The sequence below is a fragment of the Mytilus trossulus genome, chromosome 12 (genome assembly GCF_036588685.1).
Source record: "Mytilus trossulus isolate FHL-02 chromosome 12, PNRI_Mtr1.1.1.hap1, whole genome shotgun sequence".
Classification (NCBI taxonomy): domain Eukaryota; kingdom Metazoa; phylum Mollusca; class Bivalvia; order Mytilida; family Mytilidae; genus Mytilus; species Mytilus trossulus.
In genome coordinates this window covers 41299093-41443271 of record NC_086384.1, presented here as the reverse complement: position 1 = coordinate 41443271, position 144179 = coordinate 41299093, and the positions used below count along the sequence as shown (strand labels likewise).

Sequence of the window (144179 nt, the reverse complement as noted above, 5' to 3'; positions counted from 1 at the left end):
GGATAAAATGGTATATTTAGAAGCTTTCGAATGAGGTATAATTTTTTCTTGAAATAAAGGGCTTAATGGTTGCAACAATCTATTCGAATATTCAAAATATCCATTCCATTAATCAAAATTGGCTATTTCTTAATTTTCAAAGTATTTGGGCATTTATGGGCATTTATTGCGGCACATATTATTTATAACCATTTTGTTTCTCTATTTATCATGTTTATAAGCTTTCAAATGGTGTATACAGTTTTCCTTAATGTGTGGCTGACGGGTCGCAGAAGTTCATTCCATTATTAAAAATAAGCTGTTTCACTCGTATTTTTATTATAAGGTCCTTTGTTACTCCTCTTATATGCGTTGCGGAACATATTGACGATATACCTTTAGTTCCTCTAATTCTATGCTTTCGAATAAGGTATAATGTATATCTACAATTAGGGGCTGAAGAATCGCAGAAGTCCATTCCTTTATTCAAAATATCCATTCCATTATTTAAAATTGGCTTTTTTTTAATTTTCACGCGTATTTTGGCATTTAGGTCCTCGGTAACCAATCTAATGTTCACTTCGACACAATGGACATGTCATATAAATATGGGATAAAACAGCAAAGGTAACGTGAACATAAAAAGATAACGTTGAGTATTTAAATATTTGTATATATGTTTTGGTATTCAGGTTGTCCATACATTGAACCAAGAAATTTCTGATCAAAATATTTAGGGAAATCCATTAGTCTATTCTCCGAAACTAAATACATAAATGAATTGAGTTAAACATTATAAAGAGTGCTTTATTATTTTTCTGATATAAATTTGAATATTTGTTAGTTACATCAAAATGACTAGTTCATAAACAGAGGTTTTGTTGTAACGATGTTAAGACATATTTTTATCGCGATCTCGATATATTTAACAGAGATAACGATTAAATTATCCGAGATCTCAATTTAAAACATATGGATAATGATATAATAATCCGAGATCTCGATATAATAAATTGAGATAACGATATAATAATCCGCGATTACGATATAATAATCCGAGATAACGATATAGTAAATCGAGAAAACGATTTAATAAATCGAGATGACGATTTAATAAATTGATACGATTAGATAAATCGATATAACGATTGAATAAATCGATATAACGATTGAATAAATCGATATAACGATTGAAAAAAAATCGATATAACGATTGAATAAATCGAGATAACGATTTAACAAATCGAGATAACGATTTAACAAATCGAGATAACGATTTAATAAATCGAGATACCTATTTGAGAAATCGAGATTACGATTTAATAAATCGAGATAAAGATTTAATTATCCAAGATCTCGATATAATAAATCGAGATAACGATATCATAATCCGTGATCTCGATATAACAATTTCTTTTTATCGAGATGACGACACATTTTTTATCGAAATCTCTGTAAAACGGTTATGAAATTTCATAAAACATATTAAACAACCCCCCTCACTCCACATTTTTGAGCCTGTCCAAAGTCCGGATCCTCTTTCGAATCTAGTATGAAATTCATTTTCACTGAACTAGTACACATATTCATTTAGAGGTCAAAGGAAACCTAAATGAGGGAGCGGTTTTTTTTCTAGCTGTTGCTGTTATCTACTCATTGGTTGGGTTTTTGACTCTTTGACAGATTCCCTGTCTTTATTCCCAGTTATAATAACTATCCACCAAATACTAAAGTGTTCAAATGTTAGGCACAAAACAGTGTGGCCATAAACAATTAAAAAAACTCAAAACGAATTGGAAGCCATAACATAATGATTAACAATTGAAATACACAACAAAAAAACTGCATGATACTATGGCAAATAGGAAACTGTTTTCCTTCAACTTGATATGATAACGTACCAACCTTTATATCATGGTTTTTGTTTTGGCTGTGTAAGGGTGAATCGGTCATACATTATGTATGTTGTGTTTTTTTAGCAATCTAATTAATTAATGAATAGGTGATTCCATAAATGTAAAAGATAGGACTTTGTACCATGCCAACTTATAAGTACGACTTCATAACAGGAATACATATTTCGTGATTGTTTAAAAATGAATGTTGGTATTGATCAATAGAATATCCAGACTTTGATTACTGTGATAAAGTGTTGATACTCTAGTAAAAAGTAGAAATTTGCAAACTATACTGTGGATTCATTTATTTTCGTGGGTACCAATTTTCGTGGATTGATGAAAACATGCATATTCGTGGATACGTAAATTCGTTGTTTTTGGCAAATTCTGTATACATTCCATTAGAAAATTAGTGTTTCTTTGAATATTTAAATTTGTGGTTCCCCTGTACCCACGTAATCCCCGAAAATTGGTATCCAACGAATATTAATGAATCCACAGTAATATATAGCTAAATTATCAGCTAACACTTATTTTTTATTTTTTATAATACATTTAGAACCTTGATTATTGCTGTTTCTTTGGAGAAGTGCCCACATCTCGTTTAAGTCTTGTAGATAAAATTAAATATTAAACAAATTCAGTACTTCTTAGTTTTGAAGTTTTGACACACAATACATTTTTTTCACATGTTAGCAACTTAGGGCATCAAAGGAGGTGTGGTGGTAGGGACAGTGGTAGGAACAGTGGTAGGTGGCGCAGTTGTGACAGCTGCGGTAGTTGTTATTACTGTGGTAACAGGAGCTGAAATAAATAAAAAAATAACATGAAAATCTATCGAACATCAAAACAATGTACCATATATATTTATATATATATATATTTTTTAATAAGGACGCAGAATAGTCCAATTCTGCAATTAGGACTTCTGAGCGCCGATTTCAACCATAGTAAACGTGTATCTTATCGAGTCATTAAATTATAAACGCATAAAGAAGTTTCTAGAAAAGAACTTTTGAGAAATCCACTGCATTCAAATGCAACATGTGGCAATTTTTCACGGTTATAATATAGTCTCTTATATATTCAACTTTTTAATAAATTGAAAATGTGTGTCTACCAAATACAGAGATCAATAAGCCACACTCTTTTAATGAGTAGGCCAGAACAGATTAAAACTTAAGTGTTGTGGTAGAGGCCATAGTAGTTGTACTTGTTACACTCGCTGTAGTTACACCAAGACCTAATGCCATTACTGCAATATATGTCTTTTATAAAATGCATAATTAACAGGATTTTATTGCAATCAAAATAGTGATGGAATATAAAATGTTTCTGAAAAATGTACGTTTCTAGACTTATTCTTATCTATGTTTAAATGGTTTTTTTTTATATATATTTACTGTACTACTAGTACTTCAGTTATTACCAATATCTCTTTTTTGAGATATTTGTTATATTGTACATTTATGTACATGCAAATCATTGACCTTTTGATGAATGACTAAACCAATTGAAATGAACTTACAAACTTCACAAAAAAGAATCTACTATTATGCATGTCTCAAATAGTAAATTTGACAATTTAAACAAATGTTAGATATTCAGTATTCGAATCAAAGAGTGTTAAATAGGATGTCCATGTTGGGCACACTTCTCAGCACGTTAACGATCCAAAAGCTCTACTTCTACCACCATCAAACATACATGAAATTTACCTACTACGTACTTTAGTCGCATGACACGATAGTATCAGAGGACATCATATTGCAAATAAAATGAATGAAAAAGGGAAAAGTTGATGATCGAAACTAAAATGTAAATTAAAACAATAAAAAAAACTGTTTGACGATACAATCACGACAGAATACAGAGAAAAGTTGATGACCGAAACTAAAATGTTAAAAAAATCAATAAATAGTTTTGTGACTGTACATTTATGACTAAATACAGAACAAGCTGATAATTCAAACCAAAATGAAAAATAGTCAATATATAGTTTTGTGTCTGTACAACCATGACATAATACTAGATATATAGTGGAACGTTTCATGATCAAGTCATTACCAAACCAAATATGCAGAAAACTAATGAACAATATTGTGACTGTACAATCAGTACAAGAGTATATCGGGCAATTCAATAATACTTTTGATAACTAATTAATAATATTCAGCAGGTACATGTACTCGTGAAACACTTGACATTAAAAGTGAAAACGTAAAAAAAACACTGTGTGGGCATACAAATCGACTAAAGCTTTAACAGAAAATATCTCCCTGGTTACCGTTACATTGAGGAATTAGTTTTAATACGATTACATGTTATGGACTTAAATTTGAAAGACGCATTATGTTAGTAGTATTAATTTTTACTTATACTAACGTAAGAAGGGGATTAAAACAGCAAGGCCAATATTGATCCGAATCCCCCACCAAAGCAACTACTTAATCATCCACCAAAACCACTACTAAATCCACCATTAAATCCACCACCGCCTTGTAATCCTCCATCAAATCCTTCATCAAATCCACCGTCAAATCCATCCTCAAGTTAAGCCCCGTTTTGTAATGTGTTGTCTTCAACAAATATAATTGTCAGTGGTTCATCAGAACGTCTATCCAGATCAGGAACCGGTGCGAGTATAGGATCCGGAAATAAGCTAATCCCGTTACCTGGTGGTAAATTATTAGAAGGTCCTTTTCCCGGTGGCGTTGGCAATATCTGACAGCTTACATGGACAGGACCATGCACTAATCCAATAAATACCGCTATCAGTTTGAAAAAACGTCATCTTTAACATAAATATTATTTCAGAAAGCCTTTCAACTTTGAAACTCAGCATAATGAAAAATGATAAATTATTGCCTACATAATATACACATATTATATAGATAACTGTTTTCGTTTCACTCACACCAAAAGGACCATACCATTAATAATAGTTAATAAAGAACAACAATTGGTTGTTTTTGTTTTCAGCTTTGGTATGCTTGATATATTTTGAATATAGACCGATTCAGAAATTGAAAATACAAAGTTTCTGATAAATTCAGTAACAACTTTTATACAAAAGAGAGACGAAAGATACCAAAGGAACAGTCAAACTCATAAATCAAAACAATAAACTGACAACGCTTATGTGATAACAAATCCGGTAAATAGTCTTAATCGGTAGGTCACATTCATGAAAGGGAAGGGGATTGTAAGGAACATATCCGATATCATTTGTGAAACGGTTATTCCATAACGTCAACCAATTAGTGATGTCTTTTAAACAACTGTGACAATGTATGCGAAAAAAGACAATGACAATCAAAATCTTATATAATATAAAAGATAGAAAATTATTTGTTTCGACATTTTCTAAAAATATGTAGTATTACAAATGTATCACTATTTATTGATTGAAAAAGGAAACATATCATTATTCTGAGAAAACTGAGAATTTATTCTTCAAATTCGGCAATACAATTAGATATTGTATCCACTCAACCATTAGACCAGGTTTTTCTTGCAAATGCAATGCAGATTTTGACAACTGATAAAAATGCATTTATCAGAAATAAGAGAATGTGGTCTTAGTGCCATTTAAAAACTCTCAATCCAAGTCACAATGTGTAAAAAGGTAAACAATTAGATTGTCAAGGAATACCGTCATTATGGAACATCGGCTTACACCGAACACGAAGCTATATATACAGTGCCCAAAAACATAAGTGTAAAACTATTAAAAAAGGAAAACTAACAGTTTAATCTTTGTTCTTATTCTGATTCATAATATAAAAAAACATCAGCGTTTGGGAAAAATCCGCAAAATTTCCTTCACTTTTTTTTGCGCTTTACATTTATTTCAAAACTTGACTGTCATATGAATGAAAGCGGTAACGCTAACGGTCTTGCGACTGTGAACCCTCTAGCCGAAAATAATATTGTATTTAAATAGAGTGTTATTTTATTATCTATTCTATTGCATTTGTTTCTAATTTATGAAGCCATATTGGCGGCTCGTCGCACCTTATTGTCAGCTGTGGATTTGACGAAAGCTTTCAAGCATAATATGTAAACTAAAATTAGCAAATATTAGAGTTGAAAATAGAAAGAATATAACACATTTCCATGCCAATTATCGATTTATCGGAAATATTCAGCTTTATACAAAAGGTTAAAATAAACAGTTACACACACGGCATATCAACCTTCGATTAGGTTTTATTTTCATTAACTTATTTGTACTTTTAGAATTGAAATAATATACAGAAGCTTTGTAGAAAATTTGTAGCAAGTTAGGAACAGTTGTTGTCCATTCATTTGATGTATTTTATCATTTGATTTTGCCATTTGATTAGGGACTTCATGCTTTGAATTTTCCTTGGAGCAGTATTTTTGTTATTTTTTTTTTTTTTAAACATTTCCTGGCCATGTGAAAATTCCAACGATTCTATGGCTTCCATGATTTATTTCTTAATATAGAAATACCTTGCCCGGCTTTGGTTATACCTTTTTGGTACTTTTATGTTTATAGCTCATCATCTTTTGAATAAGCTTTAGTTATCGAATATTCTGACCACGATCATCACTGAAAAGACATTGATTGTCGGAATGAAAATCTGGCGAGGAAAATTGGTACCGTTTATGCTATTACTTGCAGATTAATTATAGTCTGTTACAAAACAATTAACTTACTCTTCATACAGATTTGTCGACAAAAACATCCTCTTTTTCCACGATTGAGTGCCACTTATAAAATAAATGCATTAATGCATTCGTATTGACCATGTTGGATTTTCAAATCTCCATTTGAGGATCACAATTTTTATATCAAATTTTATGTCAATTTCTCCCAAGTGTTTGTTTTTTGAGAAAAAGAGAAAATAAAAGTAAATGTGTCTCACGTAAGTCCATGAAACAAAATATTGATTCAAAACATATTTGTATTAAATATATTTAGAAATAAACGGAGAGTCACAGAAGTAATCATAGTTTATTGATTAAAAAATGAAAGGCAAATACACATAAAATGTATGCTGTTTCCGTATTTAACAGTACTTATGAATATTTTGAACTCAAAAAGCTTCTGTTTTCTTTGATCTTATTGGAAGTTCGATTGATTCCAATTTAAAATTGTCACATGCAAACCCATATTTCATTAACCTTCGATGTCACGGATAGTCCTGTCGAATACAATGGCTGGTCCTAATCCTTATATATATGTTGTGATAAGGAAGATAAGCCTTCGGTATTAGTAGTATAGTACTTGAACGACTCCAGCGCACCCCCTCCAAAAAAAAAAAAAAAATTTGACCCCCAAAAAATTACCCTCATTTCAAGTAAAAGAGCCCTAAATTTTCATAAAAAAGCAAAAAAACACCCCAAAAAACACCAAATTTTCTTACTCCCAAAAAAATTTTTTTTTTACTTTGGAAAAAAACCAACAATAAAAACACCCAAAAAACAACAAAAAAATTCCAAAAAAAAATAAATAAAAAAACCGGGAGAACTGACAGAGAAAGAATTCTGTGGGATTTAAGAGAAAAATAAAAAAATCAATTTTTACTTAAAAAAATGAAAGAAAAGCAAGCGAGCGGAGCGAGATACACTCCGGTTATCCTTAAAAAATGGAAGCGAACTGTTCCCCTTAAAAAATGGAAGCGAACGATTCCCTTTATGAATTACCAAAATATCCCCATTGTGCTATTATATGTGGACAAACAGGATGTGGAAAAACAGAGTTTGTTCTTGATTTATTAGAAGGAGAATATAGTGGAGTTTTCAAATATATAGTCATACTTTGTCCAACCATCCAATGGAACAAAGCATACAAAAATCGTGAATGGATTGGTGATGTTAGAAAACCAAAAACAAAAAATCTAATAATTGTTAATCCTATTGTTGAAGTGAGAGAAGCGAACGGTTCCCTTAGTGAAGAAGAGAAGCTACAAGAACTACTAAGAATGTTCTTTAAAAAATATGCTGGTCATCCAACATTATATATCATTGATGACTGCAGTGCAACAAAAGAACTAACAAAGAAAAAAGATATGCTGTCCGAGCTTGCATTTTCAGGAAGACATGCGGAACAATCAGTGTGGGTCATTTCACAGAGATACAACTCTGTTTTAAAAGATTTAAGAGAACAAACAAAATGGTTATGCATGTTCTACACAAAAGATAGAGATAGTTTTGATAATTGTCTAAGAGAAAATGATGTTATTCCTACTTTGGAAGAAAGACAAAGAATAAAGGAAGAACTTAAAAAAAAGAAACATCGTAAATTAATATTAAAGACAGATCAACCTACTGATTATTGGTTACTTAATTGATTTTTTTAGCAATTCTCAAGTAATGCTTAAGTAATGCTTAAGTAATGCTTAAGTAATGCTTAAGTAATTCTTAAGTAATTTAACCAAAATAAGTAATTCTTAAGTAATTTAACCAAAATAAGCAAAATAATGCTTAAGTAATTCTTAAGTAATTTAACCAAAATAAGTAATTCTTAAGTAATTTAACCAAAATAAGCAAAATAATTCTTAAGTAATTTAACCAAAATAAGCAATAAAAAAAAGCAATGCTGTTGGAAATACTAACAATTGCAACAAACACTGCAGTTTTATCATTGGTTGGATATGTTGTATTTAATTTTTTTAAAGTTAAAAATAAATTATATCCGTTTTTTGAAACGTATAAAATGAATGCTGAAGAATTATTAAGCGAGCAAATTGTGGAAAACATAAATATTGATGATGAAGCGAGCGAAGTGAACGGTTCCCTTCAAGAAAAAAAACGCGAAAGATTATCATCCGTTGTTGCTGGTGGGAGTAGTAAACAATATCTGGGTAAAGAATTACAACTGTCAGATATTGATAAAATGACAACAGAGCAAATAAACAAACTATACTGTAAATATGAAGCAAGATTGGGAGCTAGTATGACCAAGACATTAGGAAACTCTTTTATAAATTTATATGTCATGGGTGTATCAAAGTTTTTCAAAGTTGTTAATCCACCAATTTTAATACAAGACTTAAAGGAAGATCCTTTTATCAATAATGCTTTAACTAATACATGTTGTGAACTGTACTATAGATATGGAATGTATCTTGCTCCTTTTACTGCAATATTAACAACAGCAAGACATATTGAACCACTCGCTTCGCTCGATTTCCGAAAAAAAGATGAAAATAATGACATAAAAAATGATGAATGAAAATCCTGAACAAAAAGAAAACAAAGAAGAAAAAAAAGAAGTATTTAAAAAACCCAAACCAAAAGACCCAAAAAGAGTAGCTGCTGGTAAGAAAGGTGCAGAAGTAAGAATAAGAAATGCAGAATTGAGAAAAAAAGAAGTGGAAAAATTAAAAAAAGAAAATTCAAAAATCAAACAAATAACAAAAGATTCTGATACAGAAACAGATTATGAATCAAACGAACATATCCCTTCAGTCAAGAAACACTCCAGTTCCCTAGTTGATTATAAATTTGTACTTTTTTCTATAAGTATTGTTGGATTGGGATTGTTTTTTTACAACCAAAGTAAGAAACCAGAAAGAATGATTAAAGAAATAACAAAACCAGAAAAACAAAAGAAAGAAATTGATCCTTTTGAATTTAATTAAATTTAGTACATTAAAATGACAACTCAAAAAGACGGAAAACAAATAGCAAATATGTTATATCATGCTGGAGTGGAAACATTGTTAACAGTTGGATATGCAGAAATAGGTAAAAAGGTATTAAGGAGGCCAGCACCAAAAGTGGATTTTAATATGAATGATGTTGTAATGTTAACCATTGATATATTACTTGCGATGGCAACAAAAGATATGTTGATTAAGCAAGGTATTATACCTGCTGATATTATGAAGTAATTTTTGTTTTTATAAAATGGCAAGTGCTTTAACAATGATGCTTGGTGGGGCAATAACAAATGCTTTTGCATTTTCAGGGAGTAATTATTTATTTTCACATATGGGTAGTAATGCAAATGAAGAGAAAATAAGACATGATAAAGCTATAGAAAAATTAGAAAAAGCACAATCCGAATGGAATAAAAAAAGAATACAAAGATTAGATTTTATAAATGAACAATTACAAAAGGAACATCATGCGGTTCAGACTTTTGATGATGTTAACCAGGCAATGAAACTATACTATCGTGTCACGAATAAAAAATTAACTTCATTATCACCTAAACCTACATTAAGTGATTTTTATACTCCATCAGAAGACCAGAAAAATAGAGAGATTGCATTTGTTGTTGGTGGTATGACATTAACTGGTTTTATTGTTTGGAAATTAAAATAAATTAAAATCCAAAAGGTTGAGTATCTATTCCATTATCTAAAATATATCTTTTGTCGTCGAATGAAGACATACTTATTTTATTTACTTCATTAACAAACATTTTGTGTTTGCTCGAGTTCATTGTACACATTTTATTCATTTTGGTTTTATTATTGAACAAACAATCTTTATAATCATCAAATTTAATATCTTTATTTATTGTAGTTTTTCCAATTCCTTTTAATTTTTTTTCTTCACTTAAACACATTGTGTCTGTTAATGTAAAAGAATATGCTTTACTTTTTAAATAAACTATTTCATTCATAATTTTCCCATTAAGTTCATCTTTAAATTTACCAATTACTTTTTTATTTTTTTCTGAATATAAAGGGTGATCTTTTGGATAACCAGACGTATCAAGTTCATCTATCATTTCTTCCATGTCTTTATAAATATCTTTGGTTTTTACACTCAAAATCATACTATCAGTATCACTTGCAACTAATTCATTCTTTTCCCATAATTCATTAACAACATCATAATAAAAGCTATACATCAATTGTTTTGAGTAATCCAATATAGCCTGTCCTAAATAAATAGGTTTATTAAATTTAACAGAAGGAACATTATTTTCAATTGCAACAAAGTTATCATTAAATATTATTGAGTCTTTAAAATTTGGTTTTTTTATATATTTTTTTACTTCTTCCCTGTCTGTCAATAATTCTATTTCACTTCTTCCTCTGATATTTTCTAATGTTTTACCATAGAAACTATTGTTCATCAGTTTCCAAAGATCTTTTTCAAAATCTGATTTTGCTTTAGTTCTTTGTTCTGTATTGAAATTTATGTATTTTGCTAACCAATTTGATTCTTTAAATGAAATTGTTCTGTAAACTTTTGTTACCTTTATTCCAAGTTTTATATATTCTTTTAAAATGCTATCGTGAATTATATATTTTTTTTTATCTCTCAATGTTAAAAATAATTTTCTTCATTACCTAATGGTTTGTCTCCCAATAGATTTAATTGGTAATCAGATAATTCTTCTTTTTTTATTTTCATCTTTTCTGGTGCTAAAGGATATTTATATGTTTTCTTTTTACATTTTTCTGTGTATTTTAAATCACATTCAATTAAACATCCTCTTCCTTTTGGAATTTCTTTATAATATTTTAAATCTTTTTCCCATTTAAAATCTCCTGTAGGAAGTTTTTGTGACATAGCCCATCCATATAAATTATTTGCATCTAGATACAACAAATAATTTTTTTCAAAAAATTTATTTAAATCTTTTCCTTCTTTTAATCTTTTTAAACACTCTTTTTTTTCATGTTCATCTATTATTCTATAATCTTTATCATAATTTGAAGTATATTTGTTGAAGGCTTTTACATGTCTAGGACCTAATACTCCAGAAAATCCTCCTCTTATTCCTTTTTCAAACATTTGTAACATATCAACATCAGTCAACAATTCTAATTTTATTCCTGTATATTTTAATCCACATTGCCATGTTAAACCTGGAGCAGAATAACAATAACATGGGTCTATTTCATGATATTTTATAAAGAATTTTCTAAATTTTTCGAATGCATCGGCTAAGATAAGAACATCAGTTTTTAGATATAAATTATGATAGTCTAATAAAGTTTTACAATTATAATGTTCCCAGACTCTTTGTGCATGTTTGTACTCTTCTTTTGTAATTGTTTCTTTTTTTAATTTAGAATAAAATTTTTCTATTTCAGGAAGTTTTTTATCTTCAAATTTTTTTATAGAATCTATGTATTCATATGGATAGAATCCTTTTTGTTTTAAATGAGCTATATTACCTTTAAACTCTTTTTCTAAAATAGGAAACTCATCCATTGATTTGGCAATATCTGATAAGCCTTTTAACATAAATCTATATGAATCTAGGAATCTTAATTTTTTATAATTTGATCCATAATCTATAGAAATATAATTTTCTGAGTTTTTAGAAAGAAGTTTTACTTTATTATATTCATCTTCATATTTCATTAATTCTTCGATTAAAAAGTGGAAATCATAATTCGATCCATTATGAAAGAACACGGGTATTAATTTTGTTGCTTTACCTTCTTTTGTGTTACACGATTGACACGCTGCTCCTCTATATTTACCTGAAAGATGATTATGTTCTCTTACTTTTTCGCTTTCTTTAAATTCTTCTCCACAAATATAACATCCGGTTGCTTCTTGAAATTCATCTTCTTCATGATTATTTAATATTGGTTTTTTCTTTTCGTTAAGGTAAATCTTATAAGTTATTTCTTTGTATATCTTCATTACTTTTTCCACATATTTTTCTACTGCATCATCACCAACATAAGAAAAGTATTGTGGTTTATATATTTCTGGATAATCAGAATGAACATAAATACCATAACTATTTATTTCTTGTTTACTTATTGGTTTTATATAAGATTTATTAGGATCTGGAGTACAGGATTGTATAGGAATATTATATGCTTCGAAATCAGAGTAGATAACAAATGGTAATTTATTTTTAAAATGATGATTATTGAATTTAAGAATATTTTTTCCTGGTTTTGGCATTATGGTTTTACAATGTTTGTTATCATAACATATTTTTTTATGTTTTATTAGTGTTTCTTCTCTTTGAAATCCTTGCAAACAGTTTCTACATATAAACGATTTATTTCTATTCTTATCACACATAAAACTATTTAAATTTTTAATTAGACAATAATGAGTATTTTCGTTACTTTCAATGTATAAGAGATCAATTACGTTTTTACTTTCTACATTTGATATATAAACTGGATGTAAAGATTGTTTATTTGTTTGATCCTCTAAAGCAAATACATTTATACTTAGATTATTTTGTTTCTCTACTTTTGGGATATCTTTTATTGAAACAGGATATTCAATTCCTTTCATGTTAATTTCATTTTCATATTCTTTATATTTTGTTACTCTTTGTTTGTCTTTATTGGCTGGAAATAAACTTGCTAATATTGACCAAAGAAAACACTTATTATCCTTTTTATTTTGGACATTAATAATATTACTTGATTTAAATTGAAGGGGAAAATAAGACGAAGCTCTTTGATATTCATATTTATATAGTTTTACTTTTACACTTTTGATACCATCGAAAACAAAACCAGATCCTCTTTCTTGAAATTTATCTACCCAAGCTTTAAATTTATCTAACAAATTATTGTAAAATGTAGATAAATTGTTTTGTGTTAGGACAACTTCAACAGGATGAGAGTAATGACTTTCTATTCTATCAAATGCCATAGGAGTTGTAAATTCACTTGTTATTATTATCTTTATTTTTAAAGGAAATTGATTAATAACTATTTTATCTTTTAATAAGTTTATGTATTTAGTTGCATTGATTTCTTCTATATCATCAATAGTAGTTTCAGTAATAAGATCTTTAAAGGATTTTTTAGATCCCATTTTGTAATATTTAATTTTTAATTATATTATTTTCTTGGATATAAATTCCAATAAAAAGGATTTCTTTCCATAAATTCTTTAAAAGCTTTTTTATATTTTTCTTTGTTATTTTGATAATGATTTTGTTTTGAAGGTTTTAAACATTCTTTACATGCAGATTTAACTCCCAGTGGTTTGTCTTTTGCTTTGTAATATTCACTTAGTAACTTGTATTCATTACATTTTGAACAATGTTTTCTTTCATCCATTTTTAAAAAAAACATTTTAGTTACTTCAAAATGTCTAAAACAAATCTAACAAATAAATTAGCAGATGAATTACATCATAGAGTTATAAAATCTTTTCCTAAAAGACGTGTTTATGTTCATTCAATAGATCAAACATGGGCAGTTGATTTGATAGATATACAACAATATTCAAAACAAAATAAACACTATAAATATTTATTAGCAGTTATAGATGTTTTTAGTAAATATGGTTGGTTGATTCCATTGAAAAATAAAACAGGAGTAGCAGTGAGTGAAGCATTTAAAACATTATTTAAAGAAAGAAAACCAATATATATTTGGTCAGATAAAGGATCCGAATTTTATAATCGACAAGTAAAAGAATTGTTAAAAGATAATAACATAAAGTTATATTCAACTGAGAATGAAGAAAAATCCAGTGTAGTGGAACGATGGATAGGAACAATGAAACAACATATGTATAAATACTTTACTGCTAATGAAACTTTAAAATATTATGATATATTAGATAAATTAGTTAAAAATTATAATAATACAGTACATTCTTCAATTAAAATGACACCTGTTGAAGCAAGTAAATTAAAAAATGAATTAACAGTGTATAAAAATTTATATCCAGAAAAAGAAGAGAAAATTAAAAAAGCTAAATTCAAAGTCGGAGATAGAGTAAGAATAACAAAAAAAAAGGGTAAATTTGAAAAGGGTTATACTACTCGTTGGACCAAAGAAATATTTGTAATTGAAAAAGTTTTAAATACAATTCCTTTTACTTATAAAATAATTGATTTAAAAGGCGAAGAAATAACAGGTTCTTTCTATGAACAAGAATTAATGATGACTAAGTTTTAGATCTCTAGGTAGATTTAAAATCCATTGAATAAATCCATTAAATCTTAAATGTCTGTTTTGCATAGCAAACAGTAATTACTGGTTTGAATAGTTGAAACGTTGTGAATTTGATATTTAAATCTAACTACAGTCAATTGTAATATTATATATATTAATAAAAGAACAAATTCAATAATATCGACAAAATGTAAGAAACATACTTGAATTCGTTTGTTAAATCATGCATCAAACTAATTAACTGCGTCAGTAAAAGTTTAATAGTTGTAAACAAAATTCTCAGGTAAAATTTACAATAACCTGTAGTTAAGTAAGTATTTACTGCATCTAAGGAGTTGTTTACTGCATCTAAGGAGTTGTTTACTGTAACTAAGTAAGTGTTCATTGTAACTAAGGAGATGTTTACTGTATCCAAGCAAACTGTTTATATTTAATTCAATAGGATATGACTTTTAAATAAACTAAATCGATCATTGTAAATATTTACAGGTAACAAAGTGCGGTTTTTAATTAAATTTGCCATTTAATATTGCTACAGTAACTTCAAAATGGAATCTGAATTGAGAAGATGTTATTTAATTAAAGTGTCGGATGATTTAGAGAAACTTGAAACATTATTAGTGAAACGTAATAATACGATAAATATACAAGATATGGATATAAACAGCATAAAAAAGGAAATTGAATATTTAACCGAGAGAATAAATAAAACTAAGGAAGATTTTGGTGACAGAAACAAGAGACGGATTTGGCTTCGATTAACAAGACAAAAAGTTAGTGCAAAGACTAAGCTTAAAAAATTCATAACAAAAAGAACCTGTGAGAATGAAGAAAAGACTATATTGGAAATAAAGAAAAGTGATTTAATTTCTGAACAGATTAGGATAACAGAACTTGTTCGTCAAGACAGTAATTCCTAGTAATTAACTTCTTTAAATCTTCCATCTTCAAAATTAATTTGTGCATCTTGTATAACAAACAGATAAACATTTATTAATTTATTTGCTCCTGCTGTTTTAGTTATTTGGATAGTAATACCTTCAGAAGCATTTTCAATTCTTCTACCTGAACCGTGTAATGAGTTGTCATCTGTTGAACGTAAATCTAACCATAATGCATAATTAGTTGTAAGATATTTTTCTAATGTTGTATAGGATAAATTTAAATCCTTTAAAACTTCTTCTGTTGTTTTATTTCTTTTTGAATTTAAAGCAAAGAATTTATTTATTTCATCCCATTGTTGATATGCTTTCATTCCTTGACTGTATAGTTGATTTGGAACACCTTCTATTGTCATTTCTACTTTTGTTATGTTAGGATTATAATAAGTTTCGGTACTTGTTCTTTCAGGATCTTCGAACAACATTAGAATTCCTTTCATACTTCTAGCTGGAACATTTAAATTTATATTCCACAATGTATCAGATTTGTTTTTGGTTATTTTTCTATGTCTTAGTATTCTATCGTACAAAATAACCATCTTACCATTAACTTGTTGTCTTATCTGTCTTGCTAATTCTGTATCAGTAACCATATCAAATTCTAAACAAATGTTTTTGATTGTATAACTTGCAGATGTATCTGTTGATTTAATAACATTGCTATAATTATTAAATGTAAGTTCATATTCAAGTCTATCACCAAGACCTGCTTGATAAAAAGGTATATGAGTTTCTAATAGTTCAAAATCAAGTGGGATACAAAATCTTGCACCATATGCAGTTGCAATTGCTTCATCCCCTATGTTTGATGCTTTATCATCCGCGCCAACTCTGTGTTTTAACATGTTTGTTTCACCAATTCCTTGGTATGCCATATTTAAACGTTCAGATGTAGATTTCCATAAATCAACATAACAATGATAAATATCACTATCATCAATTGACATAATTTCATTTCCACTTATACGAATTGTTGTTTTTTTAACTATTGTTCTTCCTATGTTTTGATATATAGTTGCATTGTCGTCTGTAGATGTGAGTTCTATTTCAAATGCCAATCTGGTTGTTCCAGGAACAATAACATCATTATTGCTTAGATTGGGGAATCTCACTAATAGCTGTTGATTTTGATCAATAGTTGAAGGATTATTTGTTATTGATACACTTTGACGAATACCTTTCACACCACGGGGTTCTCTTATTTTTCTGTAAGGATTTAATTTGTTTCCGTATGCCGACATTTTTAAGGATTAAATTTGTTATAAAAATAATTCAATTACCACTGATACTAGAGTATTGATACATGTAGAATTATCACTCTCACTAACAAACCCTATAATATCTCCAGCCTTAACTTCAAAAGGCATATTAAAGTTATGATAACTGTGTGTGTCACCATTACTTAAACTTATTCCGTAACTATATGTCTTATAATTATTAACAGTTATCATAACATCTATATTATCTGAGTTTGTTCTTAAACTTACTAAACTAATACCCAATATTTGTCCTGGAAAGTTCATTACATAATAACCACCACCACCATCACCAAAATTAAACTTTTGTCTTGCATGTATTGAACCATCAATTCCAGCATTTATACTTATTAATTTTTTGTCTGGTTTATTTTTAATATTACTAACTATATTTTCAACATTTAAAACTCTGATGGTTAGGGCAGCGACACTCCGGCGTAAATCTCTATCCTTAGTATCCATTGTTTGAAGCTCACTCTTCATATTTAATATTTCCTTTTTTATTTCCGATGTATCTACGTTTTTTTTTTTTGACACCAAGTATGCTCATTTTATTAAATAAATTATATAACTTCTAAAACACAATTAATTGGTAAATGATTAATTATCTTGTTATTATTTTCATCTCTTATTTCTAATTTCAATTCTGTTATAACATCATTTACTAAACACTTATATTCCGGATGCTCAAATCTCGCTGTTATAACTTCACCAAACTCTTTATTCTCGACTGGAATAACAGCTAATAATGTACTTGGCTTACCATCAAGATAATTATGAGAAGTGCTAACTTGTTCCAAATGGATATATAATGATTTATGGATAGCAAAATCCACAAATTTGTTTCCATAATGTATTTCATTAGGTTCAAATTTACGTTTATTATTAAATCCTAACATATTTCCCAAACCCTTACTTATCTTTAACTCAGTAGTAGTGTTTAATGAAGCGATACCATTTGCTTCATTTACGGATAATACAATATTTTCTTTTTGAAATTCATCCACTATTTGTTGAAAACTATAATAACCATTCATAATCCTTTGCTGTTCCTCTCCGGTTTTTGTTATAAACCCATGATAAACATTATACCAACCTATGCTGTATCTTATAAATTTCAAACCAATACGTTTATTTCCATTTCTGTTATTTATGTATTGTTCTAAGTTTATTGTATTATCAATATTTGAAATAGTATGAAACATTTTTAATATAAAAAAATGATAACAAAAGAATTTAAATATAATCCTAATGTTTCATATAATCCAGGTATTAAATATTCTGAAAAAGATCATCAATTAAAAACAAATCTTGTAAATCAAACGATATTTGTAAATCAAAAAGAGAACTTTAAAACAGCTTTTCCTGATTTATTTCAAAACTATCAAAACCCATCAATACACACTAACGAACCATGGAATGCCTGGATTCATTCTTCATTTGATTGGTGGCAATGTCAGTTAAATTTTGCAGTTTGGTGTGCAAGTACAGGATGTGGTGTTTCTTATAATGATCATATACAAAATACTTCAAATCTTACAAAGTCTTTTTATATGTTTCATTTATATTATTGCATTGCAAGAATTTTAAAAGAACTTAAATCACCTTTACCAACAGATTCTTCTTTCTGTTATTATAAGAACTCATATGACAAAGCTGTATATCAAAAAATATGTGATGAATTTAATATTTCTCCAAATACAGATTGGAGACAAAAACTAGAATCATCATGTCAAGGATTAGGAAGTTTTGAGCAATATTATAAACCAAGTGGTGAATATAGACAAAATCATAAAAAGGATGGTCCATTCTTTAATATTCATGATAAATTGTATCATGAAAAAGATATAAGTATGGCTTGGACTACTTTTATTTTAGATAATGGGAATGGATTTACACAATCTGGTGTTGAACGTATTAATGAAAGTATTAAAATTTATGTATGGGCTTTGTTAGGTGCACAATCACAAACAAAAACAGAAATTTTAAAAGTAGGAACAGGATTTGATGCACAAAAACAATTCTTAGCAAATGTACAAGATGTAATAAATAGTCCTATCGATTTACCCACCCAGATATCGAATTATGAAAATGTTTTAAAATATGCAAGAAGTAAAGTTGATTATGCTTATGGACTTGGTTTATATATGTCTCCCAGTGATATGGTTTTACAAATTGGAAGTATTGTTGGTTATAATAATAAAATTATAATTGCAACAGAAAATCAAACACTTGGGTTAAATGATGATTTAAATAATAAAAATTTTGATCATGTTGATTTTAAACCAAAAGAACCTGTAAAACCACAAGAACCTATAAAACCTGAAAAGCCTGAAGAACCAAAAATAGATCCAATAAAAAAAATTGAACATGAAGATCATGAAGATAATAAACAAGCAATAATATTTGTAAGTATTGTAATAGGATTTACAGCACTTTATTTTTTCAAATAATCTCTAGCAGCAGTAAACAATAAACTAACAACTAAAATAAGCAATGCCCATAAGTTGTTTGCAAACCAATTTACTACGTCTTTTGTTGCAGACAATAACCAAGAAACAATAGAACCTATAATACCTGGTAATGCAGCTGCTAATTTTCCTGCAAGAAAAGATAATAATTTTCCAAGATTTTTTAATTGTTTTTTTATCCAGTCTTGTACACCACCACCTTTTGATGGAGGAGAAGGAGAAGGAGAAGGAGAACCAGTAAATACTTCAACAATAACACCAATAATCATTCCAAAAGCAGTTAAAACACTAACTATTGTTATTCCTTGTTCTCTGAATAATGTTCTTATTCTTTCACCTAATGTTTTGTCTTCGTTTAACATTTTATGTATTGTTTGTTTAAATCTGTTTACTTGACTACGTAGTTTTTCTTTATTAATATTAATTACTTCTAGTCTTGCACTTCTCTCAGATTCTAACTCTCTTATTCGACTACTTATTCTATTTATTTGAAATTCATCATTGTCTTCTTTAGCTTGTTCTAATTTGGCGTTTTCTTTTGCTAAGTCTTTATTTGTTTCATTCAATTTTGCTAATTCATTTGCAATCTCTTCTTTTACTGATGTCATTGCACTGATTATACCATCCATCTCTCTTTTTGTCATATCTGTTTGTGTTTCTTCATTTATGAAAGATGTTCCTTGTTCAATAAATGAAGTTTCTATTTCTTTCACATGTGTTTCTTCATTACTTGCTATTTCTAATAATTCTTGTCCTTCTTGTTGTGTAGATATTTCTTGTAATGGAATTTCTATATTATCGAGTTCACGAATTGGTGCTTTTATCTTTTTTTGAAAATCTTGAAACACTGATCTACCTTCTTTTAAATAATCAGATATTTTATAATCATCTACACCTAAAACATCCCTGACAAAATTAACACCGTATTCTTTTTGAAGAGTACTAAATTTATAAAACTTTAATACTCCTTTTTGGTAATATGTTAATGCAATATCATTACCTTTTTCATCTTTTACATATAAGATTTGTCTTTCATTATGATCTTCCCTAACAAAAAAACCTACTTCATTACGTGTAGTTTCACCATTTTTTTTATAAAATTGTTTAATCATTTTTTTTGTAGTTTCTTTTTTACGAATTTTAGCTTCATTTTCTGATAAATCTCTTGATTTTTCAAATTCCTTATTTATATTATTTTGAAACTCTTCATCATCTTGAAAAGACGTTTCTTCTTCTTCATAATCATCATCATAATCATTATTTTTAAACTCAGGATTATCAAACTCATAACCTCCTTCAGCCATTTTATTCATCTAAAATATTAGATAATAAACAATAAAAAGAACCTGTTAAAAACAACTTAAGATAAAAATAATTAAATTTTTTATTTAACATTATTTTTACATTTTTTACTAATTTTTCTTTTGTTTCTTCATCCATTTATTTAATTAAAAATTGATTCATAGTTTGGTGGATTTCCCACGTTCACATAGTGGTGATTTTCAACTAAAGTTATTTTGTTTATAAAAATTATAGATTTTCCATTTTTTTTTTTATTTCATTTCTTACTCTATTTTCTGTTTCTTCTATAATTTTTCTTCTTTCATCTTCTGGTAAACTTTTTGAAGTTTTTAAATTTGCCATTTTTAAATTTTTTTTCATCTCATTAAATTTTTCTAGTTCTTCTAAAATAAGTTTAAATTCTTCTTCACTTATTTTATTGTCAGTTAAAGATCTAGAAATTAAATCTTTAATACTATTTAATTTACACTCTGCTAAAGTTTTTATTTCATAATGTTTTTTAGCTTTTGAAGTAAGCTTTCTTCTTATTAATTTTATTACACCCCCAACACTACCGCATGCGACTGCTGTAATCTGTAATGGTAATAAAATAGGAATAGCAATACCTATACCTGCAGAAATAACTGATGCTGAAATTAAAGTTGTATCTATTCCATCTGTAAAGTTTACTCCTCTTTTATATTTTTTATATAAAGAATTTCTTTTGTCTCTTTCATTTTTTAAAGAATTTTCTATTTCTGAAATTTTTTGTAATCTATAGTTTTGTCCATCTTCTATAGGTAATTCTGGATATAAATTAGGAGCTGTAGGTTGTTTCATTTTTTTAAGTAAAAATTGATTTTTTTATTTTTCTCTTAAATCCCACAGAATTCTTTCTCTGTCAGTTCTCCCGGTTTTTTTATTTATTTTTTTTTGGAATTTTTTTGTTGTTTTTTGGGTGTTTTTAATAACGTTTTTTTCCAAAGTAAAAAAAAAAATTTTTTGGGAGTAAGAAAATTTGGTGTTTTTTGGGGTGTTTTTTTGCTTTTTTATGAAAATTTAGGGCTCTTTTACTTGAAATGAGGGTAATTTTTTGGGGGTCAAATTTTTTTTTTTTTTTGGAGGGGGTGCGCTGGAGTCGTTCAAGTACTATACTACTGGTATTCTCGATAAGCTAATTAAATCTTGTACATTTATATAGAAACACACACAAAATAATTTCTTATTGACCTTATAACTCACCTTTTAGCAATTTGAGAAATCAACTTTTCCTGTTACAAATAAACTGTAAGGTTAATAGTTTGTTTAACAGTACAATTATCATGTATGTAACCAAATAGTACATTATAGGTCATTACACTCTCTTCTCTTTCAGCGTTGACCATAAATACTAGCAAGTTTAGTAAAGGATATTCCATAGACATGTTTTGTGCATGGATTTATAAGTTCACAAACTAAGGAAGCCACATACCTCCAATTTAGATTTTCAGGGTTTCTACGATTTAAGTTTCTTCTTTGTTGTCTAGTGTTAGGAAAATACATATACCCTGACACGTCCTTTCTGTGTTTTTCTTGTGTTGTTACACACATGTCACAGGTTAAAGGTAGGTTTCGCGCTCACAAATATTTTTTAACTTGCCACATTTTTATGTGACTATCCCTAATCAGGAATCTGCACTTCAGCGGTTGCCGTTGGTTAATGTCTATCACATTTTTCGTGGATTGCCTCATCATTAATAAGGTTTTTAATATACAATTGAATTGTTTTCCGTGGATTTATTGCTAATTTCCACTTCATTTTAACTGAGATGAATAGTTCTCTCACTGCTGGTCATACTAGTCACATTCACAAATGTAGAAACCGTGCATATTCAAAACTTCCGAATTATTTACTTCCTTGTAGGTAGGTGCAGGTTCTTCAAAATCAATATTTTATGGTAATATGCTATACGTCGTCATTCACATCAATCATTTTCAATAGGTAACAAAACCTTCAAACAATTGAATTCAGAAAGGATAAAACTACAATACTGTTGTCAGGTCATTAACGTTGCATAATATTGTTTATATTTCTGTTTTATATTTTATGATGATTTGATACTTAACCCCTTACGAGAGAGAATGTGATAGATTTTCAGACGATGAAGACATAAGATTAGTAGAGGTCTGGATCTTGCATGTCAATAATGCTAGTAGTTTTTTGGTAAATTTAATACCGTTGTCAACCTCTGATCATGAACCACGGGTTTCTTTCTAAAGACGTACTATGGTATACATAGATACTTATGCCCGTTAGCTTGTCAAACCCATACTTTTAACCTGTTGCTTACTTTTCCTGTTATCTATTCTCACATCGGACTCGGGCTGCCATTAAACTGCGTGTTACTGTGTGCACTGTGGCTAGATGTATATGTGTTTAACCTTGTCGCATCATTGCTCAAGTCAGGAACCTCTGGCCTTTGATAGTCATGTATTTTTTTAGTTCATTTATATAGAATGGAATTAAGTGTGACGTCCATTTTACCTGAAATAACACAATTTGATTTAGAGGTCAGCAGAAGCCCACCACCAGGTACTGGATTTTTTTTATGTTTTAAAGACCCCTTGGTTGCCGTCGGACGTTTTCTGCTCTTTCCACGAGTTGTTGTCTCCCCGACACATTTCCAGTTCATTTCTTAATGTTATTACACCTTTAACTATGTTACGAACTTTTCTGATAGAATATTTAACATTCTTTTATATGGTTTGTTACAACAGCACACACCATTATATCTATGTCTTTGTGTTGTGTTCCCACAAGAAAATGATAGTTACATTTGTTTAAATTGATATAATTCTATGTTTATATTAACGTCTCAGTTAAAAACACAAAACAAATTTTAAAATTTTCTATTAAGGAAACTGACGATTATAAAAAGTCATGAGACAAAATATGTCAAGCAAACTCGTTTGTATATATTTTGTCTTATAAAATTGAGAATGGAAATAAGAAAAGTATCAAAAACGCAACATTTCGACCATAGAGCAGGAAACAGCCGAAGACCATCGATGGGTCTTTAAAATGTCTATATAGGACCATTACTTCTTTCAGTTATCTGTTTGTTATTTCAACAAGTTTGCCTTATTTGTCTTTTTATGACCAAATTTTCACGTTACTTACATATTCTCTATACATAGTATAGTTCCTGTTACACATATCAAATGAATTATAATGTATCTCCAATAATAGTTTAATATTGCTATTAGCATTATAAGGTCGTAGATGATTTATTGCTATGTTAATTTTTTTTGTCGTACATTTAAGCATGAACAATTTCTTTCTTTTCTAAAAATAGTTTTAGGAAAAACACAAAACATCGTCCTTTCAGCTGTATTTGATAAGTTCACAATTTGTAGATGATATTTACATAATTTGCATGTTTTGTTTGTTTAAGTTTTATCTGTTTCTACTATAGTTAAGACTGAATACAAGTCAGTTATTTAAATTTTGATGAACTCACACTAAAATGGATTTTATTATCAACAATTTGAAACAAAATATTTGTTCTACACAAAAAAATGTACGGGACATACGAATTTTCTTGAGTAGTTGACTTGAATGGCTTGCAGTAACTGCGAAAAACTCTTGGATCAGTACATTGTTTCTTTCATCTGTTGGGACTTTTTTATTGTTGAAGGCCTTACATGAACCTTCCGAAACATACATCTACGTATTGGTTTTTTTTATCTTTCTGCATTGGCTAGTTGAATAGAGATCTCAAAAACATGCGCCTGTTGCAAGTAAGACGCCTTTGGCTTTAAGTCTTGTAAGGTTTTTAATGTTAGTTTCTATATATATTTCCGAGTTTAGTATGACGTCTATTATCACTGAACTAGTGCATTTAGTTGTTTAGAGGCCAACTGAAGTACACCTCCGGGAGCGGGATTTCTCGCTGTATTGAAGATCAACTGGTGACTTTCGGCTGTTTTCTGCTCTTAGATCGAATTTTATATATTTGACATTTTCCCCATTTCCTATCTCAGTTTTATCTACGTCTACATTAGCTCTGTAGTGAATTCAATTAAGAAAGGCAAATGAAAATGTGTCAAAGTGACAACAACCCAACCAAACAGTAAACAAAACAGTCAAAGGCTACCAATGGGTTTTCGGGTGAATTCAGCTGGCCCGTGAACAAAAATGCGTACTAGTTCAGTGAAATTGAACGTCATACTTAAAAAATTATATTAATAAAGTAAAATTATACATGATACAAGACTAGGCAAGATGTTCCTGACTTGGTACATGTACAAAACTGCAGCGGGGTAAAACATGTTTTGTGAGAATGCAATCCTCCCCTATATTTCTACTCAGTGTTGAAAACACAAACACATAGCAATACGCACAATAATACTCAGTTTAAAAGTAGTTCGACTCCAATGTCAGAATAGGTAACAAAATAAACTAAGGAAAATGACAATGATACATGAATTAACATATGACTACTAGCATTTACTGATATGCCAGCTCCATAGTGTGTTTCATTGTTAATCTTACCATTTTTTTATATATTTTTAAATAATTTCTTTTAAAGGTCAATCTATAAATATATTTATGTAATGTTTATTTAAATGCAGTCCATGGTATGTTTTTTTTTAATGAATAAGGATTTTTCCTTACTCTAATTTTCATGCTTTCATCCTCATTTCCTGACCGGTGTGAAAAAAATATTTCTAATCTCTAGTTAAAAATTTGTTCTCAGCAAATGATTGGTTAAAATTTTATTGTGACGTTACATTGTCTTTGTTTCTTCTGAATTTTCCTATTGTGATGTCATGAAAAAAGGAGACCATGCCTGGTTTTCGTCACATAAAAAGTACACAACTTTCTTCAAATCTTTGAAAAAGAAGGATAAAAATCAGAGAAAAAGATTCCACCACTATAACTCGTGTATTATGATATTTCTTCACTCTCGACAGTTAAATTTTAACTATTTAAAAAGCTCGGCACTGCCTCGCGCTTTAAATATTAAAATTTAACTGTTTCGAGTGGAGAAATATTGTAACACACTTGTTGCATTCGTTGAATCTATATTTCTGTAACAGTTTTCGTGATAATAAAAAGCTTAGCAAAACTTCTTCATATGGGAATGCATAAACCAATTTACGAAGAAGACAGTTGTTTTTCATTTGTTCAATATTTTGTAGCTTTTGTTTTGACCATTTAATACGACACAAGTTTAGCTTGCTGTATATTGAATATATATAATACTTCATACAAAAATATTCATCTGTATAGTTACCTGCTTGTAGTAAAATTTCTTAATCAATATTTATGTTTATTATGTCCCTAAAATGTATGACTAAGTATCCTGTGGTGTCTCTCGTTGATGGAAGATAATAGTGGTTGTTCTGCAGTTTGTATGTTGTGTCGACTATTAAATTATTTTTTTGTGCATTTCATTGTGATGAGTGTTCTTGCGTGTGTCTTCGTACTTTATTTCGCCTTTTTAACTTTTTTGGACTAGCGTCAATGATGAGTCTTTTGTGGACGAAACGCGCGTCTGGCGTATATGCAAAATTTAATCATGGTATCTATGATGAGTATATTTGTATTTCTGTCTCGCAGTTTTGTCATATAAGTAATATTGTTTTAGCATTGTCATATACGCGGGAGGTTCGAATAGCCATAAAATCAGGGTCAACCAACCATTCATTCTTAAAATGTCCCATACCAAGTAATGAATATGGAAGATTTTTCCTATTCAACGATAAATTAAATCAAATGAAGTTTATTGTACAAAAAAAGGCCGACGGTACATTTCTTAATTTATACATATATTGACGATATATCTGATAAAGCAAGTTGAAACAATATGCATCGAAATCATTGTACTGGCTTTTTTTGTATAAGAGTCTAATTTTGAGACTTGCATGTAACAGAGCCGAAACAAACACGATTCGACGTGAAAAGGAATGTCAGAAGATTGGTATTTTAAGAACCTGCAATATGTCACATACTAGTACTTGACTCATGTTGCCATTATTCTCTTTTTTATACCCCATAGTTCTTTATTATTTATTTTATTTCCTATTGTCCCCTATTTTGATGGCCCCAAATCAACAGTTGAAGGTATAGCAGTACTAGTAGTGACGGGCGCAGGGGCAGTACTGGTGTTTAATACAGGGACAGTAGTGGTTACACCTTCTACAGTAGTTGAATCAACAGCAGATGAAGCTGAAATATAAAATATAATGTTTTTTATAGATAAAATAAGATGTGGTATGGATGCCAAATGAGAGTCAGACAACTATTTATCCAAGTCATATTTGTAAAAGTAAACCATTTTAGGCCAAGGTACGAAGAATCTTCAACACAAAACCTTCACTGACACCGAACAACAAGCTATAATGAAAAGTCCGAAAATGACTAGTGTATAACCAATAAAAAGGGAAACCAACTGTCTAATCTATATAAAAACGAAAAACGAGAAACACTTATTAATGACATCAACAAGCGACACTTTCTGAACATCATCTTCTTGACTTAGAACAGTTGCATACATATGCACGGATTTAAACGTTTTGATAGGTCCCACAATTCAACCTTACCGGAAACATTAGTGTAACATTCTTACAAAGGAAGACACACTATAAAATATCAATCGAAATGATTGTACGCTATCAAAAGACATCAATTGAACATACACTGAACAAATAAATTTGATGTATGACAAAAGTTAAAAACTCTAAACTTAAGCGTTAGATAAGGCATTGATAACATTATTGCGTATCACAAGCTAACAACTTGTAATTGACTGAAAGATTCAATATGTTCAAATACAATAATAATCGTAGTATGGACGTGGATTAACACAGATGACCGAATGAATTATACCACTACGAACGTACAAACAAGGATGTGTTTTGTTTTATTACTATACAAATCCTTAGTTAAAAGAATTGAATAAACGATTTGCAATGCTTTGTTGTCGTGTAATTTTCCAAAAAATTGGCTCGACTACGGATGGAGGATTTTATAACTCTGTTGAAGGCCCATTAATGCTCTGATTTGTTCTATTTTTTTGTTGTTCTCTGATTTGTGTTGTTGTATCTTTAGCATATTCCACATTTCAATTTTCATTTTATTTAAGATTCTGATAAAAGCCTGCCTCACAAAATGACCAAAACTGCAGTTTTTATAAGTGCATCTGCAATATTCAGTAATTTTATATGAATTATCTTCAATTGCAATCTGTAGTGTCGGATATCTTTTAATTAAAAGGACGCATGTAGATTTTGAGAACGACAATTTTATGAATATGAAATAGACTCTTATATTTTTTACTTCTTAGAAGATTTGACAACAACAGACTTGTGAACCTATACATGTGACACAAATGCAAATGGAAGTAAGTTTTAATTTTTGTAATTAGTAGGACGTTAGATTATGTAATCTAACCGAAGAAAAATCTGACAGGAAACTTTCATACATACTTGTTGCGGCTGTGTTCACAGCAGTAGTACCTGTTGTACTTTGTGAAGTGGTTGTCATACTTAGGTCGAATACCATAACTACAATAAATAGCACAGATAGAATATTAAGTCAAGATATTCTAATTGCAATTAGAAAAGCAACGAAACATTAAACATTTGACGATACTATACTTAAATCATTCAAGTCTAGCTGTACAATCATAACTGAAGTATGATTGTAATGGAAAGAAAAGTTATCAGGACCCGTATGCATAAAGATACTTAAGTTATGATTTGTTCCGACTCGATCTATTTTTCTACGATCTTATTGAAATCAAAAAGTAAAAATGTCAACAGATACTGTTATAACTGTCCATCCATGACAGAAAAATAACAGGCCATTTTTTGAACAAGGCCTATCGAAATCTAAAAACTGTTGAATAACAATGTGTATGTTCAACCGTGACAGAATACACAGGACAGTTCAATAATAAGGTCATATCACAACAAAAAAGTTAAAAAGTCAATAAACAATATTGTAACTGTTCAAACAAGATGGAACACGGCCAATTTGATCACCAGGTCTTCCCAAAATTTAAAAGTTGTTGAATAATAGTGTCTATTCAACCATGAAATAATACAACGGGCTGTTTGATGACCAAATCTTACCGAAATATAAAAGTTATTGAATCACAGTGCGTTGATTTAATCATGAAAAATGCATCGGGCTTTTTGATGATCAGGTCCTACCGAAATCTTAAAGTTATTGTATGATTTTGTGTCTGTTTAACCATGAAAAATTACAACGGGCAATTTGATGACCAGGTCCTATCGAAATCTAAAAATTGTTAAAAAAAAACCAGTGTGTCTCTTCAATTATGAGACAATACAATCATCAGTTTTATCATCAGGTCCTATCAAAACCACAAGCTCAAAAAGTTGATTAACAATAGCGTGTCTTTAAAAAAAAAATTCAGAATACAATGGAGAGTTTGATAATAAGATAATATTGAAACCAACATGACAAAAAAGTCAATAAATACTAATTATGCTATGCAATTAGCACATAATACAATGGTGAGTTTCAGGTACTCATTAGGTACTCACAAAACTCAAGTAATAGAAAATTAAACGTATAAACGTGTATGAGCATGCAAATCAAATAAAGCTTTAGCAGAACATTCTTTCATTGTAAACGTCACATCGTGAAGTTAGTTTGAACATACTTACATAGTTTATTGACTAACAATTTAAAGACGCATTAAGTTAATATGATTGTTTAGGAACACTTACATAAGAAGGATATATACAATAGTGCCAAAATCAATCCAAATTCATCATCGTTTTGTAATCCATTGTCTTGAACAAGTATAACTGTCAGTCTTTCACCAGAACGTCTAACCAGAGCAGGAACCGGTCCAAGTCCAGGAAATGAGTTGAGTCCGTTACCCGATGGAACGCTATTTGTTGGACCTATTCTCGGTGGTGGAAATATTTGACAGGTAACATGAACAGGACCATGCAATATTCCAATTAAACTAGTTATGGAAATGATGATCATTTTGAAATACGCAATCTATCAACAAAACAAAATTCGTCTCTAAGAAACCCCTTCTTCATTGAAATACAAATTCAGCACATTTCGAAAATAAAATGATTGCCTCACATTAAATGCACACATTATGTAAAGAACCGTTTTTGTTTGACAATTTTAACCACCAGAAGACAATACTTATATTATAATTGGTACCGACCAATCTGTATAAAAATGAGAAACAAACATTTATAAACCACATCAACAAAAGACACCCAATCACTATTAGGTTCATGACTAAGGACAGGTCCACACAAATGCAGAGGATTTCAACGTTTAGATATGTACCAACCGTTATCCTATTTCGTTTGATGCATAACAAAATTAATTATGCATGAGAGCTCGAAACAATGTACAAAATTAAAAGATATCATATTCTGAAGCATTCCAATCATTTTTTGGGCCCATTTAAGTCATTTCAAAATATGACGTCATACGAATGAAACATAATTGAAATATTGTTCATTCCATCATTTTAACAGCTTTTTTTTGACAAAATTATCACAGCAATTGATAAAGAAAATTGTATGGATAGATTTGCAAAATATATTCTTTGTCAATATATAAAGAAAAATTATAGAAAAACCAAAATTCTGAGGAAAATCGCTGATCAAATGACAAAATCAAAAGCTCAACCACATCAAAAGAATGGTTGACATTTGTCATGCTCCTGACTTGGTATGATGTTATGGTGGGTTAAACCTAGCTTTATAATAAGCTAAATATCTTGCTTGTATAACAGAAATCCATTGTTTTGACAGAAATACATAGAAATCTTCTGTTCCTTTATCATGTTTATAAAACAGCCCTTAGTATGTAAATATATATATGACAGCGACAATCAATCAGTTACAATCTATTTAGCTTAATAGTTATCTACTCTAATTATCAATTGTATAGATAAAAATGAAGATGTGGTATGAATGCCAATAGGACCACTCTGCGGAAGAGACAGAAAAACACAGATACTAGCAATTTTAGATCACAGTTCGGCCTTCAACAATGAGCAAAGCCCTTACCCCATAGACAGCTATAAAAGTCACCAAAATGACAAATGTAAAACAATTTAAACGAAAAAACTAACGGCATAATTGAAGTACAAAAAATGAACGAAAAAAAAATATGTAACACATCAACACACGACAACCACTAAATAACATGCTCTTTTATATTTTCTAATGGTTACTAACATGTTTTTAATTTTACCAATTCCGTCACAAACAGTGTCAGTTGATTTATTAGCTAATACAGTTCTGCATTTGACAAATTGATATCATTGTATAATCTTGTCTCTCTCTGAAGCACACTTATTCATTTCTCAACTCAGCATATCGAATGTCAAAGTTACAAAAAAATAGCACCTACGGTTGAAAATTTTCTACCTCAGGAATATATCACCTTAGCATTATTTGGCAAAACTTTTAGGAATTTTGGTTCTCAATGCTCTTCAACTTCGTTCTTTATTTCGCTTTTTTAACATTCGAGCGTCACTGATGAGTCTTTTGTAGACGAAACGCGCGTCTGGTATAAAAATTAAATTTCAATTTTGGTATCTTTGATGAGTTTATCTACATGTAATTATAAAAATGAAATATGGAAAAAAATTACAACTCGTTACTGAACATAGTGTTAACCAGCATATGTACGTGAAAATTCGCTACGCAAGGGTTTGGTGGTCACTTATTGAGTATATTTGAAAAATATAATCAGTTATCTTTTATGAGAATCTAAACATCAGCAATAAGAAAACTCACAACTGTATGAGATGATTTCAGCTTTCCAATTGCGAACTTTCCATTTCTAAGTAGCAACATGCTAGCAGCACCTGCATACGGTGTTTATATCTCCCAATTGATACGATTTTCCCGTGCATGCATTTCCCACAAGGAAGCTATTAAATCAAGAGTTCCAAATGGTGAAGTTGAAATCATCTCTTAGTCAATTTTACGAACACGATCACAAGTTGGTTGACCTTTATGGAATAACCGTTTCTTAAATGATATCGGATATGTTCCGTAAATCGTAACTAGAATCCCCTTCCCTTTCATGAATTTTAACTACTGAATTAGATTATTTACCAGATTTGTTATCGCATAAACAACACCACGGTTGCAAAATGTGGAGCAGGATCTGCGTACCCTTCCGGAGCAACTGAAATCGCCCCTAGTTTTTGGTGGGGTTAGTGTTGTTTATTCTATAGTTTTCTATGATTTTTCGTGTGTACTAGTGTTTGTCTGTTTGCCCTTTTCATTTTTAGCCTTGGCGTTGTCAGTTTATTTTCGATTTATGAGTTTGACTGTTCCTCTGGTATCTGTTCTCCCTCTTTCATAACAACTTAAAAAATAAATCTGAATAAAATGACTTTTAATAAAACAAATTGTATGTTGTTTTCGTGTTTAATAGTACTTACATGTAAATACTATTTTGAACTAAAACAAGTCAAATCGATTAGCCAATTGAAAATTGTAACATGCAAAACTACATTTCATTTACCTTAGAGGAAGCTGATTGTCCTGTCCTGTCGCAGAAATATTTGTTCTCAATCTTTATATTTGATGTGATGAGAAAGAAAATGCTCGACAATCCTATTACATATTGTACACTTTGATGAAATACACACAAAATATTTCCGATTGACCGTTTAATTCACCTTTCAACGAATATGAGAGTTCACCCTTTTTCTCAACCTTTTATAAGCTGTGAGCTAAATAGTTTGTTTAATAGTACAATTATCATGTATGGAACCATACATTACATTAAAGGTCATTACACTTGTGTCCTTTCCAGTGTTGATTATAAATTACGAGCGAACTTTATAAAAGTTATTATATAGCCATGTGATGTGCATGGATTCATTAATTCGTAACTACAGAAGCTGTATTTATTATTTCTATTAAGATTGTCGAGATTTCTAATTTCTAAGGTTTTTTTTTTCGCTTTGTAAGCGTGTTTTGAAATATATCTAAAATAGCTTTTCAAAAAAATTACGATCCATTTTTAAAAAAGGAACAACTTATATAGTCTATTATGGCCCTGAGTTAATTTCACTCTACAGCCATTTTCAAAACTGTTTTCATCATTTATATATCCTAGCTGAATAAGTACACCTTGAGGTTGTAAAAATTATGCCATATTTCAGAACGTGTAGCCTGGTTGTAAATGCCAATAGATTGCTATTTACAACGTTATGGTAAATATCGAAAGAAAAAATGTATGTATCAAAATACATGTATCAAAGAATTATATTGGTATATATATCGATTTAGGGACTTTCCGTTTACAGTTTTCCTCAGGGTTCGATATATATTTGTAGTTTGCTCGGAGTTCGGTAAAACCTAAATTAAACACATTCTAAAATTATTTCATTTTACATTGTTTCAATAGAAGTGATGCAATACTTTTTTCCAGGTGTATATTTGCTTTCTACAATAAGTCGATTACTGTATTATGTCGTGTTGTTCTCTGACCGTTAATGACGTCTTAACACTAAAGTCATTAGATTTTGTATATGTTTCGATTGATATTTTAGTTCAGTCTGATTTTATCAACTATGAACCAAATGTAGCTGTCAGTTAGTGCGAGTACTCCTGAATGTGTAGTTTGTGGGTACTTTGTCAGGGACTATGGATAGATATATACCCTGACACGACCTATCAGTATTTTTGCTTGGTCATTTTTATAGTTTGTTTTATGTTGTGTTGATACATCAACGTCATACAAACTTGAAATTTACATTGAAATTGACAATTTTGCAATTTGTGTACATACAATATCTCTAAATGCAAAGTTTTGGAAGGTCGTTCGGGGAAGACGAAGTAGATTGTAGAAATCAATATGGTGACAAATAGAAAACCTTATCTTAATTATCTTCATGACAGTATTCTTTCTCATAAAATGCAAAAATATTTGTGTTTCCAAAATAAATTCCAAAAGAAGTACACCAGTTTGAATATCAAAAGGTATATACAAAACCTCCGTCGAAGTGAGAGAAAAAAATACATGCGCATGTTTTCCTTTTTAAAAATATAAAACAAGTCGTGTTACCTATATGTAAGGGAATTCATCGTACATGTATACAATTTTTGATCTGTTTAATGTGTTAGCAGGCCTTCAACGGTTGAGTTAAGATCATAAGTGTATTGCAAGCTACGTTGAATTAAAATTATTAAATTTGTTTTGCTGTGGTATCATAAAGTAATTGGCATGTTTGATCAGTAGAAAAAATATTAGACAGTAGCTCACGTCCAAAGTTTAAAAACTTTAGTTGTGAAATACAATAGACTAAACGTTAAAGATCAGATAAAATACGAAAACTTTTAGCAAATTCTTCTAGAAATTTACACTCATTGAATATTGACATTTTTCAACCAAGCAAGGATAGGTTATAACAATGATGTTAAATATCTACCAACTAATACGAGCAGAAAACGATTGGTTTTTAATTGACAAAAACACATAGGTTCGTTATCTTTTACATGGTCTGATTAGACACTTCTGTAATTGTGCGCATAGCTGTCGAACAGGTTATAATTCCTGTGCTGAATAACAATCCTTTAAAGAAGGTAAAGATTGCATTTCTAACAACATGTTCAACCTTGGTTAAGTATAAAGTTGCGTTAAAATGATTTAATGTCGTCAGAAATGGCTTTCAATAGAATTACGATCTGTCAATAAAGATACCAATTCGGTCACTTTTAAGCATAGCAATGTTTTAATAATTATACCAGCAACATCGTTTTTGTCATAGTTACAGTCCTTGGATAGTGTTAACGTCCAACTTACACCATTGCACGATCCACCATACACCATTACAACATACAGCCTGTGCCATTACATAATGAACGTTACACCTCTGGACTATACAACTTACACATTACACATAACACCATTATGCAAATTCATTTCAAAGAAAGCGTGCGTCATGCTAAATTACTGAATTCTTCACAATTCTAGCATTTTAGTTAAATTTTAGACGGTTTTCGTGTAAAACGAAAGTGGCCGCATTCGTGTTCATTATTAATATTGAAATAGAAGTTGTATTTTATAATAATACATAACATATATAAAGGTTAAGGATGAACACGGATGCGGACACCTTCATTTTTTACAAAAAACATCCGAAAAGCGACATTTTTCGGCATATTTGGTTGATTTTCATATTTAAGCTTGAATCGGATCGTTTTTAATGACTAAATCAGTTCAAACCTTTCCCATAAACTAATTGATTCCAATGAAATAGACATTTAAGTGTTTGAAAAGTGGTCAAAACCTTTTGTTAGAAAAACCTGAAATTTGGGGCCAAAATCGGTCCTTACCGGACCTACTCCTTTTCGCATTTTTGTAGCAATTCTAAATACACTGCCTTCAAAGCTACACGTTGCTACACGCAATTTTCTAATTAAAACCATGTATTCAAATTTCGTAAAAATCAATTTTAGGAATATGATATAGACTCTTACATTCAATAACAGAAAGGATTTGAAAACTTTAAAAAATTTGAAAATGTAAGTTCAACAATTACAGAGAACAATTAGCCGGACAAATGCTTACAGAAAACACATCGGTCACCAAAGTGTTTTTATTTTGTTTTGTCAATTTCATTATTACCTTGAGAAGTGGTAGGTAGAACAGTGGTAGGTGGGGCAGTGGTAGGTAGAGCAGCGATAGAAGGGACAGTGGTAGCTGCAACAGTTGTTACTACTGTAACAGCAGGAGCTAAAATAGAAAAAAAGAACATAGGAATCTACATGTATCCTACATCAATACAAGATTTTTCTTAAAGGGGATGAAAATAGTCCAATTTAGCAAGTGGGACTACTAAGCGCTCACATGATGTCATAAAAATGAGATATTGTTTTTCTGATGAATTACAAGACGGTGGATTGTTGGAGGGGGGATAGCATTTGTATCCTTCTTTTGCCTATACGTACACTGATGCCTCATCAGAACACTTTTTAAATATTGATACCAGTAACGTAAGTATTTGTGGTAAATAAAATTAGAAATAGATGTAAGCCGTTTTTAGACTAGATAATTCTGAACGTATTTCAAACAAGGTATATTCTAAATACTTAATAAGCTTCACAGTTACAAAGCCAACCATGTGTATTTCAAGATGTCAACTATATACAATACAGTCATCAAATAATAAACGCATAAAGAAATTTCGAAAAGTACAATTTGGAGAATTTTCACAAAGGAGTAGGTTCAGTCAGACCCCTTTTTGGCCCCAAAATATAGCAGTTTTACAAAATTGTTTAGATGTAAACTTTTAGATATTTTCTGGAAGGTATAGTGCTTTTGTTACATAAGTATGGGCTGTTTTTGTCATTAGGATGAACATATATCGGGTACTTGCATCATTAAGACATGCTTAATTACTGAAATCTTCACAATTTCAGCATTTTAGTTAAATTTTAGACGGTTTCCGTCTTAAATGAAAGTGGCCGCAATCATGTTCATTCTTGATATTGAAATGTTAGTTGTGTTTAATGACAAAACATAACATATATAAACGCCAAGGATGAACACGGATGCGGCCACTTTCATTTTTGACGAAAAACATATGAAAAGTGACATTTTTGGCATATTTGATAGATTTTTCATATTCAAGTTTGTATCGGACCGTTTTAATGGGTGAATCAGTTAAAATCTTTCATAAACAATTATTGAATCAATTGAAATAGATATTTAAGTGTTTCAAAAGTGTCCAAAATCTTTCGTCAGATGAACTTGACATTTGAGTCCAAAACATACCCTTACCGGACCTACTCCTTTTAAAAAAAAATGCCCTCAAAAGTATGTGACGTTAATACTTTCTGATTAAGGATGTACACCTCTGAGGAGCCAAAAATTTCTAGAATTAAACTTTTTTTCTAACCCTGTTTTTTGGGTTCATATGACTGTAAAAAAATAATTGGTGAAGAAAAAATCATATGGTGGTGCACTTCTATCTTTGCTACGGCCCTTTGAAAGTACCCAATTTTGATGATTTTCTCATTTTTCATCAGTTTTTACCTATTTTTGGGCTATAATCATGAAAAAAATCACATTTCCACAATTAAACTTTTTGTCATACTTTCAATAAAGATAAAGGGGACCAATCTGAATAAATTTGAATTACAAAACTATAGGTAGGTGTTAATATAAGAAACTTTTATCATATTTTGATGCTTTTTTGTGCCAAATTTACCATGTTGTCAATTTAGTAAATTTGTGATTTTTCTCCGTTTTAAGTACAAATTGCATATTTTTTCAACTTCTTTGTTATAAATGTTTGAAAATATACATATCTAAGAAATTTGAAAAGAAAAAAGGGATGTGGGATGTACTTGTTTCTGGTAAAATATTTTTTTGTATCCCTCACCCATTTCCTCGATATTTTGGCAAAAAATACTGACTTGATTGGTAATAAAATCTGAAAAATTGATTACTCAAAAACTACTCATTGGAAATACCCAATTTTTTCACATAGTTTGATTATAACATTTTTTAAATTCAATCATATTTTCCACTTGTGCCACATGTTTTAGACATAATTCCAGAACGAGATTTCAACGAGACTGAACGAGACTGAAATGTCAGAAGAATACATCCTTAAAAGGAAGTATGCACATTTTCACGCATATTATATAGACTATTATATTATATTAAAGAAATAATTCATGAAAGCCATGGATTTGTTGGAAATTTACACGTGGACTGGGTCGTGATAGCCAAATTTTATCCTGAGCGTTGGTGTTTTTTGCCTCTCTGCTAGATAAAGCTTATACATTCTTATAACTTTGTAGCTTGCATGGATTATTTTGTGAATTACCGATAGAAAAAGGTCTGTTTATTTTTTTATTTTTTTTTTTCAAACCCAACATTTGCCATTTTAAATTTACATGTTTTTTCTCGTAAGCTACAGTCACATCAAAAGATGGCATCTCGTAACTAAGGATCTGTAATGGTGACTGCTGAAATCAGTTAATATGCGATTGATTCAATAGAATAGCAATAATAACAAAACCTTCTTCAAATTCATTTTATTGCAATATTATTGGAATTTCGATGGTTCACGTAACGGAAAACCTTCAACTCAAGTGTTTTCATTCGTATGACATCATGATTTAAATGACTTATATTCGCCAAAAGAATTGTCACCTTCGCTGAATTTTATTTGATTTAATTTTGTTGGTTTCTTACCGCTCTTCTGCATCAATTTGTTTTATTATGCATCCGAATAAGAATAAACAAATTTTGTCATTTCAAACACAATAAAATCGGCACATCGTATGCAAATAGGTTCCAATCCATGTAGATTTACGTGGAGGTATATTGTAACATCCATTATTTTGTGTATCTCTGAGTCTGCGCTAAGTATAGAATAAATAGTATCGCGGTGTTGTTTACAAATCGAAAGAAGCACGTCATATGAGAATCAGTTTGACTTCATAATTGAAAATAAATGTCCAACAAATACATAGAACACTTAGCCATACTCTTGTTGTGAGTAGGATGACGTGATCATAAATGCTAACAAAAGATAAATCAGCGGGCAATGTTTAAAACATACTTGTTCAGGCTTCGGCCATAGTAGAAGTAACAGTTACACTAGCTGTAGTTGTATTAACACCAAGACCTACTGTCATTACTACAATAAATATCTTTTATAAAATACATAGTCAAGATTCGTTTATTGCAATCAAAATAGCGATGAAATATAGAATATGTCTGAAAAGCAGGCGTTTCTCACTTGATGATGCATGGTTAATTTTGTTTTATATACCGTACAAATAGTTTGATATCGCAGATATCTTCGATTATAACCAATATATCTTTTTTGGGATACTTGTTATATTGATATAGGAAGATGTGGTGTGAGTGCCAATGAGACAACTCTCCATCCAAAAAACAATTTAAAAAGTAAACCATTATAGGTTAAAGTACGGCCTTCAACACGGAGCCTTGGCTCACACCGAACAACAAGCTATAAAGGGCCCCAAAATTACTAGTGTAAAACCATTCAAACGGAAAAACCAACGGTCTAATCTATATAAACAAAACGAGAAACGAGAAACACGTATATATTACATAAACAAACGACAACTACTGTACATCAGATTCCTGACTTAGGACAGGTGCAAACATTTGCAGCGGGATTAAACGTTTTAATGGAAACAAACCTTCTCCCTTTTTCTGAAACAATAGCATAACATCACAACATAGAAAAACATACAATAAAATAGCAATTGGCAGACTTAACTCAATCAAAAAACGTATGATTGTACACTTACGTCGATGGTTAATGATATGGCGTCGATTCTTATATACACACGTTTTTTTTTATGTATAAGCCGATAATAGTCCATTCTGTAAAATATTGGACAGGTCTGAGGCTTTTAGAGGCTTATATCTTACTTTAAACATTGTTTAACACGTCAAAAAATGTAAAACAACAGAAAAGAAAGCAAAGATGAGTATAAAATAGTTTGGTGAATAAACTTTTTTACATTAAAATAAATCCTACATGTTGGCTCCTTTAAATAAACAGTAGCTAAAGTTAAACATATAGACAAAAAAAAATACAACTTACGGTAAACTAAATGAATTTATACTTTAATAATAAGGCACAGGATATGTGCCTATCATGAGTTTTGCGTGCGCAATGACTACTCCTAGTTTCCGCTCACAGTTTGCGTGAATACCTTCACATGCATTTTGTGTTTAAAAATGGATAAAGTGATAAAAGTATATTTGTTATCCAAAAACTAAGAAAGAGATGTCGTTATTAGTGATTGTTTTGTTTCAAACTTTGGATTGAAATCAAATGTGTATTTAGAATCTATTCAGATACATTAGTTCAGTGTGGAATACAGACAGGATATAGTCATAGCAGCTAATAATGGAAAGTTCTATATATATTATATTTCAAAATGTAGTCCTCTTCTATTAATTTCTTTTCTCTTACCGATTTTTTTTTACAGGTTTAATCAACTTATTGAAATAGTGCGAACAGAGACAATCCAAAAACATGAGAAAAATTGGTGTGATATAAGTAATGGTAGTGTTAAAAATCAATTTGAAAGTGATTTTTTTCCCTCAAGAAACTGTTGTGAGGAGTGACAAAATTATTGTATTGGAAGTTGACTTTAATAAAAAGTGTTTTTTATTGTCATTTGTTTTTAAGTTTTATTTAACATGATGAAAACAACTAGGTAATTAATAGATTTTTTAATTTCAGTGATTGAACTATCATTTATCTGTAAGAATCAGTTATGCTACCTTTAGCCGTCCAATATTTTTTTAAGAAAGAAAAGGGCGATTCTTAAAAAATATTTGACAGCTATTCTTGAAAAGTATTGGAGAGCTAAAGGAAACATATTGTTTTTTTTACAGGTAAATGATATTCCAATCACTGAAATAAAGAACAGGTAAACAATAGAATGGCGTCACAACAATGTTTTGATTATACATGGTAAATTTCCTTTTGTTTTAGAATTGAGCATTTCTTCGTTCTTTGGTATATAGTTGATCTTTTCCTTTGTTGTTTGGCGTACATATTATTTGAGCAAAAAAATTTAAAAAAAAAAATTATAAATAAAAGAAAATCAACAGAAACAACTGTAAATAGTGTAATTACGTTCAAGTATAAGCTATCCAGTTATGAAAGTCAATATGCATTAGTGTGACTGTATAACACAGTGGATAATTTGATGCTCGAAACCAACATGTTATAGACTTAATCAACATTGGAGTGAATATATAACCTTGACATAATACAGTGGAGCGTTTGATGATCTAAACTAAAAATTTTAAACAAAGTTAATTAATAGTTTTGTGACAATACACTCATGACAGAATACATGATATATAATGGAATGTTGATGTTCAAGTTATTTCAAAATTAAAATTACAAAAACAAAATAAGGATATTGTAATTGTACAATCAAGACAAAAATACAACGGCAAAAACATAACCTTCGTCAGGTACTCGTAAAACACTTGATATTGAAAGTTACAAACAAGGTAAATAATATAGTGTGCGCATACAAATAGATAAAGGTTTAACCAGAACATACCACCATGGTCGAAATTGCAGTTAGCTTTAGCACGGTTACGTATGCTTTGTTTGAAAAACGCGTTACTTAGTAAGTTAGTAGTAATTAATGGTTTTGGAATACTAACATAAGAATGGTAAACAGTAGTGCCAATATTGATCCAAAAAGTTTGATATTTGCCATCTATTAACAAAACAAAATCTTATTTATACAGTCATTTTGACCTTCGTTTTAAGCACAAACAGTATTAAAATTCATAATAGTTACTTTGATAAAAACAAATGGTTGATTTTTTCAGCTTTGGAATGTCTGATATATTTTGAATTTAGACCGATTCAGAAATTAAAAATGCAATGTTTCTGTTAAATTTCTTTACCACTTTTATGCAAGTGTGACAATATAGTTCTTAAACGATACAATCTTACATTTGTACATAATGTAAAACATTGCAACATATTTGTATCGAGCATATTTTCAAATAGACGTAGTATTACAAGGTAATCATTATTTGTCAATTGAAATAGAAGACACATCAACATTCAACGTAACAACTACCGACACTTTGATTGTATGCGTAGTTTGTTTCGTTTTTTAACTTTCTTTGTTCGAGCTTCACTTGTAATCTTTTGATACGAAACGCGCGACTAACGTAAATACAAAACCTCAATCCTGGTATCTATGATACGTTTATCTTTATGCAGTATCAATATCGTTTAATAATTTATTGTATGTTTCTTTTTGTCACTTATTTACATAATTTACTTATTTTGTCTCAAACCCTAACAATTAATTTATTAGTTTATTGCATTTAAAAAATTAGTATGATGGTATAAGATTATCTCACTCTGAAGAGATGGCACTGCACACTTAATGTATTACTCAACACACCATACCGAACGTCAAAGTAACAAAAAAGAACCCCTTGTTTTAGAATTAAAACATGGTAAATATTAAAATCGTGATAGATCAGTACTGATTACAGACAAATGTGTCGGGAAATTCGTTACTGAATGTTTCTTTGGTCAAATATTCTTCTATAGCTACATGTATAACCAGTTATTTGATGAGTATGGTAGAATCAGAAATAAGAATATATCAATGTTCTTGTTAAACAATATTTTGAAAATGATTCATATCTGAAGAAAATTACCTTTTATTCAAATTGTATGTATGTTGGTTATTTATTGAACAGTACTCAAATATTTCTTTAGTGCTCAAAAGGTCTGGGATTTTTTCTAATTGGAAATTTGATTGGCCACATTGAAAATTGTAACGTGCTAAACTACATTTCATTTACCTTCGAGGTCGCTGATTGTGTCCTGCCGAACAACATGTCTGTTCCCAATCTTTATATATGTTGTGGTAAGGAAGATAAGCTTGTGGTATACTCGATCAGCTAATTCAATCTTGTACATTTTGATGAAGACACACAAAAAATAAATTTCCTATTGACCTTATAACTCACCTTTTAGCAAATATGAGATTTCACTCTTTTTTATGAACCTTTTATAGGCTGTGAGCTACATGTATATATTTTGGTTAATAGTACAATTATCATGTATGTTAACCTACAGTTAGTTAGAGGTTATTACTCTTTTCTGTTCCAACGTTGAATATAAATAATGAGAGAACTTAATAACGGTTATTCCATAAACATGTGTTGTGCATGGCTGGATAAATTCACAAACTAAGTAAGCCGCATTCCGCTAATTCATGTTTTCAAGAATTTCTAATTTCTGAGTTTATTGGTCGTTTTTTAAAACACATGTAAAATAGGTTTGTTAAAATTTTACGATTCCACTCTTGAAAAAGGTACAAAAATGTAGTTCATTTTGCCCTGGATTATTTTCACTCTAGAGCCATTTTCAACACTGTGTGGTTCAATTGATAGATCCTTTCTGAATAAGTACGCCTAATTGGAACGTTATATTTTGCTGTGTCTTGAAGATATTTACCACCTCTCGTTTTATTTGTACAGATATACATGGCACAAAGTATACCAATTCATATTTATCTTTATATAAAACAAAACAAAAGTTGGATACATGCAATATCTCTTATTGCATATTTTTTCAAGGCCGTTTAATTCCAGGACAGAGAAAGCAGCTCATGCATTAATAGTAGTAATAGGTATTGGAGGCGTAACATTAGAAACTGTTAGAGCATTGGAAGTAATTAGTGCAACAGCAGAAGTAACTATTGCAGCATCAGAAGTAGCTATATCAGCAGCAGGCGTTATTATAGCAGCAGCAGTGCTAACTAATGCAGACACAGCAGTATCAACGTCTGTAGCAGGAGTAGAAACAACAGCAGTACGAGGTTATAAGTTTATTGTCCATCGCACATTGATAAAAACTTAAAATATACATTTTTGCTTGAGAAGATGTTGATTGTAGACATTAATATGGTGATAAAGTAAAAACCGTATCTCAATTGTCTTGTTCAAGCAATAGGAAAATGTGTATTGTTTCGCACAATATGAAAAATATGTTTGCTTCTAAAATGAAATACACAAGTTCGGCTACCAACAGACATATATGAAAATTCCGTCGAAATTTAACATATATTCACATTGTGTTTTTGATTTAGAAAATGCTAAACAAGTTGTGTTAAATAATAAAAAAAAACTATGTTAAGAGAAAGTGGTCAATACAGGTACGAAGCAAGAGCCGAAAATACAGCAGACAGTTAACAACGTGGTTGAACTTACTCATAGGAGCGAACTACTATTTGGAAATTATTGAGGACCATTATTATTTAGAGGAAACTGACCCACCGCTATTCAGTCAAACTCGGATATTTGTTTTCAGGACCGATCAATAGAAACATCAGCCGTCAACATCTACAATTCTTGAAAACTACACTTCATACAAGAACACAGCTATTGTCAACGAGAAAAGAAAACCCACGACAAAGTTGACAATATCACATGACGCTCGAGATCTACCTTCGAATATGATCGCTGCTAAAAGTAAGACAAATAACATGTCACCATTTTTCGTGGAAAGCAGCATGCACGTAAATCCACTAGATGAAAAGCTGAAAAGAAGTACTAGTAACTTGCTACCTAGACCGCCCGAACGAGCACATCGTCAACTGGGGAAGTCAAACAGGCAAGGAACCAATAACTCGCAAAGAAGATTACCGCTTCTTGAAGCTGCCGTGTGCACTAGAAGAAACATTCATGAATGGACAATGAGATCAGCATAAATTTTGATCAGTTAAGGTTAAGTTACTAAATTATTTATTTCAGATGGACATTGATTTTAATTTCATTTATCTATATTGTGAACTTGATTTAACTTTTCATTTTTCGTAATATATTTTACTTTTGTTAGACCCCAGAATGTCGGAAAATACTCGAAGTACAAACATTGAGCTATGGTAATTGTAATTATAACGCTATAGTGAGTAACGGTATAGCATTAGCTATCACGACACTTAAAGCATGAACTCTTTATGACTGCTGCTCACAAGGAAGCTATTAAAGCAAGAGTTCCTTATGGTGAATTTGAAATCATCACTTCGTAAACTTTACGGACGTCATCATGAGTTGGTTGACCATTATGGAATAACCGTTTCACAAATGATATCGGATATGTTCCTTACGTCCTAACTACAATACCCTTCCCGTTCATGGACGTGACCTACCGAATTAGACTATATACCGGATTTATGATCACATGAATAACACGACGGGTGCTACTTGTAAAGCAGGATCTGCTTACCTTTCTGGTGCACCTGAGATCACCCCTAGTTTTTGGTGGGTTTCGTATTGTTTATTCTTGAGTTTTCTATGTTGTGTCGTGTGTACTATTGTTTGTCTTTTTAATTTTTAGCCATGGCGTTGTCAGTTTATTTTCAATTTATGAATTTGACTGTCCCTATGGTATCTTTCGTCCCTCTTTGAAAAGTAAATCGAAAAAACAACGCATTTATTGGGATTCTTCAACAAGGGGTGTAGTTTAAATCATTAAAGTTAATCATGTGTTTTGCTTAAGGAATATTATTCGCATGTTGTATCATAAAGTAATTGGTGTGTGTTTGACCAATAGAATGAATGTCAAAAGGTAGCTCATGTCCATAGTATAAATAACTTCAGTAATAAAATACACTGGACTAAACGTTTATATCAGATAAGACTCAAACACTTTTATCAATCTCTACCGAAGAATTTTCAAGCAATCAAGTATTGACTTTTCTCAAGTAAACAATAATTATCAATAGCAATGATGACAAATATCTACCATCTCAGAAGAGCTAAAAAAAATTGTTTTTAATTGACAAAACCTCATAGGTTGGTTCAGCTATTAAATGTTTCTATAAGCACACTCTGTAATCGTGTGCATACCTATCGAACCTATTACAATTCCTTAGGAAGAATAACAACCATTTTTAGAAGATAAATATGATTGTATGTTTTACAACGTGTTCGACCTTTGTTCAGAATAAAGTTGCGTTATAATGACGTAAAGAATGATTTGATATCTTGAGATATAATATCTTTTGATAGAAATACCTTCCTCCAATTCAGATGCCTATATCTAAATTCATGACTAGTCATAACAATGTTTTAATTCTAATATCAGTAACGTAATCTTTATTGTAGTTACAGCTTTTACATTAATGCTAGCAAGACAAATCTTTGTTTTGCTTGCTTGCTTTGTTTGTATCAATGTTTGTTCAAGCATGGCAATTAAGATAGGCGGGTCTTCAACTTGTATACATCATACTTAAAGAGGCTCGCGGGTGCAAAAATTCCAGCAAAAAAAAATACATTTGTTTTCTCATTACAAATTTTATTTATTACACTATTAGTTATAACTTTTTGATATGGTACACAATTACACAAAAATATCGATTCGGTTTGGCCCCAGACGACTTAAAATGTTTATATCATTTAAAAAGCTCCAAATTATCTCCCTTTGGTGCACTGAAATATCTTTTTTTAACTCATCGGTGACCTATATTTTGTATTATGATTTATTAAAATAACAATTTTCTTTTCATATACGAAGTGTTTTATTTAAAAAAAAATCATTTGCATAAGTTTTCAATTTACTATTACATAGTTAAGCAGAACAATTAGATATCAAGTCGACGACATGGGTATCTATCAAGTTGGATGAAGAAAATGCATAACCTCCGATTAAAAAATAATGAAATACCACGGACGGAGAACTTTTCAATCTATAAGCTCCGTTATTTCCGTGTCTGCCCCTCCATTATGTGACTCCAGAAAAAAATTCCCAAAATGGGTAACAATTGTATCGAAAAGGGAAAATCGAGTGCACCTTTTTATGTTAGGGTGTGCTTTGAGATGAATATTTTGTCTTGAAAACGTACAAAGCAAGAGTATTGGATTCATCATCTCGCTATCATTTTTATATAGCAGAGCTACAGGTTGACTTTATAACATACAAAAATCACAGTACTAAAAGATGAAATATATGGGTCAAATGAAATAATTATGTAATGAATCGCAAAATCAGAGTTGATGTTTTCGTATAGCTATGTGTTTTACTGAAAGTAATTGACGACAGTCTTTTCAGTTGGATAATGAAAATGCATATCTTCGAAAGAAAAACAATTTTGGCCTCCATTTCGACGATTGGGAAAATCAATTGGCGTAATTTATGGGGAGAACATTTTGACGAAGTAGAAGCCTATATTGTATATTTACAGGTAAGGAAACATGCTATGTTTTAAAATTAAGTGTCCTTAACCTCAAACATAACGTCCAATAAGATTTAGGTATGATGTATAAAAGCTGAAGCCCCGCCTATCTTAATTGCCATGCTTGAGCAAACATTGATACAACCAAAGCAAGCAAGCCAAACAAAGATTTATCTTGCTAGCATTAATGTAAAAGCTGTAACATTACAAATTATTTGTAAGCAGAATTTAGAAATTGTATTGAGACTAGTTTCCTCTGATTTTTTTAAACTAGGAACTTTTAAATACTTATTTAATTTTGTTTCAAAGCCAAACGTATGTATTTCAAGGTTCCGGCTTATCCTTTATCAACTCATCAAATTACAAAAGCACTTTTTGTACCAGTTTTATATAAACTGCCTTCAATAGCGACACGTGTCGTTAATAATATTCTAATAAACATAATGTATGTAAATTTCGAAAAACTGACTTTTAAGTTTATGCTATATTCTCTCACATTTTATTAATTATAGCAAAGACTTGATTACTTTAGAAGATTGAAAACGTATATATAACAAATACAGAAAATAATTAAAAACCAATTGTTCAGAGAACAATTGAAGGTCTTTCCACCAAAACAATGTATTTTAATATGAAAGGTGTAAAAATAGGTTTAAAATGTCATTTCAATCGTCAAATGATAGCTTATTGTACGCTGATTCCAAAAATATATGGTTTCTAAACAATATTTTTTTAGATAAGGGAGATAATTTCTTACTTCCGGTTTGAAAAACTCTATTTCCGATAATATTTGACTATTTACTTGACACTGATTCCAAAAATATCTTGTTCTATATACTTTTATATAATAAAGTACAATAAATAGCTACTTCCGGATTACACAAGGTCACTTCCGGTTGTTTTTTCAAGGTTAAATGGTTTGATACCGTTTGTCAAAAGTCTCATGACTTTATTATGTATTCACATGAGGTAAAAGCAAAGGTCAAAATCTAGAACGTCAAATTAAGCTCTGACCTTGCGATCAATTTCAAGGTCATTAACCAAGAACCTCAAATCAAAAGACCATAGGTCTTAATTATGTTTAGTTAATGAGTTATATCACCATACGCGTATTTTTAAATATCAAAGGGGAGAAAACTCCCTTTTACATTCAACGTACCCTTGCAATCAAAATTTACGTGTTACAACATGTCGCAACAAACAATTTAGAAAAAATAATTTGTCGATCTCTTATACGTTTTCTGGAAATGAGTGGAAATGAGTCATATTCAAAAATTAGAATATGACCTTGACCTTTGACCTTGACCTAATTTTCATTTTTTTGGACCAAGGACCTCAAATCAAAAGATCCTAGGTCTCTATCAATTATGGTTTACCAGTTAGAAATGCAATTCACTTATATCTAATGAATAAGGGGAAATAACTCTCATATGGAGCGTTCATGTCACTTCGGTCAAAATAGGACAAATCATGCAAAGGATATAACGAGCAATTTTGTAAAATAAATTTGTCATAATATTTTACGGTTGCGAAGGAGTTGCGCTCACAAGGAAAACAGTGTTTGGGGAGATAACTCCTACAAAGAAAAGTTTTCGGTTACGCAGGGTAAATTTCAAAAGCGCATCAATTGTTCGATATCATATACCAAATATCTAAGCGACATATTGCGAAACAAATGTTTATCGCAAGAACAAAATTAGGCGGAAGAAAAAAAAAAAAATAATCAGAAGAAAAACAATAGGTCTTTCCACAGAAAAGTGGAAAGACCTAATTAGCCAAAAATATGCTAACAGAAGACACATCGGCAACCAAAGTTTCAAAACCTCGTATATTGCTATCTCTTTTAAGACAGTCACCACATCTCGTTTAATTAAGTCTTGCAGATAAAACAAATCAAAGATGAAACAAATTAACATTTCAATGTAGTTTTGGAAAAAAAAAAGTATTGACACACAATAAATATCTCTTATTTCACATCCATGCTAGACACTTAAGAACTACCACCAGTAGGAGGTGCAGTGGTCGTAGGATCAGTGGTAGTTGGTACAGTGGTAACAGTTGTTACGACTGTAGCAGTAGGAGTAACTACACCAGCAACAGGAGCTGAAATAAATAATAAAAAAAGAAAGAATCTATCTTACAACAATACGAGCATATATTTTTTTTTAAAGAGAACAAAAAATAGTCCAATCAAGCAAATATGTATATTAAGCGCCATCGAATCTTATTTTTGCCAGGAAGACACATTCGGTTGTCCTACTGACTGGTACAAGACGATGAATTACATAACGGTTGATTTGGGGGATGATTTTGATAGAATAACCATCCTTTATTACAGATGCTTTTATTACACTGATGTCTCACCATTATGTTTAAATTTTTCTGTCAGTAAAGTTAGTTTTTGTCGTAGTTAAATGAAATCTAGTTTAAGTGGATTTTTAGAAAATGGAGTTTATTCCGAATTTCTTTCAAGCAAGGCATGTTGCCTAAAACTTATTTGATTTCTCAGTTACAAAGCCAAACATTTATATTTTAAGGTTTCAACCATAGTCATTTTTTCTTAATCACGTTATCAAATTCTGAACGCATAAATAAATTTCTTTAAAAAAACACTTTGGGGAAATCTTTTGCAAATTTTAAATAAACTGTTATCAAAAGAAAAGTGGCGTTAATAGTTTTCTGATTAGAAGAAAGTATGCAAAGTCGTTTATATAAAATAGATTCAGTAATTAAAAAGATTTAAAACTACTTTAGAAAATTTAAAATGTAAGTCCAACAAATACAGAGATCACTGAACCATACTTTTTAAATGAGTAGGATGACGTGATTTTAAATGCTAACTAAAGATAAATCGGCCAGCAAAGTTTAAAACATACTTGTTGTGGCTGCATCCATCGTAGTTGTACTTGTTACACTCGCTGTGGTTGTATTAACACCAAGACCTAATGACATTACTACAATAAATATCATTTATAAAATACGTAGTTAAGACAATTTTATTGCAATCAAAATAGCGATGGAATATATAAAATATTTTTTGTAAATTGGACGTTTCTAGACTTGATAATATATGATTAATTTGTGTTCTTTGTATACAGCTGTAATGATATTTCAGAAACCTTCCAATATTACAATGGAATAGTGTACACTTATGTATCACGCAATCATGGACCTTTAGATCAATTACTAAAACAATTGAAATGAATTTTAAAATGTATTTTAATGTGCCTGTTCAAAATAGTGTCTTTTGTAAATATTGCATTTTAAACAGTAGTAGTTGATTGTCATACAAGTGAGAGATTTAACCATCTATAAAACCTGGTCAATCAAACATTTTCTACCTCAAACAATCATGTTCCAAGTCAGGAATATGACAGTTTTTGTTAATTCGTTTGCTGTGTTTGAGCTTTTTGATTTTGTCATTTGATTAGGGACTTTCTTTTTTTTTAAATTTTCCTCATAGTTCAGTATTTTTATATATCTTAAGTCTGTATTCTAAACCAATATTGTTAAATGAAATAGTAATATCGGTCTAGTAACTGTGTTTCAGAACGTAAACGGTTCCTTGCAATTGCCTCATGTCTATCGCCATCAAACATACATGAAATTCACCTAATAAGTTCTTCAGTCGTAAAAGAACATAACACGAAGATATCAGATGACATCATATTACAATGGGAATGAATGAACATTCGGATACTAATGGCCACGGAAAATTCATATATAAATATACGCATGTTTATATTACCTTATATAACCCTGGACAGTATTCGGAGGTCACGTCGGTGCTTAATTAGATGGCACCCAATTCTATAATACACACGAAATACTGATGTTTTTGGTCTATATATTATTATGAACACGTTAAATTTCAGTTTGTTGTAAATTCATCCCTGCGTTCTTTGATATAAAGTGGATAACTTTATTTGTTGTTTGGTGTACAGATGTCTATATTAGCAACCTTTATACTTTTTCTTTAATTTGTATCCACATTAGATTAACAGAAACAACAAATGTTGGTAGTGTAATTACGTTCAAGTATTATCTACACGGTTTTGAAAGTCAATTAATAATAGTGTAATATAATGCAGTGGTCAATTTGATGCTCGAAACCAAATTGTTAAAAAGTTGATTAATTTTAGAGTTACTGTATAACGTCAATAGAGTTCAGTGGACATTTTGAGGCTCGAAAACAAAAAAATCAAAAATCAATCAATAGTTTTGGGACGGTTCAATCATGACAGAATACAGGGAAAAGTTGTTGATCAAAACTAAAATGATAAAAAATCAATAAATGGTTATGTGTCTGTACAACCATGACATAATACCCGATATATAGTGGAACGTTTGTTGATCAAGTCATTTCGAATACACAAATACTCTACAAAAGGAATGATATTGTGACTATAAAATCATGACAAAAGTACAACGGAGAATTTAATGACCTTAATCAGGTACTAGCAAAACACTTGACATAAAAAATAACAATATAAAAAATATAGGGGGAGCATACAAATAAATAAAGGCTTATTAAGAACATACATACATGCGTACGTTGAATTGAGGAATTTGTTTTACCACGATTACAGTTGTTATTAACTAAAATTTGAAAGAAGCAATAAGTTAGTAGTAATTATTTTTTTTATCATACTAACGTAAGAAAGGTAAAAACACTAGAACCAATATTGATCCAAACCCTCCACCAAATCCACCCACGTTTTGCAATCCGCCATCGAATCCACTGTCAAATTCATCCCCGTTTTGTAATGTGCTGTCTTCAATAAGTATAATTGTCCGTCTTTCATCAGAACGTCTATCCAGAGCAGGAACCGGTTCGACTACAGTCCTAGGAAACAGTCTGAGTCCGTTATCCGATGAGAAGATATTGGGTGGTCCTATTCCAGGTGGTGTTGGAAATATCTGACAGCTAACATGAGCTGGACAATGCATCATTCCAATGAACCCCGTTATGGAAATGATAGTCAATTTCAAATACACCATCTATTAACAAAAATCTTATTAAAAAGGATTTTTTACGTTAAAATACAAATTCAAACATTCAAAAAAATATATGATTTTTTATTTTCTTTTGTTACCTCTCCTGACATCGGACTCGGACTTCTCTTGAATTGAGTTTTACTGAGCATATTTTTGTGCGTTTCTTTTTTCTCCATTGGCTAAGGGTATAGGAGGAGGGTTGAGATCTTAAAAAAACCCACACATTTAGCAACGCCGTATTTTTGCACCTGTCCCAAGTCAGAAATTTCTGGCCTTTGTTAGTCTTGTATGATTTTCAATTTTAGTTTCTAGTGTATAATTTGGAGTTTAGTATGACGTCCATTATCACTGAACTAGTTGACATATTTGTTCAGGGGCCAGTTGAAGGACGCACACGGTTTTGTTGGTCAAATATAAATCTATAGCTATAGCCAGTTATTTGGTAAGTATCTTAGATTCAGGGATAATAAAATAACAGTTAAGGTTAAACATATTTATTTATAGTGGATTGGGAAACAAGTTTTGCAACTTATATTAATCCCTTTCGAATTTGCGGATGCGAGTGCTGCCTTGTAGCGGCATTAGCCTACTCTTTTTCGAAATCTACAAGGGTGTCTTTAACGTGCAAGAGATATGGCTCTCTCTTAACACGGGTCAGCCATTAATCGACCCCTTCCGACGGACTATCATCATTTCCTTAAGAACAGAATGACAAATGGTGTCAAGGGAGAGCCGAAAATTGAGTTCCTGAAATTTTCATCCCGAACGGGAATCGAACCAGGAACCTTTGTGTTAGTAGTCCGATGCACTAACCAATACACCACAGCTCTCTAATAACAGTTTTCGTGTTCAAATAATTAGAAAAAATCGTATCTTATCAAATTTTATTTGTATGTGGTATGTTGTTTCCGTATTGAAAACTATTTAAATAATTTCTTGAACTCAGAAAGGTCTTGTCTTGCTTGTTCTAATTGATAGTTCTATTAGTTAAATGTTAAATTGCCACATGCAAAACTACATTTCATTTACCTTCGAGATCGCTGATTGTGTCCTGTCGAAGAAAATGTCCGTTTTAAACTTTATATATTTTGTGATAAGGAAGGAGAGCCTGCGGATACTCAATTAGCTAAATAAATCTTGTACATTTTGATGAAAACCCATAAAAAATAATTTCCTATTGACCTTATAACTCACCTTTAAGCAATTATAAGAGTTCAGCCTTTTTTCTGATCCTTGTATAAGCTGTAAGGTAAATAGTTGTTTAATAGTACAATTATCATGTATGTAAACCAACAGTTTGCTAAAGGTTAATACAGTTGCTTCTTTTCTAAAGTTGATTATAAGTTTTGAGCGAACTTAATCAAAGTTATTCCAAGGACATGCGTTGTGCAGGGATTTATAAATTTACAAACTAAATAAGCCGCATTCCTACAGGTTAGGTTTTCGAGATTTCTAATTTCTGAGTATTTTGGTCGTTTTTCAGTGTGTTTCAAAAGAATGAAAAATGAATAACAAATATAGTATATTTTCCCCTGAATTAGTTTCACTCTAGAGTCATTTTCAAAACTGTGAGCTTCAATTCATAGATCCTAGCTGAATATGTTCACGTTGAGGTTGTAACAATTATGTCATATTTCAGAACTTGTAGCCTAATTGTAAATATCCATAGATTGCTATTCACATTGTAATGGTAAATTTTGAAAGAAAAAAATGTGTATATCAAAACACCTGTATCAAATAATTATATTGATATATGCGTTTATTTTGCTACCATTTATTATCCATATGTACTAAGAGTGTACTTGTTAATCTTATCTTTATTAGGATTACATCAAAATGTTGACTGCTGTGCTTCTATTTTTAACATTGTTACCTTTTATGTCTGTTTATTTTGTTCACACATCATTGTCAATATAATGTAATATTTTGCGACTGTCGTACAGGTGAGCGGTTGGAAGGCCAGCTTTAAAGCCACAATGGTTTTATCCACAATTTTCTACATATTAAAGAAATGCCTGTAACAAGTAAGTACTATGACAGCTGTTATCCATTTGTCTAGATTTGATGTGTATGACTTTTGATATTTGTCACTTGCTTAGGGACTTTCCGTTTACAGTTTTCCTCGGAGTTTGTAGTACGACAGCTTTGTGAAAAACTGTGCACATCCTGCTACAAGCATGAAATTTGGCATTGACCTTCCTCAACTATTACTTTTTTTTTTTATTTCAGATAGGGATGCAATTGAAAAAAATGTATCACTTATGGTAAAATACAAAATGGCGGACATCATACTTAAATCAGCCCTGTATCAATTGCTTATGTGTAAAAAGGTGTTTTTATCATGCTGCTATAATAATATTGAAATGTGTTTTGACTTTCATTAATTTGTGCAGGAACCTTTCCGTGATGCTGACAATGGATACAATGAATAAGACATATGTCTTTTCAAACCCTTACTTCCGGTAATATTCAAAATGGCGGACATAGAAATGTCCTTATTTCATTTTGATATTCAACTTTTTTTCAAAATGTAAAGAAAATGTGGTTTTTTTTGTGCTGCTCATTAAATTTTGTTTTTAAGTTATCCTCTAAACCACTTATTCTATTATATAGTTAATATTTAGATACAAAGTTAACACTTCCGGTAAATAAAACCAATATGCCAGTTTTGGATAAATTGTTTAAAATAAAACAAACAATTTTAAAGTACTAACACATCTTTCAAATTACTGATTTATGGCCGCAAATACATGTTTATTCACTATCGGAGAGCTAATTTTCCTCATTTACAAAGACTGTGGTATTGTTTTTTACATAAATTATGTAAAAGCTTCTGATAGGTTGAAGAGGCATCACAAATAGTTGTGCAAAAGGTTTCAAATGTATCATATGTTTCCCTTCGCCATTCATAAGCGTATAAACTAGTAAGCATGCATAGGAACAAATTCCAAGCTTGTTACTCATCCACACCCGCCATGGTATATTGCACGTTTGAAATACTGAAGAAAACTAGACCGAGTCATTCAAATAGCCTCATAACCGTATGGACTAGTTAGCATAGGAAAAAAATCCAAGCTTGTTACTCATCCACACCCGCCATGGTATATTGCACGTTTAGCAAGCTGAAATAAACACTAGACCGAGTCGTTCAAATAGCATCAATACGTCTTTCCTTTTCCCAAAACATGTTTTCTTGCTTCATAAACCCCATCTGATTAGTTTGTTCAATTTGTTCATTTTATCAATGACATTATCAAATCCATATCTGGTGATGTTGGCTGATCAATCATCATTCTAAATAATAAAAAATCATATCTTCAAACGCCATCCATGTCAACAAAGAAGTTCCCTTTCAAGTAAACATGCATTCGAAAGGTCATGAATAGATATATATATCTAACGCTTTTCCCACTTCTAAATGCAAGCCAATACCCCTATGTCACGGAATAGCGAAACAGTAATGACAGCATCAACAGTAAGTACTGTTCGAATCAATGACTCGTTTAAGTTGGTGTTTCAATGCATCAGACACATGCACCATGATTCTTGTGTCAGTCTTTTAATGTGAATATGGTACTTAATTTGAAATACATCACGTGGTAGTTGAGATAGAATATCCTGAACATGTGTTGCTACAACTACAATACGTATCTAAGACTTCATCCACTCTTTTAACAGTTTCAATCTTTTTTTAATGTAAGGATATAATACTCTTTCAGTATACTCCTTATGAAAGACCTTGAATCTGAGCTTGCTCAATAGATTTTGAGGAAAATCTAGTTTTAGCAACAAATGCTCAGGATGTTCTGTGTTATCCACAACATGCTGGTGTTTCAAGCTTAGCCCTATGTTAACACGAAGAGGCTTATCAAGATACATGTGTCTGATGCAATGATATACAGACTTAACTTAGTCATGACTCGAACAGTCGATACTGATGTTGCTGTCATTGCTGTTTCGTTATTCCGTGACAGAGGAGTAGACGAACTATGGATTGTGTTTAGGAAGGGGGAAAGCTTTGGATAAATATCTATCAATGACCTTTCAAATGCACTAACGATGAGTGATCACACACACATATTGTGATCCATGTATTTACCGGTTGTGATACAGTTCTCTGTTTGGTTGCAAAGGGGGAAACAAGACTGCGTGGGAGACATAGATGGCATTTGAAGATGTGACTTTAACAAAAAGAATGATAATTGATCCGTCTAAATCACCGGTGTTTACTGTAAGATCTCACAAACTTATCAGATGGGGTTAGCTTGGTTACCAAAGCAAAAAATAACTATTTACGCAAAAGGAAAAGCTAATTGAGGCTATTCTCTCAACTTAGTCTAGTCTTTTCCAGCATGCAAAACGTACAATATACTAACACAGATGTTAAGGGGACTGGCTTGAAATTGGCTCTTATGCTTCCGAGTCCAGGCGCTAATGAAGGAGCACTTTTAAAACCCTTTCTGAGGCCTCATCATTTGGTCAGAAGCTTGCACACTGCTGATGTAAGAAAGGTTGCCGCGGTTGTTGTTAATCTGGAAAATAAAGTCTCCCGAGCCATGCGTCGTGTGCATATGGTGGTGACTTCGAATTAACATGTTTTTTGGCCAAATAGTGGTAATTTTTAAAATGTTTTAGCACTTAAGTTATTTCATTTTATTTTAATCAATCCATCTAAAACTCTACATTGAAGATATCGATTGAGGACTCATGTTTGAAATTTACGCCGTATTGGTTGTTTTTTTACTGGAAGTGTTATCTTTGTATTTACATATCAACTACAGAATATGAATAGTGGTTTAAAGGATAACTTAAATCAAAAAATTTAATGACCACCACAGAAACAAATAGTTTCTTCACATTTTAAAAGAAACTGAATATCAAAACAAAACAATGATATTTCAATGTCCGCCATTTTGAATATTATCGGAGTAAGGGTTTTTAAGACATATGTTTTTTACATTGAATCCCTTAGAAGCATAAAAAAAGGTTCCTGCACAAATTGGTTAATCCTTTGTTTCCCAAACGCTTAAAAGTTTGTCTAAATTAGTTACCAAATATGAAAACATCAAAGTAAACTTATTGATGGTTTTAATTTCGTGTATTCCATGTAGTTACTATTTTTTTTATGGCATTTAAAAAAAGAAAATAAAATACATTTTACAAAATGACTGACATTATAGCACAAATAAAATGTTCACAAAACTGTGGACATGAAAGTATTCATTAAAAGTGCAGTTCATATATGCTATAATAATATCTGACATTTAAGATCAAATATAAAAAAGAAGATGTAGTATTATTGCCAATGAGACAACTATCCACATGATAAAAAAAATGCCACAAAAATTAACGAAAAACTAATAAATGTATGTAACATATAGACAAACGACAACCACAAACGAATTGCAGGCTCCTGACTTGGGACAGGCACATACATACATACATACATAATGTGGCGGTGTAAAACAGTTTAGCGGAATCTCAACCCTCCCTAAAATGGGACACTGCTATATTAGTACAACATCAGAACGAACTATAAAAATTAGTTAAAAAAGACTTTACTCATCAGATTTACAAAAGTACAAGTGGACGTGACTGGGTATCTGTAAATCCCAACAACAAAAAGACACTAGGTACAGAACTGTGATTACACGAATTCGAATGATAATTTAAAATGATAATGGGCACTAAACACCTCAATATTTATTTCTTATTGTATGCTACATATGGTTGGAAGGCACATGTTTGTCCAGATTTGTACGTTGAGAAACGCTTTGTTTTTAGGTATTTGTTGTTATTCTATGGTTAACATATCGTAATTTACTTTCATATAATTTATGTATGTATTGCGCTGTCCTGATCAGTGTACCTGCATCTCTTGCAGATAAACCAAGTCAAATATTAAACAAATTCATACTTCTTTACACATGTTATAGTTTAAAAGAAAATAAAGTTTTGAAACACAATAATTTATTTTTTTCACATCTAGGTTAGCCACTCATTCACCACCACCACCATTACCATTAGCTATAGTGGTAAGTGGAGCAGTGGTTAGAGGGGCGGTGGTAGCTGGAGAAGTTGATGCTGGTGCAGTGGTAACACCTGCAACAGTTGTTATAACTGCCGCATCAGGCATAACTACCCCCAACAGCCGGAGCTGAAATAGCAATAAAGGAACATGTAGTCCATCTCATATCAACACAAGCATTTATCAAACGAGGATGAAAATTGTCCATTTTACAAGTTAGACTACTGAGCGCCGCCGAATTACATTTTGGCCAAAAAGGAACATTCGGTTGTCCAACTGACTAGTACAAGACAATGAATTACATAACGATGGATTTTGTTGAGGATTTTTATCGAATTACCATCCGTCGTTAGATGCCTATGTGTACACTGGTGTCTAATTATAACAATGTTCAAATGTTTATGTCAGTAACTCATTACTAAGTTAAGGTGGTAGCTAAAGTTAAATATAGGTTTCAGCGGATTGTAAGAAAATATATTAAGAAGAGTTTATTTCGAGTTTATTTCAAACAAGGTATATTTAAAATATTATATTATTTCACAGTTACAAAGCCAAACATGTGTATTTCAAGGTTTCAACCATAGTCAATTTTTCTTAATCAATTTATATAATTATAAACGCATAAAGAAATTTCTATAAAAAAACTAGAGGCTCTAAAGAGCCTGTGTCGCTCACCTTGGTCTATGTGAGTATTTAACAAGGGACACAGATGATTTCATGACAAAATTGTGTTTTGGTGATGGTAATGTGTTTGTAGATCTTGATTCACTGAACATTCTTGCTGCTTACAATTATCTCTATCTATAATGATTGGTTCATTTAGTAAAGATTTACCAATTTTATGAAAATTGTTAAAAATTGACTTATTTTTTGGTCTTACTTTGCTGTAAATTATTGCTATTTACAGTTTATCTCTATCTATAATAATATTCAAGATAATAACAAAAAACGGCAAAATTTCCTAATAATTACCAATTCAGGGGCAAAACTCACAACCAGTTTTTAAATTCATCTGAAAATTTAAGAGCAGATGGATCTTGACCTGATAAACAATTTCAACACCTGGCAGATATGTTCCAAATGCTTTGATTTTTTAGTTATAAGCCAAAAACAGCATTTTACTCCTTTGTTCTATTTCTATTCCATGGCGGCCATCGTTGTTGGTTGGCCGGGTCACCGGACAAAACTTTTTTAACTAGATACCCTAATATTAATTTTGATCATGTTTGGTTAAATTTAGCCCAGTTGTTTCAGAGGAGAAGATTTTTGTAAAAGTTTGCAACGACGACGATCTACAGACGACGGACGACGGACGCCAAGTGATGAGAAAATTTCAATTTCTAAATTAACTGCTATCAAAAGAAAAGTGGCGTAAATAGTTTTCTAATTAAAGGGGAAGTATTAAGTTTTCACGTATACAATCTAGAATGTATTCAGTTATTTAGATGATTTGACAACTTAAGAATATTGAAAATTTCCAACAACTACAGAGAACACCTAGTAATACTTTTTTTGGGAGAAGGATGACGTGATTACAAATGCTGACGGAAGACTAATCGGCCAGAAAAATTTAAAACATACTTGTTGTGGCGGTTTCCATCGTAGTTGTACCAGTGACACCAGCTGTAGTTGTATTTGATTTAAGACCTAATGCGATTACTACAATAAATATCTGTTATAAAATACGTTGTCAAGGTGATTTCAATACAAGTTAAATAAAAAAATCAATAGAATAAAACAAATGTATCAGTGAAATGTATGTTTCTAGACTTTATTATTCATGGTTACTTTGTTTTTTTTATACCGTGCATATTTCATTATGGCAGAAATCTATGATGATTATTAATATCAGTTTTTGGGGGATATATGCTACATTATACACTTATGTATAAGGTAATCATTGACGTTTAGATCAATTACTATATTGAAATGAATTTACAAACATAAAAAAAGAGTCTGTTTGAAAATGTAAATGTCCCAATTTAGTGACTTTTGCAAATTTGACATTTTGAACAAAAGTTCTTGATGTAAGATATCTTAAGTCAGTAAATGATTCCAATTGTGTTAGATAAGATATAAAAAGAAGATGTGGTATGATTGCCAATGAGACAACTATCCACAAAAAACCAAAATGACACAAACATTAACAACTATAGGTTAACGTACGGCATTTAACAATGAGCAAAGCCCATACCGCATAGTCAGCTATAAAAGGCCCCGATAAGACAATGTAAAACAATTCAAACGAGAAAACTAACGGCCTTTTTTATGTAAAAAGATGTTCATGTTATGCAAGTAACTGTGTCTCTGATAAAAATATTAATAATTAGTTTTAAGACTGTACAATCATGACAGGATACTGAGAAAACTTAATAATCCAAACCGAAAATGAGGAAAAGTCAATAAATAGTTGTGTGACTGTACAATTATGACAGGATACTGTGAAAAGTTAATTATCTAAACCAAAATGATACAAAGTCAATAAATAGTTGTGTGTATGTACAACTATGACATAATAACAAATATAGTGGAACGTTTGTTGAGCAAACCATACCGAAACAAAAAATAATAATGAATAATATGGTGACTGTACAATCATGACAAAAAAAAACAATGTCATGACCTTTATCAGGTACTTGTGGAACTCTATACATATAAAATTAAAACGTAAAAATATTTGTGATCATAAAAATTGTGGTAAAAAACATGTATATAAGTGATGTCCCCTGCTCACCACTGGAAGGTAGTAGAAGGCCTACAAGATACATCTCCAAAATTTGACATGACCGTATTCATACCTCTGTCTGTCGGACATCTGCCACATAGTTATGCTCGTTCTGTGTTTTGGCAATAGAATCCGTGGTGACACTGATTTTACAGTGTCAAATATTCCATGCATATTCAGAAAGAGCAATACATTACGTAGACAAGTTTGCCTCTTATTTATCTTTTTCTTTTTTCCTTTTATTTCCATTTTATAATATTCATCATATGCATGACTAATTTGATTGAACTGGACCTATGATATCGGACTACTATGTGAACTATTAACACATTGACGGTCACCTTAAAGCTAAATTTACTGTTACATCAACTGTTGACACCTTTTTAATCACTTATAAAACTACGTGAGTACATGACTACCTGTAATGACATGAAGTTGTTATGTACCAAATACCGAATGACTTCACGGTAACGTTCAGATTGCCATGAACATGCATTCAAATCAATTCAAGCCAATATAGATAGTTTGTTTACTTTATGCATACAATCATACAATACAATAATAAAAGATACATTCTATAAACATTATATATAAGCCTATTTTTACAGATTTACGAGAAACGATTACAACTTAAACAACAAGTTTATGCATAAGATGCTTAGCCTGAATAGTAAATATACAGAGCATAACTGTTGGCCACATAGCATTTCTTGGGGGTTTTACAGAATAAAGCTTCAGGTTTTTGCAAATGATCAAATAAATCTTTGTTAAAAAAAAATTACATTGTCTGAGAGAATTTAAACGATATCAAACTAAGAAAATCATGAAAATTTAACGTCATTATTAAATTTCTACAAATAGTAGCTATAAATATAGTTACATATCTGTTCCAAACAAATCATTGGTTGAATTTTAATTACAACGTTAAATATTTTTGATTTCTTCGTGATTGCCGATTGTGACGTTATAAAAAAAGAAGATCATTCCGGATGACGTCGCATTTAAAGATCACAACTTTCTGTAGATCTTTGAAAAGAAAGGAAAAAAAATCACTAGAGAAACATATTCCACCACTATAACATATTACCGGTATAAGAACGTTTTCCCCAATTTTTACAGTGAAACCTCGCGCTTTATAAATATTAAAATTCAACTGTCTCGAGTGGGAAAGTATTATAATACACTTGTTGCAGTGATGTAATCTTTGTACCTATACTACTAAGCTAACTTTAAAACAGTACAATACAATTTTTGCTACTTGTACTTTATACTTTATACTAAGTAAAAAATGAAAATCTAATAGAAACGAAACATAAGTAAAATAAAATATATTTTTACATCTCATTTTTGTGACATAATACATATGTAATGATCATACTAAGCAATTTTTAAAAACCATAGAAAAAATGTCTGCTACTTAAACAAATTATAGTCATTAGAAGATTAAGATAAAAATTGGTTAAAGTATAAACGAAACGAAACAAAAAAAAACCCAAAGAATTCAATACATTTCTACAACTTCTTTTGAGACATTTTACATATTAAGTAGCTATACTAAGCAATCTTTAAAAACCAGGGCATAAACCAGTATGAATAAAGGTACTTTAGTTAAGTTGTGTTCCGAAAGGATTGATTTTTCTACATGTCCTATGATAAATTAAATAAGAAGTTTAAACGGGTTTATGATTATCTCTAGCATAATTCGAAGACTATAAAAACACTAAAATGAAACAATATAGATTAATTAATTTCTACAACTTCTCTTGGAGATATATGTAATACATATATAATTTCTTTACTGCTACCTAATATCGTATACAAAGACTGTGCCTTCCTCACTGCTCACCATCAACTGTTTGGTTTGTTTAACATATGAAATTGCCCTGAGATGACAATCTATGTTTGAGCCATGGTTTATTACTTCTACTCCACCTTTCCCATCGTGAGATATTTTAACTACATTGTTGGATCGATAACCCGCTACATAAAAGTTACCGTGGCTATCGCTGGTAACACCGTACGGTTGCTGTAGTACATTTTTGTCGGAAAAAGTCCAGATGATATTCTGCGCTGAATCGATGAGGGTTACTGTATGCAATTCACGGTTGGTAAAGCAAACATTACCCCCAAAAGTTGTAATGTAGGATCCCCATGATATGTTGTTTTTATATATGTATTTTGATTTGAAGTCACTCATACTTATCTTTCTTATCCCTTTTTCTTTAACAGTAAATATCATAGCACCGTCAGAATACTTGACTCCATAGCAAGTGTCTTTTGTTTTCAATGTCTTCGATACTTTTTTGTCATACAAATCAACTATGTAAATTTCGTCGTCTCCTGATGTGACAGCAACAGTTACATTATCTAATGGTGTAATGTCAAACGAATTTTCTTGTTCTGTACAAAAGTCAAACTTGAACGATCCATTTTTATCATGAATTATGAGCCGGTCACTATTTGAGTCTGCAAACACAATATCGTTGTGGTTCATAACACACAGTCCACTTATAGCTAGGTTTTTAGATTCTTTTTTAATTTTGAACTGGTGATTTAATGTCACTTTGGTGTCGTTCAGAATCGGTGCCTGTACCTGTTTTAGATTAGGTGGCATGAATTCTTTTAACGTTGGTTGTCTAGTTGTCGATACTGTAATATATTTATTGAAGTCAATTTTAGGGATTGTCAGACTTAATTCGTTGTCGAATTGTATGCTTATTTCATCTAAGCTATTACTGTTGATTATTGAATAAACAAAGTTTTCCGTACTGTCTATTGTTTTTTCTAATTTTTTGGTGCCTAAAAATATCTGAAGATGTGTTGCATAACATTTGATCTCAGTTATACCTTCGCTTAATTCTAAAATTTGATTTTCTCTTTTCACAATGTTTCCAAGTAATTGATCAATTTCTTTTTTTGTCTTTTCTACGGCTAAATCAACATCCAACATGTACTTATCAATTTCGTCATTGATATTCTTTCTGAATAATTCAATTTCATATTTAATTTTTTTTTTGTCCTCTCCTAACTTCAGAAGGTTTTCGGAGCGATCAAGCTTAAGTTTTTGTAAGATTCCTACTATTTCTTTCAGTTTTATTCCGATATTTTCTATCGCAGGTGACGATTTTATATTAGGAATCATACTATCAAGATCTACTACTGCAGCGGCGCAACATCCATGATACTTATCATTGCATAGTAAGCATAATGGAGTGATATGATCACAGCAATACTTCTCCAGCTTTTTATTATGTTCCTTGCAAACTAGTGGTAAAGATTTAATAAAGGGAGGTAAATTCAAATAAGCCTCTACAGTGATAATTGAATGATTTGTCATGGAAACATCATGGTTGTTTTTGCATTCGGAACACAGGCCATTATGACATTCGGTACACCATACAACTGCAGCACAACACACACGCTTTTGTTTGCATATACCACACAAAGTCATTCTTGAAGCCGCCTCCATATTATCAACTACTTCTGTAGAAAAAATATAAACGTGAGATTGTTAAATATTAATATAAAACTTTACTTTGGTCACCATTCTTTGTGATTGTTTACGTTTGCATCATAACGCATATGATGATGTAATATATTAACCATAGCTTTCAATGAGTTATGTATATGTATGTTTGAATTATCTATTGTTGTTCGGTCGTTCTTTCTTTGCTTACTATTTGAATATGCTGAAAAAAAACGGTTAAATCAATACGTATTGCAACAACCTATTTTTTCAAAACACAGTATTCGTTACATGGTTAAATGTTCCAAGTCAGAGAATCTTAACAAAAAAAAATTCACTTTTATATTGCTGAAGTACTATAAAGAGTTTTCAATGCGTTATTTGGTGAAGGTATCTGCAATGCTGAATGAAAATGCTTGAAATATTAGCGCATATATGGTATGTGTAGTACCTCATCAAACGAATGTATTTGTGCTTTTCTGTACATTAAGGAATTGAATTTAATTTGAAAAAAATGTCAAATAATGCATTTGTTACGAGAAATGATATCAGTTCTTCAATAACAGCAACCAAAAATATTAATGGGGTATCATGGGTATGGGGTATCATGGGTATGGAGTATTGCAAAATAATATCTGAAAAATGTTTTAAACAAAGAAATCTATATCATGTTGTGTTCTAGATCTGAAACCTTGTCTGTATTTGGCTGATTTTTTATTTGTTTTGCTCTATCAAATTACTGTTCGTATAAAAGAAGGGCGAAAGATACCAGAGCAATAGTCAAACTCATAGATGGAATATAAACTGACAACGTCATGGCTAAAAAATAAAAAGACTAACAGACAAATAAAAGTGATCAAGACGCAACATAGAAAACTAATGATGAAGCAGCACGAACCACACCAAAAACCGGGGGTGATCTCGGGTAACTATCGACCAATTTCATCAACATGTATTTCATGCAAATTATTAGTGCATACAATTACAAGCAACATCATAAAACACATTGGATCAACAACATACTATATGACTTGCAACACGGCTTAATGGCAAATGGATCTTGCAACTCCCAGATAATATCACGAATTCATCAGATGTCATCAAATAACGAAAAAAACATACAAACCGATCTAATCATCATGGATTTCGCAAAAGCTTTTGACTAAGTTCCGTTCAACCGTTTACTATATAAACTGAAATTCTTGGTGAATCAGAACAGCAAAAACTGGATAAAATCTTTATTTTCAAATCGTACACAGACAGTCATTCTACAAAACCATTCCTCTAACAACATACCTGTTACATCAGATGTTCCTCAGGGCACTGCATTAGATCCAATACTATTTTTTATATATGTTACAGTAAAAAGGTGAAATTAGGAATGACATGTAATTACTAAAATTTAGGAATTACATGTAAACCCCGATGTACTTAGTAAATACGTCAAGTATTTCCTAAAACGGCCAAGTTATTGCCAGTAACTACTAATTTTAAAATGATTTTTTACACCTATTTACTAACTGTTAAAACAATGTTGTAATATGGTAAGCTGATCAAAAGTTATGGTAATTCTAGCTAAAGAAGATCAGTGAGTACTCTTAAAAAGTGATCAGCCTAAAATGTATCTTTTTTGTTATAAGAGCATTAGCTACGAGATATAAAATAAATTAAATATGATTTTTGTGTTTATATAGTGAAATTATAATTCACTTTTAGCAGCCAATCTGGTTCTATTTTACTAAAATAAGCAGAGAAACATGGTTGGTGATTTTTGCACTTGCAAGTGAATAATTGGACCTCATTGAATACGTATTCATGTGACCTTCAATTCAACCCCTAGCTGGAGATAGGTTACCGATGTATTCAGATTTAAAATTGTAAGGGTTTCGCAGAACCCAATACCTTGCCTACTTCAGCTGTTAGTCGCAGGCTCAACAAAAATGGGGGGACAATATCAAATCTTTTGACTACAGCTGTAAGAAGCTTCTGTTCAAATTTGGTTAAAATCCAGGATGGTTTATGAAATCTAATAAATGTTTAAAAAAAACTTTAAACGCAGAGTGTATGTAATGTTAACTGGGAAAAAACCAAGTCCATTTAGAAGGAATATACGAAAACGGATTTCTTTTTTTTTTTACAAATTTTACTTCTGGATATTATCTAATGATCATAAACAAGCTTCTTTCCAAGTTTGGAAGAAATCAAGAATATTCTGAGAAAGTTATCAAAACTTTAAAAACTTTAACCACAATGTGAATGTAATGGTAACTGGTATATAAGTCCATTTATAAGTAAAATACGGGAAAACTTGATTTTATTTTCACAAAATTTACTTCTTGAAAATAATCTCATAATTATAGTCAAGCTTCTGTTCACGTTTTACAATTTTGTAAAAGGAATTTGACTTGTGGCATTGGGCAAGTTTATATGCAACAACAACAACAAACAACAAATATTTATATGCCAATTACGGCGCCCAAAATGAGCAGAGCAATTACAATGTAATTTTCAAACATAATGTAAAGTAAATTAAAAAAAGGTTAAAAAGGACATAATATGATTGATTTTGATTAAATTGATGAATATAAAATATCAAAGTAAATGAAGTAAGCAGAGTATGTCTGATGGAGATTACAATATTAAGAATTTATGAGATTTTAAGAATTATTCAACCAAATTTGGCATTATCTAATGTTTATCATCAAAAAGAGCTGACAAAGTTACCTATAAACTTCTCACAAATGTATATCTCAATTTTGGCTTGATATTATTGTCTTGCATGCTGCAAATGATATTTAGGGAGTTTTAATACTTGAAAAAAAAACTTTTTCAGTTTCAATTCACAACCACTAAAGGTGTGCCTTATATTCATTAATCCTTCATTAAGTCAGCCCTAAAATACCTACCCTTTACTTTCTTATTTTGTATCTTGGATTATATCTTTAAATTTAAAACAAAAATATCAAGTTAGTAAATAGCTGTAAAAATGACAAAGAAAGTCAGTGAATACCAGTAATCACTGAAACAACTAGTAAATACATGTAATTACTAAAATGGCTAGTAATTACAGGTAGTTACTGAAATGTTTAGAAATTACGTGTAATTCCCAATTTCACCTATTTACTGAAACATATACATCAATGATTTACCTGACTATTTAATGTATTAACATCACAGTCAAATCAGGTTCTTTGCTGACGAGAGCATCATTTACCGACAGATTAAAACAATAATTGCTTTAAACTCCAAGATCACATAGAAGGGACAATAACATGGGAACAAGACTGGCTAATGCATTTCCACCCTGACAAATGCAACATACTTCGAGTGACCACAAAGAAAACACCTATCCATTTTATTATAATATGCACGGTCACATTCTTGAGTCAGATGAAAATGCAAAATATTTAGGCATAACTATATCATCAAATTTAAAATGGAACAAACACATTCCGAGCATAACATCAAGCAAATAAGACCCTTGGATTCATCAGAAAAAAATACAAAGATAAACTAAATAACCATCAAAGACCGAGCATGCCAAGCCTTTTTTTTAGACAAAAACTAGAATACTATTTTTTCTGTATATAAAAAAGAAGAGGTGCCTAGGAGTAGTGAGCGGATCCTTCACAACATGCGGTATAAGTTTCGGACGTTTAGGCCTCTGACTTCACTGAAAAGACACACCAATTAAGATGGACATTTGGTGCAGCAACATTAGTACCGTAGATGCTTTTAAAAAAAGAAAGGTTTGTCACTTAATCAAAAAACAAGTCGAAACATGTATTTTACTCATTCTATTGTTGTCTCTTTTTGACATCAAATGATAATATTCACATATATAATGCCATATCTATAAAATTATCAAAATTATAATTTTGCATTATGCAAATATTATTTAAACCTAATAACTTATTTGTTGAATATATCGTCCATATCAAGTCCAGATCGTAGTCGTGATATTGACACAGATGGACGACTACACAAGAGAAGCTATGCGAATCGTTATTATTTCGATTTAACAATTGTCAAATTTTCTAAAGCGTATGCTAGTACATGTTTTAAAACACTTTACAGGTTTCATCTGCAGTGTTTTCGTCTTTGTTGGATTACTTTGTATGCTGGTTTAAATTGTATACTAGTATTCAAATGTGTTGTATGTCTGTGATGTATGTACAAATGGTGTGAGCTTCTGGATCCCAATTATTGTAACATTATTCTATTATGTCTGTTTGGGTTGCTCATCTAATTTGGTCAATATAATGGAACTATGCACAACTGTTTTACAAGTAGGAGGTGACGCTTTCTACATAACCAGATTTAACTTACCATTTTCTTCGGAAAATGTCTTTGTCAAGTCTTGGATAAAGCAATTGCTTTTTAATTGTTCTGTTAATTTACAGCGTTTTAAATTTATCCGTTTGGATGTTTTAATGATTTGCTATTGAAAAAAAACCCAATTACTTACACTTGCTATTTTATATGATTTCCAGCGATTTCCGAATTTTTATTTGCTGATTTGATTTTTTTTTGTCCTAATGTAATAATCAGATTAAATTTGATAAAGGTAAAGTACTGTTGCATCAATTTTAGCAATTCATTTATTTTTAGGCCAATAACTTAAGATATAAAGTACTTTTCCATTGTGTCAAGATTGGAACATTAAATCTATATCTAGACTATGTTTTTATTATAGTTTGTTTACTGTTTTTTCCGACATAGTCGGTATAGTTTCGGTTTGTGCCCTTTGAACTCAAAGACGCTTAACTATGGCAACAGAATACGCATGCTCGAAAATCCTTTCTGTGATTAAACAAAATGCTGTAATGGTGGGTGATTTGGTTGTGTTTGAAAAAACGTCTCGAAAATTATATCGTGATGGAAAGCAAGTGAAAAACTATAAATATTTGAACTAGATCTTACAAAGATTTATATTTTTATTAGAATAATTGTTTCTCCAATAGCTCTTTGCATCCATGACAGCTGTTTATTCGGGACAACTATATAATTCTTAATGTAAACTTTGTTGTACGAACGTACATGACTTTTAGAACGCACCTACGCATGTGAGATTTCCGCGGGGTTTTGGTGAATGTAAACAGAAAGATACTACTTATAATACCAATAGTTTCTAGCTTTGTTAACCATGAATTAAGTTTAATGTAAACAGTAGTAAATGTATATTTGTTTCTTGTTATTTGCACCGGATTTTTTGACAAATAAATTTTTTAGGTGTCATCATAATATTCATATATATTATTGCCTTAATATAACCAGACTTAATAAAGAGTTTCTTGTAGTTACATTCAGATGGAGATTTTATTAAAGAGGTCCTGCATCATTAAGTCAGTGTTCTGCTGAAGGTTATCGAAATTATAGGTTTAAACATATACTCAAATTTAAATACGTCGGATATCTTTTTCAAAGATAGTTCTTGTTTAATATGAAGACCAATTGCGTACATACCAATGCGAACTATTACCCATCGTTCCCTTTAATTGATTTGGTTACCCGTTTCCAAAATATCAGTATTTAATTCAAGTTTTCGTATGAAACTAGTGAAGTAGAACATGCCATCACTAACCTTATATGTATTCAACGATGAAAGTATTTTCTTTCCCTCTCTTTGTAACAGTAGCCGTAGACTTAATGTCTGCCGTAACCAAACATCTCTATTAAATTGCTTTCAACTTGTGTATCTTCCTTAGCAACATGGGAATGTGTTTTTGTGAAATGAAATAGGACACAAAACTTATCAGTTTAAAGGTAGACCATACACAACATTTATGTTTTATTTATTGACAAACATTATATATTGTGTATCAGAAGATATTTAAATTTATTTAATGACCTATTTAATGGCGTGACTTATTTCTCTTTTTATATGAAAGTTTATTCATGAGTTTTAATATAATTAGTTATTTATTCTATATTTAGAAAAAACAAGATAGATTAAAACCGCTTCACATATGGAAACACGGTTAAATAAAACATATATCATGTTTGATAGGTTTGCGCTATTGTAGACGGTACACGTTCAACCAGTAAAATAGTTTCGAGTTGGCATTAATGTATAGTAAGAATTACACTCGCAAGCAACTGCATCTAAAATAAACCACACTGTATATGATTGTTATTTCTCCTGGTTATTTCCTTTTAATGTTTGTTGTTATTACTTCTAATTAAAAAGAAACTTTTGTAATTTGCAATTAAAACATTTGAGCAGTTCATTCTTTTATATATAAAATTAAAATAACGTTTGTTTTGCATTTGATTCCTTTAGAAATACATGTAAACAATAACGTGAACATTTAGCCAAGGCAATTTGGTCACATACATGACGTAAAAAGACGCATCAAGTGTTGCTCACTTATTGTGCATGCGCATGGCATATTCTTAGTTAATATTCATATTTACATGATCTTTTAAAGAAAAACAACTTTATGTGAAAGAGCAGAAATATGTCATTTGTTAAATGATGTATTGGTTAGTAAGTTAATTGTTTTCCTAAAATCGAAAAGCTATTTTGTATTTTCTAAAGCTTCTAATTCATCTGAGATTTTATAACACTCTTGTTCTTATAAACCATGTAAACACAATACTCATATATACTCATATGAATACTGTATACAGAAAGTTCCATGATGTGGGGGGGGGGGGGGCAAAAGTACATTTGTATGGAACTGATTAGGTCTCTTCAATAACACATATCCTTATGAAATTCATTTTTTTTTAACTATTGATATATTACTCTGAAATTATCAGAATGACTGATACACATTTACAACGTAACGCGCAAAATAGTTATTCACAAACAAAGCCTGGCAATTAATTGCTGTGTGTATTTATAAGATTATTAGAATTATTGTTTAGATTATATTTGCATTATACTAATACTATTGTGTTATCTTGATTATTTTAAGAAAACAATTCCATATTACGTCTTTCCTAAAATTGCAACAACCATCAAATGTTTGTAGACGCTATCTTGCTGCTAGTCTCTTTTGCTTTTTTATTTTGCTTTTTAGCTATCTGTAAGATGTTTTATTACATATGAAATATTGTAGACGGTAATGTTCTGTGTTTCTTAACGGTTCGATAGCACATATTCCCAAAGATTTATATATTCTAGTACTTGAATACAATTGTTGTAAATATAACAAACAGTTAGATGATCAATAGTTGCATTGTAATACAATATAGTTAAAGGGTGAACAGTTTTCTATACGCATGTTTAACTGATTTAAATGTAGAATCAAATAATAAAACATATTATATATTATCTTGTTTAAATAACACACGTTGGATGTAATGTGAAATAATAAACGTATCCAAAAATTATTTGTTGAAAACATTATAAGTCAGTTGGCCTCTCTCTAGTGGATGTTGCAATCATTTCAAATCTTCTTATTGGTAAATTGACTGAATATACATGACATACCTGACGCAGATATTGCGATCTTATGATACGTTCCAGTTATATTATAGTTCAACAGCCAAATGGCAATTACAGTAGACCTAGACCTCGAGGTATATATATGAAAATTATTATGTAATCATCTACGAGTATTTACAGTAAGTAGTATTTAGTTGTAATGATTAAATAAAAATTCCATGTATTCATTCTTTTAAAAATTCAAATACAAAAAATCAGCCAACGGATTATAGATCAATACATATTACGATACATATTACATTGATTTTTAAATAAGTATTATTTATCTTTCGTTTTACTAATCAATACAAATAGTCGAAATTAATTTAATATTAAAGTCAATGTCAAATTTGATGGTTTTAATGTTTCATGTATATAGTAAGATACAATATGTAGAAAATTGCAGGAATTGTGTATCTCATACATTTTATGCTGTGTGTTTTGTAATGTGACATACAGAAATAAAGAAGTAACATATTCATAATAAAAATTTAAGAAAAGCAATAAATCATGACGGACCTGCCAATATATTAACGCTATTATTTTTAGGTTAGCTTGTGGCACCGGTGATTTTCATATTATATTGGTAATTTGGTTATTGAGCAACACACACTGAGATTAATCAGCACATTACCTTTTTGAATGTTAATGAGATGAATAATTCAACTGACTAATATTTTGGTTTACCGAAATTTGGTTATTAGAATAAAATGCTGTTCCTTATGCCCGCGTCACACTGTCCCGAATTTTACGCCGATGACATAACGATTAGGGAAATTTCCAAAATCGGGACTGATCGTATCCAGATCGGGCTATTCGTAAAGCAATCTTTAACCATCGTAGAACCATCGGCCACTTTTTCTAGACTTCGGGGACAACTTCGGGAAGGGTTCTAAATTTTTTAACATGTTAAAAAATCGCAGAAGGTGCGTCCGATGTTGAGGGTTCGTATTGAGTTCGTATCACCATCCTCATCATCGTAATGTCACCGGGAATGCATCTTTGCACATCGTATTGCCACGACTGACCAGTGCATATCGCGACTGGCACTTTAAATTATTTTAGCGCGAAAATAAACTTACGTTAAGCTGGATTTTTATTGCCGTCGTAGTTCCATCTTGTCGCCTTCGTACTTTTATTCGATGGCAACACGACGGGATTACGAGGTCTCCATGAAGTCGTGTTACCATCGTAAGACCTTCGGGTAGCTTCGTGATTCATTCGTGTAGACATCGTAATGTCAAAACTGCCCGATGGAAACGATGGAAACACGAATGCAATACGATGTTCAAAGATGCATTCCCGGTGACATTACGATGGTGAGGATGGTGATACGAACTCAATACGAACCCTCAACATCGGACGCACCTTCGGGGATTTTTTAACATGTTAAAAAATTTAGAACCCTTCCCGAAGTTGTCCCCGAAGGCTAGAAAAAGTGGCCGATGGTTCTATGATGGTTAAAGATGGCACTTCGAATAGCCCGATCTGGATACGCTCAGTGCCGATTTTGAAAATACTGTCTTCAAAATTAAATAATATTTTCTGACATTTGGTTGTGATAAAGTTGATTTAAATCTGATATTATTCATTGAATGGTATGCATTTCATACCTTAAATACTACAAGTTCATATTTTCAAACCGATTTCTAAGGAGGCAAGCAATGCACAAAATAAAACAATTAAAATGTATCTCCGCAAAAATAATTTCGAAACAAGCAGTAAACAATAATGACAAAAATTTGTAAGGGTTCCGCGGAACCCAGTGTCTCGCCTACTTTTGCTGTAAATTGCAGGCTAAACAAAAATGAGGAAAAACATCAATAAAAATATTCCTCTTGATACTATCTTATGATTGTAAGAAGCTTCTGTCCAAGTTTGGTAAAAATCTAGGATAGTTAATGAATCTAATAAATGTTTTGAAAAACTTTAACTGCAGACTGTATGTATTGTTAACTGGAATAAAATCTAAGTCCATTTAAAAGTAAAATACAGAAAAAATGGAGTTATCTTTTTCAAAATTTACTTCTGGATACTATCTTATGATCATAAATAAGCTTCTGTCCAAGTTTTGTACAAACCCAGGATAGTGTAAGAAAGTTACTAAAATTCTAAAAACTTTAACCACAGAGTGAATGTTATGTTTCCCCGCAGAAAAAACTAAGTCCATTTATAAGTAAAATATGGAAAAAATGGAATTTTATTTTTTCAAAATTTACTTCTGGATTCTATCTTATGATCATAAGCAAGCTTCTGTCCAAGTTTGGTACAAACCCAGGATAGTTTAAGAAAGTTATTAAAATTTCAAAAACTTTAACCACAGAGTGAATATTTGTGGACGCCGCCGCCGCTGACGACGGAATGTAGGATCGCTTAGTCTCGCTTTTTCGACTAAACTCGAAGGCTCGACAATAAATGTGTTTTATTCACGAACAAAATTTATGAAGAAATATTGCCTTTTAAGTATGTACCTTTTGCAGTGGGTCAAACTATTGATATCATTACTGACACGTTTCCAAATATCCTTAGAGATGTAATTCAATCTGTGATTCTTGCAAACAGACTTTACCAACTGTGTATTCCACATATGCGAAGTTTTCTTCTTGATCAACAGAAGAGCTTAAAAGATGTAGATTTGTTAAATTCTTATGTTTCATTAGACGTTTTATTAATCTATAAACTCTTAAGACAGTTTCAGCTGATACCTGAGTCCTCCTCCTACCAAAGGGTGGGGATTATATCCTGAAAAAGGTGATACAGAAACCAACTAGCACACAGAACGAACATAATTATAGAGAAGAATGAATTTGAAAATTACTTCGATCATTTTCGTGATATTGGTCGCAGAATGGATTTAAACCTTTTCCAGAAGACAAACTATGAGGAGACAATTGTTTTGCATAAAACTTGTATGATGGATATACAGATGCAGATTAAGTATGAAAACGCCTTGAAAGAGCTTGAAAACATAAAATGTGAGTAAATATGTGCTTGTCTTTGTTGCTCTCTGTAACCAATTTGTTAAGATGCATCTATATTTCTGCTCAGAATTGAGTATTTAGACAAGCAGTAGTATTTCCCCTATTTGTCGCAAATGAAGAGAACTATATGACTAGTACATTTTTGTACACACTCATCTAAAAGTCGAACTCAGGATTCCGGAGCCATAAATAGTCCAGTCAATCTAGCTAAATTTGACCCTAACCTGAAAGTAATTGCAACAGAAGATTTTTAAGTTTTAATCTTTAGCATTATACCCCAAATATCCAAAGAAAAAAGTCCGATAAAATCTAACTTGAGGAAGACTAAAAAAATCTCCATTTAAAATTCCTATGGAGATTTGTATTGAAAAGAGAGCTAACTCTTGCAAAAAAGGCAGAAATATCAATAAAAACTGATACAAAATTATAACTTTACAGCTACTATTCATCAGAATGTATTGATTCTTGATTTTTTTAGCGGTCTTTACAGTATAACAAAACAACTCTTAAGGTGTTTTTATATATTTTATCAAGCTTTAATCTAGATTTCGTAATTCATTAGTTGACCATTTATTGATTTTTTCAACATGGCAAGGTAAAGAATCTCAAATTTAATCAAAATAATTAAGCACGTATTCCTTTTTTTTTTATGGTTTAAAATTTCTTTAGATAAGTAATTTGTTGAAATAATGTAATATACATATATAAACATTACAAATTTTTCACATTTTGTTTTCAAAATGGTTACAGAGCTTCAAATTTGCAATTTCTTTAATGAAAAATGCATGAAAAAAAATAAAACTACCCATAACACTTCGGTTTTGTACATTTCATGAGCAGAAGATTATATAACATGTATAATTCAGTCAAATACAAACTTATAACCCCATCAGAGAATCATACTGTACATAAATTTCATGAAAAACAACCAAAAACTGACCAAAAAAGACTCATTTTTGTAAGAGTTGTCTCCCCTTCCAATGTTAATTTCCATAGGATATTAAAAATGCTGATTTTGAGTTTTCCTCAAGTTAGATTTTATGGGACTTTTTTCGGTGTATATAAAGGGCATAATGTTTAGAACTAAAACATTTTCTGTTGTAATTAGTTTGAGGTTAAATCTTAGTTTGACTGGACTAAATAGTTATCAAAGGTACCAGGATTATAATTTAGTACGCCAGACGCGCGTTTCGTCTACATAAGACTCATCAGTGACGCTCATAAAATGAGGAAATGATGACATAATTGTAGCTATGATAAATGAATAATACAAAATAAATCCTTGGAAGTCAATTACATTTCACCTAGTGATAACGGTATAGGTTGAATTTTCGAAGAGAAAAATAAGCATTAGCCATTAAATATTATGTGCAATAACTTCACTGTATGAAACCATGCTTGATCAAGATCCAGATCACATACATAAACCATGGTATTTTTGTTTCAAGCGATAAACATACGGTGTAAATAAGATTAATATTTAAAATAATGAAATTTCACATGGGAAAATTCTGTGAATGTTACATAAGCCATTAATTCATGTTTTATTTAAGGTCGCATTGTATAGTATTTATCCATCTTGGATACAAAGGAAATATCTAAAACTGGTTTGATGGTTGTTGTTTTTTTCATTTTCCCTTTCGATACGTACTTCAGGTCTATTTCAAATCTTTTTTTTAAAATTTATTTTTTATTTAATCGATTTTACGTTCTCACAATGAGATTTGAAAGAACGCCGATCAAGTTTTACTGGGGAGACAGATTTGAAAAAAGTTTGCTTCATTTGATATCTGTCATGCAGGATGAGAAATCAAAAGGTAATAAATACAAGCAGTATTTGTCTAAAAAGTAAAATCACAAAAATACTGAACTAAGAGGAAAATCAATTCGGAAAGTCCATAATCACATGTCAAAATTAAATAACAAAACACATCAAAAACGAATGGACAAGAACTGTCATATTCCTGACTTTGTACAGGCATTTTTAAATGTAAAAAATGGTGGATTAAACCTGGTTTTATAGCGCCAACCCTCTCACTTTGATGACAGTCCCATCAAATTCTGTTATATTTACAATGATGCGTTAACTAAACAGACACAATAAGTATAATTGTCAAAATATGGGTACAGCAGTCATTATCGTGTAACAGTTTTAAAAGGAACAATTTAACAGAACACAAAAACATCTAGCTACAAACACATTCATTGATTCGCGTGTCTGACGTCAGAAAATTTTATACGTCACATATATTTGTCGTGCAAACAAACTAAATATTTTTTAAAAATTATAAACATTACAAGATATTTATGATAACATATTCAAAAAGGTATATATCGACAAAAGAAAACTTCTGCTGCGAATAAATAGTTATATGTATGTAGTATTTTAGACTGATTTTGTAAATATTTGTTTTCTTTATATCTGTTTCTATTTTTAGAAATATAATAAATTACAACGTAACATGATAAACTAATGTATACTTTCTAGGGAGACAGAAAGTCCAGAATATCTTCCAGACTGAAGCTGATGTAGAAAGAACTATTGATATTCTGAATGCGCTTAAAGATGAGATTAATGAGGGCTTAAGCGGAATAGAATTCATTGTGGCCCACAAAGGGTGCATAGTTCTGAATATATCTCTTGAGATAGATCTTTTGGAAACTGACGAAAGATTACAATCTGTCCTGGTATTATTTATGGAAAAGATTTTGGAACACATGACCTCCATTGCTGAGAGTTTTGATATTGTGATTTTACTCCTTGAGGGTGTGTTAGTTAAATCGCATACATAATATCTTTGATCCATATCATTTTCATTAGCATGAATACTCTGAATTCTCACGTCATTTAAACGTTTTACTGGCTACCTTGACCCCTGCATCTTTGAACTAATAAAGTGATGGCTTAACTTTTTGAAACACTCGTATTTAATCTTATATACATAACTAAATCCTAACTACAGGAATACATTAATTTTTGTAAGTTTTGAAGCAGTCATAAGAAAATTATCCCAAATCTCTGCGAACTTACGTCGATTGTGTTCCCAAACAAACGCAAACATGACGTCAACTAATGACACATAAATTCAAACACTTTAAAAAAGAGATAACGATTGAAATCAATATACTAAATGGGTCAGGAATTTGTGCTTTCATATACACTTACATATGATTGGTTATTTTCAAGGATTGTTATAGAGATGCACATCGAGTCCTCGTCTAGTTTTAGCCTTAAACAGTCATAACGTGTTCGCCTTACATCCTTAACTTTGATGTTCTTTGAGTTAAGTTGGGAACATACGAACATAACTGATTTGATTACTTCTATTACTAGAATATTTTCATAATGTTCTTTATGAATTCCCTTTCAAATTCCTTGACGTTTTGGCAAAATATCGTACGCGGTATTATGTCAAAAATTAGCATGAAACTCCGTTCAACACATTTCAGTGTGATTTAAATGATTTGGTTTTTGCAATCATATACATTGGCGATAGCAGAGTAATACATTGATTGTCGGTTGATTGTTTCCATTCATTTTCATTTAGAGTACCAAGTATGGAATATATCAAAGACCAATACAGAACCGGTTTACCTTGACTTTGATTTCGATGCCGACTTATTTGAAACAGATGATAAAATGGAAACAGAACTGAAACACATATCTGAAACTTTTTGCAAACATTTAAATGGAAGCGGAAAGAGCTCCAATATTACTGCATCACTACTACCCATTAGCCTTGGTAATTTTATTATTATGATATTTTGGCATTTTATTATTATGAATATATCAGTAATAAGTGACAAAAGTATGTGATTTTTTTTCTTTTTCTCTTCTTGGTAATGAAGAGAAAAAATAAAGATAGACGGAAGTACAAATAAAAACTATCCACGAATGTACAACAAAGTCTTCGATTGTTTTAACGTTTCTCGGTAGTAATGTCTTGTTTACTGGCACGCTACGTCTTTAATATTGACAGTTAATACATTTTCTTTTGACAAAAATTATAGTTTTCTAAAACCTAAAGTATTCTTCCATGTTTCTTTGCTGGTTTGGGTTTCCTTTTACAGTTATTATGAAATTACTACATGTATTCGCATATAACGCACTAGACTCTATTTAATATCAGACTCATATATAAATTTGACGGTTTAAGTACTGTTTGACTGCAACATTTGTATGGTATGAAGTTGAAGTAAGACAAACGAAACACGATGCATTTCTTCTCCTATGCTTAAAGTGTATAACCTCAATATATACACACGAGAAATGTACACTGCATAAGAGTCATGGTTGCTTAAATCAAACCGGATACACATTAACTTTTTTTAATTTAATTTGGTAATATATTAGGCTATATATATGTCAGCTAAGATGGTGCAAAATTAATTCTTACTAGGGTTTCGAAAAAAATCATCATCGATACCATGATTGAATCCACAAAATAATTATCAGTGAAGCTCGAATAAAAAAATGTTAAAAAGGCCAAATGAGGTATGAAGAATTGAGTACAAAAAGTTCATAAATATTTTGTCAAACACAGCAAAGTTAATCTATTTTCGAGGTAGAAATGCCTTATAGTCCATAATCTATTTCAGAAACTACAGAAGCAGCATTTGCCCAGGCTCAATCAGCTTTCAAATACAACCTTCCGGTTTTGGTCACTTTGCAAAAACATTTAAATATTGAGTTGTTGCTGAATGATAGTCTGTTTATTTGCGGCTGCATCAAAATGCGGAATAGATTAGTGTTGAACGACGCCTCTTATTACAATAGACTTATAATTTGTAACATAGATGAAACTGATGTCCGTACGATTCCCCTGTCTCATAAACCAGATTATATAACAGAAGTTGATACCAATACTGTGGCAATATCCTGTATATATAAAAGTACCATACTGATAATAAATATATCTACGGGAGAGATCAGCAGTATATTCAAAATCGGTGGTGACTGCCACGGAATATCGTATGATGCTGATACCCTATACACTGTATGTGGTGACAGAACGATACGTGTGATTGACATGACTGGTAATGTTACACGTGTAATACATATTCCCTTACACTATGCTTTCGACATTTCAGTTCAACAAGATAGATTGGTATATATAGACCTCACAGCAATATATATCTGTTCCCTAGATGGAAACCTTATGTGGAAGTTTAAAAATGAAAAATATAAAAGTTTACGTCATGTGACACTAGATGATGAGGGGAATGTGTATGTGACCGATCAGGATACGAACACTGTAGTATGTGTTTCTAAGGATGCTTAACATTATAGAGAAATTCTTACAGAATCAGATGGATTAAACAAGCCATTTTGCATTCATTTCAACAAAAGAGAAAATGTTTTCATTGTTAATAATTTTAATGAGGAAAAAGTTTTTCTATTTGACGTCAAAAGGAATGTATCTAAATCAAAATGAATAACTTCTTTAAAATTATTATTTTGATTTCTTTTTTTTTTTGCTCATTAATTGACCAAAATGTATTATATTATACTAATTTCAATTTTCTGTCACTTAAAATCAATGGACTAAATTCATAATGAAGAGTGATACAGGAAATTATTAAACAGCCGTGATACATGAATCTAAATTTTTAATAGGATCGCAAATTATTGTTATTGTGGAGCAGGATCTGCACACCCTTCTAAAGCACCTGAAATCACCCCCATTTATTGATCAAGTTAGTATTGCTTAATCTTTAGTTTTCTATGTTATGTCTTGTGTACTATTATTTGTCTGATTGTCTTTTTCTTTTTTAACCATGGCGTTGTCAGTTTATTTTCGATCAATGAGTTTGACTGTCCCACTTGTATCTTTCGCCCCTCTTTTAATGAACATGTATTATTTTCTTTTCTTTTCCAATCAATTAACTAAAAATACTATTTAACTATATACTATTTAAGATAACATACCAAAAAAAATGTTGCCTAAACAGTTCAAAACAGTTTTCATTTTTCAGCATAATGAAACTACAGTGAATGTTTTAAAATAGTAAAGTACGAAAAACTGTTAACTTACAGGTTCTATTTACACATACATTAATCTTAAAAATCATTTTGACCTATCAACTATTCAGATAACCTGTTGCAAATAATAATGACATCTATTGTGACTGTTGGAGTGTTGCTTAGTTTAGGTTTGACTCATCAGATATGAGCAAAGCACAAAATCAACTAAAACATGTGTAAAAAAATATTCATTTTGAGGTGATCTAAATGTAAGATACCAATTTTTATGTGCACAGCACCATCTTTTTATAGTCTTTATTTGGTATGACATAACGTTTCTAAAGCTAAATACAACAGTTTTTTTACCATCAAAATTGAAACAAGATTACAGCACTGTTGATTCAATTATTTAAGTTGATTCCAATCCAAGTGGATTGAGCTCAATTTAATTTTAATCAATTATATATGTATTTGATATCCAAAGTTTTGACAAACCCTTCATGCATACCTATTAAACAGTTTGCTCATACTGTGAACTGTTACATTACTGTTTGAGGCAAGGTAAGGGTTGAGCGGCTGCAAAAAGTTTAATGCCATCACATTCTATAAGTGCCTGTTCTACATATGTGTTTGATATTTTTTTCAAAAGACTGTTTTTCTTTCTTTTTTGAATAGTTTCATATTTAGACATATGAACGCCTTTTATAGCTGACTATATTTGTTGAAATGTTCATTGTTTAAGCCTGTTTAACAAGATTGTGTCCTCAGTACACAAATGCCCCACTCGCACTATCATTTTTTATGTTCAGTGGACTGTGAAATTGGGGTAAAATCTCTAATTTGGCATTAAAATTAGAAAGATCATATCATAGGGAACATGTGTACCAAGTTTGAAGTCGATTGGACTTCAACTTCATCAAAAACTACCTTGACCAAAAACTTTAACCTGAAGCGGGACCGACGGAAGGACGGACGAACAGACGCACAGACCAGAAAACATAATGCCCCTCTACTATCGTAGGTGGGGCATAAAAACATATAAATTGAACTCTTGTGGATAGTTATCTCATTGGTAACTATACCACATCTCCTCACTGTAAAGTCAGAAATTATTAGGAGATTTTTATCAAGGTGAATAATGAGTATGGGTGAGTATTGCAAGATTGCAGATTTTCCTGAGATCACAATAATTAAAATCACATTTGTGTACCTTCTTAAAAATGTCTATAATAAATGCACACAATAATTTCTGAATTGACAGTAATTCATATTGTTTAAAAAAGAGAAACTGCTGTTGATGATGATAAGTTATAATGATTTAATATGAATTCTCCATATTTACAATTGTATATCTACATGATTTTGACAAATTAAATATGTTGTTAGTAAAATTTACATCTATATTTTACATTAAAAATTGTTGATATATACAATTCAGCATAAAATCATAACATCTAAATTGTTCTAGTTTCAGCAGAGATCATATTTAAAGCCATCTAACAACATCCTGTACCAACAGAATACATGGAAAACATGGAATCACACAACTTCTCTCTCCTCTTTCACAAATTTTCATTCAAAGAGCACTTACAAGCTTAAACACATCATCATATTTCTGTATATTTGAACAATATTTCAATCAGGTGCAATTCTCCTATTAACATACAAAATAATCTTCCTTCTTTTGGCATAAGTGGATTCATTATTATTCAAATATTCATTGGTTTCCTAGTTAAATGTTAACCTAACAAGTTAAAAACAAACATATTTTCTATAGCCTTGTATGAAAAAAGTTGCAATACCAGAAAATCAAATACCCAAGAAGATACATTTTATCCTTAACCCGCCAAAAATGTTACCCACGAAAAACAAACATTTATCTCATTAAAGTTACATACAATATTCCTCCTTTTGGCATATATAATCAGTTTAAATGCATTACACTAAATTGCTATTTGTACACCAGCATTTCCATGATAACTTAATTAAAAAAAATATTTGGCTATACAGTGCAAAATTAGTCTTTGTTTGAAACAAATGTGTCAAGTGTCACAGAATTTAAAATAACAATCACTTATCAATATTTGTCCTTCATTACTGAATATCAGTAATTTTGAGGTAAAACATTCATATCAAAAGAAAAAAATGTCTGACTTAACACAGAGCTAAAATGGCATTGATTTGAATTCAGAATCCTATATTACAACTACCGTAAGTTAATACTCTTCACAAATATCAGAGGAACACTTTATCCCTTATAATTTCTATGGTCTGACGTACAGAGAATGTTAATAAAGCTATTTGTTGTCTATGAGAGGATCCCACCATTTGTTTGATATCAATAAGTCAACAGTTGAAAAATCAGAAATACTGATAAGATTTCTTCTTTTCATGATTATCTGATGAATATTTTCTCTTGTATAATTTCAATAACTTGACGTACAGAGACTATTAGTAAAGCTATTTGACTGCTGTGAGTGTATCACACTTTTTGTTTGATATCAATCAGACAACTCTTGGAAGAATTTCAAATACTGACAAGATTTCTACTTTTTTCAGGAATATCTGATGAATATTTCGTCCTGTATAATTTCTATAGCCTGATGTACAGAGACTATTAATAAAGCTATTTGTTGTCTTAGTGGGTCACAGTCTTTTTTAGTTTGACATTGTTCTATTGTGACAGCAATCCCTGGAAAGATCTGATCATCCCATAGGTTCTCAGCATGTGGTGCTAATAATAAATGCCTGAAACACAACAATTATATATCATTTAAAATTATCGTTAAGAACTTGACGCAAACTTTCTTAGATTAATCATCCTTACTGATCACTTGTACTTATCAATGTTGTTTTTTCCATTTTCTTTAAAAGAGGTTGATATCAAGCTTCAGGGACATCCTGCTGCTCTTTCTTTTATTTTCTGTTTTGAAGACTTAAAATTTCCCTGGTCTTTTTTCTTTGGCCTATTTTTTTTTTAATGCTCCTTTAATATTTTCAATCTTTATTCACTAATAATTCTAATATTATTTGCATATTAGGGAAAATGTTTTTATGATTGGTCGAGGGCTTCCTTAAGTGGATCTTGACGTGTTTATTTTTTTTCAATAGACGATGTTGACAAAACTACTTTTTGTAACCAATGTAAACAAGTAGGGGCAATAATAACACAGACCAGCTCTAGATCTACTTTGAAAGTATCTATTTTCACTTCCCGTGCATCACCAAATTTAAGAATAAATACAAAACATTTATTTGAAAGAAAATATCAACATATTCTTAAGTCTATTTTTGAGGACATGAAATTTCACAAGGTATATTTTTTTACGCTAACCCAAAAATATATTCATGCACTAGGTCAATTCAATGCCGAAAATATGCAATGTACGTGTGATAGATGTTATGAGTGGAAACATAAAAATCTCAAAATTTAGAGAATTATAATGATTAAACAAAGTTTTAAAGGAATTTATATCCTATAATGAACTATCATCTCACATCTTCTTTTTTTATATATAAGGATTTGATCAAACTATTCATATCTCTATACTTTGAGCTTTGATCAAGATGAAAAGATCTATTTATAATAAAGTTGAGAATGGAATGAATAATTAAAATGCTGATTTTTTTTTTAAAGTTATACATTTCCTGTGAAATTCTAGTTCTTATCTAGATTAGGGCCATCTATATGAGTCTTGAAACAGTAGCAAAACAAACAGGCCTAAACATCAACGCACAGAAAACTAAATCAATGAGGCTAAATACAAACCAGCAAGATTGTCTTAAGATCGATGACTCTACTGTTGAAGATGTTCAACAATTCACCTATCTTGGAAGTATTGTCAGTACATCAGGAGGCACAGACGAAGACATATTGGCAAGAAAAAAGAAAGCACAACAGATATTTTCCATGCTTAAACCTGTTTGGAGGAGTAATGCTTTAAGAACTAGCACTAAGTTAAGGATATTAAACACCAATGTCAAATCTGTACTCTTATACGGATCAGAAACCTGGAGAGAAACAGCTGCATCCATCAAATCTATCCAGACTTTTGTCAATAAACGTTTGAGAAACATCCTCAACATCAGATGGCCAAACAAAATATCCAACAATGAGCTATGGAGAAGAACCAAACAACAGCCAACAACCCAGACCATAAGAGCAAGAAAGTGGAAGTGGATCAGGCATACCCTAAGAAAGAAAGACACACACATTACCAAGCAAGCCCTAGAATGGAACCCCCAAGAACATCGAAAAAGGGGAAGGCCAAAAAACACCTGGCGCAGGGGACTAACAACCGAGCTGAGTAAAATTGGGAAGACCTGGAGAGAAACAAAACGAATAGCCATGGACAGGAAGAAATGGAGAGAAACTGTAGTCGCCCTATGTCCCCCTTGGGACGAAGTGGATTAAGTCAAGTAAGTCATATGGGTACCTACATATATGTTTACTGTGGTGGCCCCAATAACTTGGTAGGTTAATAATAATTATTGAAGTTCTAGTACATACCTATACTGTGGATATCCAGGAATACCCTGGTAGTTTATAAATATTCTTGGAAGTTCCATCAACTTATCATTAATTAAATACAAATCTGATTCTCTACAAATATAAACAGTTATACATTAATGTTAATTCCACATGCACTGTACATTCAGACACTTAACCTTTCAATTTTCATTGCAGTTGCAAGTCATAATAAAGAATGTTTGGAGCTTCATGTAAATTTTGCTGTCAAAATTTGAAATGAAGTTTCAATAACATGATACTTATATATGCTTCCACTCATAAAAACATCACAAACAATTCACCATTTACAAAATATCATTAAATGATGACATAGCTTTGTTTAACCATACAGTGGCAAATATTACATGCTTATCAGGACAACAACATGCTAATAAATATAAAAGATGCTTTGTTCTTGACTTACACACCAAGTTGTTGTGTTAGTCCACAAGTGAACAGTTTTGCAGGTTGACATGTCACCCTACCAGGAAACAATATTCTTTCTCCTAGCCAAATATTCCATTGCTTTTACTTCTTAAAATTGCATATTTCTCAGAGAAAAGGCAAATATAAATTTGTATTTGTAAATAAAAGACAGTTTTCAATTTAATTCATTTCAGAAGAATTATTTCCCCTTGGCCACAATGTTGCAGGCCAAACTGGTTGATTTTCTAATTTGACAAACCAAATATAAAAATATGGAATAAACAAGTTGGATGATAGATTCATACTATATCAAAGAAATTAATTTAGAAGCCTTAAACAATTGAAACTCAACATAATAAATGAGGAATGTGCCATGGGATACAGATGCATGCTTGTAATTGTACAACAAAAAATTATGCAATTTTTCAATTTACAAAGGGTCATAACTCAACAACTGCAAAAGTGACATCACCCATATTGGAACTTCATCTACGTTTGGTGGTAATAATTATAACCATTGTGTATAAGTGTCATAACATATACAGTTGAGGCAAAATAAATTTAGAATACTGAAACATCAAATTCAGCATTTTTTACTTAATAAAGGGATGTTTGAACAGATGTATGGACAGACATATACAGAGGGACAAGGGTAAAACTTAATGACCCCCTCCACTGCTGTGGGACCATAAAAAACTGTTCTGGCTGTTTGTATAACAAGTTGACTTTAGTTTCTTCATTAAGGTGGGTCTCAGTTGGGTCTAAGCCTGACGCGGGATTGTGTCTTGAAACGGGAAATTAGGTCTAGCGGGACCCAGGAAATGACAAAAATATGAGAATTGCTTACAAACATACATTGTAGTGTAAGAAGGATACAGGAATCTGACAAAACAGTAAGCGGGATCTGGGATCGGAACCCCCCAATGAGACCCCAATGAAAGAACATGTTCAATGTTGTATCTGCTTTAACATACTGTCAAAGGGAAATAACTCTATATACTCAATCAAGGTCAAGAAAAACTCTATTAATAAATGAAACTTACTTTAAAGAATCAAGGTTAATACTTGATACATTAAATGCAAATGACTTTGTAGCTTCTATAAATATATCAATCTTTGAATATAATACATCTGAAAAATAAAAAAATATTTATTAAAATGTCATATCTGTTGATTTGGAATATCTGAAGTTTTACAAAACTGCAGCATCAAAAAATAGAGAATGAAATCCTTGCATTTTTCAAAGAGACAATGCTTGTATTTGTAATTAATATTTCTATATTTTTACATGTATAAATATTTGAAAAAAACTATTCTCTATAGCATGCTTTCGGAATATATTCCTTAATTTTTAATTACTTGTCAAGTGCTCTAGAAACTGTTGGTTTGGTTTTTTTCCCCCTGTCTGTAATGTCTGTAGTCACTCAATTTCATATTTGAAATTTGGTAATGTTTTCTTTATCTTTATAGTAATTCACCAATATTTAATTTTTTGTCTGCTTATCATGCTTATTATGATTAATAAGAATGTGCCCCTAGTACAGGGATGCCCCATCCACACTATAGTTCAAGTTTTAAGTCTGATGACACAGTCAGCAAAAACATTATGAACAGACACATATTATAATATAATACATACTAATATCTACATTAGCAGATGAAATAACAGCTTCATTCTCTTTTAAAAATTTCTTTCCACGGTCAAAAACTTGTGCATAATTTTGAACATCAAATGGAAGCACTGCTGAATCCGCCAACTGTAATACCATATCTGCCACAATTTTAGTGACCGTCTGCTCAAGTTTGGTATCTTTGTCCAGGAATGTTTCTACATATTCTTTATCATCTTCTAATGTACTAAATGCTGGGTATGTTGGCAAATGTGGATAAATCTGCAATAAAATATGTCGACACAGGCTTGGATATATTACAAATATTAATGTGTTGTAGGATACAAATGCCCCTGCTAAAGCTTTGAAGATTTTCAAGTTAAAAGGGACATAACTTTAGTAGGGCAAATGACTCCCAAACTAAATTGGAATTATGTGTATGGTTATGGTACTTAGCATACTGTAAATCAATTAATCATTCTATTTATTATGGATTAGTGGTGTATTTTTATAAACATTAATCAACATATTTCAAAATAAAGCACTTCAATTTATATATCATTGATTTTTTTGTCACTGCATATATAATATTTCTTCAAAGCTTCAAATGATTTGTGTAACAGAGCTAATGTATACTCATATCAATATACCTTTGAATTAAATGTATACATTGGTGACACTGAAGGAACTCCAAGATAATACTCAAATGGTGTGTGGTCACTGTCTCCATTCAATGGATCTATTCTGAAAAATAAAACAATCTGATTAAAATTGTTAACAATTTAGTGAACCTAACCAACACAAATAATATCTAAAACTCATTTAAGGGGCTTGCAGGTCTAAATTGAATTTTTAATTTAATATAGGATTTCGTTATATTTTTCTATAAATTAACTTTGTCTTATACTTAATTTAAAAAATTTAAAATGGGGTCACCGTCTATTTACGCTCACAATCTGCCTTAGAAAGAAGCAATTCTTTTTGTGAAGGTACCTTTTTCTGTTAAACTAATATTAAAGAGAAATAGAGATAATATCGAAATATAAAAAGAATTTAATTACAGAAATTGCTCAAATTTTACAATAGTTTAGTATAAGTACTGCTAATTTGAAAATTATAATAAAAAATATAGGTCACCAATGACTTAAAAAAGATATTTCAATTTTAACACTAAAAAATGGAATTTGTGGACCAAAGGGAGATAATTTGGAGCTTTTTCAATGATATCTACATTTTAAAAGTCATCTAGGGCCAACATGAATTGATTTTTTTGAATGATTTTTGTACCATATGGTAAAGTAACAACTATTAAAGTTAATTAATAAAAATTTAAGTAAAAAATAAATATTATTTTTTTTTTCTGAAAGGAGAACAAAGGGTTAAAATTGGCCTAAATTTTTTTTATGTTATTTAAATCAGGCCAAAAAATTTTTTTTTTTACATAGAAATACTTTTGATAATACTATTAAGACAAAAATATATTTGTTTTGCACCTTCCTTTAAAATTTATATCTCTAATTCTTCGTCAATTTATCCCTTTCTGCACCCACTTTTAAAAACAATTTAATCAACGTGTGGTTCGTTTGATCTCAGTACTTCATTGGTTAAAATCCGATTATGACGTCAAATTTTCTTGCTTTCCTCTGCAATTCCTATTGTGAAGGCATGAAAAAAGGCGACCATGCGCGATGATGTCACATAGAAAGAACACATTTTTTTTGCAGATCATTTGAAAAGAAGGAATAAGTTTGCCTGCATAATGTTAGAAAATCATTAGAGAAACAGATTCCAACACTAAATCTTGTGTAATACGATATTTATCCACTCTCAACAGTTAAATTTTAAATATTTAAAACGCTCAGGCAAGCCTCAAATTTTAAATTTTAAAGTTATTATATTGGTGAATTCTGCCTCAAAATTGGAATCTTTTGGTTACACAACATTTCAGATGGTAGGTGGCTGCCAAGGTTTTCCTAAAGCTGTTATGTCTGAAAATTGCACAAAATTATCATATTTTGACAAAATGTCCAAAATGGACCTACTTTGGAGAATATTATGTTGTTTAATGGAAAGAATTGATTTATTTAGCATGAAGGCTTTCAAAATACACCCATTTAAGAACCAAATTACGACCTTTGTGGTGTTTTATGATAAAGTTGTTATTTTGGGGCATTTTGTGCTATAAGTAAACCTTGTCCTTTTTAAACTCTCAAGCCTCCTTAAGCCTTTTTCAATCTCAAAGCATACTTGCCAATTGACTCTTTTTTATGCCGACCACCACCAAGAACTTGATCTCTAATAATTATGATTTTTAAGTCATTGCACAGTTAATCTAAATTAATTTTTTTATAAGTAGACTGTTGAAGACAAATAATTATATTCTTTCCAAATTTCTAACCTATGTATACCTACTTTGGCTGGGATGGTTTCCCTGGATCCATGAATCTCTCTAACCACATATCGTACACTGATTTATCATAATAATCAGGGTCTGTACAAGGCACTTTCTGTGTAGAGTTCTTTATAATACTGTATAGTAATGGGTTAGCTTCAGCATGAAAGGAATAGTTTCCTGTGAAAAAGTGTTAGCGATTCATAAGCCCTTTTTTACTTAAAAACGAAAAACAAAAATTCAAAATGTCTGAGGTTGGTTGAATTCTACCTGTCAGTTTCAAAGGAGTTGTGGATTAACAAATTTATATATGAAAATAAGCAGACAAGATGATTTATAATATAAGGTTGATGTAAGAATTAATCTGTATCTGTTGCTAGAGTTTTGATGCTTTAACAGTCTATAATAATCCATAGCAAGCCGTAAATTATTTCTGACATAATCAAAAGTCTAATGCCTTATTTACATTAGTGACTCCAGCGTGTTTCTGTAGTTGGTCTAGAGTAGTTGCCTATTAAGTATTAACTAAGTCATATACCGGTACTGTGGTTTCAATATTGATTGATGAATTTCAATGTTCATGGGTGCCATGGGCACAGGTAACAACAAATTTGTACGTTCAACTATTTTCAAATTTTCTTTAGGCTTTGTATGCAGAGCTTTGCAAAACTACAAAATAAAAAATCCTTGAAAATGTAAATTTTCCTCAATCCATGACAATTGATACCCAAGAAAAAAATGAATTCACAGTTCTTACATAAAATAGAATAAAATATACATGTACCTCTTATCACAGAATCAAGATTTATATAGGCTACAGCACCTCTTCCTAACATCTTCTCATATTCCTAGAAAATAAATCAAATACATATGAAAGAAAAATATAGGAACAGCTTATTTGATATATTTCCATTCTCAATTTTATTTCTTCCCAGTGAAGTTTATGTATTTCCTACAAAAAAAATCATCCAAATTCAAAGTGAGATCACTGACTTATTAAATTCCCTAAACACTAAAGAGGAAACCTAAACCTATATTAAATCAATGAAAAGTGGTTTAATTTTGGAGTACTTTCCCAACTTCTAGTACCAAATCTGTTTCTGAGGTTTTATTTTCGAATCAGAGTTTTGTACTGAATTAGATCTATTGAAATCAAGTAAATGCAGACAACAGCATGCACATGTTTTGAAAGAGCCCTTACAAATATAGTCTTTCTTACCTGGACCCACTCAAAGGAGCCTATATGTCCATATTTAGATGCATCCCATAAAGCCAACATAATAGTTCTTCTTGGTCTCCAACCTATTAACAGAGATCAAATATTTAACTAATTCAATTTTCATACAAATATCTTCTTCACATTCTTTACTTTTTTGTGGGATAACAATTTTTATGGTTTCATTAGGCATAGGTCAATCATAAATAGTTAATGTTTTTTTTAACAAAATATAAGTTTGCATGCAAAATTCATCACAACAAAATAAAGTTTTCAGAATTGATTTATCAATGTTTGCTTAACATCCAGTAACATATATTGCATTTATACTCATACTTATGACATAACAAAAGACTCAGAGAAATTGCAATGTATTTTCAAACCATGAAATACTGTTATTTTAAAAGATCCTTTATATTGAGTTTAGCCTTTTCTGGCCAACATCACAGCAATTTATTTTCCTGAACATTGCATTGAATATTTGGAATGAACGATCAAGATAACAAAGCTAACTATGCAGTATGGGTTTTGCTCATTGTTGAAGGATGTACAGTACATATAGTTGTTAACTTCTGTGGTGTTTGGTGGAGAGTTGTTTCATTGGCAACCATACCACATCAACTCTCTTTTTTTATAGATGGAGATATAATAATTTGAAAGTTTAGAATTTTACTGCAAAAAAGATAGGATAATGCCTTACCGTCTCTAACAAGAGCACTGAATCCTCTGGCTAGTTCCCAGATCACACTATACCCTGTGGCATGATCTACACCACCTTTGGTCCAAGAGTCTGTATGAGCACCAATTATAACAAATTTATCTGCAATGTAAAATTTTAATCTTATAATTCCTTATTAGACATAAGCAAGTTTTGCAAACTGTTAATGAGCCAGACATAGGCAAGAACATCTTTATAATAGTGTACTTTCAATTGTTATTTTTCATTTTTAAGGTAATTAATGTGCGACAAAGTGACATAACTAAGATTTATTTTTTTACTACTATGATTGTTTTGCTCTCTGTATAAACAGGTAACCTATAGAAATATTTTTTTGAAAGAAGCTTTTTAAATCTTCAATAAGGAAGAGAATCAAATGGTTTGAATTGTCTTTCTGATACTGGTAGATATTTGTTAACACCAATGTTGTGCTTTTCCTTTTTTTCTTTTGAAGGCCTATACATATCCAACAAACTTCTCGTTAGAATGATTACCTTTTTCATATTTTCCATCTATAACAGCTATAACATTGGAGATATTTCTTCTCTCTATCACATTATTAACATCTAATTCTAACTGTAAACTGTCAATATAAATACATTATTAACAAGAATGTGTCCATAGTACACGGATGCCCCGCTCGCACTATCATTTTCTATGTTCATTGGACCGTGAAATTGGGGTCAAAACTTTAATTTGGAATTATAATTAGAAATATCATATCATAGGGAACAAGTGTACTAAGTTTCAAGTTGATTAGACTTCATCTTCTTCAAAAACTACCTTGACCAAAAACTTTAACCTGAAGCGAAGGGACCCACAAACGGACGGACAAATGGACGCAAAGACGAACGGACGAACGGAAGCACAGACCAGAAAACATAATGCCCCTCTACTATCATAGGTGGGGCATAAAAATTATTAGTTAACCAGAAAATAGCTGTAGTGCAATCAAAAATAAATATCAATGTAATTCATGGTGATAATTTTCAAAGAACCAGCTTCAACTCAACATTTTTACTTAATATGTCTTGTACCTAGTCAGGAATAAGGCAGTTGTTATCAAATAGTTTGCCTCTATGTATGCTTGTGTTTTTGTTGCACTTTAGTGTTCCTGTTGTTACTTTGTTTTCCCCTTATAGATGATGCTCTTCCCTCCGTTTTAGTTTGAAACCTAATACTTTTTTAATCTCAATCGATTTATGACTTTTAGACAGAGGTGTACTACTACTGCTTTCATTAGTGTGAAATAAAACAAACTCTTTCTTTTTGTAGTTTGATTCTTGAATTATGTCTAATGAAAGGAAGCTCATTTCAAAATCCTTTTAATTTTTGTAAAAAAAATTGAATTGTAGTGATTTTAAATGTGCAAGTCTCTATTACTGTATTTGGTCGGGTACAATGTGCACTTTGTTTACCCAAGATATATATATAGTTGGTTTGAACAAATGCATTACTGTATATACACAGTAAAATGTGTAAATTATTGACATTGCTATGAAAAATAAAATGTAGTCTCCAACTTTCATTTAATATGGGCAAAAGTAAATTGTAAAGTTCTTATTTATAAATGCAATAAATACCTTTCATCACTAAAACCAGGACCTGTTTTGTATGACACATTCAAGCAGCCCTTCCATTCTTCTGGTGCTGTTTGTCCACCTAACTGACTAAAATACAAATTATAACATATTTTAGATGATTTTGGATAGGATCTTTTTTATCACCTTTTAATAGCAAATATTTCAGATCCTTGCATTGTTAATATAAATGAGAATATTCCGACCAAGTCAGTGTGACATTTATAAGAAGTCAAATTCTGATATCTGACACAAATATATGTCATTGGTGCATTTTTCCTTTTAGTTTTTTTAATAAAAATGTATTTTTAGTACTTTTATCAGTTTTTCACATCTGTTTTATATGGAAAGTGTTTCAACATGGTAAATTATTAAGAATTTTAATTGACTTTTCTGATAATTTATTTTGTTGACTCATCTGCCATTCTTTTCCTATCCTAAACACCAATAGAGATAGGCTCATTTTGGAATTTGTTGAAAATTGAATTTCATGCAAATTTTCCATCATGAGAAGTGCCAAAATATGTTATGAAAAAATTAGTAATTCCTATATTGTAGACCTGAGCTAAAAGCCTTTAATTGAAATTTGAAAGTTAAGCTAGAAGCAGGGGTAATTTTAGGTCTCAACCAACCTAATTCTTAACAAAACAATAATGTTATTCAAATTGCACAAAAAATCCCAAAGTAATTAATCAGGAATTGGAGTAGTAGGGTAACATATCTGAATTTATTTTTTTTGCAGCTGGTTGGTATTTATTATAATTACCTCATAAGATATCTGGCATCATCATAACCAATTGGTTGGACTGGGATTTTTGGATAGTCAGCATTCTCTGCTAAAGTGTGTGGTGCACCATCTGAAAGCAAAAAATAATTATTGTAGTTAAAGACGAGAATCATATAAACAAGAGGCTCTCAAGAGCCTGAATCGCTCACCTGAATTTTTTTGGTTTAATCTCTCATCAATGATTATTTTGGCTTTTCAATTTATTTAAATGTTTTTTGAATCGTCCTATTTTCTTCAAAAGCAAAAAAAAAATCATTTTCTCCTATGTTCTATTCTAGCCATAGGAGCTATGTTTCTTGACATACAAGGAAATGACATATAAAATTTATACTAGATACTCTGAAACTCATTTAGCCTAAGTTTGGCTTAAATTGATACAGCAGTTTCAAAGGAGAAGATTTTTTAAAGTAAGTAACATGATGAACAAATTGTGAAAAAAGTCTTTAAAGGGCAATAACTCCTTAAGAGGTCAATTGACAATTTTGGTCATATTAACTTATTTGTAGATTTTACTTTGCTTAACATTTTTGCTATTAGCAGTTTATCTGTATCTATAATAATATTCAAGATAATGACCAAAAACTGCAAAATTTCCTTAAAATTACCAATTAAGTGGCAGCAACCCAACAATGGGTTGTTTGATTCATCTGAAAATTTCAGGGCTGATAGATATTGACCTAATGAACATTTTTAACCCATCTCAGATTTGATCTAAATGCTTTCATTTTTGAGATATAAGCCAAAAACTGCATTTGACCCCTATGTTCTATTTTAAGTAACAGCGGTCATGTTTTTTGATGGATCAAAAATCCAAGCACACACTTTGTGCAGGATAATCTAAGGAACAATCATGCTAAGTTTCATCCAAATCCATTCAGTAGTTTCAGAGGAGAAGATTTTTTAAAGTTATCAAATTTGATGAACAAATTGTGAAAAATTGTCATTAAAGGACAATAACCCCTTAAGGGGTCAATTGACAATTTTGGTCATATAAACTTATTTGTAGATCTTACTTTGCTGATCATTTTTGCTGTTTACAGTTTATCTTTATCTATAATAATATTCAAGATAATGACCAAAAACTGCAAAATTTCCTTGAAATTACAAATTAAGTGACAGCAACCCAACAATGGTTTGTTTTATTCATCTGAAAATTTCAGGGCTAATAGATATTGACCTAATGAACATTTTTTCCCCTTGTCAGATTTGATCTAAATGCTTTGGTTTTTGAGATATAAGCCAAAAACTGCATTTGACCCCCATGTTCTATTTTAAGTAATGGCGTCCATGTTTTTTGACGGACCAAAAATCCAAGCACACACTTTGTGCAGGATAATCTAAGGAACAATCATGCTAAGTTTCATCCAAATCCATTCAGTAGTTTCAGAGTAGAAGATTTTTTAAAGTTAGCAAATATGATGAACAAATTGTGAAAAATTGTCATTAAAGGACAATAACCCCTTAAGGGGTCAATTGACAATTTTGGTCATATAAACTTATTTGTAGATCTTACTTTGCTGATCATTTTTACTGTTCACAGTTTATATTTATCTATAATAATATTCAAGATAATGACCAAAAACTGCAAAATTTCCTTAAAATTACCAATTAAGTGGCAGCAACCCAAGAATGGTTTGTTTGATTCATCTGAAAATTTCAGGGCTGATAGATCTTAAGCTAATGAACATTTTTGCCCCATATCAGATTTGCTCTAAATGCTTTCGTTTTTGAGATATAAGCCAAAAACTGCATTTGACCCCTATGTTCTATTTTAAGTAACTGCGGCCATGTTTTTTGACAGATCAAAAATCGAAGCACACACTTTGTGCAGGATACTCTAAGGAACAATCATGATTATTTTCATCCAAATCCATTCAGTAGTTTCAGAGGAGAAGATGTTTGAAAAATTGTTAACGACGACAGACGACAACGGACGCCAAGTGATGAGAAAAGCTCACATGGCCTTTTAGGCCAGGTGAGCTAAAAATGTTAAACAATGGCATGATACTCCCACAGCAAACAATTTATAAACTGAGAATTTTTTAATGAAACATATATTGGTAACATTATGCCAGTGCAGAAAAGGATGGATGGATGGCAGTTTAAAATTCAATGGCAAATTAATTGCAAATTCAGAACAGGAAAAAGCTGAGGTAGATTTCTAACATGAAAGTTCAAAAGTTGACTGTACCCAGAAAGACATGTCACCCTACTTGGACATAATTTTATGACTTTGACTTAACCAGTCTAGTTCATTGTTAAAGGCTATTAGGTGACCTATAGTTGTTAATTTCCCTGTCATTTAGTCTCTTGTGAAGAGTTGTCTCTTTGGCAATCATACCACATTTTCTTTTTTATATTAGTTTTAACTCATTAATCTAGTGTGCTTAGCAGAGAAGGAGCAGATACCAATTTTACGCTTTGTTTTAATCCCCAACTTCTAGTACATGAGGCGAACATGCTACCACATAACCTATTCATAAACGATGTATAAGCATAAGCCCTGACACAATACTTACTAATAGCTGGATATCCAGGTGTATGAGGGTCCCCCACCAAATTATATCTAACATGTGATAAAGTCACTGCCCACCCTGGTGACCACCATGTTTTAGTCACCATGGTAACACCTTAGTATCATACTTACTAATAGCTGGATATCCAGGTGTATGAGGGTCCCCCACCAGATTATATCTAACATGTGATAAAGGCACTGCCCACCCTAATAACCGCCATGTTTCAGTAACCATGGTAACACCTTAGTATCATACTTACTAATAGCTGGATATCCAGGTGTCTGAGGGTCCCCCACCAAATTATATCTAACATGTGATAAAGGCACTGCCCACCCTAATAACCGCCATGTTTCAGTAACCATGGTAACACCTTAGTATCATACTTACTAATAGCTGGATATCCAGGTGTCTGAGGGTCCCCCACCAAATTATATCTAACATGTGATAAAGGCACTGCCCACCCTGGTGACCACCATGTTTTAGTCACCATGGTAACACCTTAGTGTCATACTTACTAATAGCTGGATATCCAGGTGTCTGAGGGTCCCCCACCAAATTATATCTAACATGTGATAAAGGCACTGCCCACCCTGGTGACCACCATGTTTTAGTCACCATGGTAACACCTTAGTATCATACTTACTAATAGCTGGATATCCAGGTGTCTGAGGGTCCCCCACCAAATTATATCTAACATGTGATAAAGGCACTGCCCACCCTGGTAACCACCATGTTTTAGGATACACTATAGATTGTCCATTAGCGTAGTCTGCAGGGTCAGGATATAGGATGACTCCTGCTGCTCCTTCAGTTTGTGCATGTAATACCTGGAAATATAAATTAGCATATTTACATGATATACAGTATTTTATTGTATGGGGTATTAATCTTTTTTAGATAGGATAAAAAGTCTTTTTATAAATCTCAGAAACTACAAAATATTTACAAATATTCTGCCATTATTATAGGTATGTGAAAAAAAAAAAAAATGTTCTTCCCATAACTTCAATATTCTTTTGTGCACATGTGGATTTTTCTTTTTAAATGTACATATATCAGCTGCACTACTTTACATTATTTAAATGTACATATATAATGCTTTTTTTTAAAACTTATTTTATCTTTTTTCAATGTATCTTCAGTTTTTCTTCAGGTTAAAGTGGGGCATAAAACGAAATTAAGTTTTAAATTCCAAAACAAACTTTAATTCTTATTGAACTGATAGGATGTTATCTTTTAAGCATCATGCCATGAAATTCTAATAATTGTGTGACTTGGTATCAAGTGGACAATACTCTATAGACTTTTCTTTAAAAAAAAATCTATTCATTGAATGATAGAAATTTAATTAAGGGAAAATCCAAAAAAATCATGACTTTGGAAAAAGACAGCATTCTGTGTTAGGTCAAAATTTAAATCATTCCAACTTTGACTTTTGTCAAATTGTTGTTGTTAGCTATAGGGTTCAGGATGCCAGGTTGGTGGTACTTTCCTTAATGAAAAAGGCTTTGATCAGTAATTTTCTATTTAAATTACAAGTGTGGACACAGATTTGTGTTTTCTGATGATTTTTTCCCCCCTAATTTCATGCAATTGTAGAGGGACGGAATCAGCAGCGTGTGAATTTTCCACTGGAAACTTTACTGCTCTGTTTAATGGGTATAAGTTAACCCTATAACCTGACCATGTGGGACCATATTAAATCTCATACCTTATTAGCTGGGTGTATTTTTCCATACTTGACTAAAACAACATTCTTTTTGATAGTAACATTTAACTTTTTTAATCTTGAAAAATCTTGTTTGCATCCATAATTTGCATAGATGAGTTTGCTCTGAAAGTAAAAAAAAACAATTTAAATTCAACAAATAATGGTAATATAATAAATTGTAAGTAGTGTATACTATTAACAATCATCATTTTTTTTTAAATATCTGAATCCATAGATCTACTGGCCTTTTCATTTGGGTTACTGTGAAAGTACTTTTATTCGTGGGGTACCAATTTTCGTGGTTTTCGTGGAGAACCTTATCCACGAATTTAAGTGTCCAACGAAATAAAACAACCTTTGTCCAGATCTAGAAATGGAAAGATCCCCATGTAGGATTAACTACTGGTATGATCTAGAGAATATATTGAATAACGCCAAATCTGAGAAGATTTTCATAGCAGTCACAGAACTACAACTGCATGCAGGATTATACACATTTAATCTGTAATAAACTAAACTGTACAACTTTTGATCTTTAAATTCTCATAATTTTTTTTTTATCGATGGAAGTCAGATTTCCGGTATTGATATGCTAGTATGATAAAGTGTTCACTTTATTATCTCATAGTTGTTCTTATACATATGGAGAGAAAAATAGCTGGACTTGATTTTGAGATGAATTATTTGACGATTCAAGATACGTTTGTAGCATTTGTTTATGTTACTGATTTCTTTAGGTGACATGTTTATGGCCTAATTAACACCTTTGGTGGTCTTTAATATGGTGATCACTTTATCTTGGGTTAATTAGTGTTGTCATAACGATTTACACGGGTCAATGTTTACTTTGCAATTTCCTTCATTTTAGACTATTAGTATTTGTAAACTTCGTTACTAAAGGCTTTAAATTTTTTTAATTTTTTTTTTAGAAAACTTAAATCCACGAATTTAAAAACCCACGAACATGTAAATATTGCTCGAACCACGAAAATTGATACCCACGAATTAAAGTACTTTCACAGTATATCATATTTTAATTTCAATCTTTGGAGTCTGCAAATTATGTGTATGCCTTCTGCTCTTACAGGGACACATAATTAAGAGTTTTCTGTCAATGTGTTAAAAAGCATGTCAGTTCCAAAGAACAGACTACTGACATCATGATACCATTGGATACTAGTAGTCACCAAGCAACAGTAGAGACATCAAGCATAAAACGCTGACATTTATTTAAGGTGCTATCAACACTATATATACTCTTGCCATGTTATTGAAACTTACCCTGACAAAACCAGAAGGAGAGTAGGCATTGAGTGGTATATAATCTGGGTGTATTCACATGTCTGTCATGTGACCAACACTTACCCTGACAAAACCAGAAGGAGAGTAGGCATTGAATGGTATATAATCTGGGTGTATACCACATGTCTGTCATGTGATTAACACTTACCCTGACAAAACCAGAAGGAGAGTAGGCATTGAATGGTATATAATCTGTATGTATATCACATGTCTGTCATGTGATCAAAACTTACTCTGACAAAACCAGAAGGAGAGTAGGCATGGAATGGTATATAATATGGGTGTATCCACATGTCTGTCATGTGACTAACACTTACCCTAACAAAACCAGAAGGAGAGTAGGCATTGAATGGTATGTAATCTGGGTGTATTCACATGTCTGTCATGTGATCAAAACTTACCCTGACAAAACCAGAAGGAGAGTAGGCATTGAATGGTATATAATCTGGGTGTATACCACATGTCTGTCATGTGATTAACACTTACCCTGACAAAACCAGAAGGAGAGTAGGCATTGAATGGTATATAATCTGGGTGTATACCACATGTCTGTCATGTGATTAACACTTACCCTGACAAAACCAGAAGGAGAGTAGGCATTGAATGGTATATAATCTGGATGTATACCAGACATGTTGTCATGGTTATAATGGGCTTGGAATACTACACTGGTATTTGGCATCGTTGATAATACTGAAATGCTGCTAGATTTTGATGTGCTGAAAAATAAAAGTAAATTAAGCTATGGTCACTAGATTTTCATAATCTCACATTTAATAAAATGCTTCGCGGTGCACAGACTGATATAACCGCAGAGATCAAACTCTCAACAATTAGGGCAAGATTGGACATCATATTCATGTTTGATACTGTCTGAATTTGGATTTGGGTCCAACTTTTTCAATAGCTTTGTGACACAAAATAAATGTGGTTGAAGATCATAAAAACTTTACATATCATCTGATATAATCAATGTAAAAATGAAAAATTTATAGAAAAAAAAAATATGAAAAAATCCCCTCTCCCCTGGAGTTATACCCAAAACTCAATCCCAGCCTTCCATTTGTGGTATGAAACCTGATAGTACAAATTAAGATAGCTCCATATACTTAAACACAAGTTATTGTCTGGAATTAGGAAAATTGCTTGTTTTTGGAACTTTTTTACCCTTAATTCCTTTCTTTTGAGATATGAAACTTTGTGGTAAAATTTCAGAGATCCATACACTTAATTACACACAAGTTATTGTCAGGAAACTACAAAAATTCCTATTTTTGCCCCTAAACCTAAAACAGTTGATACCAAAACCAATTTAAATGTATGAATGTAACTGTCCAAAGTCAGGAGCCTGTAGTTGTTGTCATTAGTTGCTGTGTTACATATTTGTTTTTTTTCTGGGTTTATTCTGTACATTAATTGGGTCTGTAGTTTTCTCCTTTGAATTGTGTTACATTTGTCATTTAGGGGACCTTTATAGCTGACTATATGGTATGGGCTTTAATCATTTTTAAAGACTGTACAGTGACCTATAGTTGTTAATTTCTGTGTCCTTTGGTCTCTTGTGAAGAGTTGTCTCATTGGCAAGCAATTATACCACATCTTCTGTTTTATATAAAACAAGAAAGTGTCCCAAGTACAAGGATGCCGCACTCGCACTATCATTTACTATGTTCAGTTGACTGTGAAATTGGGGTAAAAACTAAATTGGCATTAAAATTAGAAAGATCATATCATAGGGAACATGTGTACTAAGTTTCAAGTTGATTGGATTTCAACTTCATCAAAAACTACCTTGACCAAAGACTTTACCTGAAGTGGGACGAACGAACGGATGGACGAATGGATGCATAGACGAACGACAGACAAACCAATGGACCCACAGACCAGAATACATAATGCCCCTCTACTATCGTAGGTGGGGCATAAAATAATATATACATTATTTAACCATCCAACTAACCTTTTTCTTCCTGCCAGGAGACAGAAAACAAGTACAGATTTTTCTAGGGCCCATATGAGTCAGGTTTTTCTTGGGTAGAATTTGTGGGTTTCTGCTTATTTTAGGAACCTGATATCGAGATTTGGGTTGAGGCATGAAAATCGAGATAATACTGCCAAAATTGGGATAGTTGGCAGGTCTGGAACCTATCTACCAAAACTACAGATAACTAACTATAGCTAATACTTACTAATTACGATATGATAATAAGACACTGTATTGTTTCATTTTGACAGAATCAAGAGGGAAAGTTGACCAGAAAGATATCAGATACTCTATAAACTTATTAGTTGTACCAATTCCTGATAGCATCACTTGTTTGGAGATCTCACTACAAAGAAATATTAATAACATAATAGAAAAACTTGATAAGTTGCATTTAATATCAAAGGAAATTCAGTTTACAATGTTTTGACATTTTCATGTCATGGCCTGTTGTACCTGACGTTATTATGTTCCCATTTATATGAAATGTGATATAAATAAATTATTTTCACAATAATTTGGTATTTTTCTCTCTATAAGTGTAACTTGTTTTTGTAATATATGTGCCTATCAAAATTTTCTGTGCTATAAGTTTTGTTCATTATTGAAGGCTGTACATGGACAAGCATGTAATTTTTCACATCTTTATCCTTTTGGTCTATTGAAATGTTGTGTCATTGACAATCATGGCACATCATTAATTTTTAACTGTATATTGTGTATCCATGACCTAGAATTTTATTGCTTGTTAGTTTTTTTTAATTTTGTAGTCGTGTAGGGTATAGTGTCGTTAAGAGCTTGTCTATCAGAAAACCATGCAATATGCCAAAAATCGTCTGGAAGCTAGTTTGGAAATATAATGTTAAGTGACATGTATATGGAAGGCTACCATGTAGGAGCTCTGTGTAAACCATTAAAAGGCAAATATTTGATTCTAATTTTAGAAATAAGCAATTCTATTTTTAGAAATAATTAATTCTATTTTTAAAAATAAGCAATTCTATTTTTAGAAATAAGCAATTCTATTTTTAGAAGTACTGATAATTACTTGAGATGGTCCTTGTAGTTAGCAGTATCGTTCAAATCTGCCTGAATCTTCTGTCGCAGTGAATCATCATAATTCTACAAAAAAAAATCACATTAAATAGTACATTTTGTAAATCTCATCTCATATGTCTGAACTTGATACAGAACCTAAGGAGATGGACGACAGGTGACTTCAGGTCCAGTGAGCAGAAAAAAAGGATATTTGAAAATTGCCATAATTTCTACTTCAAATTTAAACTTGCAAAACAAACATGACAAAGAAAAAGCTTTTATTTTTATCCCAAAACTACATAATAATTAAAAATAGAAATAAAATAATAGATTAACAAATGCTCACACAATATGAAGCTTTTGGAAATCATTTACTGTGCCATTAAAAAAAATCTTTATAACATGAAACAAGCTCTCAACTAATTTTTTTTCATATATCAATGCATCAGTTTTCCTGTTTGAATGGTTTTACTTTATTCATTTTTGGGGCCTTTATAACTGGCTGTTTTGTGTGAGCCTAGAACACATCTTCGTATATTTGCAGAAAACCAAATACTGTAATTTTCAATCTATGAAAACTTAACAGGTCCTTTGCAGAATTTGTTGTTAGAAACAAAACCTTTGAACATTTATTCCGAGAATATATGATATAAAACACTTTTTCGCAAAAAAAGACAGCATTCTAAAAAAAAATGTTTACGTTTCATAGCTACTTTAATTTTCAAGACCAGTCTAATTCCACTGGAAAAGAAAATCTTGGCAAATTCTTTCAGACAGTTTCTGCAATTCAAATGAGATCAGGGAGTAAAATAATTGATCTGGGATTTTAAGGAAGGGAAAATAATTTGTTGAAATTGCATTTACAAGACCTCTGCTTCTAAGCGAACATGCACTATAACAATAAAACATTCAGTTGACTACATTACTTCTGGGTCATAAAACATTATTAGATCATAGCACTATATTCTACTTAGATAAACGTTTCTGAGATATGTTTTAAATAATGTCCTAGTCCTTGAAAATGAGGCATTTAGATTAAATGTCATTCCACTCTAGAATTGTCATGTTCAATAAAAATTAATGGCAATCCAAAGTAATTATTTTCTCGAGATTACTTGAACAATAATTGGTGCCAAGAACATCACTTTTTGAGATATACATGAAATGATAGTCAGGCATTTGTGATCGAACAAAACATAATCAATTATCAGAAATATGACATTTTAAGTGTTTTTTGATGTATTATTATTCCTTTTTTTTTTAATTTACTTATGACTTGGAACTTCCATGTGGGACTTCAGTTGTGTGGATTCAGTACTTTCATTATGCATGCCAATTCAGTGGCCTCTAACCAGTAAATATTGCTTTTTACAGTATATCTTATTTATTATAAATCCAAAATTTATTACCCTTCTAAAGATTATTTATATTATAATTAGACATAGTTTTTTCACAAATGTACATGTATTCCTTCTTTCTGTCTGAACCTGCATTTTTGAATTGCATGGACAAGGTATATTTTTATCTCTGCCTTTTGATGACCTCTACACTAAATCCATTGGAAGTTGGATCTGACCGATTGATATTTTTGTATTAGAAACATAATTTGCTATCAGTTGTTATTGGCTTAAAACTAACTTTCAGTAACTACCATGCAGTACTCTCAAGATTGTGCTTGGTGTTTTTTATGTTCTTGATAGTTGCTTTGTGAATAATTGTAATTTGCACGTTTACTGATCTGATGAGTTAAGATCAAATCTTCAAAGTTTTGATTTTTATACCCAGTACTTTGCTCTTATGTCATGTATATATTGTAATGTTAAAACCACTGTCCCCTTTAGGGGCAAACATGTTTAGCCCCATCACATTCTGTGTGTGCCTAATCTTATCTGTATTTTCTTTGAAATATATTTAAACAAACCTGTTTAATTCCTAGATGTTCTACTGCTGGTTTCTGTTTGATCAATGTCTCATGAATGTTTCGTCTGATCATATAACCCAGTATCATCCCAGCAGAAAAAAATACCAGTAGGAATAAGATCTTTAGTAGGCATCCTTTCCGCCCACTAAAGAAAGGCACAGAGGCTATTGACTGTGTGTCCAAGTTTTTATATTCGATGTCAACATTATCCGTGTCTGCTTCCCATCTTGAGACCTGTTTGCCTGCTATATACTTCCCCTTCGCTGGCATTCTGTAAAACAAGAACAGGATAAATGATTTGGAAAAAGCCAAAAAAATAGCCTTAAATTCTGTTGATATAATTACTTCCCCTATGTTGGCCTTCTGTAACAGGAGAACAAGAAAAAAATAGACAGACTTTTTAACAAGTTACTTTTTATTTTACCTTCCCACTGTCACTATTTGCAGGGGATTACCTCCATGGAGGAACCCAAATGGAAATTTTGAAAGAGAAATTTTGTCCACAATTTTAAGCAAAACAAATAATTTTACAATGGCAAGAGGCTTGTAAAAGTATGAAGAAGCCAAAAAACAACATTAAAATGTATTTGAAGGCCCCCTTGAAGGTTTTGAAGGAGTATAGGAGCCATCTTGCACATAAAAAAAACATGGGCATTTTGAAAAGTTGGCAAGCATGTTTTATCAGCTTTCTTCTGCAATTCCACTATAAAAAATTCTACAATAATCATGATAATTGTAAAAAAAATCATCTTACGTTATAAACCATCAAAGATGGTAATTTTTTCTATCAAAAATGTAACTCCAATAATTCAATCCCTCTCCTTGTCAAATTTCTTTTAGATGTGCCAACAAAGCAGCAGAAAATAATAACTAAGTTATCTGATTTACCAAAAATTAAAGCTAGGGGGTTACTAACCAAATTTTTACATAATTTTTTTTAATTTCATGAAAGGCCTGGTCTTTGATGACAATAAAAGAAACACAAATAATGCAGACAACAACCAACAAAAACCATTGATTTACAGGTCCCACATATACTCAGCATATTCTGAAAACAGTTATGCTGAATTCAAAATAATTTGAAGGATCTCACTTTTTGTTGATTTTGTGGGTTCAGTCAAACCAAGAATTTATTATTTCAATGAATAATACATTTTCTATTAGAGCTGTGAGTGTATGCAGACTTCGGCAAAGCCATGAAATTTATAATATTCACAAAAATGAAGTTTTCTTTAATCCAAGAAATTGGCATCAACAAATTTAAGTGAATCTAAAACATTTGTAAAACATTAATTCAAATGCAACTAAAAATGAAGTCAATAAAAATATATAACAAAACAGTAAGAGACTATATATAATCAATCAACCGTTAAATAAATCAAATCTTTATGTGAAATTGACAGTTCTTTCATCGATGTCTATTTTCAATCATTTTACATAATATTTTTTACATTAAAAACAATTAACCATTAAGATTTCACAACTTCCGTCATTGATTTACCTATTAATCTCCCATGCACACGAACAAAAGTTTAAAGGCAATTTAGCGATAAACTTGGATCTGACAACTTCAACAATTTCTCAATCCATCTTCTCACATGCAAGTCTTAGTTAAAAATCTACTTTCAATTCTTCGTGCCTTAAAGAAACATCAATAAAATTTCACTTAACTTCTCAAGCTTTCGAAGAAACTTCCTGTTTAATGATACAAACAGAATTACAAAATTCCTTCTTTTCCGGTAATCTATACAGTAACATTTATTACGTAAGTACAAGTTTTGCTAAAGATAATTGACATCTCCAGCCATGCTTTAATCCATCTAAACACTACCTTCCAATGCAATAATAACTAGAGTTTAACACACCAATATTATCCAGTCGGGAATATCATAGACATGAAATATAATGTTAGATATTTGGTCAAGAACATTAATGTTATGATTACACATTTCTTCAAGTAGATAGACTATTGATTTATCATCTCCGAATCTTCTATTAGTTAAGAATTAAGTAGTGGTCAGATTGCTTGATTATGGAACGCCATTTTCATATAACAATTTCAAATTCTAGTATTTTACCCACTTGAAGTAAATTGAGTAATTTGATCTGATGACGTTTGTAAAACAATCTTTTTAGATCTCTTAATGCCCATTAAATACTTAAATAAAAAGCAGACCAAGCTTCATTTCCTTTAATTAAATGCACACAAATTCAAAACTGGTGTTTACTACAGTTATTGTGTCTGGTGTTAGCCACCAGCGCTAATGTACACATATATATATATATATATTAAAGGAGATAAGGGTACATATATTGATGATTGTTCTAACAAACACCCCCCTTCCGAAAAAACCCCCAACAAAAACCATCTGGATGTCAAAATATAAACTTGAAACAATCTATTGAGAGTATGTGTATGATGGAGAAACAACCCAAACATTTGATACAGGTTGGCTTTGACAGTGCATCACAAAACACTGTCAAACATCCAAACATACTATCCACACTGATCTGTGTCCACACTTGTGTAATAACAAAAATGTCTTGAAAATACACAATATTTAACAAAAAATATGTTTAAATTTTAGATTAAAAATAGTCAGCAGTTGGTTATACATGTAATATGCATGCTGTATACCAACTATACACTGCCATATACAATATCAATTTTTCCTAAATCTATTAAAATAAATGAATCTTGAAACAGTTATTACTTAAATACAAGTTTTGTTGAAGTTAAGGTAGCACTACAGTCAAAATTTTCTGACTCCAATCAACAGTCTTTAAAGATTAATTTCTCTAAAACTACTGGATGGATTTTTAAAATCTTTAACTCGTTTTAAAGCTGAAATATAACTCTTTCTTAGTCTATTTAAAAAAATATTTTTGGTTTGATAATTCTCTAAATATAGCTCATTAATTGCCAAAAAAGTGGTCTTCCAACTTGGATCAAGATGGCACATTCATGTCAAATGGTAGTAAAAATTTGTTATCATCCCTTTAATCAACCATATAAAATCAACAAATCCGTGTCTTAGATTTTTTATATATGCCTCCAGTAAGAAGATATATTGATTTAACTGCTGGGTTCCAAACCTCATTTCACCTTTCATCTTTGGAGACCTATAAATTCATTTAGAAGCATATTATCCAAAAACTGGGACACGGTATTGTAGAAAACACACCCTTTAATCATATATATCAATGTCAAGCTAAAGGGGGTACCCATAAAGTTTCTGTTTTCATTTTTTTCATTTCAATTCTCATGAAAAATTGTTCTGAGAAATGACCTAAAAACTGAATTTCCCCCTAAGAACCTCTATAAAGTCAATATAAATACAAAAATTCTACTGGGAACACCCCAGGAGTGTTCTGATACCATAACAATATCAATAGAACCACACACTTTGTGCCTTTGATGCTCTAATGCTGTAAATTTTGCATTATATGTGAACTGTCCAGCACTAACTTGGCATTTGGCGGGAGTTTGACGTCACAGATTTGACCAACATAATTACATATAGACAAAGCTCTGCCTCTTTCCAGACAGTCTAATATAAGAGACTAACATGATTGACCAGCTGCATATAATTCAATGTTTAACATCATTATTCTCTATATACATGATATATAAAGAATAATTTTCATTTGAATTTTAAAAAAGAAATAAACTGTCTGAAATAAGCTAGAACATTAAAAGTGTGCACCAAAAAAACATGTTCATAAAAGGACCAAGAGTTAGACCATCCTCTTCTTAAAAATAAACTTTTCCTCAGATTTTTTTTAAATTAATGGAACTGAAAAATTACACTTAAACTGAAAGTTAGTTAAAATGCATAAAACTGTATTCAATGAAGAAGACCAAGGGAATAAATTTATACAGGCAGTCAGAGGCTTTTAATACTTTAACACTCTTTTCCATAGTACCTTTTTTCATTTTTGGTAGATTTTTTTCCCTGTTGATTTTTTCTTTTCCTCTGTTCACTTCCCTGTTATATAAATTATTTTTGTTGTAAAACAAATGAGATAAGATCTAGACTACAATATTTCTCTTGTGGTCAGGGATTAACAGCTGGACACTGGCATCAACAAATGATTGACATATTAGCCCCTCCCAATTGCTATATATTTAGATTAATTACCATGTGCTTTTATTTACATAAGTCAATTATCAATTTACTCCCTGTTGCATATAATAATGACTTTGGGATTTTTACAAACTGTGCAGAATAATACTAACTTCAATATTATGTGATAAAAAAATATCTTCAAAAAATCATTGTTAGACTGTAGTGCTACCTTAATTGACCACTACAGCCATGCTTTAATTCATCTTAATACCACCTTCCAATGCAATAGTAACTAGAGTTTAACACACCAATATTATTCAGTCGGGAATAACGTAGACATGAAATATAATGTTAGATATTTGGTCAAGAACATAAATGTTGTGATTACACATTTCTTTCAAATAGATATGACTATTGATTTATCATCTTTGAATTGGTTCTTAAGTCTGGTCAGCTTGATTGGTACTTGGACAAAATGTAGGACACCAATTGAAGTCCATATATCACAATTTTGAATTCCAAAATGTTTCTAGGAATTTGAGCCAAATTTTTACATTGTATGAATTAAGTGATTTACAATCATTTTTTATCTGTAAAATCAACTTTTTTCAATAAAATGAAACAGATTTGTAAACACGCCTGGTTCATCAAATTGACCATTGATATCAATTCCAGATGACAAAATTAGCATATCAGAATGTTTGGAATGCACTTTTAAAAATATTACCTAAAATGCACTTAATTAACATTAAAAAAAAGCCAAATTAAAAAATCTTGAATATTATAACAATCCATTACTGAAGTGAATAAAATTTTTAATGCAATTGTTAATGTGGAGCCAAATTTACTTTTTTCAAACAATTAAAGAACATATTTCATCAAGACTTCCTTTTGAAATGTTCATGTATATATTAATATATCTATGCAATATTATGCCAAAAGGATGAGTTGAACAGGAATTATTTCCCTTGATGATTTAACCTTGATGGATTATTGATACATTCTAATGCTATTATTTGTTGATATGAAAAATTTGCTAGTAAAATCAAGCTTAAAAGTATTCAAAATATTTACAAAACCATCTTTTTGAATAGCAATGAAATCACAATAACTTGATCCTTTTTTTTTTACCTTCGACTTTGACATACCAAATTTACAATACTTTAAATCACAATTCCCTGTTATTTCAGCAAATGACATGTTTTCAAGATTCATTCATTTTCCAATATTGCAAGGAAAACAGTCCATAATATCATCATAAAAGCTATACTATAATCAAATGAATTTCTCAAAGCTCAGTAAATGAGTCATATTATATGCCTTAATTGAAATCTGTTATAACAACATGTTAGTAATTTTGGTATTACAAAAAGAAGCATGTTTCACAAAATAATTTATAATCAATTAAATCATAGTTACCTCACCATGAACTTTCATAGATTCTTTTTTTAAATATCCATACAATTACAAAAAAATTTACAGATCCTTTTCCGTGAGAGATCTCTAGACAAGATTGGCGTGTTACACAGTGAAAACAAATCCAATTTATCTAAAAAGTGTTTCATTAAGTATTTAAGCCCTAAGCAGTCAATTCATTGCATTGTTTGTAAGCTATATATTGGATACTGTCGTAAAAACACGACAAGACTCTAAAGCTAATATTGGATATTACGAAAAATAGACAACGTGGAAGCTAATTTTTGTCTGACTTTCGGGTGATGTATTTACATCTATCATTATTTAAAGTTTTATTGAATTGAAGATCATTGTTCTAAGGTCGATATGAGATTTAGAAATCAAAAACAGTTTATATTACTTTATAAATGTCAACTTTCACATAATTTTTTTATACACTTCATTATTCACATTAACCAGATAGAAAATAGCATTTTAATGTTTTTTCCATGATTACTATAAAAACTTAATATCCATTTGTTATTTTTGATTGCCCTTGCATTGTATGATTATTTTTCTGTTTATCTACAATCATAATAAATTAATGCAATCAATAATTTCAGAACTTTGACTGAAATGTCAAAAAGTGGTGAAAAAAAAATCAAACTAGAAAACCAATATAACTTAACCCTGATTTAGACAATAGTGGGGAAAAATAAGACAGACATAAAAATGCAATAACCAGTACAATTAAACTCCGAAATTTCAAGAATTAAGGGGGGGGGGGATAAACATGTTTGTGAGTGTTATTGTGATCTTCCCCATAGCTGAAAAATTGCTGTAAAAGTTCAAATAATAAAAATTGTAAAATCACTTAGAAATGGCTTGATTCATCCTTGTTTGTTTTAACAAGATATATAATGCCAAAGCAATCTGATATGTTTGTTTCAGTAGATTAATTCTTAATGATTTTTCAATTGGATTCATTAATTTGAGTGTTTAATAGTGCAATATTCATAATGGGTATTTATCAATTAAGATAATACAGTATGAAATACCATGAAAAAAAGGCTTGCATGACAAAAGCATTCTTTCTCTAATAAAAACATTCCCTAAAGGGAGATCTCACCATATGTTATAGTGCTATGGAGTTTATGAATGAAAAAAATAAAAGAAGGAAGCCAGAAGCTATACTATAATAAAATGTGTTATGATTGCTGATGAAACTTATTCATCCATCAGAGACCAAATGATGAAGAAGTTTGAAACTAAAGGTCATTGTTATTAAAGGCCTTCAACAATGAGTAAAACCAATACGGCAATGCAAGTTATTTAATAGTTACCTGACATGACATTTATGTAAATCAATTCCAAAAGTGAAAACTAAAAGCCTGATTTATGAATAAAACAATAAACCAATTTAATATACAGCAACAATTGACAATCTCTGAAAAATTACAGGCTCCTCATGGGCGCTCAACATGTTTGCAGGCGCCAAACCCTATCCCTAAACTGGGACAGTGATGTTACAGCACAGGATAACTATAAACCTATAATACATTTGAAAAGGACATAACTTGCCTCATCGATCAATAACCTTTAAGCACAAGAACAATGAACAATGAACTAACAATTACACTTTAAGACACAAAGTACAGATCTGAGAACACATACTTTAATGCACTAATATTCAGCCATCTTCGCTAGCCAAGGGTTACGATCCACTCCCGCTCTCTCTGAGAGAGAGCGGGAGTGGATTGTAACCCTTGGCTAGCGAAGATGATATTCAGCTGTCAATAACAATAAATCAAAAATATATCAAAGTACATTTCCATTGGATTAAAAGTGTATATAATGATGAAATAAATTTGAAAACTGAACTTTTTATATGTGGGAGTAAAGATTTAAATATTATGTTGAAATAAGGTTGGTTACTAATTTACCTGTACTTCATCAAAGAATGTCATCTTAATACATAACGGTAATATTTACAAGAATTACTTATACCCCGGTATTTCAAAAATGTAAAAAAAAAAAAACACAACAAAAAACATAATTTGTGCATGACTTATTCAAAAGTGTTTTTGTAATGATGATTGACGGAGAAGAACATCTTTGACAAATAAACGTCGATGTGTCATGAATATCAACTAGATTATTAAATAATTTCTCGTTTATTTCATCTTAACACATTTTACTTATAATGATCAATTCCCATATAAATATCTGAAGAATCTGCAGCACTTAATAGTTAATTCGTTTAGGGAAATTACAGCCACTAATACAATAATCAGCTAACAATGTCCTACATTGTATTTGCATATATTTCATTTATAAATCGACAGATGTATCTATAACCCAATTACTAATATCAATTCAAGGACCTAGAAACCATGTCAGAACATCTGTGTCCCAACAGTTGCTTTTAAATGAATGAAAACTAACATTGTTAAGTTTATAAAAAAAAATATCTATTTGTTGATCTGCACTGAGAAACTTTGACCAAATTTGTATAAATAACTTATGGATTATTTTGTTATCAGAATTGTAAAAACCAAAAATTCAATATTCCGTCTCTTGTAATAGACTTTAAAATATAATATAACTGTTCACAATGATATGCACTTATTTGACCAGCTATTAATAAAAAAGAGGTACAGTCATTCCTTGGAGATATAGGCTTTGGCTGCAGGGTTGCAGATACATGTAGAAACTAAAGCAATCAATATTTTGCTGTGCAGTATGCCCCAAAACAGGAGGCAGCTAATAGGTTTTAATTCATGTCTTGCAAGTCTCCAGACATACAACCTAGTCACCAGATTTGTAACCAAATTGTAAGTCAGTTGCAACTTATTACTTGAAAGGCCCCAGTTATGTTTTGTTAGCTAACTTAGCTTGCACACCTTGAGGGGGTCTGACTTCATACCTAAGTTTTAGTGTCGTGGTTGTTTTAAGTTCAATCAATAGGTTATCTTGTGGTGTTTTGTGGATTGAATGTTTCAATTGCAATTGCATGCATATAATATGTCAGATTATCTATACTTTTATTTATTTCAGGTCTCCTTGGTATCTAAATTTTTACTTTCTTTGATTAAATTATCATATATTTACTATGTTTACTTACAGTCCTACCATAAGTTATATTCACATTTAGTTATATTGGCTTTGCAATATAGAATTAAGTATTTTGAGTAAATATTTATTGACCTAATATTACTTTAATGTGATGGTATTTACTGACTGGTTTAGTCTAGACAACAGAAAAAACTTCACATATTTATTATGTATTTTTGATAATCCTTGTCCTAATGAAAATGATTTATGACTTTAATCAGTCCCTTAAAATTATAAGTTATCACTGTTATGGCAGACATAATATATTTTCACAGACTTCAAAAATTGTGGAATTTAAAGTCTTTCATAGCAAAATGCCTTGGTGAAGAGTGTAATATATATATAACATTGCTTAAAAGAATATAAATTATATTTATCCAACTTTAATTAAAGATATAAACATTTCTATAATTTTTAGCATGTTTTCATATTTTGCAAATAAAGGCATGATTTATATATATATATTCATGCACCGCCATGCATTTACACTTGTTACCTTCTCAATGTATACAGACTTAATACAGTGAAACTCACCCACTAAGACAGATTATATATGATCAAATATATGAATTTTCCACCCCCCTTTTTTCACAATCAATTCGCTCATGTGTCTTCAACTATATTGTCTGACCATGCATCTGACAACCCAATGTAGTCCATGATGTTTAACACCTCTGAAGCATACCAATATAATCCCATTCCCTTTTATATATAGTCCACTTACTTGACATGTGACAAATTTCACTGTAGTAAAAAAATATATGAAATTCCACCCCCCTTTTTTACAAACATTTCATCCATTTCTACACATATATTGACTGACCTTGCATTACAGGATATAATACTACTTCTGTAGTTTATTTATTATGTATCCCCATTCCTCTTTTTTGAGCACACTTGCATAACATTATTTTACACAGGTGTGCATCAAGGTATATATATATATATATATCAAACATGTTAAAGATAAATTTCATTTAAAAAATCAATAGTAAATGTAAGTAAAGTTTATTACATACACATACCTTTATATCAAACAGACTTACATTGTAGATATATATTACTACATCATGATCTCCTAGGAATCCTTTCAAGTTTTTATCCAATTGAAAAAACCAACCACACACAACCCATCCTGTCTATATTTTGTTATAAATTTAGAACACAAAGTGTAAACAAATATAAAGATGTTAAAAATAGCACATACAAATCCTTACTTAAAATTCAACTAAAGAGCTTTGAAGGTATTATGAAACAAGGTAAAGTAGCATTGTAAGTTACGAATATTAAACACGATAAAACCTTGTTGACAACTTTATATTTATATATATATGTACTAGTAATCCTCATATATTACATTATATCAATATTTATAAATCATAACAATAGTGCAACGACTTCAAGTATGAAAACTTAACATTACAAAAATCCATTGATCTTTGTCAAGAATATAATTGTGTTTCCACTAAAGTGCTGTTTTGTTTTATGAAATGTAAAGATTGATAGCATTACATCCTTTGAAATACAAGTATAAAAACACATATAAAAATGGGTCATTAATCGATACCTTGTTTGACACAATGCCCTCACAGGGGACCGATAACTTATTCAATAGGTACATTAGATTAATTAGCTTGATAACTAGAAAAAAATTTAATGGGATAAAAAATACTTATTTGTTAATAATCTCCCACTAATTTTCTGTTCATGACTAACCATGTATGAATGATTCTTTAAATAGCATTATTTCAGAATTATCATATAGGCCTTAAATTAGCTGCTGAACCATAACTCTAAAGGTAGCTAAGATTGTGGATGCTTACTAGTGCCAGTGGCAAATATTTCATGCATGTTCAAGTGGATCATTACATTTGAAGTGTGTAATCATAGAGGTACATACTGTAATTTATCATGTAATTTTTTTTAAACAGCTCATGTACAGCAATCAACAGCTGTTTATATGTTACATATAAATTCAACAATGGTAGTAATATTTTTTTTTAATTCAAACTCAAAATCAATGATCTAATTATTGTATCATATTGATTCCCAATCTGTAAGCAATAAAAGAGAACAAAACTAAGATTAAAAAATTCCATGCACTGTTGGCAAGGTCACAGTAGTGCATGGAAACAATTATTTTCCTGCAACACTTTTGCTTTTTTAATTCAGCTTATTTTCAAGGTTAAAAGCAAATGTTCAGTCCTAAATAAACTGCTCCTTCAGCACAACTGGATACGCCCACAGCAGTCCAACCCTTACCAGTTGGGGCAAAAATGGACACAATATTCCAGCTTGATATAGGTCTGAATTTGGATTGTAATTAAATATTTTACACATTTCTGACACAGAAGAAATGTAGCCAATTAGAACTTGGAATTGGTTATGTGTTTTGCGTTTATATTCAATTGAAGATTTCTTGCTTTTATTGTTACGGCATACTTTATTAAAGAGGCTTGGGGTTTAAGATATTCAGAAAAAAGTTAAACATTTATTTTTCATTGCAAATTTTATTAGTTACCTTTACTAGTTTTATAACTTTATCATTTGGTACAAAAATCATTCCTAAAAATCAATTTGTGTTGGCCCAAGGTAACGTTTAAAATGTCGGTGCATTACGTTTGCGCGCATTACCATTACATTTGCACGCAAAAATCATTACGTTTGCGCACAGCTTTTGATTACATTTGCAGGCATTTTTTTGACAGGTAAACTCAGGTAAAATATAGGTAGTAATACTTATTAATTTATTAATGTGTTCAATTATTTACAAGTATCAGTACCCTGTCCGTTAGTCTAAGTCTCTATTTTAAAAGAATTCAATCAGTAATTTTTCAGGGAAAAACAGGTTATAATATTTATTCATTTATCTATTTCTACAATTACTTATACAAGTATCAGTACCCGTTCCGTTAGTATAAGCCTCATTAGGCAGGAAACAAAAAAAGATAAACCGCATATTTTTTTCGATTTTCAGATACATTCAACAAGTCAAAAGTGTATGCAAAATTTTTAAGAAAAATCTACGACATGGCCCATTTATTGTAACTTGAACTTAGACTTTAACGGAGTTAATGCTTGGTTTTAGAATTCAATCTGAACAATATATAATTTGAATAAACAAACTATTTTCAAAAATTAATAATTGATAGTCATATCCGTTATTAAAATACAAAAAATATATTCATTTATAATCTAATATCTATTAATATCTAATATATTTTATTTTATATTTTTACCTGAGATTACCTGTAAAATGAATGCGCGCAAACGTAAAACATTTTAATCCCCAAATGCGCGCAAACATGGTGCGCCCTAAAATGTAGATATCATTAAAACTCTTAATTATCTCCCTTTGGTGCAAAATGCCATTTTATTGCATCAAAATTGAAATATCTTTTTTAACTCATTAGTGACCTATATTTTTTATTGTTGTTTTCGAATAAGCTGTACGTACAAAAACTAAATAATTGTAAAATTTAAGCAATTTCTGTAATTTAGTTTTATATTTTTTTTATTTCAATATTACCGCTATTTTGCCTATTAGTTCAACAGAAAAAAAGGACATTAACAAATATGTATATGCCTCTTTTGAAGGCAAATTGTGACAGTAAATAAAAGGTGACCCTATTTTTTTATTTCATTTTTCTATTAAGTATATATATATAAGATAAAGTTTATTTATAAAAAATATATAGGGAAATCCTATATCAAATAAAAAAAATATTTAGACACGCATGCCCCCTTAAATATGTTAAATCTGTTTAAGACTATATACAAAATATTAGCAAAATAAATTGTAACCCCCAAAGCAGTTAAGACCATCTACCCAAAAACAATTCCAACCTTCTTTTTGTGGTATTGGACCTTTTGGTTAAATTTCAAAAAAATCCATACATTAAAACTAAAGATTGTCAAGAAACCAAATGTCTTAGAAAGCAGCTACATAATATACCATCATATATTTGCACAATTGTATTTACAAATCTTACTACATTTCTTTTCAACATCTGACAATTCACCTTGTTTGAGCTGGTGTGCAAGGGGGTAAAACCATGTTTTTGCTCCACACAAGTTCTGATCCCCCCCTCCAAAAAAAAATCTTGAAAATATAAAATTAAAACTATAACGGAGTGAAATTAACTATGTATATTTATGTCCTATAGACTATTAAACTTGAGTTTTTTTGTTTTTTTTGCTTGTCAGTTTCAGAAATTTGCCATTTGACTTCCATTGCCAGTTTTCCCTCTGAAAACTTGTTGTTCTCCCTCAGTACTCTAAATGCTTCTTCTATCAAAAACACTGGCAGCCACTATACAATAATGCTGAAAGTGGAGTGTTACACATCAACAATCAATCATACACTGTGAGTTCGAGTTAAAAAAATAATTCTTAAATAAATTATAAAGAATAATAAAGTAAATTCAACAAACCTGCTGTTACCGAAAACAGAAACTAGAATACTTGTCATTTCCTTGTCAAAAAGTGGGATGGCAAAACTAATTCCACAAGTCAGCAAATTACGCAACAATAGCTGTACCTGCAGCTCATTTACATTTTACACTTTAAATGAATAATTCTAAATGTCAACAAGGTAACCAAGCATTATCCTTTAACCAATGCAGCAATTAAATTTAAGAAAATCAAATCATCATGGACTATTCAGCATCATCGCTTTTATGGCTTTTAAAACGAATAAGCCGCTTTGTGTATGAAAACGTTGCAGTAATCCTTCTTAATCCCACTTCTTCAGGCGTCACTTTATATCTGTATTAAATAGTTCCGTTTAAAATCACAGAAAAAGACATTACGCAGAAACAAAGAAAATAAATGAAATCTGCAATAATACTCCCCAATTACATTGTAATTGTGTCCTCAAATTTAATTTAAATGGCATCTACTCGACAGTGTACTTTACAATTAAGTTAAAGATACATAGTATTGATTCACTGACTTCATTTCTATCTGGAAATAATTCAGTTAGTATATTCTACGGCAAAAAAGCGAAAGTTCATGATGTAATTCTTGATGGTTTTAATTTCATTACAGTTCTTAAGTATTCTGTTTTAAAGAGTCAGTAATCCATTATTATAATTCCACAATGCAAGTCTGCAAAATTTTTGATTGATGATTTTTGACGTTCTTTTAAGTATTTATGCTGTTTAAATAGCTAAGGGAGATGTATGTATTCATACTCAAACAGAAAATTTTCCAATTGATAGTACCAGGACACTAACCATCTCAATTATCAGAAATCATCTCGATAGCATCATAAAAATTTCCAATTCATTGGTTCCAAATTTACTTCTACAATAACTCTAGTATTACATCGATATCATAGATTTTCAAATACAATACCAATTAAATTCTGTCACTTTCATCACAGATATTTACAAATGTTCAACACTTTCGACAACAATACGACTTTTAATGTTCCAATATCAAAAACATGATAGTGAGAACTTGCACAATAGAGATGCTATCATAAAGTCATAAAACGACTTTTCTATCCATTATTTTCTACATATCAAAATCCATGCAAGCATTACTCATGTTTTTGAGTTATTGAATTTACAACAACTGAGTCGACACTGTAACACAAGGGTTCTCCATTATTTAAAATCCAAGCAACTCACATTTATGATCGAGTAATTGCAATTGAACAGCAAACTAACGCTAAGTTCTCAGTTTTTTGGATGATATTTGTAGAAATATCAATGACTGCCCGAGTAATAGCACTTGCTTCATTAACTTTCAATTATCTTCTCTGTTGTAGTATACAGCTATATTCTAGCTGATCCATTTATCAATAACAAATGTCCAAATCGACCAATTAACACAAATGCAGTTTCCTGCATACTAAACTATGACCTATTCATCAAATCTGCCATTCTTTTATGCAAGTGCAAATAACTTTGGAATAAAAGCACATGGCTGAACTTCATGCAATACAATATGCTTCAGATATTACAATTAAAATAGATGATGATGTGCTGTTAAAAGTGCTTTGGAAAATTAAATGCATCTTCAGGATGATAACATGAATACATGATATGAATTCAATATATTAACCCTGCTATGTACAAACAATTGACAAGCAAATAAAAATGTGAATGGAAATGGGGAATGAGTCAAAGAGACAACAAGTTTCAACCAAAGAGAAGAACACAAACAAAGGCCACCAATGGGTCTTCAATACAGCAAGAAAATCCTGCACTTGAGGCGTGCTTCAGCTGGCCCCTAAACAAAAATGTCAAAGCCTTATTTCAGAAAATTTTGTTCACAGTGATACATTCGACAGGAAGACGTAAATCAACCCGTTTGCCTCATACAAAGGGAAGACATAATTACCTGTTAAATTTATTCATGCTTAGGGTCAAGATTAGAGCACATACTTGATTTGACTATGACCCAACCTGGGTTGACATCAACTAAGGGCAACAATACCAGTCCACACAGGTGTTTTTTACAAAACAAAGAAAAATTACAATACAAAATAAAGAACTATAACTCAGAGAATAGTTAAAAAAAAAATAGAAACTAATGGGATGAAACCATATAAAGATTAGTCACACACAAAAAAGAATTGGGAAAGTGATCTCAAAAGTTGCAAATTACTTTTAAATGAAAATTCTCATTCAGACCCTCGTTATATCCTTTTGTGCTGTTGGGACATATAAAACACCATACAAATCAATCAACATTATATAATTCCTCAAACAGACAAAAAATAAAGACCACTTTATCAAAATATAGTATCGGCTTGCCAAAACTATCAAGTGAACCTAACAACCAGTAATCACAGAAATTTCCAATAATATGGTGAATGCGCACTCTAATTATGGAGGCTAATTTAGTCCTTATAGATAATGCTTTTTTAACACTCTAACCAACTACAGCAGAGTGACGATTCTAACATCTTCGAAAATCTATGATAGCCGTAATAACCTATCCTATCAAATTAGTGTCATTGATGTTCGGTCGTCCATTAACTTAATCTCTAAACCGAAAACAAAACAACATAGATCTTAATATTTCGTCTGTGAGCCAATATCCTTTCCTGATGAAATTTCTACCACCGCCAACTTTGATATTTGTCCTAAAGTAATACATTTGGAAGAAATTGACAGCTTATTCATGCTGAAAAGATGAAATGATATATTTGCATAACATATAAGCTTTTATGTGTCAGAAAAGGGATTCACTTGGGAATTTGTACAATTTCCTCAGCCCAGACATTTACTCAATGTAATGCTGTGTCATTCAAATGCTATTCTAAACAAGACATAAAAGTCACCTTATTATTTACAATATATTGCTTGGCAACGAAAACAGTGAATAAATAATTCAATACTGCACTTTTTGGCATGATTACACAGCTGAGAACACTTACAGGACGTGTAATTGCAGTGTCTATGCTATTTGTGATTCAAAAAAGCACCAGCAGTACCTGGATTTTAGACTTAATTTCCCTATTTAACTCATGTTACTTTAGTTTCTTGTTAAATAAGGTCAACAGTATGGTAATTTAAAAAAATAAGATTCAACGAGAACTGTTTTATCTCAACAGTAAGTCATATTTACTACACATTTGCTACTGTTTTTCTATGCTTTATGCATTATAAAAGAGAGGCTAAAAATACTAAGAGATATTCAAAGACATAAATAACAGTTACAACACCATGGCAAAACACAAACAAAAATGTGTCCAAGTACACGGAATAAATGCCCCATCCTCACTATCATTTTCTCTGTTCAGTGGACCATGAAAATGGGATAAAATCTCTAAATTGGCATTTAAATTAGAAAGATCATATCATAAGGAACACGTTTACCAAGTTTCAAGTTGATTGGACTTCAACTTCTTTAAAAACTACCTTGACCAAAAACTTTAACCTGAAGCGAACAGACACATGGAGGCACGGACGCACAGACGGACGAACGGAGGCACAGACCAGAAAACATTATGCCCCTCTAACTATCGTAGGTGGGGCATAAAAATACTAAGGGATATTCAAAGACATAAATAACAGTAACAATAACCAAAACTGCTTTTTCAAAATATGCGATACTGAAAAAGTGGTGCCTGTTATACATCGTTTGCATTGACCGGAACAGCACATCTTGTCCCTCTTCAGAATATATAGTAGGTCACATCTACCTTTAAACCACAGGCAAATTTTTGTCAGGAAAATAACTTGGGTGTTCAAATCTATGTGTTCCGCCATCGTTATAGCGGCGGGGTAAATGTAATATAGCGTTATTCAATTGTGATGTTTTATGTTACTCTCTCCTTCAGATCTGCCATAGATTTGGAGAAAACAAAAATCTGCCATAGATTTGAGTTGTTTGGTGTTTGTAACTTCACATTTACCATACATAGATTGGGAATCTGCCATAGATTTGAGTCCTACATATATATAAAGACATTCATCATGTTCATTTGTGATTTTCCCATGTCAGTAAACATCTTTACTCAAAAATATGATTACATCACTGCTCTGAACTTCTGATTGTTAATATTTTTTTGGACTTACTCATGAGAGAAGATCTCATGAGTTGTTAAAACTGCCTCGATTTTGGTTAACACATTGTATGACTTTGATTGTAATAATTTCAAATCTATACAAAAGCAATTATTTCTATCAAATTTGGCTTTGCTCTAATAAACACTGTACTAATAAGGTCTTTAGTAAAATGAAATCGTTGAATTATTTTTGAATTACTATTATTTATTAATGTAAAAAAATGTTTCAAAATTTTTGTAATAAAGTTAAAAAAAAAAGTCCTTATTCATTTTCAACCTGTAACTATAGATGTTTGTTATAAATCAATGACTGTTATATAATATTAATTCACTGCAGAATTTAATTAGTTTTATGCTGATGTTTGAAAATATGCAGTATTATAATTGTGATAACATTTCTCCACATGTCTCCCGTGACATTTTACTTAATATTTCTAGGAAAACTCAGAAGAGCTTTAATGTTGAAACATTCCCCGGATAAATTCAATTGTTTTCTATCATATTTGCTGATATTAAATAAGAATCAGATATAGTGTTTTAATTTTCTCCTGAAATTACATAGTTCATTAATTCTTCATAAATATGATAAAGTTAATTGCTTTTATCAATGTACAAATGTAGATCTAAATCGAGTTCAGTCAACCGTGTAATTCAAGACAAATTGTTTTACAACTAGAACTTTATACTTGCTTACCTATTTTTCACTCATTGCTCAGAGCTGCACTTTTATACAAAGCTCAGTTTATAGATGGTTAAAAAGATTTTAAACCATATTCAAAGTAAACCAAGGTATTGATGTGTTAAGTAACTTACACATGTCAAGCAAAACCCAGATAAGGCCGAACATAAGATTTTATAAAAAAAGAAGATGTGGAATGATTGCCAATGAGACAACTGTCCACAATATACCAAAATGACAGACATTAACAACTATAGGTCACCGTACAGTCTTCAACAATGAGCAACATCCATACTGCATTATATAATACTCAGCTAAAAAAGATGCCAATATGATATGAGATAACAAAAGGCCTTATATTTATATAGAAAATAAACGAAAAACAGATATTGTAACACACAAACAAATGACAATTAACCACAGACTCGATCCTGTTTGATGTTGCCTACTTTTATCCACCAAAAAAGTAGCCTTTCCAATGCAAGACATTTAGGGAACACATTGTTTCACATTTTTTTTACAAGATTGTTGTAGCGCATTTTTGTTGTTTTCTTAATCTTAAACAGCTATGTTTACTTTAATATATATTGTTGGCCCCAAAAATGACACCCTATTTAATATCCCTACAAAGCAGGGTTAGTAAAAATGCTTACCGGTACATCAATATCAAACAAATTTGTTTTCAGGGTGGACTATAAAATCATGTTGCCATAGTCTGTTATCTAAAACAGTGCCATGATACAAATGGTCTTAGGCAGCAACCATTTGATATTCGGGGTATGGATTTTTTTTTCGGACAAACTTTTTTTTTTCGCCTTCGGCAAAGAACAATCTATATTTTTGGCGACAAGTTGCAAACAATCTTTTTCTTTTAATTTTACCATTACATATAGTGGCAGCTGAGGGTGAAACAAACAATTTTTTTTTCTCAGGTTCAGAAACAAATTATTTTTTTCTCCAAAAACTGCAAACAAACTTTTTTTTCAAAAAAAATCCATAGCCTGTTCATCAATCTCTGTTATACAAAAAACAGAAGCCACATTGTCTTTACATTTGCAATATTTCATCACATAAATCCTGACATAAGCTATGCAAATGTAATTAATCAAGTAGTCGACAACCAGAATGTTAGAAGATACTGTTACACTTAACTGGTCACTTAGTCGACCAATGATTTAGAAAAATCTTATATATCGCACAAAGTCGCCTCTATCTGTCTTAATCAATTTTCATATTGATTTGATAGAACCGTGTCAATAACAGCAAAGATAGGAATCCTAAACCACTGAACAGGATGTATCATACACAAAGATTTAATTAAGATTTTGTCAAGATTCATCAGATGACTATAAAAATCTCTGTAAGAGCCAGTTTTCTACATTTAACAGATTATATAAAACTGTGAATTCATTTCTTTTCATGGATACCATGCAATTTTTATGAATTGAAGACAGATTGTATATTCATGGATATTTTGGTTTTGAATCCCACTGAGGGAATGATATGGATAAATACATTGACAATGATGTCTAAATTACTATTCCTCTTAATTCTTGAGCAATTTATTTCTAGAAGAAAAATGACACAAATATAAACATCACGAACATGTATCACAGGGATCTTTTCTCATTTAATTGTAAAAATAAAAAAATTAAAAAAAATTGTGAAATTAAATTGATGCCAGCTAGAATGGTTAATATAAAATAAATATTAAAGTATTCACGAAAAATGAGTTGGTTTACAGTATTTACTGCTTGAAGTGCATTAGAACTAACCTCCATCATAAAAATATCAATTTATTGTATGAGGTGCATGCAAGCAGCAGTTATTTATTATTGTCATTTATCAATAAAGATAAAAACAAAAAAAATCTTAAATACTTTTAAAATTCTTATCTTGAAAATCAGCTTTTCACTATCAATTAAACACAGGATTAACAACTTGCATGCACTTATATAATCAATTTCACTATTGCATGCAGCAGCATTTATCTATAAAAATACTTTTTAAATTCTTAATCCTGAAAATCAACTTTTTGATTATACACAGAATTAACAACTTGTATGCAGTAATCAATTTCACCATTGATTGAAAACGACAACTTTTGTCATGTACTGTTTGAATTGAAACAGCTCAACAGGATTACAGGGGAATAGAGGTTTAATGAGGGCTGTCAATCTCCAGTTTCCTCCAAAATATTCTATATAGAGATGTTTTATAAATGTCGAGAGCTTAATATAGAGTAATTTTTCTTCTGGGAGTAAGCAATTACTTTGAATTCAAGACATGGATTTCTGGAAATAAATCAGTTGGATAGATTCATTAAAGAATTTCCTAAAACTAATTGCAAACTTAATCATCAGATTTACAATGAAGTGCCTTTTTAGAAGACATCTACATTACGGAAACACAATGTTGCCGCCAGATTTCGTCAAATATCAGACTACACAATAATTACTCCCATAAACTTGAGTTTCCTATCCTAATCTAATTACTATGGAAACTTTGGTAATAACTTCTTGCTTCCTTACTTATAGTTATTATCGCTTACAAATTGGGTTATCATATGGTTCTTTAATATTTTTTTCTTTCTACAGAAATCTGTAACCTTTAAAAATTCATTTAAAAGAAACTATCATTTATATTAAAGTTAGACATTAGAAATGACTTTTCTGTCTAAAAGTATGTCCAAAGCATGCGTAGTAAATAATCAAAGAGACAGAAACCAAACAACTGAAATACCCAAAAGCTCATTATACGGAGACTTTACAAGATTGCTACCCTGTAGCTAATGCCCAAGGCACTGTTTAACATGTTTAAATGAGAAACTAAAGTTTGTGTCACAATGTGGTACAATTTTGTCCTAATATTTCTATAGCTCCATAACAAAATGAAAGTACAATACAGTCAAAAACACTTGATGGCAAACAAAATATTTTCAAGTATGGCAGAGAGCTTTACTGTCAAATAGTGTCAGAGGAGTTGCAAGGTGTTATTTTCATACTACATGTACTTGAAATTATAATCAAAGTGCCATAACTCATGTAAAATTGGTCCATTTGAAATGGCAGTACAAAATAGTAACTACACATATATAGTGGTAAACACAACGTATAAATGATTGAGATCTTACAATTTCAGCAGTCATAATTCTCGAGAATATAGTCAAAGTCCCATAACTCCTGTATAAAGCTGAAAAAATTGAATCCTTTGTTTTTGGATTCCTGCCTTCTTGGTATGTACATGCATTTTAATTTAACTTTAATTTTTTGGTTTAATTTCATATTTAATTTGATCTTGAGTAAAATGAGTCAACTTATGATAATTCATGTAATAGTCCACAAATTAGTTTTACACTTTCTGGTACACTCCATACAGAAAGATACATTTTGTACTATCAAAAACGCAAAGCCAAATAAAATACTTACTGTAAATTCAGAAATTACTGAGATATGTTTTAATTATTGCAAAAAAGTGTGACTCACTCACCAGGGTTAAAATCGAAATAATTTTAACTCACATTTGTTAAATTTTTTATACCAATTAATCTTCTTTTTTCTCAATATATAGTTTTAAGTATTGCAAAAAATGCAACTCACTATATATAGCATTTAAAGATATAAAAAGTCCAAAATAACAAATCACATTAATAAATGCAAGAAATAATTTATGAATTTACTGTAATCTAAATTTAAGATAGATAACTCAAGACTCTTAGATATACTATACTATCATGACTATGACCATTGAATCAGAATATACATTAACTTAACCCAAAATTCCCAAATCTGTCGTAAAGACTTTCTGTTTTTACTTTGTATCTATTTAGTTTCTATTGATTGACCAAAGTAGATGCTAACATGACCATAAAAAGGTTTTATAGGGTAATAACAGTAGTTATTTACTGTATAATCAATATTAAGTCAAATATAAGGTGAACTGGATTAATCGTGTAATACCATTACATCTTTCCCAAGAGGGCAAGGTGTAAAATTTTGACTGGACTGCTTGGACTGGACTCTTGAACTGATCCAAAATGGGACTAAATAAGATGAGATCTTGGCTGAAAAGGACTTTGTCGCTCAATCAGAGTAGCTTTTCTTTATTTAAGAATTGATAGCTTCTTTTTATAAATTTATTAGGGTGTATATACCTAAAAGCATTGACCAAAGTTATTTAATGTACAATCAATATTTAGTCAAATAAAAGGTGAACTGGATTAATCGTGTTATACCATTACATCTTTCCCAAGAGGGCAAGGTGTAAAATCTTGACTGGACTGCTTGGACTGGACTATTGAACTGATCCATAAATAGGACTGAATAAGATGAGATATTGGCTGAAAAAGACTTTGACGCTCAATTAGAGTAGCTTTTCTTTTTTTAAGAATTGAAAGCTTCTTTTTATAAATTTATTAGGGTGTATACCTAAAAGCATTGACCAAAGTACAATTTGTTTAAAGCATGGAAACCCTTCATTCTAAAAATGTGAGTACAGTCAACGCTTTTAAAACCCTATAAAAATAATAAAAGAAGCATTCAATAATTTTAATAAAAAAAACTTTGCTAGGATCCTGAAATCACAATTCCTATAATGTTTTTCTTTGATTTACCTGTAAACATGGAATTTGTTAAAATTTTCAAGCACAAGAAATTATGAAAATTCCATAATCAAAAATAATTCCAAGTTCAAATAATAGCCTGTTTTGTGCACTTTAATTAATAGTGGAAGCTGGTGTCATCATGAATAATACATTAAAGTTTGACATAAAGGTCAACTTCAAAAATGCTGAATGACTACGACATTGATGACTCAGCCAATCAGAGCAATGTATTATGATTAATTATACACGTCATATGAATTTTATTTCAGAATTATGAGAAAATAATAAAAATATGTATTAAATAAATTTCTAAAGTGATAAATTGTACAACAAAAATTGTTTAAATGCTGTCAAGTCCAATAATCCAGTCCATTCCAGTCAATATTTTACACTTTGCCTCTCAAGAGGCCCAACATTTATATTTTATTTGATTATTTGTTGTTTTTAATAACTTTAGGTCTGGAAATTAATTCAATCACTAAGATAAACATCCTTTGCTATTGGCATATAAATGGCCATCTGTATACAAATAACTCAACATTTTATAATAGGAATTACACTAAGATTCCATCACTAAATCCTGTTAAAATAACCACATTTACATTTTCATCCCCAGACTGTTTTAAAAGTATCTGTAATTCAATTGTCCAAAGGAGAGAACTGCAATCTCTGACAACACTCAGTTTTAATTGACTTTATCCATGGTAATCCCCAGAAAGGAGGCTGATATAGAGAAAATTTGGTATACAATTGTTACATACTGCAATGAGAACATTTCCAATAATTCACAGCAAAAATATAAAAAAATGCATATTTTTAAAATGCTCGAAAACAATTTATTTTCTGCCCTTTAATTGCAATATAATGATTCTAATAACAGCTTAAATGTGTAAAGGTTGAAACTGGCTACCAGTGCTATGTTCAAATAAAAAATGGTTGTAAAATTCGATATGAATTCAGAAGTATTTTTCTATAAAAAAGATATTTTCTATTTTCTAGTTTATCAATTATAAATATTATAGAAATAAACAATTTTTCTTGCCTCCAGTCCTTTTTGATATAATATCTTAAAAACATAAACGCCTACATTAACGACAGATAATGATGAAACTTGCACAAAACATAACTCCTTTCTATCTATACAGTCTATCATCTAAGCCCAAGAATTTGCATCAAAATGATGTTGAATAAAAAGTGAACTTATCTCCTGCACCACTTCAAAAACACCATATTTTCAAATTAAACTGTCACATCAATTATATTATGTTAGTTCACAGACACCTGACATGGCTTCTCTCTCAATATATAGATGACAATTGTTGCAAGAAGGGATAAAAATGAAATACACAATACCAATCAAGAAAAGTTTCTTTTTATCCATTATATATGTGATTTTGATTTTTTTACAAAAACTATTGTTTTCAATAAATTGCGAGATTGGAATAATTTAAAAACCATATATAAAAATAATTAGTTTTTTAAATAAATCTTAAAAGTCAGGATAAACAACCTCAAAGAATATGTCCCCATTTTTAAATTATTTTTTTTTAGATTTAAAAAAAAAAGGGGGGAGGGTCAACCCTAAATGTGCCTGTGCATTTTCCCAAAACTTTTAAAGTTTTACAATTTTGTGTTTAAAACACCTGTAAGTCAAGTAATAGTATCTGTTGCCTTATCAGTATGAAATGACAGATTTATATTCCTACTTAACCATTTTATAATTGAGAGAAGATATGAAATTTTCACTTTCTTGTGCATGGATTAAGGACTGTATAATCAACTAGAGAGAAAAAAGGACGAGTGTCACATGATGTCAAGATCAACAACGTTACAATGAATAATATTAGAGAAAACAAATTAAATAATAGCTTTCAATTCACCATGAATTATCATCAGTTATAGAATTCTTATCCAATTTCTGTTATTCAATTATATTTAATTGAATTGCTAGTAACTTTATACTGCTCAATACATTGCATGCATAGAAAAACATTTACATGCCGCATGTGTGTCAAACATGTGAACAATTCCCCAAATGATTTAATTTTCTTAGAAAGTGATAAATTCCATGAACTTATTTTTTTATTACTGGTATTAACATCAATTTCAACCTTAAATTAAATCCAGTTTCTTTTTTATCTTCAAGATATTTTGAATTTTATATGCTCACAAAGTATTTTAAAACAATATGAATTTTATTGCAGATGATTAAACCTTAAAAAAACATGTGAACATTCCACAAATGATAAAATATACATGTATTTCAAAAATTGTAAATGACATTTATATTGATTTTATGCTATTAAAGTCAGGTTTAACTTTTCAATTTATAAGCTCAAATAGTATTTTAAAACAGATAAAAATGATTTTATTGAAGAAATTCCCAAAATGATTCAATATTGTGCAGGTACTTGAAAAATCCATGAATTCCATGCAATAAATGTATATATCAATTACATTAATACATTATGTATCAAGATATTTTTAACTTTTAATCTCACAAAGTGTTTTCAAACAAATATGGATTTTATTGCAGATTATTAATCTTTTACAAAATATGAAACTGTCAAAATTAAGCTGTATATACGAATTTTATAAACGAAGACTTTATGATCTTGTCAGTGATTGTTTATCATCATATAGATATAGGAAGATGTGGTATGAGTGTCGATGAAACAACTCTCCATCCAAGTAACAATTTATAAAAGTAATTCAAACCATTATACAAATACAAACATTTATTAGCACAATCTCATAAAAAAACAAGAATGTGTCCAAAGTACATGGATGCCCCTCTCGCACTATCCTTTACCATGTTCCATGGACCGTGAAATTAGGTAATAATCTAATTTGGCATCAAAGTTAGAAAGATTATACTATAGGGAACATATGTATTAAATTAAGTTTCAAGTTGATTGGACTTCAATTTTATCAAAAACTACCTTGACCAAAAACTTTAACCTGAAACTCCCACTTTCATTTTCTATGTTCAGTGGACGGTGAAATTGGGGTCAAAAGTCTAATTTGGCTTAAAATTAGAAAGATCAATTCATAAGCAACAAGAGTACTAAGTTTCAAGTTGATTGGACTTCAGTTTCATCAAAAACTACCTTGACCAAAAACTTTAACCTGAAACTCCCACTTTCATTTTCTATGTTCAGTGTACTGTGAAATTGGGGCAAATTTGGCTTTAAAATTAGAAAGATCATGTCATAAGCAGCAAGTGTACTAAGTTTCAAGTTGATTGGACTTCTGCTTCATCGAAAACTACCTTGACCAAAAACTTTAACCTGAACGGACGCACAGACGGATGGACGGACAGACGGACGAACGGAGGCACAGAACAGAAAACATAATGCCCCTCGTACTATTGTAGGTGGGGCATAAAAAATGGTTAAGTCTCATGGTATATTAATTACATAGTTGATCATACATAATAATTATTGCAAATTATGACTATATTAATATGATTATGAATTAGACATATTGACAATTTCATAGAGTTTGTTCTTCTTTATGAAGATTCAGACTGTCTGAAATGAAAGAGGAAGTTATTTTTAGGATTGTGTATGAGTTATAATTTAATAAAAAGATTATACTATTTTCATCTTTTGTGAAATATTGTAGGATCAAGGATTATATTTGAAACTTTTTGGTAAAATATGGCCTTTTGAGTTGTGTATTTTTCACAATGTAAAAGAAAATGTTTTTCATTTTCAATTTGACCAGAATTAGACATACATAGCAGTATCTCTCATTTCTGGGAATATTTAGATGTCTCCCTCTTTCAGTCATCAGTATACTAGTATGAGCGCTTATATGGATCTTACGTACATATTGCAGCTCTGTTACTTCTGTTTTTCAATAAATCAACATGAGGTGGTCTAATCTGCCCATTATGTAGACATTCTTGAAAAAGTCTAACTTTTTGGATTCAAATATATTTGCATTTTGAACTTGCAAATATTGGTCATTAATTATAGGTCAAAGTAGGGCTTTCAACATGGAGCCTAAATGGCAAACAGCAAGCTATAAAGGGTACCAAAAATTTCTAGTATAAATACCATTCAAAAGGGAAAAACCAAGGTTTAATCTATTTAAAAGGATAGAGAAATGTATGTCTTAATGATTTTCAATTTAGGCAATTTGGCAGGTCTTGCATGAGACTGTCCCAAACAGTAAAAAATTACATAAGAACCTTAAAGAGCTAAGGTTCCACAGCTACATGTACTAACCCTTTTGATAACAAATCAATGTTAGGTACTTAAATTACTCACAATTACATATAATTGATAATAATATATGAGTGTAAATCCATCTAAGTATAATAAAAGACATAAGTCTAATCTTACAAATCATTCTTTAAAATAAAATTGATGTGTGCAGGTCAAATCAGGCCTCATTTTACACTACTGCCTAGTAAAAATTTGGTAATTTTTTAAATAAACCTAACACTTAATCATATCATAATATCATCAGTTTATTAACACAGATCTTTTTAGAATTCATAATACAGTAAATTATCAGATTTCATATTTTTAATAAAAGACGAAATAAGAGGATTTAAATTTGGCTTTTCAAGTTAAGCTTAGAGATGGTCATTTTCTTTATAAATCATAAAACTTTACAATAAAAAAGATTGCACTTAATAAATAAAACTAATACTCACTTAACAAACGACAAATAACACATAAAGCCTCGTAAACATATTTGGTTAAACAACCAGAATATCAACTGAAGAGATATAATTACTCTTTCGTATACATTCTATGGTTAAAAAAAAGATAAATCTTTTATTAACCGTTTTCTATTAGTTTTCCATTTCTACTGTTATTTTTGCCCGAAAAAATCAATGTGTAGTCATATAACTGCTGCAAAAGATAATGTCAAGTCTACAAGTTTTTGGGATGTAATACTTTGATCAAACAAAGATTAGACAAAAACAAGCATTGGTTAACACAACGTCTAGTCAATAGAATTAAGTCACTTATTTTTAGCTCACTACACACAACACTTTACAATGCTTTAATTCAATTTTGCCTATAGTCAAAGAGAATTGAAAAATGATACCAAAAGGACATTCTAATCAACATTATCAAAAGTCAAATAAAAAATAAGATTAACAAACAAGAGTAGACAAAACACAACAAACAAAACTAAAAGCTGAAAAAGAAGAATATAACCCCACAAGAAATGGGGATAATCTTTTGTGCTTCAGAAAGGTAGGCATATCATCACATGACACCCTTAGCATGCTTAGTGTCAACCTGCCTAATTTAGAAGGAACCAACAAAACTGTTTGCTCCAATTTTTATCCATTTTTCACATCTATCAATTTTGAATACAAATTGCCTCTTTGATTGTGTAAATGTATAATATTTATAAGTCTTATGATCAAACCAGAGCCAACAGCTTCATGGTCCACTTTAGGAATTTTGGTCCTCAATGCTCTTCAACTTCGTACTTTATTTGGCCTTTTTAACTTTTTTGGATTCGAGTGTCACTGATGAGTCTTTTGTAGACGAAACGTGTGTCTGGCATATATACAAAATTTGATCCTGAAATCTATGATGAGTTTATTTACAGGTTGAGAAGTATGGACAACTTTGAGTTGCCCCAATGTGCTTTATTCCCATTCAGGAAAATGGCAAAATTCATCTAGATTATAGCATGTATTAAGAATTAATATATAATTAAACTGAAATATTTATAATAAAGGGGCCTTGTTGGTTTATCTATTGGACTTATAGCTCTGGTGTAATTTGACTAGATTTTGGTTTTCCTACAAATGTTTAGGTATTCTCTAACACATGTCTAAGTTAAACAGGTTAAAAAAACCTTGAGACAATTAACATGAACAACTCTCTTTTAAGTTAAGTATAAACTCAGTATGTCTTAAAATGCAGTTTGATGCAACCAATTAACATATCAAACAAGAAACATTTAAAATGGCAGGTATGTATACAAAAGTTTTTAAACATATAACATTGATCACCATCTCATACTTATATTACTTTCAAATTATAAAAAACTCAAATTTGGCAATATTGTTAGTTACTCAATACTAAGGATTTTTTTCAATAATGAATGAAATACTTATTTCACATCAATAGCTTTGGCTGTTATTTGATATTAATAAAAGTCTGGAAAAGACCAAAGATAAAATATATTTTTTAAATAATGTAACTCAGACAACGAACAAAAATAGTCATAGTTAAGGTTTTACACTAGTAATTTTGGGGCCCTTTATAGCTTGTTGTTCGGTGTGAGCCAAGGCTCCGTGTTGAAGGCCGTACTTTAACCTATAATGGTTTACTTTTTAAATTGTTATTTGGATGGAGAGTTGTCTCATTGGCACTCACACCACATCTTCCTATATCTATAGTTAAAACAAAATAATAATCAAAAACAAAGACCATTTAATTAATATATATGTCGTGTACAAGTTGCGATTTTGTACAGGTTATAACATGTACAAAAATATTGTACATGTTATAACTTGTATAATGCAAAAATACAAGTTATAACATGTACAAAAGTACCTCATACATGTTATAACCTGTACAAAATCTTGCTTAAAAATGGTTTTAACTTGTACAAAATTTAAGATAAATCTTAATGAAGTAAAATATATATTTAAATTCACCAATGCATAAAAAACAACAATTAAAAGCCCAAACATGTCTTTTTCCGTAGAGGACAATGCTCACAAAGTTTCAGGAATATATGTTTTATGACTCATTTTGGCAAAATATGTTTTCATATAATTAGATATAGGAAGATGTGGTGTGAGTGCCAATGAGACAACTCTCCATCCAAACAACAATTCAAATAGGTTAAAGTACGGCCTTCAACACAGAGCCTTGGCTCACACCGAACAACAAGCTATAAAGGGCCCCAAAATAACTAGTGTGAAACCATTCAAATGAAAACCAACGGTCTAATCTATATAAACAAAACGAGAAACGAGAAACACGTATATATTACATAAACAAACGACAACTACTGTACATCAGATTCCTGACTTAGGACAGGTGCAAACATTTGCAGCGGGATTAAACGTTTTAATGGGCCCAAACCTTCTCCCTTTTTCTGAAACAATAGCATAACATCACAACATATAAAAACATACGATAAAATATCAATTGGCAGACTTAACTCAATCAAAAAACGTATGATTACACAATGAACGAATAAATTTGATCTGCGATATCTGAATACAAATGCACAGTTAATTAAATATTAGAGACAAACATTCATGACCAAAAGGCTAACAAACAAATTGTATGTTTTATGCAGTCCATCATGGCTTAAATAAGTGTGACACTATTTACAATAAGCTTGCATTTCCTAAATGACAATTGCATTAAATACTAGTACTAGTATCTAAATTCTTCCAAAAAATTTAAGAACAATGCCTTATAATTTTGAGTAATACTCCTTCCTCTCGTTTTATAGCTTGCAAAGACTAAAAAAAATTCTTATATGCTTACTCTGTAAAAGCAAGAGAGAGCTGAAATAGTTTGCATTGGACCACGCTTCATTATCAATATCTTGGATCTGTTCTTCAACATTTTTGGCCTTTAGCATGACTTATGTAAGTTTATAACTCATTTTTTTTTATAAACTATAAGATCATTGCATGAAACGAATTTCATTTTGATGTCCTCTACTTTGAAAACATGTATGTGTGGGCTTTAAATGTTGTCTGCTCCATGGGTGGGTTGTTATCTTTTAGACCCATTTACCCCATTTCCATTCCCAATTTTATTTGTAGACACATCTATCCTGGCTATCCTCTTATGTCTTTAAGTGTCAACTAGAATGAAAGTATTTTACTATTGCCTTCAAAGTGGACACTCACAATTATACTTCATCAAATAAAGATATGTCTATAGATAGTCATAAGAGATTCATAAGACATGTTCTAAGATATATCATAAGATATATCATAAGATAATGTCCTAAGATATATCTTAACAGTATGACAGGTCTTATGAATGCTTCGTAATACTGAAACCTGGCCATTAAATGTTTCAAAAAAGGACAAAACACACTTACATGAAGGAATAATAAAAAAGTTATGAAAATATTATTGAGGTTGATAACATCTGATGAGATAATAGAAACATATCCTTAATTTTCGATTTTGTACAAGTTAAAACCATTTTTAAGCAATATTTTGTACAGGTTATAACATGTATGAGGTACTTTTGTACAGGTTATAACTTGTATTTTTGCATTATACAAGTCATAACATGTACCATATTTTTGTACATGTTATAACCTGTACAAAATCGCAACTTGTACACGACATATATATAATTAATCTTAATTAAAAAGAGAGTTTCAAATTAGATGTCAACCATTGTTTAGTGTTTCCTTGCATGAAATCTAACTATCATGAAATAGTTGAACATGTTGAAGCATTAGAGCTAATAATGGAAACTTCAATCTTAAATGTGCTTCATCATCAAAAAAATAAGATGTTCAGATATGATGGCCAATGAGACAGACAACTTTCCCACAAGAGACCAAATGACACAGAAATTATCATGTTCATTGATACTGTTAAGGGTAAACAAAAGTGGCAATTTGCCAAATTTTTAAGGGCATAACTTTCAAAAAAGAAATGTGCCATGTACATGTATCAAATTGGAACTTGAACTTTTAATGCACTACAACAATTAATGCACTACAACAAGTAATGCACTACAAAAATTAATGCACTACAACAATTAATGCACTACAACAATAAATGTTTCTTATTCAGGTGTTATTTTGCACAGTAACTCACAACTGTACAAGACTTGATATCAAACATACTTACTTATCAAGTAAACTGTCCATGACTTTTTCAGACAATATTGAAATTGCTGTCATTCTCTTTAAACCATTGACCAAACTAGTAATCTATATAGTCATTCATTAATATGATTTCTTTTTTTCTATACCAATCAATCTTTTTCCAAAAAGATATAAGCTTCCCAGTTAACTATATAAGTTCTGCTCTGTTCTACTTGAAAATATTCTTTTTCACAATTTCAGATTTGTAAATTGAGTCCTCGAAATTGAAACATTTATAGTTAATTATAATGAAGTCAGTTGTCATAACAAGACTAAAGTTGTCTTCAAGCTGCAAATAGCCATGATTATAATGCAATTATATGTATATCAACTATTTTCTCACAATTCTATAGTCCATCAAGCATTGTCCTGCATCCTCACTATACCTGGATTCCACATGAAAACCTAAATAATGACTTTTAACATTTGTTTTTGCATCATTAGGTAAAATCCACTAATCAGGTCAAATATCGTTAAAATAAAAAAGTGATATTGCTTTTTAACCATAAGATATAAAATACTCTGACAAAAATTTTTCAATGTATATATACTAAAAAGTTTCAGTGCAATCCAATAACTAAATAGCTTAAATTTTGTACCAATTTACCAAATAAGACGGTCAGAGAATGTCCAGTCCATAGAAAGTAAAGCTTGAATGACAGGACAATTCCACACAGACTTAGATGTCCAATTTATATCTAATCCTTAGTGATAATTCGCCTCTAAAACAATGCAAGAACAAATGATCCTGTCGTATCTCATAAATATCTATGTTTTCTTATTCCAGCGAGAAGATTTCCTCATTTATCTCTTTCTTATTAGAATTTAGACTAAGCTTCAGCAACCGTGATATTCAAACTAAGCAGTCTCTTTAATAATCTTGACTTTTGAATTTTTTTTATCAAATCCTCACTAACTAAGCATGAAAATAACACAAGCTAAGAATTTGGTGCTTTTGTTTTTCATTAAAATCTTTGATTCTTGTTAAACCGAGAAGATTTTCTCATTTATCTCTTTTAAAACTTTCGACTAAGATGCAGCAGTCAATAAAATTTTACTCTGAGTTTTGAAAGAAATTGATCAAATCCTTGGTAAATAAACATGAAAATAACACAACAAGCAAATGTATCCTGTCACTTTCTGTTTATTAGTAAATTCTTTTCAACTATGGTGCAGCAACCATGCTCATGATGATATTTCACATCAAAACTTCAATGCTTTAAAGCATTCTATTTCTTAATCTTCAGTTTTCAAAGAAATTTATCAAATCCTTGCTAAATAGCATGAAAATAACACAACAAGCAATGCATCCTAGCTGTCACTTCCATTTAAGTGTAAATTCTAAATGGAGAAACAAAAATTGAATCTTGACAAATGGTAAAAATCCATGTCAAGCATTGCATGATATTTGACATTTCCTTTATCTTTTGAACTCAATTATAAGTCTTTTATTCTCAAATTTCATGAAAACTGTAATTTAAGATAACTTGTTCTTTTACTAACTCAAAAGTCAAAGTTTCTTAGCATCCAATTACTCAAAGGTCTAAAGAAGACATTTTGTCTCAAACTACATCGTTAATTCATAAATGACTCCTTAGAATTCTTAATAAATCAAAAACGACTTCTTCGCATGCTTAGAAACCGTCAAATCATCAATGTTGTTTAAAATTACATATATATACAACCAAATTATGGAATCTTCCTTTTCCCAAAACTACAGGAAAATCTCATTATTTCCCAGAAACCCTAAGGGACATCGCCAATCTTTAACTACATAGAAGTTAGGTGTTCTTTTGTAAATTAACAAAGGTGCCATAGAAAGCTGCTAAACAGACTATATAACAGGAAATATTGGTCTTGCTAATAGAATTATTCCCCGGTGTATGTTTAATAAGATTCCCTCATTTTATACAATGGATGCCTATCTACTAAATAAGAAAAGTACAGACATTGTGGGTTTATACTGTCATAGACATTATTTTTCCAATTATTTTAGAAAATTAACAGCTGTTTCATTTGAAAATTGGTTCTTCTGTTTCCTGGTTGGAGACAAGATGTGGTCAATTTTGTTTTTTACCTTAGTTATAAAATTCAACCTAAAACCTAGATTTAGTTTTTGGGATGATTTAATGCCAAAGATATGTTTCACAATTTCTCCAATTTGCAGAATTGATGATGAGTTTATATGTTTCACCTACTTAATTGATTATAATTTCAGCAAAAATATAAAAATGTGTGAACAAAAATTCTCAATTAGGGTAAATAATTCCAATATCAATATTGAATGTATCAGTCATATTTGCATTTTATATATAGAGAATAATACATGGCAAAATCCGTATCATATGTCGTATCATCCCGAGACATCAATATCAGCCCGAGGGCCTTCAGTTCTGCTTTTGTCTTGTTTCAAAGCTTTAAAATAACTGCTCAATTGTTTATACATGTACGAAGCACCTAGGTTACCTTACAATCTGTTGTTTTGAAAATATTTTGTTTATTATTGTATATATTTGAGTGTTTTGTATTTTTCATAGTTGCATTTAGTGTGCCAAAAAATTTGTTGTAACAACTTGATGTTCGTGACGTCACAAACAATATGAAAACTTGGTGTTCGTGACGTTACATACCAAACAATGACGTCATTCAAAAAATTGACCTATTTTTAGAAGACAAAACTCTTAGGCAAAAAAAACCAAAAAAACTGACTTTAGTTTAAAAAAAAAAAAAAAAAAAAAAAAGGTATGCGATACGGGTTATGCGATACGGGTTTAGCCATGCGATACGGGGTCTGCGATACAGGGTAGGTGATACAGACTGGAAAAAAGAACCTTTATTAGATATACAAAATAGCTGTATTTTGTACTAAATATATGGTAAAATATTGTATCACTGATAACAATTATCAGTGATACAATATTATTGCCTATAATTTCTGACTACTTATCATACTTTTTGGATTTATAGGCACAAAACAAGAAAATTGGTAAACAAATTGTTATTTAAGGGCAACAAACCTTATAAAAATTCAGTCTTCACAATGAAGTCCAAAGCCTATTTTCTGGAAAATTTTGCATAGACTTTTAACATGCTTAATACTTTGCCTGTTTTTTTGTTCTTTGATCTGTTTGAACATTGTCTCTTTGACACATTCCCCCTTTTCGCATTCTCTATACTATATTGGTCTGTTGAATCAATTCTTATTGTAATAAGGCAAAAAAAATTACAAATCTGGGATAGCAGGCCTTTAATGGCCAAGTATGAAGACTGAAAGTCCTAAAATGATAATATGTATCCGTCACTGGTAGATTTTGAATAAATAATTTTGTTTTTTAATTATATTGACTGAACTGTTGCATAAAATCTTATTTACAGATATTATCAATACTCTTATCAGAATCTGATTTTTTCTTCTTTCAAATGATATTATTCTATCTACAACTGACATTTTTATTAATATTCTGATGCAAAAGCTTAAAAACATTTGCTCACAAAATCTCAATCAGTCCATTAAAATAAATACAGATAACAAATTATTCATTCAGAAAATAAAAGCTGTCACTCACAAATGCCTTTTAATTAACAGCATCTTTTTAAATATTCACATCATCAAGATTTTATTATTCCAGTTGTCAATTTCAAATGTAGCATTTCTGGTAATTCATTTCATGACTAACTACCATTGAAAAGCATATCAATTAAAAGTGACAATTTTACGATGACATTCTTCTATCATTACAATGAAATATAATATCAGGTTGGGTTTAAGATAACTATTTTGTGGGAGAAAATGTTTTTAGCATTGATTTTACCATTATTGTAAATTGCTTTTGATCAAATTTCTGCGACAAATAGACAAAATTGCATCACGATTCAAAATTTAAAGAGAAATTGGGCAATTTGAGAAATCCTCAGCATGAAGTTGAAAATTGTAGTATTATGTTGAATTATTTTTATAGCTATTCTTTTTATCAAGAGGATATACGTTAACAAAATTAAACATGAATTCAGTTTTATGGATTTAGATACTGTTTTTTTTTTAAATATAAAATATCAAAATAGACAACTTATTCCAATTAAAAACTGTTGTAAGTTGAGACAAAATCCTATTTTTGAAGATACATCATAACAATTAAATTATAGACAAAGATCTTTGTTGTATTATGTTGAACACATCTAATTTGGGTATTTTCTTATACCAATTAAATCCAAAAAAAAAATGCACGCGTTGTCATGCTAACACAATATTTTAACTTCAACTCCTACTTCATAGAATCAGAAACCAGAGGCCCTAAAAGAGCCTGTTTCATTCACCTACTTCTATGTGCATCTTCAACAATAATGGTAACACTCCAACATTGAAGACTGTATAATTCATGACTAAATAAAAATTGAGAATGGAAATGGGGAATATGTCTAAGAGACAACAAACAGACCAAACAGTAGACAACAACCTTTGGCCAACAATGGGTCTTCAAAACAGCAAGAAAATCCCACACCAGGAGGAGGTCCTCAGCTAGACTCTTTTTTGTTGACCATCATCATCATCTGTTCTGCTGATAGTTTTTTCTTCATTTACAGATTTTTCTGCTTTCTGTAATTTTTGCAAAAAAGGAAAAACAAGAAAGTGTCCCCAGTACACGGATGCCCCACTTCCACTATCATTTTCTATGTTCAGTGGGTCGTGAAATTGGGGTCAAAACTCTTATTTGGCATTAAAATTAGAAAGATCATATCACAAGGAACATATGTACCAAGTTTCAAGTTGATTGGACTTCAACTGCATCAAAAACTACCTTGACCAAAAACTTTAACCTGAAGCGGGACAGATGGACGAACAAATAGATGGACGGATGAAAGGACAGACGGACGCACAGACACACAGACCAGAAAACATAATGCCCCTCTACTATCGTAGGTGGGGCATAAAAATGTTAACTAATCTGATAAAGGAGTTGACTGAAGAATTGGGTCATGTTCATGTTGACCTATTTGTAGATCTAAAAAATTTATAAAAGTGAAAAATGCAACAAATGATAAAAATTGTCATTTAACATGTTTAAGAGCTATAACTCCTAAAAGACTTGACAAACAATTTAGGCAATACCAGCCTGTTTGTAGATCTTGCCTTGTAGTTTGATTTTTCTATTCAAGATTTTCTCTATCTATACATGCTTTAGGGGTTTTCAAGATATTAAGACTTAATTTGCATTTTATCCCTGTTTTATTGTTCATAATTTTACACCTAGATACCCACATGATGTTGCCAGATTAATTGATCCAACTGCTCCAGTCGTTGCAGAAGAGAAGTTATTGAAAAAGTAAACTGACAACAAACAAGGAACAACAACAGACATCAACATGATCAAATGATCAGAGTAGCTCACTTGACCTGTCTTGCCAAGCTGCTGACTTACACAGATAATCAGAGGAAATTTCAGGAAAAGAATGATAACTCTTGAAGTCTAATATTTCACAATAACGAATGAATGTCGTAAAGCTTTAGATCATGTAGATTAAGATTGTTCTGACATTTGAAAATCTTAATACCATGAATATCTGGATCATAACATGTGCACTTTCAGCTAAAATTGAATAAATTGAAGAACATATTTACCTTTTAACAAGAGTGCACACATTGAAATGTCATGCCTTCTTTACTAATCATTGATAATATGTTGAAAGTCCTAAATATAAAGCCTTATTACAATTTAAACATAAACATGATAAACTTAATATTAACCACTGAACCATGAAAATGAGGTCAAGGTGAGATGAACCATACCAGGCACACATGAAAAGCTAACAATTCTTTCTTACAACAAATATAGTTGACCTATTGCTTTAAGTTTAAAAAAATGAACCAAAACACAAAAAATTAACACTGAGTGAGCAATGAACCATGAAAATGAGGTCAAGGTCAAATTAAATCTGAGTGACTGACATATAGATCATAAAATATTTTCGTACACCAAATATAGTTAACTTATTGCATATAGTTTTAGATAAAAAGACCAAAATTCAAAAAGTTAACTTTGACCACTGAACCATGAAAATGAGGTCAAGGTCAGATGACACATACCAGCTACACATGTACACCTTACAATCATTCCATACACCAAATATAGTAAACCTAGTAATTGCATCCAGTATATATGAAAAACAGACAAAAACACAAAAAACTTAACTATAACCACTGAACCATGAAAATGAGGTGAAGGTCAGATGACACCTGCTAGTTGAGCAATTACACCTTACAGTCCTTCCATACACTGAATATACTAGCCCTATTGCCCATAGTATCTGAGATATGGACTTGACCACCAAAAATTAACCTTGGTCACTGACCCATGAAATGAGGTCGAGGTCAATTGAAAACTGTATGACGGGCATGAGGACCTTGCAAGCTACGCACCAAATATAGTTATCCTGTTACTTAAAATAAGAGAGAATTTCTCATTACAAAAAATCTTAACTTTTTTTTCAAGTAGTCACTGAACCATGAAAATGAGTTCAAGGACATTGGACATGTGACTGACGGAAACTTGGAAACATGAGGCATCTATATACAAAGTATGAAGCATCCAGCTCTTCCACCCTCTAAAATAAAAAGCTTTAAAGAAGTTAGCTAACACTGCCGCTGCTGCAGCCATAGCCGCTACCGGAACACTATCCCTATGGCGAGCTTTCTGCAACAAAAGTTGCAGGCTCAACAAAAACCAAAGAATTCTTTTAGAAGCTGGCGGGTACAAATGTATGGTATTGTGGTATTGATAATACTCATAACTATACAAAATGTACAGTACCGGTACACAAGCCTTACCTGCATAAAAAGTCCGATTCTTCATCAGCTTATCTTCATTTTCTGACTGTAAAATTCTGTGAAAGAATAGAAAGAATTAGTGGCATGTGGCAAGAAAAAGAATTTGGTAAAAAATTGTTTTTGCAGATCTAGGATGTTGAAAAAGGGGGGCCCAAACTACATGAACTCTAGGAAAAATAAGTGACTGTTTCTGCTATTTGGTCAAGTTGTTGTCTGTTTGAAACATTTCACATTTCCATTCTCTATTTTACAAATTAGTTCGAGAGACTACATACTTTTACCAAATATATGCAATATATATATGTAGTTCCATAACGGTGCCCTGTCATATTCATAATTTGCTTATATAAATAATTTGTTGTAAATGTACATGTTAAAAGTTTACACCCAGGCTTCTGATGATCAGTTATCATCAGTAAGGTTCCATCAATCATCATGATCATGGACATCAAGATTTGAAAGTAATTTTAAAGAAAATATTATCATAGATTATTGTCATGTTAAGTCTTTGATCTGTGCACGTGTTGCAGGCTGTTATTAAACATGTTAAAGAAACATGTCTAATGAATTTTCAAATATTTTTCATGATGAATATCTTATCTCCCAATTGATACGATATTCCTGTGCTTGCATTTCCTAACATGATTTTCTTGATAGAGGGTTGCTGCTATCAAGAAAGCTTTCAAACCAAGAGTTCCAAATGGTGAAGTTGAAATCATCCCCAAGTAAATTTTATGAACTTCATCCTGAGTTGGTTGACCATTATGGAATAACAGTTTCACAAATGATATCAGATATGTTCCTTACGTCGAACTACAATCCTTTTCCCTTTCATGAATGTTACCTACCGAATAAGACTATTTACCAGGATTGTTATCACATAAGCAACATGACGGGTGCCACATGGGAAGCAGGATCTGCTTACCCTTCCGGAGCACCTGACATGATCCCTAGTTTTTGGTGAGGTTCGTGTTGCTTATTCTTTAGTTTTCTATGTTGTGTCATGTGTACTACTGTTTGTCTGTTGGTCTTTTTCATTTTTAGCCAAGGCGTTGTCAGTTTGTTTTTCGATTTATGAGTTTGACTGTCCCTCTGGTATCTTTCATCCCTCTCTTATAATATTTTTTTTGTTTTTAAATTAGGTATATCTTTATCCTTTTTCTTTGACAATGTTTGAAATTAATACATATTTTTGTGAGAAGATATTCCGGTCTTAAATTTCTTGTTTTACATGTTTTATTTGCATACCAAAATAAAATGTACTTACAACATGTACAAATTACTTAACCTTTACTTCATTATGACTCATGTTCATATCGTACTAATAATCTGCATGCAAGTATTAATTTGACAAAACTTCACAAAAGATACTTGAGTTTGACAAAACATTTCAAATTGTGTGCACTAATTTACAGAAACTAATGGTTCATGTCTTTTTAGTTACACACATAATTTGTCTCTAACATTATATTCTCTAATGGGTAATTTATATGCCAGCTTTAGCTGGCACTTATGGTAGAAGCATCGTTTTGGGACAAAGAACGATAACTCTTGCTAGACGACCCATCGGAAAAGTTTCGTCACTCTCGTTAAATCTCGTACGATATTTTTTTATTTAATGGCTGCCAAAATTCTCGTTTAATCGCGATCTTGTAAAAACAGGCAGAACGGAACAAATTCAATGTTAAATACGACATGAATTTTTATTTGTTTTCAAAAACAAGAATTCAGAAATGTTGGCTACTTGTGTAGCTTATTTAAATTTTATTGTACCACGGAAATTACCGAAGTAATGACAACAACATCCGACGCCATGTTTCGTCTGCTTCAACATTCCATTATCAGTGAGGTCAAAGCAAATTAACTGTCCTAAATAATCACAGGTACTTCATTCAAAAGTCACAAAATCATAGTTAACGAAAACATATTTAGCGTAAAAGTTCCGTCCAGCCATGGGAACACAGAAAAAAAACTCTGCAAGCAATATATTTCGCATTTCTTTTTACAAATTGACCATGTCGGGCATGCGGGGTAAACTCCGGTGCACTGGTTGACCATGACTCCTTATGTTCATCTGCCACATATCATTATTCCCCACACCAAGGAACAGTGATAATTATACAGTTGAATGTGATCACGGTTATTCATGTAGTCAATGGCGAATCCAGCATTTTTCATAAAAGGGGGGGGGGTGGGGTCTGACGGTGCGCTCCAGTCATGCTTCAGTTATTCCCTATATAATCATCATTTTTTCCCTAAAGAAAAGGGTCTCCCTCTGGATCCTTTGGTAGTCCACAGACTAATTCAAAACTTAACAAAAGTTAAAACATTCAAATAATTCACAATCTTCTTATTCTGTACTTTCTAAATGGCAAACTCTCAAGAC

At 30.8% G+C, this 144179-nt stretch overlaps 4 protein-coding genes across 4 annotated transcripts; 2 read left to right on the top strand and 2 right to left on the bottom strand.

Moving 5' to 3' along the window:
• Window positions 1-13897: 13897 nt before the first annotated feature.
• LOC134692460 (uncharacterized) lies at window positions 13898-15633 on the top strand. The gene is made up of 2 exons (XM_063552912.1): window positions 13898-14325; window positions 15252-15633. Exons 1-2 carry the CDS (start codon window positions 13898-13900, stop codon window positions 15631-15633), a joined length of 810 nt encoding a protein of 269 aa, XP_063408982.1.
• Window positions 15634-57422: 41789 nt separating this feature from the next.
• Window positions 57423-63646, bottom strand: LOC134692459 (uncharacterized). The gene is made up of 2 exons (XM_063552911.1): window positions 62024-63646; window positions 57423-57581 (listed from the first exon to the last, which is right to left on the bottom strand). The coding sequence occupies exons 1-2, from the start codon at window positions 63644-63646 to the stop codon at window positions 57423-57425; spliced, it is 1782 nt and encodes a 593-aa protein (XP_063408981.1).
• Window positions 63647-83712: 20066 nt separating this feature from the next.
• On the top strand, window positions 83713-84438 carry LOC134692458 (uncharacterized). The gene has a single exon (XM_063552909.1). The coding sequence runs from the start codon at window positions 83713-83715 to the stop codon at window positions 84436-84438; it is 726 nt and encodes a 241-aa protein (XP_063408979.1).
• Window positions 84439-84512: 74 nt separating this feature from the next.
• On the bottom strand, window positions 84513-135021 carry LOC134692457 (N-acetylated-alpha-linked acidic dipeptidase 2-like). The gene is made up of 18 exons (XM_063552908.1): window positions 134954-135021; window positions 103736-104006; window positions 101825-101898; window positions 100982-101122; window positions 99364-99511; window positions 97491-97613; window positions 96423-96606; window positions 93243-93333; window positions 92480-92566; window positions 91391-91479; window positions 90879-90998; window positions 90182-90264; window positions 89747-89810; window positions 88983-89142; window positions 87221-87314; window positions 86600-86852; window positions 86004-86091; window positions 84513-84627 (listed from the first exon to the last, which is right to left on the bottom strand). The coding sequence occupies exons 1-18, from the start codon at window positions 135004-135006 to the stop codon at window positions 84513-84515; spliced, it is 2238 nt and encodes a 745-aa protein (XP_063408978.1). The 5' UTR covers window positions 135007-135021.
• Window positions 135022-144179: the final 9158 nt, after the last annotated feature.

What these genes read in the sequence shown, in the direction of transcription:
- LOC134692458 (XM_063552909.1), top strand. Translation starts at nt 83,713, where the DNA reads ATGAGTCTTGAAACAGTAGCAAAACAAACAGGCCTAAACATCAACGCA.
- LOC134692459 (XM_063552911.1), bottom strand. Translation starts at nt 63,646, where the DNA reads ATGGAGGCGGCTTCAAGAATGACTTTGTGTGGTATATGCAAACAAAAG. An exon ending in AACAAACCAAACAGTTGATG is followed by an intron (nt 57,582 to 62,023) that starts GTGAGCAGTGAG and finishes TTGCTATTTCAG; the next exon opens with CTCCGGCTGTTGGGGGTAGT.
- LOC134692457 (XM_063552908.1), bottom strand. Translation starts at nt 135,006, where the DNA reads ATGACAGCAATTTCAATATTGTCTGAAAAAGTCATGGACAGTTTACTT. An exon ending in GATGCCAGATATCTTATGAG is followed by an intron (nt 92,567 to 93,242) that starts GTAATTATAATA and finishes TTTGTATTTTAG; the next exon opens with TCAGTTAGGTGGACAAACAG. An exon ending in TGTATACATTTAATTCAAAG is followed by an intron (nt 86,853 to 87,220) that starts GTATATTGATAT and finishes ATTTTATTGCAG; the next exon opens with ATTTATCCACATTTGCCAAC.
- LOC134692460 (XM_063552912.1), top strand. Translation starts at nt 13,898, where the DNA reads ATGTCTAAAACAAATCTAACAAATAAATTAGCAGATGAATTACATCAT. An exon ending in GGAACAATGAAACAACATAT is followed by an intron (nt 14,326 to 15,251) that starts GTATAAATACTT and finishes ATATTGCTACAG; the next exon opens with TAACTTCAAAATGGAATCTG.